At 37.3% G+C, this 139,479-nt stretch overlaps 1 protein-coding gene, 3 long non-coding RNA genes and 6 pseudogenes across 7 annotated transcripts, besides 1 other annotated feature; 6 read left to right on the top strand and 4 right to left on the bottom strand.

Annotated features, from left to right (window-relative positions):
- The first annotated feature begins 18,667 nt into the window (after nt 1-18,667).
- Nucleotides 18,668-69,039, top strand: LOC105375005 (uncharacterized). 3 transcript variants are annotated; one of them, XR_001744074.1, is made up of 4 exons: nt 18,668-18,810; nt 19,024-19,099; nt 21,650-21,785; nt 27,447-27,560. It is a non-coding gene; the product is annotated as an uncharacterized LOC105375005 (long non-coding RNA). The 3 variants fall into 3 exon arrangements; XR_926670.1 differs by lacking the exons at nt 21,650-21,785; nt 27,447-27,560 and adding an exon at nt 68,151-69,039; XR_001744075.1 differs by lacking the exon at nt 21,650-21,785.
- DDX6P1 (DEAD-box helicase 6 pseudogene 1) lies at nt 21,850-23,682 on the top strand (annotated as a pseudogene).
- On the bottom strand, nt 40,094-51,410 carry OR14J1 (olfactory receptor family 14 subfamily J member 1). Its single transcript, NM_030946.2, has 2 exons — nt 51,324-51,410; nt 40,094-46,449 (listed from the first exon to the last, which is right to left on the bottom strand). The coding sequence occupies exon 2, from the start codon at nt 46,419-46,421 to the stop codon at nt 45,456-45,458; it is 966 nt and encodes a 321-aa protein (NP_112208.1). The 5' UTR covers nt 46,422-46,449; nt 51,324-51,410; the 3' UTR covers nt 40,094-45,455.
- OR2B4P (olfactory receptor family 2 subfamily B member 4 pseudogene) lies at nt 61,361-62,515 on the bottom strand (annotated as a pseudogene).
- On the bottom strand, nt 62,671-129,138 carry LINC03003 (long intergenic non-protein coding RNA 3003). 2 transcript variants are annotated; one of them, NR_134629.1, is made up of 3 exons: nt 129,060-129,138; nt 89,050-89,279; nt 86,026-86,180 (listed from the first exon to the last, which is right to left on the bottom strand). It is a non-coding gene; the product is annotated as a long intergenic non-protein coding RNA 3003 (long non-coding RNA). The 2 variants fall into 2 exon arrangements; NR_134630.1 differs by lacking the exons at nt 86,026-86,180; nt 89,050-89,279 and adding an exon at nt 62,671-62,985.
- Nucleotides 83,690-84,646, top strand: OR2U2P (olfactory receptor family 2 subfamily U member 2 pseudogene; annotated as a pseudogene).
- OR2U1P (olfactory receptor family 2 subfamily U member 1 pseudogene) lies at nt 89,032-90,452 on the top strand (annotated as a pseudogene).
- Nucleotides 100,590-101,789: an enhancer, noted in NCBI's record as "CDK7 strongly-dependent group 2 enhancer chr6:29219099-29220298 (GRCh37/hg19 assembly coordinates)". NCBI's record gives its function as "activates an origin of replication core promoter dependent on BRD2, BRD4, P300/CBP, MED14 and CDK7 cofactors, with strong dependence on CDK7, by STARR-seq in HCT116 cells {active_cell/tissue: HCT116}" and the evidence as "EXISTENCE:reporter gene assay evidence [ECO:0000049][PMID:35650434]".
- On the top strand, nt 120,312-122,298 carry LOC105375006 (uncharacterized). Its single transcript, XR_001744077.2, has 3 exons — nt 120,312-120,388; nt 120,638-120,848; nt 122,077-122,298. It is a non-coding gene; the product is annotated as an uncharacterized LOC105375006 (long non-coding RNA).
- On the top strand, nt 122,891-123,881 carry OR2G1P (olfactory receptor family 2 subfamily G member 1 pseudogene; annotated as a pseudogene).
- OR2H4P (olfactory receptor family 2 subfamily H member 4 pseudogene) lies at nt 136,935-137,875 on the bottom strand (annotated as a pseudogene).

The raw sequence follows: 139,479 nt of genomic DNA, 5'->3' as shown, positions 1-139,479 counted from the left end.
TGTGCTGTATTCAGGAGATCCTTGACATGTGCCAGGACACACATAGGCTCAAAATAAAGGGATGGAAAAAATTTACCAAGCAAATGGAAAGTAGAGAAAAGCAAGGATTGTAATCCTAGTTTCTGATAAAACAGACTTTAAACCAAAAAAGATAAAAAACACAAAGGAGGGGATAACATAATGGTAAAGGGGTCACTTCAACAAGGAGAGCTAACTATCCTAAATGTATATGCACCCAATACAGGAGCACCCAGATTCATGAAGCAAGCTCTTAGAGAGCTACAAAGAGACGTAGACTTCCACACAATAATACTAAGAGACTTTAACACCCCATTCTCAACATTAGACAGATCATCAAGACAGAAAACTAACAAGGATATTCAGGACTTGAACTTGGCTCTGGATCAAGTGAACCTGATAGATATCTGCAAGCCCTTCCAGCCTGAAACAACAGAATATACATTCTTCTCAGTGCCACGTGGCATTTACTCTAAAATCGATCACATAATGGGAAGTGAAGCACTCCTCAACAAATGCAAAAGAACTGAAATCATAACAAACAGTCTCTCAGACCACAGTTCAATCAAATTAGAACTCAGGATTAAGAACCTCACTCAAAACCAACAATGACATGGAAATTGAACAACCTGCTCCTGACTGACTTCTAGGTAAATAATGAAATTAAGGCAGAAACTAAACCATTCTTGAAACCAATAAGAACAAAGAGACAACATACCAGAATCTCTGGGATGCAGCTAAAGCAATGTTTAGAGGGAAATTTGTAGCACTAGAAAGAACTCAAACTGACACCCTAACATCACAACAAAAGAACTAGAGGAGCAAGGGCAAATAAATCCAAAATTTAGCAGAAAACAAGAAATAACTAAGATCGGAGAAGAACTGAAGAAGAGACAGACACAAGAAAATGCTTCAGCAAATCAATAAATCCAGAAGTTGTTTCTTTTTTGAAGACATTAATAAAATAGACTGCTAGCTAGACTAATAAAGAAGAAAAAAGAGAAGAATCAAATAGACACAATATAAATGATAAAGGGCATATCACCACTGACCCCATAAAAATACAAACTACCATCAGAGAATACTATAAATATCTCATGCAAACAAACTAGAAAATCTAGAAGAAATGAATAAATTCCTGGATGCATACACCCTCCCAAGACTACACCAGGAAGAATTCAAATCCTTGAATAGACCAATAACAAATTCTGAAATTGAAGCAGTAATAAATAGCCTAACAACCAAAAAAAGCCCAGCACCAGATGGACTCACAGTCGAATTCCACCAGAGGTACAAAAAGGAGTTGGTACCACTCCTTCTGGAACTATTTCAAACAATTCAAAAGGAGGGACTTCTCCCTAACTAATTTTATAAGCCCAGCATCATCCTGATACTAAAACCTGGCAGAGACGGAACAAAATAAGAAAACTTCTGGCCAATATCTCTGATGAACATCAATGTGAAAATCCTCAATAAAATACTGGCAAATCAAATCCAGCAGCACATCAAAAAGCTTATCTGCCACAATCAAGTCGGCTTCATCCCTGGGATGAAGGCTGGTTCAACAGACACAAATCAATAAATGCAATTCATCACATAAACAGAACCAATGACAAAAACCACATGATTATCTAAATAGATGCAGAAAAGGCCTCCGATAAATTTCAACATCCCTTCATACTAAAAACTTTCAATAAACTAGGTATTGATGGAACATATCTCAAAATAATAAGAGCTATTTATGACAAACCCACAGCCAATATCATACTGAATAGGCAAAAGCTGGAAGCATTCCCTTTGAAAACTATCACAAGACAGGGAAATCCTCTTTCACCATTCCTATTCAACATAGTATTGGATGTTCTGGCCAGGGCAATCAGGCAAGAGAAAGAAATAAAGCGTATTTGAATAAAAAGACTGGAAATCAAATTGTCTCTGTTTGCAGATGACATTGTATATTTAGAAAACCCCATCGTCTCAGCCCAAAATCTCCTTAAGCTGATAAACAACTTCAGCAAAGTCTCAGGATACAAAATCAATGTGCAAAAATCACAAGCATTTCTATACACCAACAATAGACAAACAGAGAACCAAATCATGAATGAACCTTCATTCATAATTGCTACAAAGAGAATAAAATACCTAGGAATACAGCTAACAAGGGATGTGAAAGACTTCAAGGAGAACTACAAACCACTTCTCAAGGAATTAGGAGAGGACACAAACAAATGGAAAAACATTTCATCCTTGTGGATACGAGGAACCAATATTGTGAAAATAGCCATACTGTCCAAAGTAATTTATAGATTCAGTGCTATTCCCATCAAACTACCATTGACATTCTTCAGAGAATTAAAAAAAAAAGGCTACTTTAAAACTCATATGGAACCAAGAAGGAGCCTGTATAGCCAAGACAATCCTAAGCAAAAAGAACACAGCTGGAGGCATAATGCCACCTGACTTCAAACTATAATACAAGGCTACAGTAACCAAAACAGCATGGTACTGGTACCAAAGCAGACACATAGACCAACAGATCAGAAATAAGACGGCACATCTACAACCATCTGAATTGCAACAAACCTGACAAAAACAAGCAATGGGGAAATGATTCCCTATTTAATAAATGGTGCTGGGAAAATGGGCTAGCCATATGCAGCAAACTGAAACTAGACCCCTTCCTTACACCTTATACAAAAATTAGCTCAAGATGTATTAAAGACTTAAATGTAAAACCTAAAACGATAAAAATCCTAGAAGAAAATGTAGGTAATACCATTCAGAGAATAGGCATGGGCAAAAATTTTATGATGAAATTGTCAAAAGCAATTGCAACAAAAGCAAAAATTGACAAGCAGGATCTAATTAACTAAAGAGCTTCTGCACACCAAAAGAAACTACCATCAGAGTGAACAGGCAACCTGAAGAATGGGAAAAAAATTTTGCAATCTACCCATCTGATAAAGGTCTAATATCCAGAATTTACAAGGCACTTAAACAAATTTACAATAATAAAACAAATAACCCCATCAAAAAGTGGGCAAAGGATATGAACAGACACTTCTCAGAAGATACTTACACAGCCAACAAATTATGAAGAAAAGCTCAACATCACTGATTGTTAGAGAAATACAAATTAAAACCACAATGAGCTACCATCTTATGCCAGTCAGAAGAGCAATTATCAAAAAGTCAAGAAACAATAGATGCTGGCAAGGCTGTGGAGAAATAGGAACACTTTTACACTGTTGGAGGGAATGTAAATTAGTTCAACCATTGTGGAAGACAGTGTGGCAATTCCTCAAGGATCTAGAACCAGAAATACCATTTAGCCCAGCAATCCCATTACTGGGTATATAACCAAAGGAATATAAATCATTCTATTATAAAGATACACACACATATGTTTATTGCAGCACTATTCACAATAGCAAAGACTTGGAATCAATCCAAATGCCCATCAATGATAGAATACATAAAATGTAGTACATATATATCATGGAATACTATGCAGCCATAAAAAGGAATGGGATCATGTCCTTTGCAGGGACATAGATGAAGCTGGAAGCCATCATCCTCAACAAAGTAACTGAAACAGAAAACCAAACACCGCATGTTCTCACTAATAAGTGGGAGTAGAATAAAGAGAACACATGGACACAGGGAGGGAACAACACACACCAGGGCCTGTCGGCGGGTGGAGGGTGGGAGAGCATCAGGACAAATGGCTAATGCATGCAGGGCTTAATACCTAGGTGATGGGTGGTTAGGTGCAGCAAATCACCATGGCACACGTTTACCTATGTAACAAACCTGCACGTCTGCACATGTATCCTGGAACCTAAAATAAAATAAAATTTAAAATATATATAAACATACCATAAAACTACCATGACATTGAACATCCTAGAGGGTTTGTGCATGAAAGTTTTTGCTTTCTTACTACTTTTTATGCTCCCAGTTAACACACATCTTACAGGAAGTATACGTTTTAGTATTTCTCACATCCCATAGTTTATTTCATTCACCATAGAATATTATTCCAGAATATTATGTTCACAGAATAGATGAATAAGTAGAGATAATGAATGATATAATTTAGTTGGTTGCAAATATTATTTTAAGTCAAAATTTTCTGACACATTTGCTTATTAGATGATAAAAAATTTTTTTTGGTCAACACGTATTTCTCATCAAATATTTCCAAAGTGGGAAACATCCAAGCCTCATACTTTGACAACATGCTCTTCTGTCTCAATGTAGTCTACCTCTTTCACTTTTTTTTTGCTTTAAATATTAACCATGTACCACTGACTTTCACTTTATTTATCTGCAGCTTTTACTTCTATTCTAAATTCAACCAAATCTCACGCCATATTTTGTTTTAATTCAAACTCATAACCCTTTAATCAAAATCAGTTGCCATCTGTTTTATCAATGCCACTGCAATTCTCACATTCTGTTTATATCCCATTCGTTTTCTTTACTTTCTGATGCTCTTCCAATGATTAACTCACAGCTCTGAACAAATATAGCATTTTGTTACATCTAAGGCTGTTCAGTTTCAGTATACTAAAGAAAATAAGTAAAGAAACATTAAAAACAAAAAAAGTAAAATACACACAATAAAACCTAGAGAAGTGAATCCCAAAAGCAATATGCTAGCATACTGATAAGGGAGTGCTGGGAAGGGAAGAACGTGGTCCCTTTAAATGATACAAAAGGGGAGAAGAGAAGTGCTGGGTAGAGGAAGGTGTGTTCCCTGACTAGGGCTCCATCCCACGGACCTAGGTGAGGACAGGCACTCCTGCTTTTTCGCCCAAATGTTGCATTTCAAAAGTCCACCCTGACCCACCATGCCCCCATCCTTGGCCTATAAAAACCCGAGGCCCCAGCAGGCAGACACACAGGTGGCCAGATGTCCAGAGGAGTACATTGGCGAAAGAAGATGCAAGCGGCTGGTCCTCGAGAGGATGTCAAGAGGAGCACGCAGGCAGAAGAGCACACAGACAGGCACCAGCATACCAGCAGGCCATCAGCTGGTGGGAGGAGGTGGAGTTTGGCCGCGGCAGAGGAGAGCAAGGCCGAGTGGCCCAACTCCAGGGGAAGACCATTTCCCTTCTGGCTCCCCCATCAGTTGAGAGCTACTTCCACTCAATAAAGCTTTACACTAATTCTCCAAGCCCACGTGTGATCTAATTCTCCCGGTACACCAAGGCAAGAAACCCTGGGATACAGAAAGCCCTCTGTCCTCGGACAAGGTAGAAGGTCTAATTGGGCTAACACAAGCCACCTGTAGACAGCAAATTAAGAGCACCCTGTAACACACGCCCACTGGGGCTTCAGAAGCTGCAAACATTCACCCCTAAACACTGCCATGGGGTTGGAGCTCCACAGTCTGCCTGTCTGTAAGCTCCCCTAGTTGTTTGAGCAGTGGGGCCCTGAAAAAGTGAGCCACATCCCCATCGCATGCCCTGCGAGGGGGACAAGGGAACTTTTCCCATTTCAATACCACTAGAGAGGTTCACAGACAATTTGAGCCCTGTTTTCTCAAAACAGAAAAGGAAGGACAGTAAGAACTGTGCGAAGTGAGGATAAAGAAACAGAAAAGGGAGCCAATAGTCATTGGCATTATACACCTGAGAAAGCAGCAGCAGTTACCATACTGAGCATAGCCGGAGGAGTTCACCACAGTTAGAGAAATGAAGGCAGAAATGGTAGGTACACCTGTGGATTTGGAAGTTAAAAACTGATGAGGTTTTAAATCAAAGGAATCAAAGGTTTGTTTTTCTTTGTAATATAAGAAAATAATTTGCTTACAATCTTTTTTTACCTGTCATACACTATTATTCGTTTATTGTTATAGTTGGCAAATAAAAATTATATTTATCATGTACAACATGATGTCTTGAAATATGTATACCTTGTGAAATGGCTAATCAACGTATGCAATACCTCACATACTTTTTTGTGGTGAGAAAACTCATCTATTCTTTTGGCAATTTTCAAGAATACAAAACGTTATTAACTACAGTCACCATGTTGTACAATAGATCTCTTGAACTTATTTCTCCTATATAACTGAAATATTGTATCCATTTACCAACATCTCCCCACCACATCCCCTCCCAGCCCCTAGTAACCACAATTCTACTCTCTATTTCTATGATTTCAACTTTTAAAAATTCTGCATAATGTGAGATCATGTAGCATTTGTCTTTCTGTTCCTAGCTTACTTCACTTAAAATAACGTTCTCCAGGTTCATCCATGTTGTCACAAATGACAGAATTTGCTTCTTTTTTAAGACTGAATAGTATTCTATTGTGTACATATGCCATATTTTATTTATCCATTCATCCGCTGATGAACACTTAGGTTGATTCCATGTCTTGGCTATTATGAATGGTGCTGCAATAAACATTGGAGTGCACATATTTCTTTGATATGCTGATTTCATTTCCTTGGATATATACCAAGTAATGGGATTCCTTGATCATATGGTGGTTTTATTTTTAATTTTTTAAAGAACTTTCATACTATTTTCTATAATGGCTATACTTACTCACATTCGCATCAACAGTGCGGAAGAGTTCCTTTTTCTTGACATCCTTATCAGCATGTGTTACCTTTTGTCTTTTTAATATTAATTATTCTAACAGATATAAGGTTATATCTCATTGTGGTTTTCATTTGCCTTTCTCTGCTGACTATTAATTTAGTATTTTTTCATATACCTGTTGGCCATTTGCATGTCTTCTTCTGAGAAATGTCTCTTCAGGTCATTTGATCGTAACCAGGTTATTTGTTTTCTTTAATTGGGTTATTTGTAATATATATTTTGAATAGTAACCTCTTAACAGATGTGTGCTTGGCCGATTACAAAGGTTGTCTCTTCACTCAGTTGATTGTTCGCTTGGCTGTGCTGAAGCATTTTTGTTTGATGTAGTCAAAATTGTCTCTTTTTGGCTTTATTGCCAGTACTTTCAAGGTCATATCCAAAAAGTCTTTCCCAGATCAATGTCATGGAACTTTTTCCCCAATATTTTCTTCTAGTATTTTTACAATTTCAAATTACACATTTAATCCAAATGTCTTTAATCCATTTTCAGTTTTTTAAAAAAATATTGTGTGAGATTAGGGTCCAATTTCATTCTACTGGCATGCAAATATCCAATTGTTCCAACATTAGTTGTTGAAGGAACTGTCTTTTCTCCATTGTGTGCTATTGGCACTTTTGTCAAAAATCAATGGACTGTAAATGCATACATTTATTTCTGAGTTCTTTATTTTTTTCCATTGGTCTTTCTGTCTGTTTTTATGCCAGTACCATGCTGTCTTAATCGCTTTAGCTTTGGAGTGTATTTTCAAATCAGGTAGTATAATACCTGCAGCTTTGTTCATTTTTTGCAAGATTGCTTTGGCTACTTGGGTTATTTTTTTAGTTCCATAGAATTATAGGATTTTTTCCCATTTCTGTGAAACATGTCATCGATATTTTGATGAGATTATGCTGACTCTGTAGATTACTTTGAATAGCATGAACGTTTTAACAATATTATTTCTTCCAATTTGCAGGATATATCCATAGGATGTTTTTCCAATTATTTGTGTCTTTTTCAATTACTTTAATCAATGCTTTATAGTTTTTTTGTGTACAAATCTTTAACCTCCTTGGTTATGTTAATTCTTAAGTATGTTATTTTTCTTTTTTTTGTAGCTATTGTAAGTGGGGTTGTTTTCTTGATTTCTTTTTTAGATTGTTGTTAGTGTATGGAAATAATTTTTATATGTTGATTTGTATCCTGCAACCTTATTGAATTCATTTATTATTTCTAACAGTTTTTTGATAAATTCTTTATAGCTTTTATGTACAATAATATACCACATGCAATCAGGGACAATTTTAACTTTCTCAGGGGAAGAGACAGAATGAGTTACTTATACCACCGTAATGGGAAAAAGAATGTGCATTTTGAAATTTGATTAACCTTAAGTGAAACAAAATAGTCAGTGTTTATTTCTTCCAGTTACAGTTTTCCATCCCATTTTTAACACTTCCAGTATTGGAAGAGCTTGAATTGTAAATGGATGTGGAAATAGCTATAAGGTGATGGAAGAACCACCATTCTCATAATCAGAAGATGTGCATTTGAAGTTGAACACTACTGATAAATACCAGTGCAATCTTAGTCAAGATAGTTATGGTTTCTTTAATCTGAATTTTCTCTTCTATAAAATAAAAATAATTTTTAAAAACAAAAATACAAAAGTATTTTTTGAAATAACTATAGAAAATAATACATCGTTACTAGGGTGGCTGAATGATGAGCACTAACATCTCTTCCACGCTTATATGTGATGTTATTTAATGTAGTTAATATATATTAACCCATTTAACATGCCACATGTGAGAGATACTATTACCATCTTTTTTACAACTGAGCCACCAAATTAACTAGCTTTCTTTAAGTCACATACCTAACAATTGGTGGTTCATTGTTCAAACTCACACCATCTGATTCTAAAAGATGTATTGTTAACTGGTGTATATGCCATACTGAAAATTAGCTACAAGGTTTATTGCTTTCACAGAACATTTAAAAAGAATGCAGGATTGATTTGTTTATTGGGAGTATTTTATTAGATTATTCTAACCCACTTAGACATAAAACAAAGAAGAATTTGAAATTTTGGAGTTTGAATTCTGTCTCCCAATATAGAGAGTAGGTAACTAGAATAACTTTGGAGGCCTCTACAGTATTTATTTTCTTCTAAGACTACAGGTTATAGCAATTGCTAATTTCTATTAAAGATGTGTGTTCACTGAGGGCTGTACTGGCAAAGAGTCCACACAGTTTACACAGAGCTAACAGCAGCTTCTTAACACCATCATTTTTCAGTTTTCATACAATTAAAAATGGTCTCTTGGAAACTGGCTCTTATCAAGAAAGTTTTTGTTCCACTAGTAGGTCACTTGGGGGCTCATTAGAAAGCTTACAGATAATTGTATTGTTAAGATGTTATAAATGTTTTCGCAAAGTCAATAAGTACATAATTGCTTAGGTGCCTCAAAACTGTTTTCTTTGAAGAGTAAGATGCTCCATCAGGGCATATGTATTAAATACTTCCAAAGTGTCTCCAGAGGTGCCAGCTTTGTTAGGTAGTCCCTGGCGCCTTTCTCTCAGGTGTGCCTCATGGTTTTAACAATTACTTCTGCAAGAGGCCTCTTGGGGTAAGCCACTTAACAAACAGCACTGAGATAAACTTTCTTCAAAGTCTATCCTTCAAAGTTGGCCTCCTTAGGGAAAGAGATGGGTGACTTCATGCAAAGCACCACACTCAACTGTAAAGGAGAAAGGGTCATTACTATTAAAAAAAGAAGACATTTCAGAAAGCCTCAAGGGTGTTTACCTTTTCTCTGAAAGCCCCTTACCCCAGAATGAATGAGAACTGGGTTCTTGTTAATACAAATGTATATACATAGAGAGAGGGCAGAGAGAGAGGCAAGGGAGAGAGTTGGTATTAGCAAAGTTCCAGTTCTCATTCACCCTGGGGACTATGTATGTACAGTATATATTCACATAGCCACCCATTCACTTATTCTCTTGTTTTATTTAATTCACTATTCTGATATACTGGATCATCATTACAGTAGTCTACCATATTGAAAGTTCTATTTAAATTACAAATTAAAATACTAATCCAAGTAACATACAACTGTAAAGAATGTGCCTCATCTTGTAAAACGGAAGCTTTTTTCCACTTGATATTTATGTTGTAGCATTTAAAATTAATTTTGTTCAGTTTTATAATATGAGATCATGCTTTTCTACTATTTATTGCTATTTGTGAATTATAGTATAAATTTGTCATCTATGAATTCAATTTACTGTTGTATACATAGCCTTATGTTTGATTTTTGTTACTATATCTTTCATAGATTCTTTTCATGTAGTTTTGAAAAGCTAGATGCATATTATAAACTTATGTATACTTGTATATATACTTATAAAGCTATGTACAAATTAGTAACATATATATGTAATAAAATTGTGTATTGGAATATTTCATTAGGTTATTTCAGCCACAAAACATGTATCATCATGCTTAAGAACCTATAGGAAGTGAGATTCTGTGTTAGGGAAGAATTACTTTAGACAAGAACAGGACACTTATAATAGTTCTTTAAGAAATCATATTCTTCCTCTACAGCTGTCTTTCCATTCAAAACTTATATTTAAAATTTCCTGCTCTAGGAGTTCATCTAGGATTGCATTTGGTACTAATATTGTTAGGCTTTGTGTCCCCACTCAAATCCACATTGAATTGTAATCCCCAGGTGTTGTGGAAGAGACCTGGTGGGAAGTGATTGGATTATGGGGGTGGTTTCCCCATTCTGTTCTCATGACAGTGAGTGGATTCTCACAAGATCTGATGTTTTTATGACTGGTAGTTTTTTCTACACTTGCACAAGCTCTCTTGCCTGCCACCCTGTAAGACGTGTCTTTGCTTCTCCCTCACCTTCTGCCACGATTGTAAGTTTCCTGAGGCCTCTCCAGCAATGCAGAACCATGCGTTCATTAGACCTCTTTTCTTTATAAATTATCCAGCCTGGGGTATTTTTCTTCATAGCAGTGTGAGAATGGACTAATACAGGTACAGTCAAATTAGTGACTGTTATTCCCTCTATCCAAGTCCTCTGCTTTTTCTGTATCAAGAAACTAGTATCAGTTTTTATTTGGAGGAAATGAATTGATGTGGTAAATAAATGTTTGCCACATCAATATGAGAAAAATATTCCATCGTATAGCTTTCATATGTTTTATTTTCTAAAATGCATGAAAGTATCATCTGCTCAATGATACTAGACTGCATACATAACTAAGTAAAATATTATATGGGGCAGAGGTACATTATGCAAGGATATTCTCATGTTACTAGTTGGGCAGAGGATGTATACTTTTATCTTGTTGAAAATTGCAGATAATGTCATTTAATTCAAATGAAAATTATATGCTTTTTAAATTTTAATCTGGTTTGGTTTTGAAATGATATATCAAAATTTTAATATCTAATTTACCAGTTGTTTTCCATTACCAATCTCCTGGTGTGTACTTCATGACATAAACAAATATATTACTATTCTACAGCAAAAAAAAAAAAAAAAAAAAACTCCATGAAATAAGTCTCATTGATTTTTATTTATGTATTTGTGTTTTTATATACGTACACAAAAGTGATATGACCGAGAGTTAAGTCCTGCTTCAAGGTAATTGGAAACCTTGATAGCTACTCAGACTCACATGCTAGAACCATTCTCATGATCATCCTATTCAAGCCTCACTCAAATCTAACTGTTAATTGAAATCAAACGACAATAGATAGCTGGTAAAAAGGTGGGGTTATGAGTACAGTGAGCATGATTGTGGACCTATGTATCCTGCCTATTTTCAAACAAATAGAGTGAGAGGTATTCCAATTTTTTAGTTTGAAAATGCAAAATCATCCTTTAAAAATAAAAAGTTTATTCCATTTGCAACAACATGGATGAACCTGGAGAGCACTATGCTCAGTGAAATAAGCCTCTCAGAAAGACTAATACTCCATGAGTCCACTTATGTGAGGACCTGTAACATTTAGCCTCTAGAAGTAGAGAATGAAAGTTATTGCCAAGGGTAGGGGATGGGGGAAATGGAGATAGGGAAATTGTTTTCCAATGAGTATACAGTTTCAGTTATGCTAGATGAATAAGAGCTCTACTGTGCAACATAGTGGCTATAGGTATTGTGCACTTCAAAATTTGCTAAGAGGGTAAATCTCATGTTGTGTTCTTATAAAAAAAAAACAAAAAAAAAAAGCAAAGGGATGCAACGGAACTTTGGAAGGTGATAGATACGTCTATTACCTTGATTGTGGTAATGGTATCATGGATATTTGTATATGTCAAAGCTCATCAACTTGTACATATTAAGTATGTGCAATTCTTTGTATATTATACTCCCAATAAAGCTGTTTTTTTAAAAAAAGAAAAAATAATCAAACTTAATTTGGGGTAAGACATTTGTATTAGTCCGTTTTCACATTGCTATAAAGAATACTACCTGAGAGTGGGTAATTATAAAAGAAAGAGGCTTAATTGACTCACAGTTCTGCATGGCTGGGGATGCCTCAGGAAACTTACAATTATAGCAGAAAGTGAAGGGGAAACAAGAACCTTCTTCACATGGTGGCAGGAGAGAGAAGAGTGAAGGAGGAACTTCCAAACACTAATAAAGCCATCAGAGCTCTTGAGAACTCACTCACTATCATGAGAACAGCATGGGGGAAACCACCCCCATGATCCAATCACCTCCGTCCCTCGACACTTGGGGATTACAATTCGAGTTGTAAGATGTGGGTGGGGAAACAGAACCAAACCATATCAACATTCAAAATGCCAGTTCACGTAGCTGTAATATTTCTCTTTTGTCCTTTTCAAAGGTCATCTTTTTTAGGAAACTATAGATTAACTTTTATTTTGGAATAATTATATTAATATGGCAATACAAGTTCTAGTGACTTGTGTTTGATTTATTCTTATGATTTATATATTCTTTGTAAGCACTCTACAATATTTCTTATGTGAGAATTACCTTTATCACATGTCAAACACATCTGAGGGAAAAATAAATTCCATTTTGTTTTTATTATCTGCAGGAAGCACCTAATGCAAACATGTTCTTTTTTTTCCATTTTACAAAATGATTTACAAAAAAGTTGTTTTAAATAATGTTATTGTTGTGTGTGGCAACCGTGATTTGGAGTATAAGTAATTTATACACTGTTACCCAAAAGACTGTTTTGTAAAGCAAAGTGAAACTGTATGTTTCTCTTACTTACAAAAATAATTATGAAATTTTTTATGTCATGCAAGTCACTCTCTCTCATGAGTAAATAGTTGTTATTTAAATAACAATTAACCCACAAGGTTAGCACATCTTTGAAAATAAATTATTTCTTCTCTAGGACCAAAAGGTACATAAGTGCATGGTGAAGAAGTGTTTTCATTTGCAAAAGTTCTATCGCTAGAAAAATAAATTCAAGCAACATATTGTTAATTTCTTTTCTTTAACTTAGGTCATCCCACCTTTTCCTATCCCATGCTGTCATTCTTTTTTTTTTTTTTTTTGAGACGGAGTCTCGCTCTGTCGCCCAGGCTGGAGTGCAGTGGCACCATCTCGGCTCACTGCAAGCTCCGCCTCCCGGGTTCACACCATTCTCCTGCCTCAGCCTCCCAGGTAGCTGGGACTACAGGCGCCCGCCATTACGCCCGGCTAATTTTTTGTATTTTTAGTAGAGACGGGGTTTCACCGTTTTAGCCGGGATGGTCTCGATCTCCTGACCTCGTGATCCGCCCGCCTCGGCCTCCCAAAGTGCTGGGATTACAGGCGTGAGCCACTGCGCCCGGCCCATGCTGTCATTCTTACATTTTGGAATGTTTCTTTTTGAATTCTTTGCTCACTAATAAAATTCCTTAGAACCCTAGCACTACTATGAAAAAGCTCTCCAATACCACTACCTACTCCTGATATTTCTGTGTTGTCATTGACATTTGGTTCTTCTCCCAAAAGCTATTTCTCTTATTCTTCAATTCAAAGCTGCTCCTTCTCTCACAGTTTGAGGAGGTGGGTAGGATCAAGGTCTGTATTCTCTAAGTTTCTTATTTTTTTTCTGACTGTTACTTCTTCTCTTTCATATAAAATATCTTGCACTTTGAGGTCATTTTCTTACCACAAAAATTCTCTACATCTTCTTATTTTGCTCATATGCTTATTTTCCAGGCATGTTCCTAACTGCATATTGGGTGCCCATACCAGTTTCTTCTCTCCAGTATCAAATATGGCCATCACCCAGGCATCTATGTTGATGATGCAACCTTCCCACTGACCATCATGCTGCCACAATCAATATTAGGTAGATTATCTTGCCTCCCCACACTAACCTCAGACCTCCTTGACCTCCACTCCTTTTTTATTCTTTTTAAAATTATTGTTGATCATCAACCTAATACAAGACATTGTGGCATAATCCAGATATCAAAAATTCAATTGTGTATCAGGTCAAGTCTCAATTCCCCACCTTCAAATCATTCACCTTATAAAGAGAGAAACACATACACCAGATAATTAGAATACAATGTAGTAAGTGCAACAGTTAATATGAAAGTTACAAAGGTAGTGCAGATGTTATGATCACATCATGAAGATTACCTACATGTCTACTCTAAGACTATATCCCACCTTCATAGTCTTTTGTTTGGTATTGGAGTATGCTCTTTGCCATTCTCCCATTACTTCTCTCATTCCAATTTATTTTATAAATGTATAATTTATAGACAGTTAACACTCTCTTTTTTAGCATATAATTACTTGACTTTTTGCAAACACATATAATCATGCAACTATAGACACAGGCAAGATATAAAACAATTCTGTCACCTCCCAAATCCTCCCATTCCTTTTTATAAACAACACATCACGGACTCCAGCTTCTGGTAACCATAAATTTGTTTCCATCTTTATAGTTTTTTTCTTTTCCCTAATGTAATAATACAAGTAAAATCATATGATATGTGTCTTTTTTCTCTACATCTTTTTCATTTCTTTGGCTTCAAAGATACTTTCAGTTTCTTAACTGCCCACTTTCCGTAAGTCTTTCAGTTCCTTGTAACTGTACTTATGTCCCTATAGAGCCAGACCTCTATGTCTGTAAAGGGCTAGAACAGTAAGCCAGAGGAAAAAAATTTGCAATTTATTTCTGGGACTTCCAACTTCATAACACATTTATCCTCTAGCCACATCTCCAGGGAATACTCCAAAACAGCATCCAGTATTTTCTATACATACGGTTCAGAAAATCTGGAGAAAACTCCACACTCACACACTCTGATGTTGTTTAAAATTAATAGCAATCTTACTTTTCTCTTACTTTATTTGTTATGGTTACTGCCATCTCCTATTTCCTTCAGGAACTGTTTTAAACATTCATCTTTCCTTCATTAATTTACCCACACTCCCTTCATGCTTGGCAGACAGTCTCACCTTCTGTTCCACAGAAGAAACATAAAGCATTAGATAAGTTCATCTAATGCCATTCTCTGTATTTCCAACCACTCTTCTATCTTACTTCAGTCTATAATCAAGTTCAAATATTTAAAGTATTGTTAAAAATTAGGTCCACTCATGAAACTGTTGCTAAATGCAAGGAAGTTATTATTGCCCCTGACCAGAAAAGTTCTGGTACAGAGATACAGGTGGAAGCCTGATTTCAATAGGCAGAGTGAATGGGTAGCCTTTCCCACTCCTTATTTTTCATTTCTTTACATCTAATATAGAATGAATGATCAACAACTTCTCTTTAACCAACAACTTATCCTTACTTCCATGTTGGCTGTAATATCCCTAAACTTGGAAGTTAAAAATTATATGAACACATTTATCTGTCTTTGCGTTGGAGTAGTTTTCTTAAGTCACAGTGCACCTAGTTCAGGGTTTCTCAACAGAAGAACAATTGACATTTTGGGCTGCATAATTCTTCATGTGTGGGGCTTTTTAAATATGGTGAAACAAAGCCACAGAAAGGCTAAAGAACTTTCCCTAGCTTCTGGAAACCTTTAGTCACATTTAGTAAGAGGTGGCATGGTGATTTGAAGAGATGATTTTTATGTGTACAGTAAATTTATAAGCAGTTGGTTCCACTATTCCACCTGATTCTCCTATTTTACTGTAGTTTGAATACTTCCATTGAAAAATGTATTTTAAATGTCTGGCCAGAATGAGTCTCGGAGATGGCTCGTGATTGATAGGGCCATGACAGAGATTAGGATCAGAGTGCAGTCTGAGGTTGTATTCCATAGAAGCACAGTCTCTCCTCTCCACCAACCAACTTCACATGCCAGTTATGTAACTCATAACAGCTTAGTGACATGGTCCATACTCTTTTTCAAAATATAAGCAAATTAATATTAGTAAAGTAGTTGCTAAGAGACTCCCATTTGGCCTATGTGTCTGTTTTTGTACCACTATCATGTTGTTTTGGTTAATGTAGCCTTGTAATATAGTTTGAAGTTGGGTAGTATGATGCCTCCAGTATTTTTCTTTTTGCTTAGTATTGCTTTTGCTATTTGGGCTCTTTCTTGATTTCAAATGAAGTTTAGAATATTTTTTCTAATTCTGTGAAAAACAATATTGGTAGTTTGATAGGAATAGCATTGAACGTGTAGATTGCTTTGGAGAGTATGGTCATTTTAACAATATAAATTCTTCCAATCCATGAGCATGGGTTTTTTTCCCCATTTATTTGTATCCTCTATGATTTCTTTCTTCAGTATTTTGTAGTTTTCCTCAAAGAAATCATTCACTGCTTTGGTTACGTGGATTCCAACATACTTTATTCTTTTTGTGGCTATTGTGAATCGGATTGTATTATTGATTTGGCATTCAGCTTCAATGTTATTGGTATATAGAAATACTACTGATTTGTACATTGATTTTGTATCCTGAAACTTTACTGAAGTTTTTATCAGCTCTACAAGCCTTTTGGCAAAGTCATTAAGGTTTTCTAGGTATAGAATCGTATTGTCAGCAAGGAGATAATTTGACTTCCTCTTTTCCTATTTTGTTGCTTTTTATTTCTTTCTCTTGCCTGATTGTTCTGACTAGGATTTCCAGCACTATGTTGAATAGGAATGGTGAGAGTTGGCATCCTTGGCCTGTTCCAGTTCTTAAGTGTAACACTTCCAGCTTTTGCCAATTCAGTATAATGTTGGCTGTGGGTTTGTCATAGTGGGCTCTTATTATCTTGAGGTATGTTTCTTCCATGCCTAGTATGTTGAGGATTTTTTTCATGAAGGGATGTTGGATTTTATCAAAACATTTTTTCTGCATTCATTGAGATGATTAAATGGTTTTGTTTTTAATTGTTTATGCGGCAAGTCATGTTTATTGATTTGCATATGTTGAACCAACCTTGCGTACTGGTAGTGAAGCCTGCATGATAGTGGTGAATTAGCTTTTTGATGTGCTGCTGGATTCCATCTGCTAGTATTTTATTGAGAAATTTTGCATCTATGTTCATCAGGGATATTTGTCTGTAATTTTCTCTTTTGTTGTTGTGTCTTTACTAGATTTTGGTATCAGAGTGATGCTGGCTTCGTAGAATGAGTTAGGGAGGAGTCCTCTTCCCCATTTTTAAAAAATATTTCAGTAGGATTGGTACCAGCTTTTCTTTGTACATCTGGTAGAATTTGGCTATGAATCCACCTGTTTCAGGGCCCTTTTTATTTGGTAGGTTTGTTTTTCAATTTCAGAACTCTATATTGATCTCTCCAGGGTTTTGATTTCTTCCTGGCTCAATCTTGGGGTGTTGTGACCTTCCAGGAATTTATTCATTTCCTCTAGAGTTTCTAGTTTGTGTGCATAGTGGTGTTCATAATAGTCTCTGAGGATTTTTTATATATCCGTGGGATTGGTTGTTATTTCACTTTTGCCATTTCTGATTGCACTTATTTAGATCTTCTCTTTCTTTGTTGTTAATTTAGCTGGTGTCCTATTGATCTGGTTGACAAGAACCAGCTTTCGGTTATTACTTTGCATGTATTTTTGAGTCTCAATTTCATTCAGTTCTCTAATGAATTTTGGTTATTTATTGTCTTCTAGCTTTGGGACTAGTTCTTGTTTTTCTAGTTCTCTAGGTGTGATGTTAGATTGTTAATTTGAGATCTTTCTAATTTTTTGATGTAGGTATTTAGTGATGTAAGCTTTCCTAACACTGCTTTAGCTGTATTCCAGAGATTTTAAAATATTGTGTCTCCATGCACACGTATGTTTATAGCAGCACTACTCACAATAGCAAAGACTTGGAACCAACCCAAATGTCCATCAGTGATAGACTGGATTAAGAAAATGTGGCATTTATATACAAAGGAATACTATGCAGCCATAAAAAATGATGAGTTCATGTCCTTTGTAGGGACATGGATGAAGCTGGAAACCATCATTCTCAGCAAACTATTGCAAGGACAAAAAAACCAAACACCACATGTTCTCACTCATAGGTGGGAATTGAACAATGAGAACACTTGGACACAGCAAGGGGAACATCACACACCGGGGCCTGTCGTGGGGTGGGCGGAGGAGGCAGGGATAGCATTAGGAGATATACCTAATGTAAATGACGAGTTAATGGGTGCAGCACACCAACATGGCACATGTATACATATGTAGCAAACTTGCACGTTGTGCACATGTACCCTAGAACTTAAAGTATAATAAAATATGTATATAAAAAAGTAAAAATAAAAAATAAAATATTGTATCTCTGTTTTTATTTATTTTAAATAATTTTCTAAATTTTTGCCTTAATTTTATTGTTTACCCAAAAGTTACTCAGAATAAAGTTATTTAATTTCCATGTAATTTTGTGGTTTTGAGAGAACTTACCGGTATTGATTTGTATTTTTATTCCACCATGGCCCAAAGTATAGTTTGTATGATTTTGAATTTTTTAACTTTATTGAGACTTGCCTGATGTCCAAGCATGTGGTCAATCTTAGCATATGTTCCATATGCAAATGAGAAGAATGTATATCCTATGGTTGCTGGGTGGAGTGTTCTGTAGATGTCTATTATGTCCAATTGGTCAAATGTCGAATTTAACTCCAGGATTTCTTTGTTAGTTTTCTGCCTTGATGATCTAACTCTGTCAATGGGATGTTGAAGTCACCCACTCCCATGGTGTGGCTAAGTATTTTTGTAGGTCTAGCAGTACTTGTTTTATGAATCTAGGTGCTCCAATTTTATTTGCATATATATTCAGGATAGTTAAGCCATGTGGTTGGATCAAACCCTTTATCATTGCATAGAGCCCTTCTTTATCCTTTTTTGACTACTGTTGTTTTAAAGTCTATTTTATCTGAAATAATAATTGTAACCCCTGCTCTTTTTTGTCTTCTGTTTGGGTGATAGATCTTTCTCCTACCCTTTACCTTGAGTCTATCAGTGTCATCACGTGTAAGATGGGTCTCTTGAAGACAGCAGATGGGTGAGTCTTGTTTTTTATCCAACTTGCCACTCTGTGCCTTTGAAGTAGGGTGTTAAGACCATTCACATTCAAGGTTAATATTAATATGTGAGATTTTGATCATATCGTAAAGTTGTTAGCTGGTTGCTTTGTAGTTTCTATTGTGTGGTTGCCATATAGGGTCTGTGGACTATGTAGTTAAGTGTGTTTTTGTAGTAGCAGTTATTATTCTTTCCATGTTTAGAAATCCATTATGGATCTCTTGTAAGGCTGGTTTAGTGGTAATGACTTCCCTTAGCTATTGCTTATCTGAAAAATATTTTAGTTCTTGTTAACTTATGAAGCTTGGTTTGGTGTTGTATGAAATTCTTGGTTGGAGTCTCTTCCTTAAAAAATGCTGAATGTAAGTCCCCCATAAGATTTCTGCTGAGAAGGCCCCCAATAAGTTTATAATGTTTCCTCTGTTTGCTGTTAGCCTGATGGGATTCCCTTTGTATGGGATCTAACCTTTTTTTCTAGCTGCCTTTAAAGTTTTTTCTTTAGCATTGACCTTGGGCATTCTGGTCACTATATACCTTGGTGATGTTTATTTTATATAGGATCTGGCAGGTCTTCTCTGGATTTATTATATCTGTATGTCTACTTCCCTAGCAAGATAAAGGAAAATTTCTCAAATTATTCCCTCAAATATGTTTTCCATGTTTTTTACTTTTTCTTTTTCTCTCTCATTAATGCCAGTCATTCACAGGTTTTGCCATTTTACACAACCCATGTGTCTTGGAGACTTTGTGCCAAGAATTTTAAGAATTTTTAAATTTCTTTTTTCTTTGTTTTTGTCTGACTGGGTAAGTTTGAAAGACCAATCTTCAAACTCTGAAATTCTTTCTTCTGTTTGGTCTAGTCTATTGGGAAAGCATTCAATTGTATTTTGAAATTCCTTAAGTGAGTTTTATAGTTTTCATTGCTCTGAATGATTTCTTTTTAAGATGTTTGCATCTTCTTTTATTTCCTGGATTGCTTTACAGGTTTCTTTGTACTGATTTTTAACCTTATTTTGGATCTCATTGAGTTTCCCTGTAATCCATACTTTGAATTCCTCCTCTGTCATCCTCCTGCCTCCATTTTGGTTAAGAACCATTGCTGGAAACCTAGAGTCAGCCTTTGATGATGTCATTCCATTCAGATTTTTAATGGTGGCAGAATTCTTGTGCTGGTTCCTTCTCATCTGGAGAGTGTTGTACTAGGTAGGGTCTTTGGGGTTGTTTCTATAGTCCTATGCACTTCTGTCAGCAGGTTTTGTGTTGGGCTGTGTGGTTTGACCTATGACTCAGGATATGGCATTTGCAGGTAAGAGTCAGCTGCCACACAAGTAGGTGGGAGGGGAGCTGACCTTTATTTACTGTGAGGTGCTCTCTGTTGTTTCAGGTGAAGGACTGGACAGTGGGGTGGGTGTCCAGTGTTCTGAGCTTCCTAATTTGTGAGGGTGGTGGGATATACCTGGGCAGAGCTGGAAACGTGGCTTTCCCACGAATATCTCAATGACAGGTGCAGGCACCAGCCCTGATGGGTGTGGCTAGGAGAAGCTCCTGATAAAATGTGCTGAGGTCTTCGTGAGCCCCCTCACTTCCTTGGTGAATCTTGACATGCTCTCTTAGAGAATTCACCTGAAGAGCTACTATTTACTTGCCACTTTCTTTCCTCTCTTTGAGAGTAGCATACTCTAGCTGCTTCCAGTCAGCCATCTTGAACCTCCATAACCATTTTGAAGATGCAAATTGTGGTAGCAGCTGCAGTCAAGAGATATTAAAAATAAGTTATGGCCGGGTGCGGTGGCTCACGCCTGTAATCCCAGCATGTTGGGAGGCTGAGGCAGACAGATCACAAGGTCAGGAGATAGAGACCATCCTGGCCAACATGGTGAAACACATCTCTACTAAAAATTCAAAAATTAGCTGGGTGTGGTGGTGCGCGGTCCTGTAGTCCCAGCTACTCAGGAGGCTGAGGCAGGAGAATCACTTGAACCCGGGAGGCAGAGGCTGCAGTGAGCTGAGATTGCACCACTGCACTCTAGGCTGGTGACAGAGTGAGACTCCATCTCAACAAAAAAAAGGGATTCATTTATTCATTATCTTTTCTTTAGAATTAAGTTTAAGTTTTAAATACAGTATAAGAAATAGCTTTGGAAATAACTAAGGGTTCTACCCTAATTAAAATACATATAATTTAACTGGGTATGATGGCACATGCCAGCAGTCCTAGCTCCTCAGTATGCTGAGGTGGGAGGATGAGCCCAGGAGCCTGAGGCTATAGTGAACCATGATCACACCTGTGAATCACCACGGCACTCCAGCCTGGGCAACATAGCAAGACTGTCTTTAAACAAACAAAACAAAATACACATCAGTATATGAGTGTTGACGAGTCACTTGGTAATGAGTCTCATATTTCTGCATTTTTCTTTTTCATCTGTGAGTTCTAGAAAGAAGTAGGAAAAACCACTATATCAAACAGCCTCTTTGGACTTTATTCTAAACCACGTAAAATCTCACCAGATTTCTTTGTGTGTCTCAGTAATTGATCTTAGAAATTATATCTGGAGGTGCAGGTTGAGGTATCCAAAGAGGAAAGAGTGGCAATATTTTGGGAGTTTCCAGTCAACAATAAAGGACCAAGAGTGTCCAGCACAGGAGTGGCCTCAGTGATTGAAGTAAGTGAATTCAGCTATAATTGAAGCTGGTAAGAGGGCCTTTTAAAAATTAAAAGTTGATACAGTACAAGAAAGTAAGTTACTGCTGCTTACCATTCAGAGACTTACGGGTGCTTGCCTGCATTATAATAAAAGAACTTAATTATTGAGCAAGACCTATATTTATCTCTTCACTTTGGACAGCCTAATAAACTATTATTACAGTTTCTCTATTGACTTTCAAACGTTTTGAAGTTTGAAAGACACCTTTGCAATTAACACAGCATGAGCACAACCAGAACAGAGAACGCTGTTATAATGGGTCTGTCCAGTCAAAATGGTCAGCTGAGGGGTCCCCTGAAACCCAGTGGTGGCCCTAGAGGAGAGGCCACACAGACACAGCAACAGACGAACCAGCTGAAAAACACCAACACAATAATAGCACTCAACCACAAGCGCAGAGTATGACCACCACTATTAAGCCTGGTGATAATTGGAAGAAGACTTTAAAACTCCTTCCAAAGGATCTAAGAATCAAAATGTTGGATGTGACCTCTACAAGAGGATATTAATTTGAAGATTACTGTTTGAAACGGCAGTTACTGATGAGAATTTTTGAAATGGGATGGAAAAAGCCATCTCCTTTCCAAGAAGAGAGCATTCCCATTGCTTTATCTGGTAGGGATATCTTAGCTAGAGCAAAAAATGGAACAGGCAAGAGCAGTGCCCATGACATTCCCCTACTTAAAAGGCTAGACCTGAAGAAGGACACTATACAAACAATAGTGATTGTTCCCACAGGAGGACCTGCTCTACAGGTCAGTCAAATTTGCATCCAGGTCAGCAAACACATGGGAGGAGTCAAAGTGGTGATGACCACAGGAGGAACCAATTCAGGAGATGACGTACTGAGGCTGGATGATACAGTGCACATGGTGATTGCTGCCCCTGGGAGAATCCTGAATCTTATTAAGAAAGGAGTAGCAAAGGTCAGTCATGTCCAGGTGATAGTATTGGATGAGGCAGATAAGTTTCTGTCCCAGGATTTTGGGCAGTTAATGGAAGATATTATTCTCATGCTACCTGAAGACAGGCAGATTTTACTACATTCTGCTACTTTCCCTCTTAGTATACAGAAGTTCATGAATTCCCATTTGCAGAAACCCTGAGACTAACCTGATGGAAAAACTAACTCTGAAGGACATAACCCAGTACTACGCATATGTAACTGAGCACCAAAAAGTACACGGCCTCACCACACTTTTCTCCAGGCTTCAGCTAAACCAGATGATCATTTTCTTTAACTGCTCTCAGCGAGTTGAATGGCCAGCCAAAATTTCTCAACTGGGTTATTTTTGTTTCTACATTCATGCTAAAATGAGGCAGGAACATCAAAATTGTGTATTTTATTATTTCTGAAATGGCTTATTCTCATTTGCACTGATCTGTTTACTTGAGGTATTGATATACAAGCTGTGAATGTGGTAATAAACTTTGACTTTTCAAAGCTAGAAGAGACCTATCTCCGTCATATTGGAAGACCAGGTCACTTTGGCCATTTTGGCTTAGCCATCAACTTGATCACATATGGCGATCACTTCAACCTGAAAGGTATTGAGGAGCAGCTGGGAAAAGAAATAAAACCTATTCCAAGCAACATTGACAAGAGCCTGCATGTGGCAGAATTCCACAGCAAGGCTGTAGAAAATGAGAAGCCTTAATAAGCACTCTTTGACAAACTGTGGAAGCCTTGTTTGGATCTATGACATACCATTTTTTAGAGAGGAGTGCTCTTCTCTTTGTGAGTTTTTCATCTTTTATTTCAGAACTATGAAGACTTAAAAGAGTTCAGAATTTTTTTTTTCCTTTTTTAACTGGTGAAGAGAAAAAAGCTGAAAAGAAGGAATATTCCTTTTTTTTTGTTCCATCTGTTTGCACTGTATGCTAAGTGAACATTAGTTGCACTAACTGCTGGTTTTAAAAAAATGTTTTCTGGGGAAAGGGGACAGGAAAGGAAAAGAAAGAAGGGGAGAAACCCTAAAAAGAGAAGAATCTTAATGAACACAAAAGCTTGTCTATTATTTCAAAATTCTCCAACATCTGACTCTCGAGGACATTTCAACTTCTCCCTAGTCATCCATTTTTTTTTTAAGCCTGAGGAGCTTATTACTCATTTGTGTGAAGTGCTGTATGCTCTGAGTTATTCAGAATATCATCTTTTAGACACAGACCAAAGAATCAACAGTAGTACTCTTTCTTTCCTTTATTCTTTAAAAAATTTTTGTCTTTTAATTTTGGTTTTAGGGTGAAGTCTCTGTTTTCTTTCTACCCAATACTGAAGCCCAGAGCTGGTAGATGAAACTTATTAGTCAGTTAAATACCATTTTCTTTTTCTTTATATTGGAGGAGTTGATATGCAGCTGCAGTTCATCCACACTGTAAACACATGTATTAAAAAAATCCCAACAGGGCATGGTGGCTCACGCCTGTAATCCCAGCACTTTGGGAGGCCGAGGCAGATAGATTATCTGAGGTCAGGATCTTGAGACCAGCCTGACCAACACAGTGAAACCCTGTCTTTACTAAGAATACAAAAAAATTAGCCAGGCGTGGTGGCAGGTGCCTGTAATCCCAGCTACTTGGGAGGCTGGGGCAAGAGAATTGCTTGAACCTGGGAGGCGGAAATTGCGGTGAACTGAGATCGTGCCATTGCACTCCAGCCTGGGCAACAGAGCAAGACTCCGTCTCAAAATAATAATAATTCCAAGTAAAAATTTATTCTGGTCTGAGTAGATAAAACATCAATGCTCCCAAAGGAAAAGCAGTCTATCATTGGAGGAGCCTTATGACAAGCCTTTGTGCTCTATAGCAAACACTAAAGACTGGTTTACATACGTCTCCAGTAACAATATGGCACTTGACTTGTAGACATGTCAGAACCTTGACCCTATTTCTTTTGTGGCAGAGTGTGTTGCGTTGAAAATTGAGTGTGTATACTTTTATCAACCTTGTAAATAAGTGTATATGTATATATACATATATATGATAAAGGTTGATGGGATTAAGGGGATTAGAGTGATTATGGGAGCAGCTAAAGATGAAGGGGCTCAGTTTACTCAGCACTAAATTCTAGAAAGCACTTTGGCCTCTTGCTGTAGAGAGCAGGTTTCTATGGTACCCTTGGTTAGGAAAGGGACACAGAAATCTGGGATGTCCTGTTTGCTCCCACGCTGTCTCATCTAGTACCCCTGGAGGAGGCTTACCAGAGAGAGCAACGAAGCGTCAAAAATTGATAATTCAAGATTTTTTTTTTTTGAGAAGCTCTTTTATTTTGCTTCTTCACCCTTTCTAAAAGTTTAAGGAATTTTTCAAGCTCTCCAAAAGAGGGCAAAGATTAATCTACCATGCATCTACCTTGCAGTGTGGGGATTCTGTTGAGTGGTAGTATTGTTGAGCAGTACATGCATAAAGCACAGATTCGCATTTCATAGTATTAGCCAGTACCAGCTTTGGTGATGTTAGGAGTTCTGGAGCTTAATTTTCTATGGATCATCTGTAGTGTGTAAATGTATTGCCTTCTGCCCACCTTGATACATAAACTTTTGCAGGAATGGACAACCCCTGAGAACTGTTTAACTTTCATACCACACAAAGCTGCTTGCCATTCTCTTGTGTTATGACAATAATTGTTATCTGTCATTTTGTACTGTAAATTCCTGGCAAATGCTTTACAGTCAATAATGTTGCTTTAAATTGTTGCCCTCCCAACATGCTTGATGTTTGGCCTAATCTCCAGGCCAAAAGACTGAGATGAATCAAAACCAGTGAACTTTTTTTTAATGTTTTTGAATTCCCTTTTAACCCAGTGTACTAGGTCAATCAGAAGGCATCTGGGAGGAGAAAAAAAAGCAAAAAATAATTTTTAAAAAATTGATTCCCATATTGCATTGATTTTTAAAAACCTAAAATATACACGTTTGTATTTAACTCATATGGACAAAGGGATTAATTATTTGAAGTTGCTTTTTTGACTCTGCCCACTTCTATTTTTTTTCCCAAGACAGAGTCTCACTGTGTCACCCAGGCTGGAATGCAATGGCATGATCTTGGCTCAGTGCAACCTCCGCCTCCCGGGTTCAAGAGATTCTCCCTGTCTCAGTCTCCCAAGTAGCTGGGATTACAGGTGCCCACCTGTAATACACCAGGTGTATGTGACTCACCCACAATTCCTTGGAGATCAAAATCCTACAGATGCCTCCTGATCAGACACAGCCCTAACTCTTCAACAACTGTGGCAAGAGCTGCACAGTACAAACCCAAAAAAGAGCAATCTCATTTATTTGGAATCCAAGTCACGTATGTTCTGTCCAGTCAATGTTGGTTACTAAATACAAACCTTAATTCAGGAAGTAACCTTTTTTTTTTTTTGCATGAAGCGCTGGGAGAGGGAATTTAAACGGTATCAACTTTTGACCAAAAAGTCTTGTTCTTGTACTGACGCAGCATTCTTTCTCCTACACCTCCTGCAAGAGGGATCATTAATATAGAAGAAATGCAAGGAAAGAGTGTAAATGTAATTCTGTATCTCGCTAAAAAACATGTGAGTGACCAATCAAAAGTTCAGTCTTCTTTTCCAGTCTTACACTGCTCTGCCTGGTGCTGAGTTCCTGTGGGTCCCTCTTAAAGTACAGACTTAAAATTGGAAGTATTGCTGAAGTATAACATCTAATGACGAGTGGCACTTAAACTATCTGGGACACCACTATTGGACACAGTGTTACAGAGGCAGCTGTCCAGCTTGTTGCTTGGTTCTTGAATATAAATCATGAAATGGAAATATGCTCTAAGGACTTGGTCAAAGCCTGGTCTTTTTTTTTGTCCCTCATATTAAGGAGGATTGTTACTACTGGAAAGTGTTTTCAGATTATTTCCAATATTGGAATGTATTTTTTAAAGTAATGGTAATATTTTTTCCAGTGGTTCATTTGGATGATAACTAGTTCCTATTTTTAATATTAAAACTATATTCAACTCATGGTTTAGCCTTTGGTTGCATCGTTGTGTAATGGGTTATGGACTGTCACACACCTTCCCACCTCTGGGCCTGTGTGTTTTCTCTCCCCGTATGTTCTGACGGGATGGAAACTTTTTTGTCTTTCCCTTAGGAAAGGAATAAAGTTATTCTAAAATGATCTTTTACTGAAGTAAGGGAGAGGGAAACCTAAATATACCTCTAAATTATTTCAAGTTGGTCCCAGTATCATAAGATGGGTTGGCCTGAAATGGTAAGAGGGTGGGGTTGGTTATCAGTATTTGTTTTCAGAATGAGGCGGGAGTGTCTTTCGTTTGCCACGTGCTTTGTGCTTGACACCTTCATGCTTGATTAGAACAAGACAACTCAGCATAAAGCCTTGAGTGTAAATTGTTAAGAGTCAAAATATCTCATTCTGATAACTTAGTTTAACTGTTTTCTTTTTAATAGGGATGGGAGAAACCGTACTTTGCCCCCAAAGGGAGAGTGTCTGCACTAAAAATGTAGAAACTCTTTGGAAGCTCATAACCTTATCAGACACTGCCTTTACCACACTCCTGACCTTCTAGATTAGTAACAAAAGAGATGAAATAAGTTCTTGGGAATTAAGCTATATTATCTTAATTTGAGAATTTTTTTCAATGTTCTAGGTATCTTTAAATGTGTTATTGTGGAATTATTTTCTTGCCAAATACCTTCGTCAAGCAAAAATTACTGGTCTCATGAGAGCTGAAGTAACTCAGCTCTTTGGCGAACTTCAGTGGACTTTGGTGAGCTCATAGCTCTACTTTACGTCTTTAAAAACAGTTTTTTTTAAAACTCTCAAATCTACTCTCAGATACTTTTAAACATATTGTTTCCTTAGAAGATTCAGGACTTTTTTTATTTTACGTCTTTCATACTGGAAGTCTGGACTATATGATAAAAATATTTCAATTTCGTACTCTTCTAACACCTGGAATTTGGAGCCCTTAAAATTTTCATATAGAAGGGAAATAGTTTAGTAAGTTATGGGGTTTTGTCATCCTTAGCATTGGTTCTCAAATTTTAGCAGACATTTGAGTTGCCTGAAGATCTTGTTAAAACATAAGGACCTAAGTCTAAGCCTCAAACTCATGAATTCTGATTCAGTAGGTCTGGAATGGCACTCATGAATTTGAATGCCTAACAAGCACCCAGGTACTGCTGCTGCTAGTCCAAGAGCCAAACTTGGAGAATCAATGCACTCTAAATCACATATTTCCAAAAAAGAAACAGGAACATTTAACCCTTTAAAAATTAATGGATCTCTAATGCCAGACCTCCTGGAAAACTAGAAGTCAGTACTTAACATTTTTTTATGCTACAAATTTGAGCCTTTGTGTCAAAATTAGATTTAGAACAGCTATTTTGGTCATAAATTATGATCTCTAACAATCAGAAATATCTACTGAAATATTCAAAAACAAATCTAGCAACAATATCTGCAAATCTCATATGATAGCTAAATCCATTAATATGTATATTAAAATTTTTGCAACAACTTTGTAAGTACTTAGAAATAAAGGTAAGTCCATAATGTTGTTTTATATTTTGGAGTTGTCTCACCATCTTGTATACACATTTTAGTATTTTTAATAATAATATAATTGTTACAAAAATTCCTCTGAAGCTATGTGGATATACATTATTTTTTTAAAGGCTACATAGCATTCTGCTCAGATAACAATTCACAATTTGCAGAAAAATTTTCTTTATTTATTTAACAAATATTTATTGATTGCCTATTGTATACCAGTCACTTTTCCAGTTTTTCATTATTATAAGCAGCATTAGTCAATGTTTTCTGTAATCATTATCACATTCAACAAACCAGGTTAAATAGCTCTATTAATATTTTTTCTTAATTATGAATAACATAACAACTAAGTGATAGCATAAGCGTATTTATAAATATTGCATTTTCTGCAGTTGGTTTTTTCCTTAAAATTAAAGAATATAAGATTATTCAGTTTAAGTTTATTTCTAAAACTGTATGCATTTAAATATTGATAAATTCCTCTCTAAAATTATTGTAAAATATTATATTGCTTCCAGTATTGTTCTCCCTCAGTCTAGCCAACATGAGGAATTTATCATTTGTTATTTTTTATACTTAATAATAGAAGGCATACTGTATCATATATAAGTACATAACAACTACAGTCAGATTGCTTGGGTTTAATTCTAGTGCTACCATTTATCCTTTGTGAGGTGACTTTAGTCGCTTAATCTTTCTGCATCTGTAAAATGAGCATATTGAATAAATAATTCTGTAAAGTGCTTAGCAGAGTGACTCAAAAATGGACACTTAATGGTGCTACATATTATGTCCATTAATGTTTTGTTTAAAATTTTATTACAAAGAAATCATAGACAAGACAAACAAATGGGAACACATCCTATGCTCATGGATGGGTAGAATCAATATTTTGAAAATGACCATACTGCCAAAAGCAATCTACAGATTCAATGCAATTCCCATCAAAATACCCCCACCATTCTTCACAGAATTAGAAAAACAATTTTAAAATTGATATGGAACCTAAAAAGAGCCTGCATATTCAAAGCAAGACTCAGCAAACAGAACAAATCTGGAGGCATCACATTATCCAACTTCAAACTATACTGTAAGGCCATAGTCACCAAAACAGCACAGTACTGGTCTAAAAATAGGCACATAGACTAATGGAACAGAATAAATAACCCAAAAATAAAACCAAATACTTAACAGCCAACTGATCTTTGACAAAGCAAAGAAAAACAGGAAGTGGGGAAAGGACACCCTGTTCAACAAATGGTGCTGGGATAATTGGCAAGCCACATATAGGAGAATGAAACTGGATCATCATCTCTCACCTTATACAAAAATCAACTGAAAATGAGTCAAATACTTAAATCTAAGACCTGAAACCATAAAAACTCATGACATCAGAAAAACCCTTCTAGATATTGGCTTAGGCAACGATTTCATGACCAAGAACCCAAAAGCAAATGCAACAAAAACAAGGATAAATAGATAGGACTAAAAAGCTTCTGCACAGCAAATGAAATAATCAGCAGAGTTAACAGACAACTTACAGAGTGGGAGAAAATATTCACAATCTATACATCTGACAAAGGACTAATATCCAGAATCTACGAAGAACCCAAACAAATCAGCAAGAAGAAAACAAAGAATCCTATCAAAAATTGGGCTAAGGACAGGAATAGACAACTCTCAAAAGAAGATATACAAATGGCCGACAAGCATATGGAAAAATGCTCAACATCACTAATGATCAGGGAAATGTAAATCAAAACCACAGTGTGATACCACGTTACTCTTGCAAGAATGGCCATAATCAAAAATTCAAAAAATAATAGATGTTGGCGTGGATGTGGTGAAAAGGGAACACTTTTACACTGTTGGTGGGAATGTAAACTAGTATAACCATTATGGAAAACAATGTGGAGATTCCTTAAAGAACTAAAGGTAGAACTACCAGTTGATCCAGCAATCCCACTACTAGGTATCTATCCAGAGGAAAAGAAGTCATTATATGAAAAAGATTCCTTGCACACACATGTTTATAGCAGCACAATTTGCAACTGCAAAAATATGTAACCAGTCCAAATGCCCATCAATCAATGAGTGGATAAAGAACATATGGGAGATGTATACGTATACACCATGGAGTACTATTCAGCCATTAAAAGGAACAAAATAATGGCATTCACAGCAACTGAGATGGAATTGGAGACCATTATTCTAAGTGCAGTAACTCAGGAATGGAAAACCAAACATCACATGTTCTCATTCATAAGTGGGAGCTAAGCTATGAGGATGCAAAGGCCTAAGAATGACAGAATGGATTTTGAGGACTCAGGGGAAAGGGTGGGAGCAGGGTGAGGGATAAAAGACTACATATTGGGTACAGTGTACACTGCTTGGGTGATGAGTTTACCAAAATCTCAAAAATCACCACTAAAGACCTTATTCATGTAACCAAACACCATCTGTTCCCCAAAAACCTATTGAAATAAAAAATAAATTAAAAAAATTGTTTAATAGAAGGGGATTTAATATCTTTAAGTAGCACATCAACTAATAAATGTGAAAGAGATGGTAGACTTAGAAAATCACCATTTTGCTACAATTATAATAAAAATTATAAGCAAAAATTTAAGCAAAAATTATCAGTGAATACTTAAATGAGTAGGTCAAAGTTTGGGGAATAAAGAATATTTATGTATTGTCAAAGTACCTCTCCACAAATTACTTATAAATTACTAAGGGGAAAATAGTAAATTTATAATGGAGAAACCTGGCAGAACCATCTTAGCCAACTGATTATAGCTAATATCACCAGTAATGGGACAGATCAACATGTGCCTTCCGATGTAATGTGCTGAGAAGACAATCTCATGTCTATTTTCCTATATGACATTTATGACCTAGATCTAATCAGAGGAAATATCAGACAGACCCAAACTGAGTGACATTCTACAAAATAACAGGAACTCCAAGCTGCCAACGTTATAAGAGAAAAGACTGAGGAGCTAATCCAGATTAAAAGACCCTCAAAGGACATGACCACTAAGTGAAATTTTTATTCCTGAGTTGAATTTTAGACTAGGAAATAAAATCAATATAGGATATCATTTGGATAATGGATTAAATTTGAATATTGACTCTGGATGACATAATATTATTGTATGAATGGTATTTTTTTATTATTGGTCATTTTACTAGTTATGCAAGAGAATGTCTGTTCTTAGGAAATACACATTGTTCAAAAGGTTAAAAAAATGTTTATTAAAAGAGTAAATGATAAAGCAACTAGGGCAAAAATGTTAATAATTTGTGAATCTGGGTAAAGGATATATGAGTATTATTTGTTCTATTCTGATAATCTCTATGTAACCTTGAAATTATGTCAAAATAAAATGTTTAAAAATAAATAAATAAATAGATAGATAAAATTTTATTACACAAAATTGTCCAGGAAATAGGGAAGAAGAAACACTTCCAATTTGTCTTATGAGGCCAGTATCAACTTGATAACAAAATTAAACGAAGACATTATACACACACACACACAGACATACACACAGACGAAAAATAACTTTAACCATTCCAATAGATACAGCAAAACATTTGAAAAAATTTAACATTTACTAAAGATAAAATCGCTGAATTACTGAGCATACTCAGATGAAAAGGGAATGTTTGATCTGAAGAAAAGACTCTACATAAAAGCTACAGTATATATCATACTTGATGAAATACTTTAAATTTCCACTATAGGTTAAGAAATAAGATAAGAATGACTACTGTCAATATTTCTTCTCAGTAGCCCAATAGAGCCAGGAAAATGACAAAGAAGGTATAAAATTTGAAAATAGATGATGTGGTTGGGTACATAAAGATCTGGAAAGGAAATATACCTAAACTATTAGAATTAAATAGTAAACTAAATAAAATACAAAGGCCATAAAATTTTAGTAGCATCAAAAGCCTCCCAATATTTAGGAACAAATTTAATTAAATATTGGCAAAATCTCTACATTGAAAACTACAAACGATTACTAAAAAAATTTTAAATAGACAAATAAATCAAGGAATATTACATTTTTATAAAGTGGAAGTTTCAATATTGCTAAGAAGTCAATTCTTCCCAAATTTATGTTTAAATTCATTGTGATTCTCAGTAAAATGCAAGCAGGTTTTTGGCTTTATGGAAATTCACAAAATGATTCTATTAATATCTAAATGCATGCAACCAAAAGCCACAATGACATGAAGAAAAACCAAGTTGGAGAAGTCACACCACTGGATATCAAAACTTACAAAGCTATGATAACTAACTAGAACTATGGCATAGAATCAAGTATCAAGAATCACATCACATATAAACATCACCAAATTTATGACAAATATGCTAAACTGATTTTAATGATAATTTTAGCCATAAATACTTACATTAAAAAAGAAAAAAATAAATGTTAACTAGCTAAGTCTCTAATGTGAAAAATTACAAATACAAATGGAAAAATTTCAAAATAAGTGGAAGAAATGATACAGTGTTACGATAAGAGCAAGAGTTATTGAAATTAAGAACAATAGAGGGAAAGATATTAAATGTCAAATTTCTGGCAAAATCTTTTAAGAATAATAGCTGATAATGCACAAATTAATAATATTAGGGATTGAAAGGAAATGTAACTTCAGGTAACCACAAAAATAAGATAAGATAAAAGAATAAATTATGAAACGTTATGCCAATAGGTTTGAAAAAATAGTGAATATAATTTAGTAATGATGAAGAACAATTTAAAAAATATACTGGCTTCCTTGCTATTAATTATACATTCTAAGAATGCTCCTATCTCTGGACTTTGCATTGGTTTCTCTGCTTGGAATGTTTTTCCTCAGATACTCAATTAGCTAACTGTATTTAAGCTTTATTTTTACATGTGGTGCTATTAGTGAAAACTTTACAATATGAAATAGTTTGTTTCCTGCACTATGTCACTTGCCTTGCTTTCTTTAGCTCTGTAATGTGTGTTGCCATCTAACCCGGTTCATGCTTACATGTTTATTTGTTAGTGGTTTCTCTACCACTATAGATTGCACTTCATGAATATGAAAACTTTGTCTAATTCATCACTACTGGATTTTCAGTTGGAGTTCCAATAAATTCACATGAATAAATGATGAATAAAAGAATTAAAACTGTATGATGGTCTTAATAGACATAGGAAAAAGAAACATTGCATACAAGTCAGCATATATTTATGATGAAAAGTTTAGCAGACCTGAAATAAGAAGGGACTTTGTCAATTTAATAAAGGCTCCTGGGGTAGATCAGTACTTTAGTGGGCTCAAGGAACCATGCCCCCAGTACTCACGTTTGTTTCACAATGACTTACTCCACAGTTGGCCATGTGATAAGTTTGACCAATGTGACAGATCTAAGCAGAGGCTTGATAAATGGTTGTACCTGTGGCTTATATTCTTCAAACACCGGTTCTTCAGATTATCCTTGGAACCTAGCCATCATTTTGTGAGGAGCCCAACCTAGCCATGTAGAAAGGTCATATGGAGAACCATATGGAGGACCAGCCAACAGCTCTAGCTAGACTTCTAGGTAAAACCTAATACTAACTTTATTGGAACAGTGGCAAGCTGTCTTTACCAAGCTCTGCTAAAGTAAATAAGTTAAATAGTTATTGTTTGAAGTCACTGTTTTGGGATGTCTCCTTATACAAAAATAGATAAATGAAACAGTTGTCCATCTAAAACCTAGGTCAAAACATGTACTCAGTGAGAACAAGACATGACTGCCACTTGTTATCACTTTAATTCCACACTGTTTTGATTGTTTTAGCTGGTGCATTAAGATAAAGAAAATTCATAGGAACTAGAATGGAAGTTTAAAAACTTTCCTTAATTATAGGAGCTATATTTCCCTACTTAAAAAAATCCCTGGCCGGGCGCGGTGGCTCATGCCTGTAATCCCAGCACTTTGGGAGGCCGAGGCGGGTGGATTACGAGGTCAGGAGATCGAGACCATCCTGGCTAACACAGTGAAACCTCGTCTCTACTAAAAATACAAAAAAATTAGCCGGGCGTGGTGGCAGGCGCCTGTGGTCCCAGCTACTCCGGAGGCTGAGGCAGGAGAATGGCGTGAACCCGGGACGTGGAGCTTGCAGTGAGCTGAGATCGCGCCACTGCACTCCAGCCTGGGCCACAGAGCGAGACTCCGTCTCAAGAAAAAAAAAAAAATCCCTAAGAATCTGCAGATAAAACATTAGAAAAATGAGATAATTTAGCAAATCCCTTGGCCCAGGTATCAAATTGGTATATTTCTATATACCAGCAACAAAGAGTAAAATGTAGTTTGGAAAACATAATTTTGATAACTACCAAAGTAATAATGTCCAGATGTAAATCTAATAGAACATAGAAAAGCTTTACACAGAATATTATAAAACTTTACTGAAATACATTAGAGAAGATCTAAATAAACATGGATATTTACCTTGATAATGGTTGAGGAGTTATCTTTAGTAACTTTATTTTTTTGCTAACATATAGAGTCAATGAAATTTTAATTAAAAGATACTTTTAATTTATAAAAAAATTTATTGCACCAATTCTCACATTTATGCAAAGAGGGAAGAGTGCAAGATAACAAAAAAAAGTAAAAAAAACAGGAATAAAATTCAGAGATTTGTTCTAATAGCAAGATTTACAATGTATAGGAAATAAGACAGTACAGTGTTAGCACAGGAACAGACAGGTAGATGAGTGGACAAAAAGAGAGGACACCAAAGAGATCTGTGTGTGTATGTATATATATATATATACATACACACACACACACACATTGCAAGTCAGTAAATGGCACTGGGGCAATTGGTTTTCCACATTAAGAAAAGAAAGATAGATTGAAATATTTCTCACTATGAGTGTATCTAAAAATGAGTTTCAGGTGGATTAAAGATTGAAATATTAAAGTCAAAACTTTAAAACTTTTTAAAGTACCTATAAAGTGATTATCTTTATGTCCTTGGGAGTGGAAAACATTCCTTAACAAAAGAACTAAAAAAGACTTTAGCATAGAGAGAAAGACTTATTTTAATAATTCTGCAATCTAAAATTAGAGCATCTTCACATCAAAGGAAACCACAGAATGAATGAAAAATCAGGCTACAGAAGGGAAAGGGATATCTGCCACTTCTATTAAGTGGCACAGTTTAGTATTCTAAAGAGACACATAATTCCCTTAAAAATAAGAAAAAGAAAATGGCCAAAATGAAAATGAGCAAAAGTCTGCAAACAAATCCAAATGCCTAGTAAACACACAAACAAAAATGTCTAATAAGATAGAAAAAGCAAATTAAAAGTAGAGTGTGCTGTATCTGTCAGTATCCTTAGAGTAGTAACTCGTTGGATAAGTATGTAAAGCTCTGAGAGCTCATATACAAGGTTGGTAAGGGTGTAAATTGCTAAACCTACTTTGAAGAATGATTTCACATTATATCAGGAAGCTTTAGATGTCAAAGGCAAAAACATAATTTTTCAGAAATGTATAGTGGATACCTTTTAGAAACAGGGAAGTAGGAAAAGGAGCCTAGAGCTGCGCATAAAGGGAAATAAAATACGCTCATAAAGAATTATGCCTTTAAAAGTTATTGGACTCAAATCTTATGAACTATTAATGGTTATTGCTTTAACCATTATTATGAAGTATGAATTTCAGTTGCATTGTTTTTTGTAATCTTCCTTCTGAGGGTAAAAATCAAACAGAAAGAGTTATAAACGTAGGGATTCTGTTTATAATGCTATGACTTTTGGTCTCAAGTTGTGTCATGTGTCTTTAGGGAAAGGCTGGCATTCCTTCCCTTTCCTTTCTTATTCTTTCATTTTCTTTTCTTTCATTTATTTATTTCTTTCCTTTTCTTTCCATCCCATTCCTTTCCTTTTATTTTCCTATCTCTCTCTGTAAACATGTAAGAATGCATGCATATTCACTGCACTACTCTGGTAGTGTCTTACTGATATATTCCTGTCCATTTATAAATCAAAATAGAAAGCTGCTATAATTTAACAACATGGACAGCATTGAAAGGTATGGATAATAGGACAATTTTAACTCATGTGTTGATGTGATAATATATCTCATAGAACGTCAACTCAAGAAAGATATAAGACATGGCATAATGTGTTATGTGCATATTTGTGTCCCTGTTAGTATTGAAAAGTTATCATATTAAAAATGAACAAAGGGAAAAAGTGCATGAGGTGCCGGGAGTCTAGGAGAAACCAGGAATAAGCTTCCAGGTGTTTTCTTCCAGTGAGTTACATTGATGTGCTTAATTGTGCCATCAATGGTACGATAACACATGCAGAATAATGCCAACCAGGAAGTTCACTCAAGTTTGATGTAGAAGGTTTTTATGGGGGATCAGTCAGGTAGGCATACGGCACCTGTGTAACTGACCTCAGCTACTCAGACCCCAGCCCACCAGAGCAAAAATAGGCACCATAAATCACCTTGTTAGCATAATCTATCTGATCAAATTTATATTGTGACCCAATAAAACAAATTATTTTAAAAAAAACATTTTATTAGGCAGGATATTCAAAGAACTTAGAGCTCCTCTTCCAGGAGCCTGCCAAGGGCCAGTCCTGAATATAGGCCTTTCTTGGGAATATACAGGGTTCTGCAACACAGACATGAAAAGTTAACCCTTTTCTGCATAATGGTTGACTGATATATTTTGATATATCAGATGCGTTAGGTCTTTTGCAACTGAAAAAAAGAGAAGCAAAACTATATTCATAAAATAATATCGAATTTTTCCTTAAAATACCATAGTGGTAAAGAATGAAAACTTGGGGGCCAAACTGCCTTGAGTTTGAGTCCCAGGTTAGCTAGTAGTTTGCTAGTGACTGTAGATAAGTTGATTAGTGACCTGTGCCTTAATTTCCTTATCTTTAAAATAGGAATATCAATATTATTTGCCTCACAAGATTTATTGTAAATGTTGAACACAATAATACCTTTGAAGCCTAGAATAATCCTTGGCATAAGTAGTACTTATTACATGTCATTATTATTATTATAGTTTTATTATACGCTAGCACAGGCATAAGAAAGCAGATCGAGAGATATGAGCAAAAAGTGTTCCAAAAAGTTAAAAGCGAAAAAACAAAAATAAAAAAACACCTCAAGCTATTTAGGCTATTTTATAAAGAGAGAAGTGTTATGATTTTGTTAAGATAGTAACATTAGGGAAACAAGGTGAGGGATAAAAAGAGAAGCCTCTGTATTGTTTTTACAAATTTTTTACAGGTTTAAAATTTCTCCAAAGTTTAAAAGTGAGGTAACATTGTATTCTATTTGAGTAGTAAGTATTAGAAAGCAGGGTAGTGCCAAGAATTGGGACAGGTGAGGAAATGACAGGAACACGTCTGCCCCGCTGGTAGGAGTGTAGCCTCATGGAAGCATTCTGGAGCACATTCTGGGTATAAAAATTCAAATTAAGTCTCTCATATATTGGACCTGAGCAATTTTGCTTCCAGGTATATATCCTAAATAAATCCTTACACAGGTCCATAACAACAGTTGTTTGGCATAATTTATGGTAATGGGGAATTAGAAGCAACCCAGATGTCCATCAACGGGAGAGCAGATTTGCGAAGGTTGAGGATGTACAACATCAAAAAAATGCAGTTTTTAGAAAAAGTGGGCTAGATGTAGACATTGTAACGTGATAGCTCTTAAAAGTAGTGTGCTGAGTGAAAAAAAGTAAGAAACTGAATAAGATTATAATGTAATACTATTTTATAGAATAAAATATCCTAAAACAACAATACTAATAGAAATTAAGAGCCCATAAAATGTTACACATGAAACTTATAATAATTGTTTTCCTTAGGGGGAATGGTAGTAGAAACAGACAGGAAAGAAATGTTTTAAATAAAGTAAGATGAGAGAGATCGTGCACATATTAATGAGGACAGGGTGCCATGAACTGATAAATGTAATGAACTCAACCTTCTGCACTTGAGATCCAACCACATAATAAAAGGAAAAAAGAAATAATATATGCAATTTTGTCTATATATATATATCAAAATTAAAATAGTGATAACCTCTAGGAATCACTATTAAAGAGGAAATTCTTATTTTAATGTTATTTCTACAACATTTGAAACAATTTAAGGAGCATGAAGTGTAATTTTTGTATTCAAAACTTAAAATGTGAATAATTAGTAATAAATTTAATAAAGGAACAAGACTGCCTCACTGAAAGCCATGTAACGTTACTGAAAGAAATTAAAGACCTAAAAAATGGGAAGCTATGTTGTGTTTATGAATTAAATGACTCAATATTAAGACTTCTATTTTCTCAGAAATGATCTATAGATTTGATGCAATCCTAATAAAAATGCCAGCATGCTTCTTTTTAGTACGAATTAACAAGCTAATTCTAAAGTGTATATGGAAATGCAGAAGACTTGGAAAATCAAAGCCTAGAAAATCAAAAGATTAGAGGCATTAAACTACCTGACTTCAAGAATTGTTATAAAGGGCACGGCGTGGTGGCTCATGCCTGTAATCCCAGCACTTTGGGAGGCCGAGGTGGGCGGATCACGAGGTCAGGAGATCGAGACCATCCTGGCTACCACGGTGAAACCCCGTCTCTACTAAAAATACAAAAAAATTAGCCAGGCATGGTGGTGGGCGCCTATAGTCCCAGCTACTTAGGAGGCTGAGGCAGGAGAATGGCGTGAACCCAGGAGGCGGAGCTTGCAGTGAGCCGAGATGGTGCCACTGCACTCCAGCCTGGGCGACAGAGCAAGACTCCGTCTCAAAAAAAAATCGTTATAAAGTTGCTGAAATCAGTATGGTATGGTATTAGTTAAAAATAAACACATAGATCAATGAAAAAGAATAGTAAGCCCATATATTGACAAGGTGCTAAGGCAAATCAATGGGGGAAAATAATGTCTTTTCAATAAATCACACTAAAAACTATATATCTGTATAGAAAAAGAATGATCATTAACACTCACTTTATACTACACTCAAAAATTAACTCAATAAGGATCACAGACTTAATTAATATAGAAGCTAAAACTATTCATTTTCTAAATGGTCACATAGAAAAATACCTTTATAATTTTAGGCCGGGCGCGGTGGCTCATGCCTGTAATCCCAGCATATTAGGAGGCCAAGGCAGGTGGATCATTTGAGGTGAGGAGTTCAAAACCAGCCTGGCCAACATACTGAAATCCCATCTCTATTAAAAATACAAACAAACAAACAAAAAAGACAGACAGAAAGAAAATGAGCCAGCATAGCAGCACACACTTGTAATCTCAGCTACTTGAGAGTCTGAGGCACGAGAATTGCTTGAACCAGGAGGCGGAGGTTGCAGTGAGCCAAGATTGCACCACTGCACTCCAGCCTGGGTGACAGAGTGAGACCCTGTCTCAAAAGAAAAAAAACTTTGTAATTTTAAAGAAGGTATTTTTGGAAGATAGGACACCAAACATGAATTATAAAACACAAAGTTGATAGATTGAACTACATCAAAATTTTTAAAGTTTTACTCTCCAAAAGAACCTGATGGAAAAAAAAGACAATCACAGGAGATTAGAAAAAACATCTGTAATACGTGTATCTGACAAAAGATTTTTATCCAGTATATATACATATATACACACATATGTAAATGTCTTCATAATAGAAAGATTAACAACTTGTTTTAAAAATGGGCCAAGTGTCTGAGCAAAAACTTCACAAATGAAGACACACAAATAACTAATAAGTCCATGAAAAGATGTTCAACCTTGTTGAACAGGGCAATACAAAATAAACTCATCGATATATATCACCATGAATGTGTTTAAAAAGCTAAAAGTTTTTCAAAATACCTGACAAGGTAGCCAAGATGGTCTTGATCTCCTGACCTCGTCATCCGTCCACCTCGGCCTCCCAAAGTGCTGGGATTACAGGCGTGAGCTACCACGCCCAGCCCTTTATAACAATTCTTGATTATCTAGGGAATATAATATGGAACAACTACTTTAGAAATCAGTGTGGGTGGCTGGAAAGATGGTGGAATAGAAACAGCTTCGGTCTGCAGCTCCCACTGAGATCAATGCAGAAGCCAGATGATTTCTGCATTTCTAACTGAGATACCCGACTAATCTCACAGGGACTGGTTAGACAGTGGGTGCAGCCCAGGGAGGGCTAGCCGAAGCAGGGTGGGGCATCGCCTCACCCGGGAAGCGCAAGGGGTCAGACAACTCCCTCCCCTAGCCAAGGGAAGCCATGAGGGACTGAGCCATGAGGAACAGTGCACTCCAGCCCAGATACTACGCTTTTCCCATGGATTTCGCAAACCACAGAACAGTAGATTCCCTTGGGTGCCTACGCTACTGGGGTCCTGGGTTTCAAGCACAAAACTGGGCGGCTGTTTGCGCAGAGACTGAGCTAGCTGCAGGAGTACAGCTAAGGCAGTGTTTAAAGGGAAATTTATAGCACTAAATGCCCACAGGAGAAAGCAGGAAAGATCTAAAATCGACACTCTAATATCGCAATTAAAACAACTAGAGAAGCAAGAGAAAACAAATTCAAAAGCTAGCAGAAGACAAGAAATAACTAAGATCAGAGCAGAAATGAAGGAGATAGAGACACACACAAAAAAATTCAAAAAATCAATGAATCCAGGAGCTGGTTTTTTTGAAATAATTAACAAAGTAGACTGCTAGCCAGACTAATAAAGAAGACAAGAGAGAAAAATCAATAGACACTATAAAAATGATAAATGGCATATCACTGCTGATCCCACAGAAATAGAAACTACCATCAGGGAATACTATAAACATCTCTATGCAAATAAACTAGAAAATCTAGAAAAAATGGATAAATGCCTGGACACATAAACCCTTCCAAGACTAAACCAGGAAGAAGTCTAATGCCTGAATAGACCAATAACATGTTCTGAAATGGAGGTAGTAGTTAATAGCCTACCAACCAAGAAAAGCCCAGAACCAGACAGATTCACAGACGAATTCTACCGCAAGTACAAAAAGGAGCTGGTACCATTCCTTCTGAAAATATTCCAAACAATAGAAAAAGAGGGAATCCTCCATAACTCATTTTATGAGGCCAGCATCAACCTGATACCAAAACCTGGCAGAGACACAACAAAAAAAGAAAATTTCAGGCCAATATCCCTGATGAACATTGATGTGAAAATCCTCAATAAAATACTGGCAAACCGAATCCAGCAGCACATCAAAAAGCTCATCTACCATGATCAAGTCAGCTTCATTCCTGGGATGCAAAGCTGATTCAAATATGCAAATCAATAAATGGAATCTATCACATAAACAGAACCAATGACAAAAACCACATGATTATCTCAATAGATGCAGAAAAGGCCTTCGACAAAATTCAGCAGCCCTTCATGCTAAAAACTCTCAATAAACTAGATATTGATGGAATGTATCTCAAAATAATAAAAGCTATCTATGACAAACTCACAGCCAATATCATACTGAATGGGCAAAACCTGGAAGCATTCCCTGAGAAAACTGTCACAAGACAAGGATGCCCTCTCTCACCACTCTTATTCAACATAATGTTGGAAGTTCTGGCCAGGGCAATCAGGCAAGAGAAAAAAATAAAAGGTATTCAAATAGAAAGAGAGGAATTCAAATTGTCTCTGTTTGCAGATGACATGATTCTATACTTAGAAAACCCCATCGTCTCAGCCCAAAATCTCCTTAAGCTTATAAGCAATTTCAGCAAAGTCTCAGGATACAAAATCAATGTGCAAAAACCACAAGCATTCCTATACACCAATAATAAAAAAAACAGAGAGCCAAATCATGAGTGAACTCCCATTCATAACTGCTACAAAGAGAATAAAATACCCAGGAATACAACTTACAAGGCATGTGAAGGACCTCTTCAAGGAGAACTACAAACCACTGCTCAAGGAGAGAGGGCACAAACAAATGGAAAAACATTCCATCCTCATGGGTAGGAAGAATAAATATCATGAAAAATGGCCATACTGCCCAAAGTAATTTATAGATTCAATGCTATCCCCATCAAGTTACCATTGACTTTCTTCACAGAATAGGAAAAAACTACTTTAAATTTCATATGGAACCAAACAAGAGCCCACATAGCCAAGATAATCCTAAGCAAAAAGAACAAAGCTGGAAGCATCATGCTACCTGACTTCAAAGTATACTACAAAGCTACAGTAACCAAAACAGCATGTTACTGGTGCCAAAACAGATATATAGACCAACAGAACAGAACAGAGGCCTCAGAAATAATGCCACACATCTACAACCATCTGATCTTTGACAAACTTGACAAAAACAAGCAATGGGGAAAGAATCCCCTATTTAATAAATGCTGTTGAGAAAACTGGCTAGCCATATGCAGAAAACTGAAACTGGACTCCTTCCTTATACCTTATACAAAAATTAACTCAAGATGGATTAAAGACTTAAACGTAAGACCTAAAACCATAAAAACCCAAGAAGAAAACCTAGGCAATACCATTCAGGATTTAGGCATGGGCAGAGACTTCATGACTAAAACATCAAAAGCAATGACAACAAAAGCCAAAATTGACAAATGGGATCAAATTAAACTAAAGAGCTTCTGCACAGGAAAAGAAATCATCAGCAGAGTGAATAGGCAACCTACAGAATGGGAGAAAATTTTTGTAATCTATCCATCTGACAAAGGGCTAATATCCAGAATCTACAAAGAATTTAAACAAATTTACAAGAAAAAAACAAACAACCCCATCAAAATGTGGGCGAAGGATGTGAACAGACACTTTTGGGATTCTCCAGGTTCAAGCGATTCTCCTGCCTCAGCCTCCTGAGTAGCCGGGATTACAGGTTCATGGCACCATGCCCAGCTAAGTGTTTGTATTTTTAGTTGAGATGGAGTTTCACCATGTTAGCCAGGATGGTCTCAATCTCCTGACCTCGTGATCTGCCTGCTGCGGCCCCCTAAAATGCTGGGATTACAGGCATGAGCCAATGCCCCGGCCTGACAGACACTTTTTAAAATAAGACATTTATGTGGCCAACAAACATATGAAAAAAAGCTCATCATCACTGGTTATCAGAGAAATGTGAATCAAAACCATAATGAGATACCATCTCATGCCAGTTAGAATGGCTATCATTAAAAAGGCAGGAAACAACAGATGCTAGAGAGGACGTGGAGAAACAGGAACACTTTTACACTGTTGGTGGGACTGTAAACTAGTTCAACCATTGTGGAAACAGTGTGGCGATTCCTCAAGGATCTAGAACCAAAAATACCATTTGACCCAGGAATCCCTTTACAGGGTATATACCCAAAGGATTATAAATCATTCTACTATAAAGACACATGCACACGTATGTTTATTGTGGCACTGTTCACAATAGCAAAGACTTGAAACCAACCCAAATGCCCATCAATAATACACTGGATAAAGAAAAGGTGGCACATATACACCCATGGAATACTATGGAATACTATGCAGCCATAAAAAAGATGATTTCATGTCCTTTGCAGGGACATGGATGAAGCTGGAAACCATCATTCTCAGCAAACTAACACAAGAACATAAAACTAAACATTGCATGTTCTCACTCATAAGTAGGAGCTGAACAATGAGAACACATGGACACAGGTAGGGGAACATCACACACTGGGGCCTGTTTGGGGGTGAGGGGGTAAGGGAGGGATAGCATTAGGAGAAATACCTAACGTAGTTGACAGGTTGATGGGTGCAGCAAACCACCATGGCATGTATATACCTACGTAACAAACCTGCAAGTTCTGCACATGTACCCCAGAGCTTAAAGTATATAAAAAAAAGAAAAAATCTCATGTGGCAGATTAAAGAAAAAAAACTTACTAAGGTATATGCATATGTAGATATTATAACCATTAATTCAAAAAAGTCCTATAAAAACATTCCCCATTACTGAGCAATTGCTTATTCCCTTTGTCATTAAAACATGCACTTTGATTTACTTCAAAACTGAGGGGACTAGTCCAGTTTTGTACTCTTGTAAATTATGAGTCTTTCTTGAAGAAATCTGCAGCATTACACAAAATTGAATCAGATATTCAGATTCACAAGATTTGTGCCTCCTTATCTCACACATTCATAAGTTGGAACTCTTCATTTGCAGTTTATCTATATTCTGTTTCATGGAACTAGGGAGCATCCCCTGCCTAACTCTGTAAAACCAATTTGTCAAACTCTTGTACAGATCAGAAAAGTAAAGGAATTAATATAAATACCTCCAGTAATAGGGATGCACAAGGGTGATGACAATTTTATTAATAGATTATAGTAGTATATGCTTATATTTATAGATTATACACATCACACACACACATAAACATACACACTCACATTTGGGTAATAATGCATTTGCCATCAGTAAGGAACATAAATGACCTTATTGTTTGAGTCAGACAAATATTAATTTGAATCAGAGCTTAACTACCATTTATTTGAGAAATCTCAGGAAAATTAACTAATCCTTCCTAAATTTATTGTTCCTATTGGCAAAATGGGGACAATATGTTATAGCTAGAAGAGTTGTTTTCTTGAGTCAAAAAAATGTATATATATAAAGCACTTGATACTTACTAGGGGCTGAATAAATTGTTGAAATCACCACTGTAATAATAGTAAAAGAACTTAATATGAATACTTAATATGGATAGAAAACTAGGAGGCCCACTGGAAATACCATATATGCACCATAATATTAACCCAGTTAGCTTCATCTATCTCCAACCTTATTTGTTAATAACAAGTTTTAAATTATACAGGCCAGACTCCAAACTAATTGTCTTTCTCCTTCATTTCAGAAAAATTTTCCAAAGATGACTTAAAATAACACTTGAATTGGAGGGAGGAAGGAAAGCTAATATTATTAGAGCACAACATCTTAAATTTTAAAGAATTATATTTGAGAGGAATATATACAATAGACAGCTTGGAAGAGCATTCTGGGTAGAAATAAGATTCACCTCTCTTCCAATCTGAAACATAATAACAATGCCTTTCATTTGTATGGTTCTTCAGAGTTTAAACATGGCTTTTAAGCACATTTTTCTCTGAGGAAGCTCTTCCTTTGACAGCATCTTCCTCAGTGCTGCCTTCATGGAATCATTCCGTAAGCTATAAATGACTGGATTGAGTGTTGGAGGTATCACAGTATAGAATACGGAGAATACAAGGTCCACAGTCGATGAGGAATCAGAAGGCAGTCTGAGAAACTCAAAGCCTGCAGCTGAAAGAAAGAAGGTGGCTACAAATAGGTGTGGTAGGCAGGTGGAGAAGACCTTGGTCCGGCCCTCAGCTGATGGGATTCTCAGCACTGTAGAGAAGATGCGAATGTAGGAGAGCACAATGGAGATCAAACAGATAAATGCTGCAGACGTTGTGAATGCAGCCAGTGCAATCTCATTAATGAATTCATAAGAACAGGCTAGTTTCAGCATCTGAGGAACATCACAGAAGAATTGGTGAATGACTCTCTTCCCACAGAGAGGTATGGAGAAGTTAATGGCAGCATGCATGAGCCCAGAGAGGCCCCCAGCAATCCACACAGCTATCACTGCATGCCTACAGGCACGGGGATCCATAATAGTCTCATAATGAAGTGGTTGACAGATTGCTGCGTACCTGTCATAAGACATCACTGTGAGAATGGCCACTTCTGATGAGGCCAGAGCTATGAAGAAGAAAACCTGAAGAATGCACTGAACAAGAGAAATGTAACCGTTGCCCATAAGTGAATTTGCAATGGACTGGGGGACTGTGACAGAGATGAAGCAGAGGTCCAGAAGAGAGAGGTGCTTTAAAAAGTAATACATGGGGGAATGGAGACGACGGTCCACGGTAATGATGGTGATAATGAGGAGGTTGCCTGTCAAGGCCAGCAGGTATGTCACCAGAAATACCAATGCATGTAAAATCTGAAGCTTACGCTCATCAGAAAACCCCATAAGAAGGAATCCACTCATTGAAGTCAAATTGACCATAGTCTCTCTGAAGATACCAAGTGTGACTCTGTTTAGGAAGCCAAAGACAGTAGGAAGAAAATGCATGACATCTAATATATTTGTGTGTCAAGTAACTCAATTCCTCAGCAAGGAGGTACTGAAATGAGATGAATTTATTTTCATTGCGATTAGTTAATATTCAATTCAAAAACGTTTTAGCAATTATTCAGAAATAGAATCCCTGAATGTGATCAACAAGTCATAAACATTTTCTGGAGCAGAGTTTGCATTGTCAAAGAGGGAGAAATTGATGGAAATGATAAAGTCTTTACCTTCAATAAAGTCAATGAAAATGATTCTAGCATACCAATCTCATTACATCTTCTATATGATGCCTTAGTATTACAACGATGCACTATATAGCTTCTTTTGCTAACCAGCTAACATGAAGTTATTGATACCACCTTGCAAATGGATCTAGAAACAGCTCAGAGGCAGATCTAGAAACAGCTCAGAAGCTAATCTAGAAGAGAGGTTAGCTCAAAGAACAGTCATATTTTTTCCTTTGAAAAGCTCTTAACACTTTAAAAAGATTACATTTGATTGTAATAAACTTTTCATAGAAATTTTGAAAAATGAAATGTCTCAAAATTGTAAAATGCAGATGCCACTGATATCAGGCATTGAATCCTGAGCTTTGGAGATCTTGCAACTAAGTGACAAAGGTTCACCGTCAAAGAACGTTTAATTCTCAAAATTCTTATGACAACTTGGGGTTGGACATTTTCAATCAAATCCATTTGAAGAAATAAAGAGATTTTCTAAAATCTATGTGATAGGCAGAATGCTAGGTAGTAGAGTATATATCTTTCTAGTGCTGTGTCTCATTGTGAGTTCCTGAATGAAAAAATATATATATATATTTCTTTCTAGGACTTGAAATATATTAGATAGTGGGAGCCCATTTCTTAAAATAACCAACCAAACAAAAAAAAAATCTATACCAGATGTAACAATTGTTAGGAGGATTAAATGATGTAACTTTTCCTATTTCATTTTAAATGTGCTATTATTATAGAATCAACACCATCATAGAATTATTTTGTGTATCAGAATCACTCTGCTAACTAATTTTTGCCTCTTTTTTTTCTTTTTAAATCTGTGCATTTGTTGAAAGGTCAATCAGTATCATTTTCACTGAGTTTCTTCTGCACAAAGACTATTCCTTCATCATTTCTGTCCATTTCTTCACCCTTGACCAAAGGCATCTAACATATAGGTTCTAAGTAAATACTTATTTAACGGGATATCTACATAATTGATTTCAGTTCTATATAGACAAAAACTTAATGGCTAAGTTACATGAGTTAATGCATCTGATTTTGAAGTAACTGCATCTGATATTGTAGTTTGTTTCATTTATTAATCCCTAAGCTGTAGGAAAAGGTTAAAAATCACTTAAACCAAGATCTTTTTGATTTTGCTGTAATTTATTTTGAGAACTGACTGAAACTAATTTTTAGGAAATTTTTTTTTTCCACAAGGAACAGTCTCAGGGCTGGAAGGGCCCTTAATCCCTCACTGATGGTCACATCCCCTGCTTCATGGCAGTAGGAATCAGAGGAAAACAGGGGTTACTTTCTTCAAAGTTTCTCTAGCTTTCTTGCTCCTACAGTTTTCCTGGTCCTCCATAAGATATAGCTTAATCCCCAGTGCTGCCAATCTTAATGCCTGGCTTAACTTGCTCCAAATATTGGATGGTAGTTTTGGAATTTAAAATAAAATGTGAATAGATGAAAGCAATTCACTTATATTTTAAAACTTACTGTCTCTGGCTTGAAAATCAAAAGCATCGTGTTACTTACCACTTCTAATACACATTGTTAATGTAATCTAAGAAAAACCTCTATCATTTAGCCTCCCCATTAAGGTTTCTCCATAGAGGGAAGGAGGAGAAAAATCGTAAGAAAAAACTTGAATGCACACACCATATTCTCCTCTCAACAACTCCCACCAACCTATTTTCATTTTTATTTTCTTTGAAGACATAGATAATAATTTTTATATCTGATTAATAAATGGAAAATTTCATCATTTTAATTTCACTAGTTCCAAATTGTATTGATTAATTCATCACTTATCAAATAAGAAGGAAGGGAATCATATACGTGTGGAGATACTCTTAGGATTAAGGATGATACTGCGAGAACATATAAAACCTGTGTTCAATCCTTCCAAGTCATACCTGCATTAAATACTTTATTTATAATAAAACTAAACATTTTTTGGTGGAGAGTATAATGATTCTTTCAATGTCATTTGTTTCCCCCAAGCATTTTTTTCTGTCTTCACTAACCACTTGTATGCAAATTTTATCCTACAAAACATTTCTAAACTTTTCCGTTTTTTACCTCTCATATGTTGAAACCCTCAATTTTTTTGAAAGTAGTTCTCTTTTAGGTTCAGTGGTACATGTGCAAATATGTTATGTAGGTAAACTCTAATTCATTCCAGTAGCTGCTCTAAAGAGTTAGCATCCTGTGTCTCTTCTTCACTATTTTCCTCTATTTCCTGGGAGGTAGCATTGCCAATAACTTCAATGAGAAAACATAGGTAATTATATGTTAAGCCCCTCAGTTTCCTACCTGTATATAAACGAAATGATCTCTAACATGATTTAATTCCACCCACTCTAGGGTTTCAAAGGCAGAGAAAGAGCTCTTTTTTCCTTTCCAAGTCAGTGACCAACCCTATACTCAACCTTGCTCTATCGCAAAGGGCATCTTTGCCACAGTATGCACTTGCTCTCTCTCTCTCTTTCATAATAGTGCACATTTTATGTGTGTGTGTGTGTCTGTATATGTGTGTGTATAAAATCAACACAAACTCCATGTCTAAAAATTCTAATAATGTTGATTTACTGAGATTACTCTTAATGAACCAGATTGTTTCACTATGCTCTGTTGATAGATGATAGATTAGAGATAGATAGATGATAGATAGATAGATAGATAGATAGATAGATAGATAGATAGATAGAGATAATCTTAAGACTCATCCATTTTAAAGAAAAAGAAAAGTCTTCACTCCACACTTAGGACTTACTTATAATGTCCCTTCTCTTTACAGCCATGCTTTATGAGCAGAATAGGGTATCATTCTGTGCCCTGGCACATTTGGTTCAATTCTTGAACCATGTTAATCATTCTTGCTTCATGAGTCCTCACAAACAGCTCCAGCAAATCCACAAATAACTATCACAACGGTAAATTCAATGCACTCTTTCTATTTTGTTTTTATTTTAAATTTTGTTTCTCAAATATATGACACTATTATACAGTTCTTTCTTCTAAAACAGCTGACTTCCATTGGCTCTATGCCACTTAGTTCTGGTTTTCTATTTCCTCTCTGAATATTTTTTCTTAGTCTCGTTATCTGGGTCTTCTTTTAACATTTATTGAAATTTGATGGTTTCCAAAAATTTGTCCTGACACTTTCTTTCTGTACTTTTGTTTACTCAAAAATATTCCTGTGCCTTTTAAAGAAGACAGATTAACTATTTTCCTACACAATAGAAAATAATAGTCTGCTGTTTCGAGCACTACCATAGGTCTTCTGGGTTGCAGGTCCCCTGGGTTGCAGGTCCTCATATCCTGCTTCACGGTTGGCACATCACTGTCCCTGAATGGGTCTTTCCCATAAGGACTCATCTCTTCTCCCAGACATCTCCCTGTCACTGTGACCTATTTCAAAGAATGGCACAACTTTGCTTTAATCTGTATATCCAATCAAACACCAAAATTTTATTTGCTTACTATCTGTTGTAGTTATTACATCTTGCTGTCACACGTACAGATTAGTTCAAACCTTCATTATCTCTGGCAATATTTTATTCTTCAGTTTTATGTATTTCTAATCCAACTTCAATGCTGTTGCCAGGACAAATGGTGATGCAGATCACATCTTGTAACATTAATTTAGCTTTTAGCTCTTTATTGACTTGATTATGCAATGATGCCCAAAAAGCTTAGGATGGCAAACAATATCTTTACAATGCTTCCTGACTGCCATTCCAGTATTATCTATCATTGTGACTTCTCTAACCCCATGCCAATCTCCATGTCTAATAATGGCGACTGACTTAATTACTCTTAATAAATCAATCAGGTTGTATCACCATGCTGTGTTTCTTTTCTTAAATCACACTATCCCTCCTGTCTGGAAGTCCTCCCATTAGAATTGCCCCTCATGGCTGAGCACGGTTGCTCACACCTGTAATCCCAGCACTTTGGGAGGCTGAGGTGGGCAGATCACCTGAGGTCAGGAGTTCAAAACCAGCCTGGCCAAAATGGCGAAACCCCATCTCTACTAAAAATACAAAAATTAGCCGGGCACGGTGGTGGGCACCTGTAATCCCAGCTACTAGGGAGGCTGAGGCAGGAGAATTGTTTGAACCCAGGAGGCGGAGGTTACAGTGAGCCAAGGTCGCGCCACTGCACTCCAGCCTGGGTGACAGAGCGAGACTCGTCTCAAAAAAAAAAAAAAAAAAGAAAAAAAAAAGAAAAAAAATCTCCCCTCATTTGTTTGGCAAATACTTAACTATCTTTTAACACAGCTACATTGTCTCTTTCCATTTATAATTCACCTGAGTTTAACTGTCGACCCAAGAAGAATTGTCACTCTTTGGAGCCCAGATTGCATTCATTTAAGATTCCTTATAATTTATACTAACTTTTTTATGCTTTATATACTTTTTTATAATTTATACTACCTTATTTGCATAGATATCGCAGCTTATTTAAACTGTTCTTAGTTAAGGAGTGAGAAATTATGTATCTTATTTAGAGTTATAACTTTGAAGACTCGCATAGTCGCTGGCACTAAGCAGGTGCTACATAAATGTTGGATAAATTCCATAAAATTTGAAGAAGTTTTACTCACCAGAGTGGATCTCTCGGTAGAAACAAATCTCAATTGATCCTGAGACTGAGCATCTTTGTTCTAGAATCAAGCTGGTGTTTCAGTCAGTGAAATTTCCATGTAAGGAAAGGACTGAAACGCTTTTATATAGGACCAAACAGGATGTAACTGCCCAGGGACATTTAAATTTCCTATTAACTAAGGGGTATTTGAAATGAAGCCAGTGCTGTCCAGGCACTGGGGACAAAAATCCTGTGCAGGAAAGTTGGTGTTTCAGATAAAAACTATGAGTTCAAAGCAGGGGATTTCATGGACCTCTCCCTCAGGGAATTGCCTCAGTGGGAAGTAGTTAATTATTATCTTGGTTTAGCTAACTCTTGTAGTCGATGCATTTCAGGTTAAAAAAATGAATATTATACATAACTCGTTTTCTGTAACACAGGTTCACAGGTTTTTCTAGTAAAAAGGATTTTTTTCATTAATTAACAGTTTCATTTTAACTGGTCACCAATAAAATCATGCATGATTGCACTGGCCTTATGTAAAAAAAAAAAGGAATACTTAGTAATTATTTACATAAACCCATACATAATAGTAGAATCAAAGAATCTCAGAATAAAACCATGACTTAGAGAGCTAAACTTTCTTCAAACATGGTGTCTTTTCTAAAATTACTCTGAAACTGATAATCCAGCCCTCATTTTAACAATCCCCCAGATGAATAATTTTTACTCAAAAGTGAATGAATTCCATTCTTAAATATGTGTGATTATGGAAAAGGCATTTTTTTAAATTATACTTTAAATTTTAGGATACATGTGCACAACGTGCAGGTTTGTTACATATGTATACATGTGCCATGTTGGTGTGCTGCACCCATTAACTAGTCATTTAGCATTAGGTATATCTCCTAATGCTATCCCTCCCCACTCCCCCCACCCCACAACAGGCCCCAGAGTGTGATGTTCCCCTTCCTGTGTCCATGTGATCTCATTGTTCAATTCCCACCTATGAGTGAGAACATGCGATGTTTGGGTTTTTGTCCTTTGTGATAGTTTGCTGAGAATGATGGTTTCCAGCTTCATCCATGTCCCTACAAAGGACATGAACTCATCATTTTTTTATGGCTGCATAGTATTCCATGGTGTATATGTGCCACATTTTCTTAATCCAGTCTATCATTGTTGGACATTTGGGTTGGTTCCAACTCTTTGCTATTGTGAATAGCGCCACAATAAACATATGTGTGCATGTGTCTTTCTAGCAGCATGATTTATAATCCTTTGGGTATATACCCAGTAATGGGATGGCTGGGTCAAATGGTATTTCTAGTTCTAGATCCCTGAGGAGTTGCCACACTGACTTCCACAATGGTTGAACTAGTTTACAGTCCCACCAACAGTGTAAAAGTGTTCCTGTTTCTCCATATCCTCTCCAGCACCTGTTATTTCCTGACTTTTTAATGATTGCCATTCTAACTGGTGTGAGATGGTATCTCATTGTGGTTTTGATTTGCATTTCTCTGATGGCCAGTGATGATGAGCATTTTTTCATGTGTTTTTTGGCTCCATAAATGTCTTCTTTTGAGAAGTGTCTGTTCATATCCTTTGCCCACTTTTTGATGGGGTTGTTTTTTTCTTGTAAATTTGTTTGAGTTCATTGTAGATTCTGGATATTAGCCCTTTGTCAGATGAGTAGGTTGCAAAAATTTTCTCCCATTCTGTAGGTTGCCTGTTCACTCTGATGGTGGTTTCTTTTGCTGTGCAGAAGCTCTTTAGTTTAATTAGATTCCATTTATCAATTTTGGCTTTTGTTGCCATTGCTTTTGGTGTTTTAGACATGAAGTCCTTGCCCATGCCTATGTCCTGAATGGTATTGCCTAGGTTTTGTTCTAGGGTTTTTCTGGTTTTAGGTCTAACATTGAAGTCTTTAATCCATCTTGAATTAATTTTTGTATAAGGTGTAAGGAGGGGATCCAGTTTCAGCTTTCTACATATGGCTAGCCAGTTTTCCCAGCACCATTTATTAAATAGAGAATCCTTTCCCCATTGCTTGTTTTTGTCAGGTTTGTCAAAGATCAGATACTGGTAGATATGTGGCATTATTTCTGAGGCCTCTGTTCTGTTCCATTGGTCTATATCTGTTTTGGTACCAGTACCATGCTATTTTGGTTACTGTAGCCTTGTAGTATAGTTTGAAGTCAGGTAGTGTGATGCCTCCAGCTTTGTTCTTTTGGCTTAGGATTGACTTGGCAATGCAGGCTCTTTTTTGGTTCCATATGAACTTTAAAGTAGTTTTTTCCAACTCTGTGAAGAAAGTCATTGGTAGCTTGATGGGGATGGCATTGAATCTATAAATTACCTTGGGCAGTATGGCCATTTTCACGATATTGATTCTTCCTACCCATGAGTATGGAATGTTCTTCCATTTGTTTGTATCCTCTTTTATTTCATTGAGCAGTGGTTTGTAGTTCTCCTTGAAGAGGTCCTTCACATCCCTTGTAAGTTGGATTCCTAGGTTTTTATTCTCTTAGAAGCAATTGTGAATGGGAGTTCACTCATGATTTGGCTCTCTGTCTGTTATCGGTGTATAAGAATGCTTGTGATTTTTGCACATTGATTTTTTATCCTCAGACTTTGCTGAAGTTGCCTATCAGCTTAAGGAGATTTTGGGCTGAGACGATGGGGTTTTCTAGATATACAATCATATCATCTGCAAAGAGGGACAATTTGACTTCCTCTTTTCCTAATTGAATGCCTTGGAAAAGGCATTTTTGAAATCATGATAAGGACACTTAACATAAAATCTACCTTCTTAGCATTGAAAGAAAATTTTTTAAAACTTTTAATATCAAAAATTTAATATATTGTATATTCTACTTGGCAAATGTTTAAAAATAGCTCTAAGTTCCCATGTGTGTGTGTATATATATATATATAATGTATATGATTTATATTATGTGTATTATATATATGAATTATATATATAAATATAAGAAACTGAATTGTAAATGTTGCAGACCAATAAACTTTATTTTGATCTCCAGTGACAAATATAGTACCACATTAAGTACCACAATATGGTGTCTCAGTAAGGATCACACGTTTTCATAAGGCTGTTTATGAACAATAAGAGACAATTAATGAATGATTAAAAAATACTCAGGTTTTTTTCATTTTGAGGAAAGAATTTTCTATTTTAACATTGACTTTGATTGTGATCTGATCAATGTTTTTGTAAAAGCTTTGGATACAGATGGTAGGTGGATTCAATATTATACATGGTGGTTAGTAGACAAATAATCCAAAAATTTCAACATACAACAATAATGGATAATTTAGAGAAAACTGTGGGATAGTTCAAATAGGATAAACTTTAATAAAATACTTTCCAAGATAAAGGCACATTAAAATTTGAGAGATGTGTGTTTTTCTTTTTTTTAAGATTGATTAAATCTAATCAATACATGCTAAGAGCATCCAATGACAAAGAAATCAGTTACAAAAAGACCCTATAGTAATATTTCAATTGATGAGTAATATTTTCACTTTACTCTCTTCATCAGACCGAAACTGAATGAATCATTTCAGAATTAAATACATTAAGAAAATTGTAGACAAATGGATGTGTTAGCAAACAAAAGCAATTGTCATTCATTCCAATTACTAGAAAGCTCAGGGTGACCTATATTTTCAAATATTAAAAATGTTTGTCTTTTAAAAATAAATTTAAATTTATCTATGTTCCTAGAATCAATCTAGTAATAATGGTTATTAGTTATATTCAGATAGTTGTTTTCTCAGCATAAACAATAATTTTCAAAACCTGTTCCTGATGATACAGTAACTACAGACTGATATTAAGAAATATTTATTTATTTATTTTTTAAAGGAAGGGTTTGAATCCCTTACAAAAGTTTTGTGGAGACCTTTTTGAATTCAGTGAAAAAATCTAATTTTGATATTGTAAAATTCTTTTTCTTTTTTTTTCATCTACACTTTCAATTTCCAACTCCTGTGTCTATGCCTTTAATATTCTGACTCATAATTCATGCCATGAGGATGTTTTTCCACAACTCCTCTAGGATAAAAGAAAGCCTACATTAATTTATGTTAGTAATAATAACATTGGACAGTCTGAAACTGCTTGTGGCTTATATAAAAGGGGTTTTCCACTAGAAGTTTAACTCAGGCAGGGCGAGGTGGCTCATGCCTGCAATCCCAACACTTTGGGAGGCCAAGGCAGGCAGATCACTAGAGCACATGAGTTCAAGACCAGCCTGGGCAACATGGTGAGACCCTGTCTCTACAAAAAATACAAAAATTAATTTATCTATTATTTTCTATTTTATTACTTTCAATTATTAAATATTTTCTTTATTATTTTCTGGCTTCTACTGACATGGATTTATTTTTCTTTTTTTCCCTAGCTTTTTAAAATTTTCTATCCAGACCACAAAAAATTTTCTCCATATCAGCAATAAGACTGTTTTGCTATCTTATTTATGTGTTTACTGGAGTAGCGCATTTTAATTTTTTTCAATAACTTTTCTTTACATTCACAACTTGGCTAACTGGTGCAAAAGCCCTAGCTTCTGGCCTGTCTTGGCTTTTGATAGGCCTTCTTCACTAAGCTTAATCATTTCTAGCTTTTGATTTAAATAAGAGACATGTGACTCTTCCTTTCACTTGAATACTTAAAGGCCATTGTAGGATTATTAATTGGTCTCATTTCAATATTGTTGTGTCTTAGAAAATAGAGAGGCCTGAAGAGAGGGAGAGATGGTGGAACAGCCAGTGGGTGGAGCAATCAAAACATACATCATTTATCAATTAAGTTCACTGACTTACATGGGCAGTTTGTGGTTCCCTAAAACAATTACAATAGTAACATCAAAGATCACTGATCACACGTCACCATAACTTTCACCTGCGTCCGTGTGAAGAGATCACCAAACAGGCTTTGTGTGAGCAATAAAGCTTTTTAATCACCTGGGTGCAGGCGGGCTGAGTCCGAAAAGAGAGTCAGCTAAGGGAGATAGGGGTGGGGCCATATTATAAGATTTGGGTAGGTAAAGGAAAATTAGTCAAAGGGGGGTTGTTCTCTAGCGGGCAGGAGTGGGGGTCACAAGGTGCTCAGTGGGGGAGGTTTTTTGAGCCAGGATGAGCCAGGAAAAGGAATTTCACAAGGTAATGTCATCAGTTAAGGCAAGGACCGGCCATTTTCACTTCTTTTGTGGTGGAATGTCATCAGTTAAGGCAGGAACAGGCCATTTTCACTTATTTTGTGATTCTTCAGTTACTTCAGGCCATCTGGGCATATACATGCAGGTCACAGGGGATGCGATGGCTTAGCTTGGGCTCAGAGGCCTGACAATAACGATACAATAATAACGAAAAAGTCTGAAATATTGTGAGAATTACCAAAACGTCACATAGAGATATGAAGGGAGCACATGCCGTTGGAAAAATGATACTGATAGATTTGCTCTTGCAAGGTTGCCACAAACCTTCAGGTGCAATAAAGTGAAGCACAATAAAATGAGACAGGCCTATATTTGGTCGAACATCATTCTGGGTGTGTTTGGAGAGGTGGCTCCTCTCTGCAGGCAGGTCCCCATTGACTTCCCAGCTCTCAGCAGAGAGGATAGCTACTCTCTGCAGCTGGTCATCTCGTCATCTCTCAGTTGTCCTCTACCATGCTATTGCTGATCCTGGGGCTTTTATGGACCTCAGAGGGGAGGAAGTGCATATGGAGTGGTCCATCCGTGGCCATGGGTGGGCAGAAAAAGGCACCACAAGACCCCACTCCAGTCCACCGGTGTGGCAGCCTGACTCCCAGCCTTCAGGCTCTTCCTGGCCTGAGGATGGGGCCTTACAGGGACCCACTCCCTTCCACCTAGGAGCCCGTCTGCCTCCTGACGCCTTTCATGGTGCCAAGGGGCACCTGCAGGCCAACGCTTTGCCCGCATCCACTCTTGTCTGGCCCAACATCCAGAGGGGGCTGAGGTGGCAGGGCTCGATCATGCATATACCTGGCAGGGTTGTGACAGTGCCTGGGCTCAGCTCCACCTACTCCTAGATTGGATCAGTTGCAGAGAGTGGGAAGAGACCAGGCAGTAGGAGCAGGCACCTCTGAGCCTGCAATGGCAAAGGGGGCCTTCCCTGGCTCTCAAGAGCACACGGAGGCCCACATCTACTGTCTCCATTTGGACAGCTGCAGCTGTGCTTGGGGGTGTGGGGCTCCTGCCTGCTCCCAGCCCTCAAGAGCACATGGAGGCCCAAGTCTACAACCCTGACGTGGGTGGCTGCAGCCGCGCCCAGGGTGGGCAGAGCTCCTGCCTGCTCCCAGCACACAGGAGCCCCGGGTATACTGCACCGACTTTGGCGGCTGCAGCTGTGCCTAGTCGGGCAGGGGCTTTCAGGGAGGCCCTGGATAGAGCAGAACGCAGGCCCTGGGTCTGGCTGTCGGGAGTGGCAGGCTCCGAGGTCACCCTAACGCCTCGGGTGACCTGTATAGAGCAGACCCCAGGGGACTGGCCCTGGGAGGCCTGCACAGAGCCTCCTCCCAAGGCCCAGGAACTCCAGCATGCCAACTGCAGATCATGGGACTTCTCAATGTTTAGTGTACTATGAATTACATTCAGTGCTTTTAGGTATTATGTATATTTAAACGTTGTGGTTTTCATCTCTAGAAGTTTGATTTTTTAAAGTATCTTCCTCGTCTCTAAATTTTTGAACATATGGTAAACAGTATAATTGTTTTAATGCCATAACTTGAATCATTCTAACATATGTGTCAGTTCTGAGTCAGGTTTGATTTATTGATTTTTCTCCTTACATCATATTTTCCTGCTTTTTTTCATGCTTAGTAAATTTTCATTGGAAAATTTTCTTTTACTGGGTATATCTGTAATCCTATAAATACCCTTGAGTTTATTCTGGAGTGTTACTAAGTTACTTGGATACAGTTTGATACTTTAGTCACTTGTTTTGAAGATTTGTTAGGTAAAACCAGAACAGTGTTTAGTTTAGAGCTAATTATTGAAATTCTTGAAGCAAGACACTTTTGATTGCTAAACTCAATGCCTCAGGAATTCTTAGGTTTTCATTCTGGCACATAAATAGCTTGAGAACCCACAAAATTCCCAGCCTTTGCATAAGCATTGGGCACTATTTACCTTAATCCATTAAGTGGTTCTTTCCTCATTCTTGGATAGCTTCCTCACACACATGCAAATCAGCGCTCAGCTAAACTCAAGCAGGGCCCTCTCTCTGTGTATTAGTCCATTTTCATACTGCTATAAGGAAATACCCAAGACTGGGTAATTTGTAAAGAAAAGAGGTTTAATTGACTCACAGTTCCACATGGCTGGGGAGGCCTCAAGAAACTTACAATCATGGTGGAAGGTGAAGAGGAAGCACTGACCTTCTTCACATGGTGGCAGGAGAGAGAAGTGCAAGCAGGGGAAATGCCAGAGGCTTGTAAAACCATCAGATCTCATGAAAAGTAACTCACTGTCACGAGACCAGAATAGGAGAAACCACCCCCACGATCCAGTCACCTCCCTCCCTCAACATATGGGGATTACAATCGAGATGAGATTTGGATGGGGACACAGAGCCAAATCACATCATTCTGCAAGTCGTGAAAGATTTTTCTATGTTTAGCATTATCTTTTCTGACACTTTTTATGACAAATTCTGCCTTAGTCTGGATGCTCAGTTCTGCCTTTTTTATTTCTCAGTTTTTTTCAAAAGTTGTATTCCTTGATGTAAAGGTAAATGTCTAATTTTATTTCAGTGACTTGTACATAGTTGCCATCAATAAATATTTACCAAATAAAGGAATGCATTTTCATCATAAGATAAACCTCATCATAGCAACAGCTCATTTAAATGTTGCTGTTTATGTTGTTTTATAAGATATAACAAATAAATATTTTTATTTAATAATTTACTAATATTATTTTTAAATCATGTTGGGTAGTTAATCCAAACCAACAATATATAACTGTGATGAGAGTCAGAAAATTTCTATTATTTCTAAAAGTGTTGGGAATTATCCACTTCTCCTAGAATAAATATGATAGTAGACTTTGTTCTGATATAAATATTTTTACCTTATTGAATATGTTTTCCTACTGCTCCTATAGCACAGGGCCTATTTCTATTTAATGGCTTGCCAATTATTTGCATAATTGATGTAATATTTAGTAACTTTTAATATTTAATAACTTTACTAATGTTTTGGTAATACTTTCAGGAATACTTAAAATATTTCCTTATTAAACTTGTTCAACATTGCCTTATTTTGATTTGCTTGCTTGATAGTACAGGTACTATAATTTATTTAATGATATATTTAAATATATAGCCTTCCAAAATCTCAGGCAGCATACATGCAGAAATATTATACCTTTATAAAGTCAAAAATTTAAAACTGTTTAAAGATAAAATTTTTCTCTGGCATATCTGTAATAATGAAAGTGAATCAAAATATATTTCTAGGGCTTGGGGGACATATCTTGAGCAGCCACCCACATCAGCAAAACATTTCTCCAAGCACCCATATTTTAATTTAAAAATACATGTGATTTTCTCAACATAATATATCCATGTTTATTCCAATGCAACACAGTAGTTTCAATGTTCAATTATTTTGAGTTCTATTTATACTTCTAAGTTAAACAAACAAACTCAAGAATATGTTAACATTTTTATTAAATGACCACAAAAACCCCCAACATTCAACCTCTGAGAAATATACTGCTTTAATAGAATAAATAAATACAATAAGCGTTTTTTTCATAATACATATTAGGATGTATTTTATTTCATGCCAATAGCAGACTCCATGTATAAATGAACCATGGGTTGGGAAAAATACTGTGATCAAAAAAATGCATAATGTCTAGGATCCTTTTCCAGATTATACTAGAATTAAGGAAATGAACTCACTTTCTCTTATATAGCCACAGGCCTTCAAAAGTGTTCCCAAAAACCTTTTATCTGTGTTCCAGCTTCTCATCTGTCTCACCACCGGGAGCCACAGAAAGTGGACATGCTCACAGTACAGGAAATAGAGCTTTGCACTGTTCTTTTAATGATGTGGATTTTTTGGTGAACTCACTCTATTTTGTCTTGGTTTCTTCGGCTCATAGGTTTGTGAGGCAGTTTATAGCAAAAGGCTATAAAAGTCTTTTTTTTCTAAATAAAGATAATAGATCAACCAAAGTTTTGAATTCCACATGGTATTCTCAAACCCCCACACTGAAATAGGACTAAATTACCCAGTCAAGTGGTGAAGAAAGCTGCCTTGTCAAAACATGTAAATTCCCACTGAGTTTGTGTCCCTAAATTAGAATTTTTTCCACCTCAGGTTTTTCCCCTGCTGATCACTATCCAAAGCATCTCACTGTTCATCTTTCCCCCCAGAGTAAGTTCTATTTGCATTGACCTAGGCCTCATTGTTGTGTACCACAAGAGCATAAGATTGACTAAGGCAAAACATTTATGGCAAAAAAAATTTGTATTTAAAAGAATTCATGGCAAAAAAAATATATTTAAAATCATCACCTCTAAATTTGTTCATTAATTTCTCTTTCCATAATTCCATCTTAATGTTTTTGAACTAATTGTCTCTTGATTTTACTTGCCTGTGAGACCTTACAAAAGCATTTGAGGGTGATATAATTGGACATCGAATGTTAGAAGATGGCTAAATGGTGGCAATACATGTTGATCAAAATTACCTCACGATAGTACTGGCATGTTTTTCTAAGAGTTGGGATCATTTCTAATTTAATTGGGATTCATTTATAAACAATTTATGCTAAATATATTTCCTAAACTTTCTCAGTATCTTTTTCTCTAGCTATTATACCATTTTCCCTTACTTTAACTAGATTAGCTAGTCATTAGGAATAGGGAGAAAAAAGACTGACTTGATGGAATCCAATATTGTAAAGCAGATAGTCTCGTAAGTGAAAAAATGCTATGTAGATTTTACCAAGAGTTAATTGTTTTTTTCTTAGTCTTGTTCCACTTGTAAACTTTGTGTCACTTGATACTGTTCCCTCATCAATTCCATGTCCAACATCTTTTTGAAAGTCAAACACATCTATCCTCGCTTCTTAGGACTTCTTTTCAGATATCATCTTGTCTTAATCCAAAACTCTTTAGTCAGTGACCTTCTCAGGGCAGCTTTCACATCCTTGTTTCTCAATGTGTAGATGAATGGGTTGAGGGTGGGTGTGACAATGCCATAAAAGAGAGCCATGATCTTCCCCCGGTCATGAGAATAGCTAGAGGGAGGCTGGACATACATACTGATGGCTGTGAAGTAGAAGAGGGAGACCACCAGCAAATGTGAGGCACAGGTATTGAAAGCCTTCCAGCGACTTTCAGCAGAGCAGATTCTCATTACTGCCTGAGCAATGAACACATAAGTGCCCAGGATGAGGGTGAGTGGCATCAGGAGAAGCAAAGCGCCTAGTACATTGAGCTCCATTTCATTCACACGAATATCAATACAGGCTAGTTTCAAAAGGGCTGGAACTTCACAGAAGAAATGGTCCAACACCCTCTGTCCACATCTTGGGGCCACCACTGTGAGAGTGGACTGGACAAGGGAGTTAGCAAAGCCACTGATCCAAGTGCCAGCAGCCATGTGGATACAGCGTCTATGGTTCATGATGACTGGGTAGTGAAGGGGCTTGCAAATGGCAGCGTAACGGTCAAAGGCCATGATGGCTAGAAGTATGCATTCAGTAGAACCCAGGGCCAAAAATATATAGAGTTGGGCAACACAACCCCCATAGCTAATGGTCTTTTCTGGTCCCCGGAGGTTGACCAGCATCTGTGGGACAGTGCTGGTGGTATAGCAGAGGTCCAGAAAGGATAGATTAGAGACAAAAAAGTACATGGGACTGTCAAGCTGGGGATCCAGATGGGAAACTAGGATAATGGAGATATTTCCAAATAGGGAAAAGATGTAGGCCACCAGAAAGATTACAGAGGGGTGTCTCTAGCCAGGGACGGTCAGAAAATCCCAATAGGATAAAATCATCTAGCGAGCTTTGATTGTTGATCCACATGTTAGCACTGGGAGGTGAAATTCCAGCTGAGACCTCTAAATACCCACAGTTAGGGATAGACATCAACAGTAGGAGGAAGCCACTGAGAATTAGAGATCAGAGATGCCAAGATGAAATTTTCATTTTTGCTCTAATCGGCATCTGTATCTTCATTACAGTAAAATATCATTTGCATCTACATCCTGATTATGATGAAATGTGGAGACAACATCATCAATGTAATATTGAAAGATTACTGAGAACAGAATAAATACCACACCAGCAACATAGTTGGGAATTTTGCTTATTTAATATATGTCTTCTGGTTAGCTATTCACTCCATTTGGGTTTTCATATCTTCTCTTCTAAAAAGTTTTAGTATACTACCATCAACTCTACATGCATGGATATGTAATGGTGGCAACAGAGTGTAGATTAAAATAGAAGGAAAAGGCAGAACTTCCCAAAAACAGGTCAAACGAAGGCCGGCATGAAGACTACAGGAGGATGTGCAGCCAGGGAGAACGAAGACATCTTGGCACGTTCATCTGCTTGGTACAGATCCTGGTCAGAAAACACCATAAGAACTGGAGCACTTTATAAAGTCTGCATGATAAAAGGATGGAGTGCCATGACTCGTTTTACCCCTTCCAAGCTTTAATGCTAGTCCTACTCAGAACATTTAAAAATAGGGAGAAAAAAGCCAAAAAAACAAACAAAATTACACACACAAAAAGACAATCAGTCCTTAGAAATTTGTTTGCTGTGAAAATGCAACTTTAAAAATATCTGGATACATTTGATGAAATTTTAATCTCTGGAAGAAATCACCAGAAAGAGTTTTAAATATGTGAATCCTTGAAATTTGAGGATGTATATGAATTTGTAATCTCTCAGCATCATTCTCAGCACATATAAACTTAATCATTTTCCCTCTCTCTCCCTTCTTTATTCTCATATTTTCTAATTACTGATACTATTTTTTCCACCAAAATTGCCTCTATCCTGCTCTTTGCCCATCCAAATTACACAATTCCTTTATCATATAATTTCTAAAGAATAACTCCAATTGCAAATTTTTCCATTCCCTACAATCCCAAATTTCTTTTTTTGTTTGACTCTTATCTTTTAGTAAATTTGTCTTGTGTTTTTCTCTAGTTGTTTTATAAAAGACATTTATAAAAGACTGGGATTTCCTCCAAATCCCAGTCATTCCATTCATTAGCTGTGTGACTTTGGAGATGTCATTTAATCTTTGTGTGCTTCAATTTTCTCATCTTTCAAATAAGCATAATTATACCCATCTCATAGAACTAGTGTACAAATTAAGGAATAGAGTGTACATTGCAAACATAGCTCAGTTCTTGTCATATACTAATAATTCAATGACTATTAACAATTATTATATACTTACCTAATTATGAATCCCCAGATGTATTACAGTTGTTTTATTTTTATGCATTTATGCAGTTTATAATGATATTTGTAACAATAAACAAATATTTATTAGAGGATAGTAAACAAAATGTGACTGCTCTGAAATCAGCTCAGGATCCTCTATTTACTTTTCTGATCCTCTCAGTTGCCCTATGTCATATTCTTCTTGTGATCCTGACTTAGTAGGGTTCATGTACTTAGTTGGCCAGCTCTATATTTCAAATCGTGTCATCTGAGTTACGGTATCCGTGTGAATGAAATGAGTGACAGTGAGAAATGATAGGGATAAAAACTTGCTTCACAGCTAAACATAAGAATCACTAAATTCAAAACTGATTTTAGTATCCATCCATTAACACTTCTAATTTCTTCATTTGCTTATAGAATAACAATTCTTTTGGTATGCAGAGGTCATCATTCTCTTTGAATTATAATTGCATACATGTCACGTAAGATGTCAGCTGGAGTAATTTCTTCTTCACCATTGTCTCTCAAATCTATCTATTAAATCTGTATCTATCTAAAAACATTAAGGCAGACATACAGAAAATAGTTCAGTGTCCCATGATCTCTAGCTTTCAAACTGGTATTCTTACTTACAATTGTTCTCTCATCTTCAAAACAACCTAGCTGGTTTGGAGAACAGTCTTTTCATCGTTAAAATGTGGCCATGTACATTTCAATTCAAAATTATTCAGTGGCTCTCCATATTCTGACACATTATATTAAAATGCAACCTTGGACTCAGGCCTCATATAACAATCGCTTGAACCATGCAGACATATTCACTGATCCAACCAAACTTGTGACCTTCCCCCTTGACCCCTTGTATTTATGCTGATGTGAAATGCCATTGTTGTTATGTATCCTGTAAGGATCATCTCAAATATAAAAATGTCCTTAAGTATTTCCTGCTCTCCTTTCTTACTGGTCGTCCAGAGCATTTTATTTGTAATTTCTTGATGATATACTCATTTATAAATATGACATATATACATGATATATATATATCATGTATATATGATTTGATAATTTTTTCATGATATACATATATACTCATATATAGATATATATCTATATATGGGAGAGATAGAGATTTTTTTCTGTCTTTTTTGTACTCGATATGTTTTCCTGACTATATCGATTACATACTCTTTGAAAAGAGTCAGCACGTGACTTTTAGACATAAGAGTATATGTTAAATATAATAGATATTTACTACATGTTAATCAATTTGAATTTAGTTGAAACCAGCAATCATGAAGCTTTTTCCTTTGGTGCTCTGATATGTTATTCCTAGATTACATTAGCATTTTGATATCATTATTTTTCACCTATGACCTCAATCAGTTTCACTGATATTTCATCACAACCAAACCCATATACATCATTTACTAATTCAGAGCCCAAGAGGTCAAAGCAGAGTTAAAATATGCCCCATTGGCAGTTTTAGGGTTTTATTGCTAATTCTCAAATTGATGTAACTAATTAACCAATAAATACATTTATTTTACTTACTAAAAATGCATGGACTTTAAATATGTCACTTCATACCCTTGTGACCTGGTTTGTTCAACCAGATCAAGAGAATTAAAATACTTGCATATAAACTCCATAGTACTTTAATGACAATTAAATGTATATTTCCTTTGTAAATTAAAAAAAAACTTATAAAAGACCACATATAATACAAAAGCAGTAGCTGCAATATTAGTAGGACTACTCACATGGTAAAATTACATAGAAGTGATTCTAGAAACTTCTGGGACGTCTCCTTTTTTAAACCTTGTCATTTTGTATCTCTATAATGCCACTCTTCATTCAAACTGGTGCTATCCAATTCCTTTCTTCTCCCATTTCTCACCTGGGACAGTGAGTCTTTAGGAATAGAGCCTTAAAAATATGATTACGGCCGGGCGGGGTGGCTCACGCCTGCAATCCCAGCACTTTGGGAGGCCGAGGCGGGCGGATCATGAGGTCAGGAGATCGAGACCATCCTGGCGAACAAGGTGAAACCCCGTCTCTACTCAAAATAAAAAAAAAAATTAGCCGGGTGTGGTGGCAGCCACCTGTAGTCCCAGCTACTCGGGAGGCTGAGGCAGCAGAATGGCGTGAACCCGGAGGGGGCGGAGCTTGCCATGAGCCGAGATCGCACCACTGCACTCCAGCCTGGGAGACAGTGAGACTCCGTCTCAAAAAAAAAAAATAATATATATATATATATAATATATATATATATATATATATGATTACATTTTGTATTGTATCCCCAAAGAAATGGAACACATATCTCTGCCAGTTGATTAGAAGATTATTATATGAATATATTTTGATTCAATACTGAGAAACAATTTTATCTTTACATATATATTTCTGAATCAAATTTTGCCTTATCTATTATGGTCAAAGGAAGACTTCTTCTGTGTTGTAGGATTTCTTATAGAAGAATACTTCTTAATCAGTATTCAAGTAATTCCTTGTCCAATTAAAATCCTAAAAAGACAATTTTGGAATGCTACCTTCATTCTGTCTGGATTGTTTTCTTGCTAGAGTCTCTTTCAGAATCTCATTTAGTTAGAACTCAGATAATGTTCTAAATCTGAAGAAAGCTGTGTTTCTTTTCCTACATTTCAAAATTAGTAATAACATTTTCACAATCTTTATATTTTTCTACTGCTTCTCTTCCAGTAGGCACAGCTATTTGTTTCTATTAAGTTCTATTAAGTACTATTAAGTTTCTGGGGTAAGTTTGGAAAGTTATGAATAAAATTAATTATATACTTTACCCGAGGAAAACAGTAAAGTTATTAAAGAAGTATATGTAGCCTGTTCCCCTGGTTTTCCATATACTTCATTTGTGCTTAAATATTGAAAATTTATAGGAAATAGAGGTAAAATGAGTAACAAGGAAATAATAGCAGCAGATAAACTCAGAAAGTAAAGAGAGAAGAAAAATGGAAAGAAAAAAATAAGACAGAAAAAAGAAGTACATAAAGATGGTAAATTTTTGTCTGATACATAGTAATAGTCACATAAGTAGCTGTCAAATATATGAATATAAAAAGAAATGGAAGAAAAATAGAAAATAAAAATGAAAGATCTAAGACTAAATTCAGTAATTCAGTTTAAATGTCTAGAAAGGATGCAGGGAGTTCTTGCCTTTCTGACTGTATAAGAATAATACGGAATTCGCCTAAATCAAAAGTTAAAAACAGGCTGATAATCCCCTTGAGGGTGAAAAACTGGAGCTGGGAGACAGAAGAATCTATAGATCTCTGGCAAATGGAGTGCACAAAAAAACGAAGGGTGAGCAGAGTAGAAGTATCTGACCACATGGTTTAAGAACACATGAAGCCCATTATTTTAAACGTTTACATCCTAATACACTCTTCATTAACTTTCTAAGCATGGCTCTAATATAATATGTTAATAAACAAAACTGAAACAATATTTAGATTTTCATTCTACCTGACTTATTTTATATACTTCCTCTTCATGTTACTTTGTAAGAACTTTTGCTATAGTTTTAATTCCATGCTATCAGATTCCCTTGTTCTAAATTGTCATAGATTTAAACAACTTTTTGTTGTTGTTTGTTTTTGTTTTTGTTTCTGTTCTGCCACCCAGGCTGGAGTGCAGTGATGTGATCTCAGCTCACTGCAACCTCCGCTTCCCAGGTTCACACGATTCTCCTGTCTCAGCCTCCAGAGCAGCTGGAATTACAGGTGTGCACCACCACACCCAGCTAATGGATTTAAACAACCTTTGATTATCTGAGTGGTAGGCCTTTCAGAGCTAAATTTTCTCAAAAATCAACATCTTAATAGCTACAATCTTTGTAATGGAAATAGCAGTTTCAGTCTAGAAAAGTGGTTAAAAAAAGGTACACCTAAAAATACTTAAATGAAAATATAAAGTTTCAAAGGTAAATAACATGATTGGTAACACATATTTTTCCATCAGTCTCCTAATAATAGAATAGTGTTTAACAAAGATTGGCAAACACCAGATAGTTCATATCAAATTTTCTATCCATAAACTTAAATTTTAAGTATATAATTGCTTTCATACAAGTATGTTTGTTTTCTTCTTATAATATGCCTCTAAAGAACGATTTTTTTATATAACAGAAGAGAGGAAACGCAGGCACCAAGAGGTTGTAGGACTTGCTCAAGTTTATAGATCTAGTAAATTCAGAAGAAAAGATTTGAATAATACAATATTTTGAATCCTACATCAGTATACTTTTCATAAGCTTATTGTTCTCTCAAACAAAAATGTATGTGGCTTGTAGAATAAACCTTTTTACATTTTAAAAAATTTTTATTTTATAGTTCTACTCCTGAGTGCTCCCTTCAGCCTACTCCACGAAGTGATGACAACTTTAATTAATATTCCCTCTCCAAATCCCTTCAACATTTACCTGATGCTGGGTTGTAATCCATCAGTTTGTCTGGAATGTGACATGGAGATACGGAGTCCTGGAAGACTGACCTGGGGCCCAAACATGATCCTCAAACCAGTTTGTTGTTTGAATTTCTTCTCAGCCCTCTTTAACATCAACCCAGCTCTCTCTGACCTACTGAAGGGTCAACCTCAAGAAACCAACTCCAACTGATGGCCATCCATAGAATACATAGCTCTTCAGGGAGCTTTCATGCCATTACTGCCTCACTCTCATACTTCCGTTTAAGCCTCCGAGATTCAAAATAATTAGCCTCTACTGCTGCCAACATGTCCAGGGAAAAATAACCAGAGGGACTAGAAAATGAGTATGCCACAGAAGAAATCAAGAAAATGTTTCTAACAAAATACAAACTTTGGGCATGTAAGTTTGGAGAGTCATCTAAGAAGAAAGAAAATTAATTCAAGCAAGACTAAATCTCATGGTTGCCAAGATGATTTTTTTCATTATACTTTAAGTTCTGGGATACATGTGCAGAACATGCAGGTTTGTTACATAGGTACACACATGCCATGGTGGTTTGCTGCACCCATCAACCCGTCATCTACATTAGGTGTTTCTCCTAATGCACCCCACCCTCTAACAGGCCCCAATGTATGATGTTCCCCTCACTGTGTCCATGTGTTCTCATTGTTCAACTCCCATTTATGAGTGAGAATAAGGAGTGTTTGGTTTGCTGTTCCTGTGTTAGTTAATGAGACTCATGGCTTCCAGCATAATCCATGTCCCTGCAAAGAACATAAACTCATTCTTTTTTATGGCAGCATAGTATCCCATGGTGTATATGTGCCACATTTTCCTTATCCAGTCTATCACTGATGGGCATTTGGGTTCCAAGTCTTTGCTATTGTAAATAGTGCTGCAATAAACATATATGTGCGTGTGTCTTTATAGTGGAATGTTTTATAATCCTTTGGGTATATATCCAGTAATGGGATTTCTAGGTCAAATGGTATTTCTGGTTCTAGATCCTTCAGAAATCACCACACTGTCTTCCACAATGGTTGAACTAATTTACATACCCACCAACAGTGTAAAAGCATTCCTATTTCTCCACATCCTCTCCAGCCTCTCTTGTTTCCTGACTTTTTAATGATCACCATTCTAACTGGCATGAGATGGTATCTCATTGTAGTTTTGATTTGCATTTCTCTAATGACCAATGATGATGAGCTTCATTTCATATGTTTGTTGACCACATAAATGCCTTCATGCCTTCTTTTGAGAGGTGTCTGTTCATATTCTTCACCCACTTTTTGATGGGGTTGTTTTTTTTCTTGTAAATTTGTTTAAGTTATTTGTAGATTCTGGATATTAGTCCTTTGTCAGATGGATAGATTGCAAAAATTTTCTTCCATTCCGTAGGTTAACTGTTCACTCTGATGATAGTTTCTTTTGTTGTGCAGAAGCTCTTTAGTTTAATTAGATCCTATTTGTCTATTTTGGCTTTTGTTGCCATTGCTTTTGGTGTTTTAGTCATGATGTCTTTGACCATGCCTATGTCATGAATGGTATTGTCTATGTTATCTTCTAGAGTTTTTATGATATTGGGTCTTACATTTAAATCTTAATCCATCTTGAGTTAATTTTTTTATAAGGTGTAAGGAAGGGGTCCAGTTTCCGTTTTCTGCATATGGCTAGCCAGTTTTCCCAAAACCATTTATTAAATATGAAATCCCTTCCCCATTGCTTGTTTTTGTCAGGTTTGTCAAAGATCTGATGGTTGTAGATGTGTGGCATTATTTCTGAGGCCTCTGTTCTGTTCTATTGGTCTATATATCTGTTTTGGTATCAGTACCATGCTGTTTTGGTTACTGTATCCTTGTAGTATAGTTTGAAGTCAGGTAACATGATGCCTCCAGCTTTGTTATTTTTGCTTATGATTGTCTTGGCTATACGGGCTCTTTTTTGGTTTCATATGAAATTTAAAGTAGTTTTTTTCTAATTCTGTGAAGAAAGTCAATAGTAACTTGATGGGGATAGCATTGAATCTCTAAATTACTTCAGGCAGTATGTCCATTTTCACGATATTGATTATTCCCATCCATGAGCATGGAATGTTTTTTCATTTGTTTGTGTCCTCTCTTATTTCCTTGAGCCGTGGTTTGGAGTTCTCCTTGAAGAGGTCCTTCACATTCCTTGTAAGTTGTATTCCTAGGTATTTTATTCTCTTTGTAACAATTGTGAATGGGAGTTTACTCATGATTTGGCTGTTTGTCTATTATTGGTGTATAGGAATGCTTGTGATTTTTGCAAATTGATTTTGTATCCTAAGACTTTGCTGAAGTTGCTTTTCAGCTTAAGGAGATTTAGGTCTGAGACGATGGGGTTTTCTAAATATACAATCATGTCATCTGCAAACAGAGACAATTTGACTTCCTGCCTTCCTATTTGAATACACTTTATTTCTTTCTCTTGCCTGATTGCCCTGACCAGAACTTCCAATACTATGTTGAATAGGAGTGGTGAGAGAGGGCATTCTTGTCTTGTGCTGGTTTTCAAAGAGACTGCTTCCAGCTTTTGCCCATTCAGTATGATATTAGCTTTGGGTTTGTCATAAATAGCTCTTATTATTTTGAGACACGTTCCGTCAATACCTAGTTTATTGAGAGTTTTTAGCATGAAGAGGTGTTGAATTTTATTGAAGGCCTTTAAAATAAACAACCTGACATCACAATTAAAAGAACTAGAGAAGAAAGATCAAACAAATTCAAAAGCTAGCAGAAGACAAGAAATAACAGATCAGAGCAGAGATGAAGGAGATAGAGACACAAGAAACCGTTCAAAAAATCAATGAATCCAGGAGCTGGTTTTTTGAAAAGCTTAACAAAATAGACCACTAACTGGACTAATAAAGAAGAAAACAGAGAAGAATCAAATAGACACGACAAAAAATGATAAGGGGGATATCACCACTGATCTTACAGAAATACAAACTACCATCAGAGGATACTATAAATAACTCTATGCAAATAAACTAGAAAATTTAGAAGAAATGGATAAATTCCTGGACACATACATCCTCCCAAGACTAAACCAGGAAGAAATCTAATCCCTGAATAGACCAATAACAAGTTCTGAAATTCAGGCAGTAATTAATAGCCTACCAACCAAAAAAGAAGCCCAGGATCAGACAGATTCACAGCCGAATTCTACCAGAGGTACAAAGAGGAGCTGGTACTATTCCTTCTGAAACTATTCCAAACAATAGAAAAAGTCGGAATCTTCCCTAACTCATTTTGTGAGGCCAGCATCATCCTGATACCAAAACCTGGCAGAGACACAACAAAAAAAGAAAATTTCAGGCCAATATCCCTGATGACATCGATGTGAAAATCCTCAATAAAATACTGGCAAACCGAATCCAGCAGCACATCAAAAAGCTTATCCACCATAATCAAATCGACTTCATCCCTGGGATGAAAGGCTGGTTCAACATACACAAATCAATAAACGTAATCCGTCACTTAAACAGAGCCAATGTCAAGGTGATTTTTTAAATATGGATTATGAAATAGGTAAATTTTTCCTTCACATGTACTTATTATTCTGATAAAGATATGACAACTTCATGCACTCGTTAAAATAATGTAAGTTTAAAATATGATTTTTTTTTCCTATTTCTTCCTATAGTGTTTCCTCATTCTCACTTAATGTATTGTATAAGATACTTCACAAACATAAGACATATTGATTCATTGGATAACATTGTCACTATATAAATTAGGAAAATACATTTTCATTATTCATATTTAGCTGATGACAATTCCAAAACTGAGAAAATCAAAGTTTCTCAAGATTACAGACAGGTAGACTAGGAACACAAACCAATGCTTCCAAATTTGATCTAGTTTTTCCTCCTCCAAGTTATTGAGCATAACTAATCTAGGCCCCTCAGAGTGAAGGTTGAAATTGTAATTCAACATATATTCTGGCCCACTATCTCCATTATATTAGCCTTTTTTTTCTGTTACAATCTTTCTGGAATAGTAGGAAAAATAATAGACATGAAAATGCTAAGACTGTGTATAAATACTTAATCGTCTTCTTGGACAGATAAGCTTAAATACCAGACTTTGCATTTCTTTATTTTAAAAAGTATACTTATCAAAACCACTAAATTAACTTGCTCTCAAATAAATAATACGAAGCAAGGTTTTTGAAAGCATTTCATATCAGGCTTCAGAAATGAACCCAAATGTGTATGGAGATTTACTTTATCATGAAGGAGTAATTTCATATCATTACGTAAAGGCAGAACGTTTCAATGGAGTGTGTGTGTGCTAACTGATTTAAAATCAGGAAAAAAATAAATAAATTCCTATCTTTAATTTCAAAACAATAAAAATTTAAATGTAGAAATATTAGGCAAAAGACCTAAGATCACTTAAAGGCCTTAAATTATTGATGTATTTGATACATAAAAGTATTCACTTGACACAAATTTGCACATATTCATTCAGAAGTGGGTGTACAAAGACCTTTGTTGCAGTGTTGTTTGCATTAGCAAAAAGCTACACATCTCATAAATGACTACCAGTCCTGAAGTTGTTAAACACATCTTCATAATGTAATATTTTGCATTTATTAAAAATAGCGAGGCAAGTCTGTAGTTAGAGAATTGATATATTTAAGGAGAAAAAAGTTACAAGATGGTATTTATAAGATGACACAGGATGTTATCTCTCTACTAACCTATCAATATGCATATATAAATAAATGTATCTATTAAAACACATGAACACATACACAACTACCCCACATACACTAATATGTGTAAAGAATATCTTCAGAAAAGTGAAAAATGGCAAATAGTGAGATGGAGTAAGGAGTGGAAGAGGGATGTGTTTGCACCATAAATATCTTTATTGGGTATATTTCTTGTCATATTTTTTACATTTTTTGAATTTGTAACAATAATGAGCACAAAACAACAGCATTATGATGACCTTCCTGGGAAGTTTCCTGAGGAGGGCATGTAGAGCATAATTCCATTATGAAAAAAATGTGCTTAGAGTATGAAATGAAATAAACCAACATCTTACCTAATCAGATTATCTTCAATATTCATCTCTTTATTTTTAAAATTTTATGGTTTTATTTTTTTTATTGATATAAATGGTTTCTTTATTTGTAGAATTACACTTAAAATTATTTTGAAGCAGCATGAACTCTCTCTGGATGGTATTAGAATTTCATACCCAAATAAACTTGAACATTACTTTTTTAAAATTTTATTATTATTATACTTTAAGTTTTAGAGTACATGTGCACAACGTGCAGGTTTGTTACATATGTCTACATGTGCCATGTTGGTGTGCTGCACCCATTAACTAATCATTTAGCAATAGGTATATCTCCTAATGCTATCCCTGCCCCCTCACCACACCCCACAACAGTCCCCCGTGTGTGATGTTCCCCTTCCTGTCACCACGTGTTCTCATTGTTCAATTCCCACCTATGAGTGAGAACATGCGGTGTTTGGTTTTTTGTCCTTGTGATAGTTTGCTGAGAATGATGGTTTCCAGCTTCATCCATGACTCTACAAAGGACATGAACTCATCATTTTTTATGGCTGCATAGTATTCCATGGTGTATATGTGCCACATTTTCTTAATCCAGCCTATCATTGTTGGACATTTGGGTTGGTTCCAAGTCTTTGCTATTGTGAATAGTGCCGCAATAAACATATGTGTGTGTGTGTCTTTCTAGCAGCATGATTTATAATCCTTTGGGTATATACCCAGCAATGGGATGGCTGGGTCAAATGGTATTTCTAGTTCTAGATCCCTGAGGAATCGCCACACTGACTTCCACAATGGTTAAATTAGTTTACAGTCCCACCAACAGTGTAAAAGTGTTCCTATTTCTCCACATCCTGTCCAGCACCTGTTGTTTCCTGACTTTTTAATGATCACCATTCTAACTGGTGTGAGATGGTATCTCATTGTGGTTTTGATTTGCATTTCTCTGATGGCCAGTGATGATGAGCATTTTTTCATGTGTTTTTTGGCTGCATAAATGTCTTCTTTTGAAAAATGTCTGTTCATATCCTTCACCCACTTTTTGATGGGGTTGTTTGTTTTTTTCTTGTAAATTTGTTGGAGTTCACTGTAGATTCTGGATATTAGCCCTTTGTCAGATGGGTAGGTTGCAAAAATTTTCTCCCATTCTGTAGGTTGCCTATTCACTCTGATGGTAGTTTCTTTTGTTGTGCAGAAGTTCTTTAGTTTAATTAGATCCCATTTGTCAATTTTGGCTTTTGTTGCCATTGCTTTTGGTGTTTTAGACATGAAGTCCTTGCCCATGCCTATGTCCTGAATGGTATTGCCTAGGTTTTATTCTAGGGTTTTTCTGGTTTTAGGTCTAACATTGAAGTCTTTAATCCATCTTGAATTAATTTTTGTATAAGGTGTAAGGAGGGGATCCAGTTTCAGCTTTCTACATATGGCTAGCCAGTTTTCCCAGCACCATTTATTAAATAGAGAATCCTTTCCCCATTGCTTGTTTTTGTCAGGTTTTTCAAAGATCAGATACTGGTAGATATGTGGCATTATTTCTGAGGGCTCTGTTCTGTTCCACTGTTCTATATCTCTGTTTTGGTACCAGTACCATGCTGTTTTGGTTACTGTAGCCTTGTAGTATAGTTTGCAGTCAGGTAGCATGATGCCTCCAGCTTTGTTCATTTGGCTTAGGATTGACTTGGAAATGCAGGCTCTTTTTTGGTTCCATATGAACTTTAAAGTAGTTTTTTCCAACTCTGTGAAGAAAGTCATTGGTAGCTTGATGGGCAAGGCATTGAATCTATAAATTACCTTGGGCAGTATGGCCATTTTCACGATATTGATTCTTCCTACACATGAGCAGGTAATGTTCTTCCATTTGTTTGTATCCTCTATTATTTCATTGAGCAGTGGTTTGTAGTTCTCCTTGAAGAGGTCCTTCACATCCCTTGTAAGTTGGATTCCTAGGTATTTGATTCTCTTTGAAGCAATTGTGAATGGGAGTTCACTCATGATTTGGCTCTCTGTTTGTCTGTTATTGGTGTATAGGAATGCTTGTGATTTTTGCACACTGATTTTGTATCCTGAGACTTTGCTGAAGTTCCTTATCAGCTTAAGGAGATTTTGGGCTGAGACGATGGGGTTTTCTAGATATACAATCATGTCATCTGCAAACAGGGACAATTTGACTTCCTCTTTTCCTAATTGAATGCCCTTTATTTCCTTCTCCTGCCTGATTGCCCTGGCCAGAACTTCCAACTCTATGTTGAATAGGAATGGTGAGAGAGGGCATCCCTGTCTTTTGCCAGTTTTCAAAGGGAATGCTTCCAGTTTTGTCCATTCAGTATAATATTGGCTGTGGGTTTGTCATAGATAGCTCTTATTATTTTAAGATATGTCCCATCAATACCTAATTTATTGAGAGTTTTTAGCATGAAGTGTTGTTGAATTTTGTCAAAGGCCTTTTCTGCATCTATTGAGATAATCATGTGGTTTTTGTCTTTGGTTCTGTTTATATGCTGGATTACATTTATTGATTTTCATATGTTGAACCAGTCTTGCATCCCAGGGATGAAGGCCACTTGATCATGGTGGATAAGCTTTTTGATGTGCTGCTGGATTCAGTTTGCCAGTATTTTATTGAGGATTTTTGCATCAATGTTCATCAAGGATATTGGTCTAAAATTCTCTTTTTTGGTTGTGTCTCTGCCAGGCTTTGGTATCAGGATGATGCTGGCCTCATAAAATGAGTTAGGGAGGATTCCCTCTTTTTCTATTGATTGGAATAGTTTCAGAAGGAATGGTAGCAGCTCCTCTTTGTACTTCTGGTAGAATTCGGCTGTGAATCCATCTGGTCCTGGACTTTTTTTGGTTGGTAAGCTGCTAATTATTGCCTCAATTTCAGAGCCTGTTATTGGTCTATTCAGAGATTCAACTTCTTCCTGGTTTAGTCTTGGGAGGGTGTATGTGTCGAGGAATTTATCCATTTCTTCTAGATTTTCTAGTTTATTTGTGTAGAGGTGTTTATAGTATTCTCTGATGGTAGTTTGTATTTCTGTGGGATTGGTGGTGATATCCCCTTTATCATTTTTTATTGCGTCTATTTGATTCTTCTCTCTTTTCTTCTTTATTAGTCTTGCTAGTGGTCTATGAATTTTGTTGATCTTTTCAAAAAACCAGCTTCTGGATTCATTGATTTTTTGAAGGGTTTTTTGTGTCTCTATTTCCTTCAGTTCTGCTCTGATCTTAGTTATTTCTTACCTTCTGCTAGCTTTTGAATGTGTTTGCTCTTGATTCTCTAGATGTTTTAATTGTGATGTTCTGGTGTCAGTTTTAGATCTTTCCTGCTTTCTCTTGTGGGCATTTAGTGCTATAAATTTCCCTCTACACACTGCTTTAAATGTGTCCCAGAGATTCTGGTATGTTGTGTCTTTGTTCTTGTTGGTTTCAAAGAATATCTTTATTTCTGCCTTCGTTTCATTATGTACCCAGTAGTCATTCAGGAGCAGGTTGTTCAGTTTCCATGTAGTTGAGTGGTTTTGAGTGAGTTTCTTAATCCTGAGTTGTAGTTTGATGGCACTGTGGTCTGAGAGACAGTTTGTTATAATTTCTGTTCTTTCACATTTGCTGAGGAGAGCTTTATTTCCAGCTATGTGGTCAATTTTGGAATAGGTGTGGTGTGGTGCTAAAAAGAATGTATATTCTGTTGATTTGGGGTGGGGAGTTCTGTAGATGTCTATTAGGTCCGCTTGGTGCAGAGCTGAGTTCAATTCCCAGGTATCCTTGTTAACTTTCTGTCTCGTTGATCTGTCTAATGTTGACAGTGGGGTGTTAAAGTCTCCCATTATCATTGTGTGGGAGTCTAAGTCTCTTTGTAGGTCTCTAAGGACTTGCTTTATGAATCTGGGTGCTCCTGTATTGGGTGCATATATATTTAGGATAGTTAGCTCTTCTCGTTGAATTGATCCCTTTACCATTATGTAATGGCCTTCTTTGTCTCTTTTGATCTTTGTTGGTTTAAAGTCTGGTTTTTCAGAGACTAGGATTGCAACCCCTGCCTTTTTTTGTCTTTCATTTGCTTGGTAGATCTTCCTCCATCGCTTTATTTTGAGCCTATGTGTGTCTCTGCATGTGAGATGGGTTTCCTGAATACAGCATACTGACGGGTCTTGACTCTTTATCCAATTTGCCAGTCTGTGTCTTTTAATTGGCGCATTTAGCCCATTTACATTTAAGGTTAATATTGTTATGTGTGAATTTGATCCTGTCATTATGATGTTAGCTGGTTATTTTGCTTGTTAGTTGATGCAGTTTCTTCCTAGCCTTGAAGGTCTTTACAATTTGGCATGTTTTTTCAGTGGCTGGTACAGGTTGTTCCTTTCCATGTTTAGTGCTTCCTACAGGAGCTCTTTTAGGGCAGGCCTGGTGGTGACAAAATCTCTCAGCATTTGCTTGTCTGTAAAGGATTTTATTTCTCTTTCACTTATGAAGCTTAGCTTGGCTGGATATGAAATTCTGGGTTGAAAATTCTTTACTTTAAGAATGTTGAATATTGGCCCCCACTCTCTTCTGGCTTGTAGAGTTTCTGCCGAGAGATCCACTGTTAGTCTGATGGGCTTCCCTTTGTGGGTAACCTGACCTTTCTCTCTGGCTGCCCTTAACATTTTTTCCTTCATTTCAACTTTGGTGAATCTGACAATCATGTGTCTTGGAGTTGCTCTCCTCGAGGAGTATCTTTGTGGCATTCTCTGTATTTCCTGAATTTGAATGTTGGCCTGCCTTGCTAGATTGGGGAAGTTCTCCTGGATAATACCCTGCAGAGTGTTTTCCAACTTGGTTCCATTATCCCCGTCATTTTCAGGTGCACCAATCAGACATAGATTTGGTCTTTTCACATAGTCCCATATTTCTTGGATGCTTTGTTCGTTTCTTCTTATTCTTTTTTCTCTAAACTTCTCTTCTCGCTTCATTTCATTCATTTCGTCTTCCATAACTGATACCCTTTCTTCCAGTTGATTGCATCGGCTACTGAGGCTTGTGCATTCATCACGTAGTTCTCGTGCCATGGTTTTCAGCTCCATCAGGTCCTTTAAGGACTTCTCTGCATTGGTTATTCTGTTTATCCATTCATCTGATTTTTTTTTTCAAGGTTTTTAACTTCTTTGCCATTGGTTCAAACTTCCTCCTTTTGCTAGGAGTAGTTTGATCCTCTGAAGACTTCTTCTCTAAACTTGTCAAAGTCATTCTCCCTCCAGCTTTGTTCCGTTGCTGGTGAGGAGCCGCATTCCTTTGGAGGACGAGAGGCGCTCTGATTTTTAGAGTTTCCAATTTTTCTGCTCTGTTTTTTCCCCATCTTTGTGGTTTTATCTACCTTTGGTCTTTGATGATGGTGACGTACAGATGGGTTTTTGGTGTGGATGTCCTTGCTGTTTGTTAGTTTTCCTTCTAACAGTCAGGACCCTCAGCTGCAGGTCTGTTGGAGTTTGCTGGAGGTCCACTCCAGACCCTGTTTTCCTGGGTATCAGCAGCAGTGGTTGCAGAACAGCAGATATTGGTGAACCGCAAATGCTGCTGCCTGATTGTTCCTCTGGAAGTTTTGTCTCAGAGGAGTACCTGGCCGTGTGAGGTGTCAGTCCGCCCCTACTGGGGGATGCCTCCCAGTTAGGCTACTTGGGGGTCAGGGACCCACTTGAGGAGGCAGTCTGCCCGTTCTCAGTTCTCAAGCTGCGTGCTGGGAGAACCACTACTCTCTTCAAAGCTGTCAGACAGGGACATTTAAGTCTGCAGAGGTTACTGCTGCCTTTTGTTTGTCTGTGCCCTGCTCCCAGAGGTGGAGCCTACAGAGGCAGGCAGGCCTCCTTGAGCTGTGGTGGGCTCCACCCAGTTCGAGCTTCCTGGCCGCTTTGTTTACCTACTCAAGCCTTGGCAATGGTGGGTGCCCTCCCCCAGCCTTGTTGCTGCCTTGTAGTTTGATCTCAGACTGCTGTGCTAGCAATGAGCAAGGCTCCTTGGGCGTAGGACCCTCCGAGCCAGGTGCTGGATATAATCTCCTGATGTGCTGTTTGTTGAGCCCATTGGAAAAGCACAGTATTAGGTTGGGAGTGACCCAATTTTCCAGGTGCTGTCTGTCACCCCTTTCTTTGACTAGGAAAGGGAATTCCCTGACCCCTTGTGATTCCCAGGTGAGGCGATGCCTCGCCCTGCTTCGGCTCACACATGGTGCACTGCACCCACTGTCTTGCACCCACTATCCGGCACTCCCCAGTGAGATGAACCCAGTACCTCAGTTGGAAATGCAGAAATCACCTGTCTTCTGTGTTGCTCACGCTGGGAGCTGTAGACTGGAGCTGTTCCTATTCGGCCATTTTGGCTCCACCCTGGTTAGTTGAGTTTTTAAATCAACCCAATGAAGAAATGGTCTTAGCTTCTCCCAGCTGTTTGAGCCAGCACATAAAATTAGAATATCTTTTAAGGGCTCTCATGTTGATAAATTTGGCTTAATCCACATTTGGTTCAGTCAAATGTTTTCTCTCTTCATGACAATCCATTCCAATATAATCCCCAAGATTTTTGTAGCTTAAAATGGCAAATTTTATCATTATTTTCTGTCTCCTGACACACTGTTAGTGTTAGTCTGATGGGCACACAACAAGTGTCATCTCTCAGCATGCTCCAGGGAGACAGAAACATCCTACCTAGTTGTGTTGTGATTAATCATGATAACTGATACCCTCTTTAAAGGTATTGCCTCAGATATCATTTCAAAAACTTCAGCCAAATCATGGTCATTTCACCAAACAAAAGAAATAGGGTGACCTGACATGAAAACAAAGATTTTTTTTTTATTTTGGGATTGATAGCACTGTAATTTACTTGAAACTATCTAGATATTCTCAACACTACAGGAGCAAACTTGGATGGGTATTTTGCCACAAGTGCAGCAGAAAAGCTAAGATAATTCACTCCAATGCACTACAAGCTTTCATAATGTGTGCTGAAGTGTCCTTCCAAAGTTTGGGAGTGCCCTCAAAGGGCAGAAAGCTAGGGACAGGACTGGGAAGCAAATAGAAGTCCCCACTGACCCAAAAGGCTGGCAGCCAGACTATAAAGCAAAGAGAAATCTCCCGTAGTCCAAAAGGCTGGTAGCCTCACTATAAAACATCAAGACTTATCTGGACTCTCACCAGAATTCAGGCCCACCCTTCCTTCAAAATAGTTGAAGACAGTGGTTAACTGAATTTAACCAAGTTTACAACAGGTTTAAGCTTAGCTACACATCAGACAGTCTGAGTTCCCCATACTCATACCCTGATAAATAAGGAATATGTCCTATCCTGAGGATAAATACTACTTACTATTTATTTCTGTCCCTACAAGTATTTTTTACAAATTGTTATGGACTGTTTGTGTCACTCCAAATTTATATGTTGAAGCACTTACCACAATGTGATGATATTTGGAGGTAGAGTCTTTGGGAAGTTAAATTAGGTTTAGATGCAGTCATGAGAGTGGGGCCCCCATGTCAGGGTTAGTGTTTTTATAAGAAAAGGAAGAAAGATCAGAGTTTTATCTACACAATGTGAGAATACAGTGAAAGGTCTGTCAGCAAGAGAGACTTCACCAAAAACTAAATTTTCTGGCACCTTAAATTTGGACATTCCAGCTTCCAGAATTATGAGAAATAAATGTCTGTTGTTTAAGCCACCCAAGCTATGGTATTTTGTTATAACATCCTGAGCTAAGACATATTTTTGTACCAGGAGTGGGATGTAGCTGAAAATGTAGAAGTGGCTTTAAAACTGGAAAAGGGGTAGAAGTTAAGGAATTTGGGGATGCATGCTATAAATATGCACAATAATAGCTATTCTGTTTAGGGCTTATACAGAATATAAGACTGCTGGAGAAAAACTTCCATTTTCTTATAGAATACATAAATAATTATAAACAGAATGTTGGCAGAAATATGTATGGTAAAGGTCATTCTGGGGAAGGCTTAGACAGAAATGAAGAATAAGCTATTGGACAATTGAGAAAAAGTGATTCTTTTTATAAAGTGGTAAAGAACTTGGCTGAATTATGTTCATGTTTTATTGTTTTGTGGAATGTAAAACTAGTAAGTGATGAAATTAACAGTGAACATAGCTGACATTTCTAATCAAAGTGTTGAAGGAGTCACTTTGTTCATCCTGACTGCTTCTACTAAGATGCAAGAAAAAAAAAAGAGATAAATGAATCAAAAAAGGAATTGTTAAAAAAAAAAAAGGAGCTGGAACTTAAAAAATTGGAAAGTTCTCAGCCTATCCACACTGCAAAAGATGAGAAAGCATGCTGAGAAAAAAAAAAAACCACCAAAGGTGTGGCTGGACCCTCACTCGATAAAGAGATTACGGGATTATATAAGCAGAAACACTGTCAGTCTGAACTGAAGGAGATGGGAATGGGATAAAATGAAGGAAGTCTGTCAGACTTCTTAGATTCTTTGGGACTGGACCATAGAGCTATTCAGATGTGAATGTGTGATATTACTCTTCAAGACAAGGGAAGAAAGACCCTAAAGGTGTTTTAGAGATTATCTGGGCTGCCACCTCAGATTTAAAGGTTGGGGCTATCATCTCAGTTTCAATGGGCAGTTGGTGTCAGAGTGGCTGCCAGAGCCTTTTGGGTACAATGAAGAGTCATGAGGACATGACCCCTTCCCTGCAGAGCTACAGAGGTCCGACTATCTACTATCCCAGTTTGTCCAGAAAGTGGGACTGTCATCCCAGTAGACCCAGAAGGCAAATTATGAAACCAAAGATTATCCTTGAGCTTTAAGATCTAATGGTATTTGCATTACAAGATTTTAGATTTGCTTGGAACCTGCCACCCCTTTCTTTCTTCCAGGTGTTGGAATGAGAATGCCTATTCTATGTCTAATCTATCATTGTATTTTGGAAGTGTGTAATTTATCTGGTTTCACAGACTTATAACTGGGGATGAATTTTTCCTCAGGATTAATCGTATCTTGAGCCTCACCTATATCTGATTTAGATGATATTTAGATGAGACAGGACTTCCAATTTTAGAGTTGATCTTGGAATAAGTTAAGACTTTGGGGGCTACTGAAATAAGATCAATTTTTTTGTGTGTGTAAGAATAACATTAATTTGGGAGACAAAAGGCAGAATGCTATGGATTCAATGTCTGTGTACCCCCAAAATTCATATGTTGAAGCCCTAACCCTCCATGTGATGGTATTTGGAGATGGGGCCTTTGGAAAGTAATTAGGTTTAAATCAGGTCATGAGGGTGGGCCTCCATAAGGGGATTAGTGACCTCATAAAAGGAAGAGGGACCATAAAAGGAAGAGCACACTCTTTCCCTACCACTTGAGGGAACAGCAAGTGAAAAGGCAGCCGTCTGCAAGTCAAGAAGTAGGGCCTCATCAGGAACTGCACCTCCTACTCCTTTATCTTAAACCTCCCAGCCTCCAGAACTTTGAGAAATAAGTGTCTGTTGTTTATTCCACCCAGCCTGTGGTATTTTGTTAGAGCAGCCCAAGCTGACCAAGACACACAATGCCTGGCATAAAATAAAAATTAAACACTATGAGGCACACTAACAAGCAAGAAAAATAGAAACAGTGCACGCCTGTAATTCCAGCTACTAGCGAGGCTGGGGCAGGAGAATCACTTGAACCTGGGAGGCAGAGGTTGCAGTGAGCAGAGATCACCCAGGCACTCCAGCCTGGGTAACAGAGTAAGACTCCGTCTCAAAAAAAAAAAAAAAAAAAAAAAAGAAAGAAAAAGAAAAAAGAAAAAGAAAGAAACAGGAGTCATTTGAAGCTAAAAAGAGGAAATATTCAAGTGAAGTATATCCAGACATGGTTCAGACATTAGAATCATCAGATAAGAATTTTTTAAATATGTTTTAACATTTCGCTGGTAAAGGCAGACAAGATTTATGAACAAAGGGGAGATCTCAACAAAGAGATTAGCATTGTACAGAAGAACCAAATGGAAATGTTGGATATAAAAAAAAACATACCAGAAATAATATAAGAAATAAATAATTAATTTGGTGGGCTTAACAATAGGCTGGACTCAGTAGAGGAAAGAATTCATGAACTGAAATACAAGTCAATTGAAATTATCCAAACTTCAACCCAAAGAGAAAAAAGAAAAAGCATCCAAGTTATGTAGGATAATATTATCTCCTCTGACACATGAGTACTTGGAGCTCCAGAATATAAGAAAAAGAAATAAACAGAAAAAAATCTTAAGAGATAATGGTTGAGAATTTTCCAAAATTAATGACACCACCATAAATCCGAGAAGTTCACCAAACCCAATGCAAAATAAATAAGAAAATCACACCGTTGCCCTTTACCAAAATGATGACATGGATTTCCCTTAAGAAAAAACAGAATGATCAATGATAGCCACTTCAGTGGTTTTATACTCCTTGGATTCACAGGGCAGCCTCAGCTTCAGATGATGATCTCTGGGGTTGTCTTTTTCTTCTACACTATTGCCTTCATGGGAAATATGGCCATCATCCTATTGTCTTTCCTAGATGACCATCTCCAAGTCCCCATGTACTTCTTCCTTAGAAATTTGGCCATCTTGGATCTCTGTTATACCACAAATATAGTCCCACAAATGTTGGTCAGTATCTGGGGCAAAGACAAAAGAATTACCTTTGGTGGGTGTGCCTTTCAACTTTTCATTGATGTGGCACTGTACTCAGTTGAATGCATCCTTCTGTCCATGATGTCATATGATCGACTCAATGCTATCTGCAAGCCTCTGCATCATATGACCATAATGAACCTCCAACTCTGCCAGGGCCTTGTGGTCATCTCCTGGGTAGTTGGTGTGATTAATTGCATCATACCTTCCCCCTATGCCACGAGTCTTCCTCGATGTAGGAACCACCACCTAGACCACTTTTTTGTGTGTGTGAAATGTCTGCAATGATCAAGATTCAAGATTGCATGTGTGGACACCACAGCCATGGAGGTAACCACATTTGCCATGTGCCTGATTATAGTTCTTGTTCCTCTTCTTCTTATTCTTGTGTCATATGGTTTCATTGCTGTGGCTGTACTCAAGATCAAGTCTGCAGCAGGAAGACAAAAAGCATTTGGGACCTGTTCCTCCCATCTCGTTGTGGTATCCATCTTCTGTGGGACAGTTACATACATGTATATACAGCCAGGAAACAGTCCAAATCAGAATGAGGGCAAACTTCTCAGTATATTTTACTCCATTGTTACTCCCAGCTTGAACCCATTAATTTATACGGTAAGGAATAAGGAGTTCAAGGGGGCCATGAAGAGGCTAACTGGAAAAGAAAAAGATTGCATGGAAAAAAGAGGACATTGATTCTTCCTCCCAGCAATTTCTAATATGGCAATTGATCTTCCCAATCTAAAATGTAGACAATTTATTTTGTAAATAAATTGTCTACACCTGAGATAAAGATAATATCCATTAAAAATATAATAAAATTATAATAAAAATTATAATTAAGCCGAATGTATTTATTGAATACTTAATCCATGATGATTGGTATATGTACAAAACTCATATTTAAAATGAAATTATAAACTAAAGTGCCAACACTAAAAATAACATGCTATGCACTGATTTCTTTTGGATTATATATGTTACAATTATATTGATATTGACCAATTTAACTCTAATAGTCTCCTTTGATTATGCTAACTAAATATTGTCATTAATTTAAGGAGATTAAAAGCTGTTTTCATTGCCCTCTATTTTAAGGTACAACACTTTTGCTCCAACCAGTCCCAGGAATATTTTTACACAGGCAAATCTCCAGCCTGAAGATGACAGCAGCAAAGCTAGTCGTTAACCAAGAAGACCAAGAGTTCTAGTTATCAATCATCTTTGAAAAGATCTCATGTTAATTAACCACAGTAATTTCCCCCTATCTTTCTCTGCTTAGATAATTACTCAAGGAGCTCAATTTTTGTGATCACAAAAGAAAAATATTTTTATCAGTTCCAATAATCATCTTTAAGATAATGCTTTTTTCTTTCCCACTTGGCCTTCCAAGTTTTTACTACTTATTTTGGGGATGAGCATGGAGGTATTGCCATGTCACCTGGTTTTAGATGTTCTACATTTTTTCTCTGAGTGCTTCAAGAAAACTGACACATAGAAAGGTGATTTATTTGGCTATTGAAATGGTCTTTCTGTCTTTTTCTGAAGTGTGTTTTTAAATGCATTTCTTTCTCATTTTTGTTGAGTTATTATCCTTTCCATATTTTGACTGAAGATAAATTTGATTTTTGTCTTGAAGATAAATGTTGATTCATGGGATAGTTCAGAGCTATGTTACCAACTTGTAACTTGAAAAAGAATTTTTGAAAACTTCCTTTATGTTTCTGATCCAATATCCAATATCACTTTTTCTTGCTCCATCTCTTGCTCATGTCCTAGTTATTTATACAGTCACATAATTCCATTCATGCCAAAAAGACTTTTTATTAAAAAAGCTAGAGTGATTAATTTTATTCCTTATACCCTCTTTCTCCCTTGAGAAAGTAGAAAACTTAAATAAAATGAAAAATCTAGAATATTTGATTTTGATATTTTTGTAGTTCTTGAGGATGAAAAATGAACTTAATAGGATTTTGAAGTCTAAATACTCCATTAGATAAGTTAAAGTAAAATTGTTTCAATAGCTGTTTTGAAGCATCATAAATTGAGATACTTGTAGGAACTACTTAAGCTCTGGAGTGACTTTTCTTTTTATTCCAGCTTCTCCGTTAATGACAGTACTTTCAGAAGTTGTCCTAAATCTCAGAGACACACCTAGCATTTTGCAGTATATATTTAGTACTTTTATGACTATTAAGAACGCCACATTTTCCAGGAATTCCAACATCTTTCAAAAAATAGAAGAGAGAGAAAACAGAGAAAAGGAAGTTACCAAAAGCAGACAGGAGAAATTTTCAGATCAAAAGAACATAAATGTACACCTTAAAGAATTATTGTACAATACACTGTGATGGAACACCCAAAAGCCCACCCAAGTCAAGTTTTAGAAAAATGTACTCAGAGGTGGCCAAAGTGCCGCTTCATGGTTATAATCCCTATCCTTCTCTCTCAACATTAATTATTATTCTTACATATATAGATTTCACACTTTTCCTTTCCTTTACAGATGTCTTACCTAACTATGCATCTCCAAATAATATGGTTTAATTTTTTTAATTTTTATATACATGGATTCTGTTGTACTTGAATTCTTTCAAATAACATTATATTTTTAAGATTCATCTATGCATTAAGCATTTCTGTACTTCACTTATTTCCACAGCTGTAAATACTTCATAATATACATATACAACTTATTTATTTATTCTGTCTTCATAAAAATTATAGTTTTTCACGTTTTCAAACCTCAGAAACAATTCTGCTTAGAATATTTTATGCATGTATTTTGGCTCATCTTGCATATGTATATATATCCTCATTGTATATTTGTACTCAGGTTTTTTGAAACACTGCCAAAATTTTCCAGAGTGGTTGCACCATATTAAACACTTATCAGTGTATGTGTTTCCATTGCTCTACATCTTCATCAATATTTGGTTTTCTTAGGTTTCTTTTTAATTTTAGTCAATCTGATGTGAGTGCATGATGGGTATAATTTTTGCTTTTATGATTATTGAAGCAAACGAGCACCATCCATTTCACAAATGCATTGGCCACTTATGTTTACCCTTTGAGATTTATCTATTCAGGTTTTTGCAATTTTTTACTATTTTTCTTATTGATATGAAGTATTTATATGTTCTGGATATGCCTTTTAACAAGCACAAGCACTAAAAATATCTCTTCCTTTTCTGTGATTTGTCTTTTGACTCCTAATGGTGTCACCTGATGAACAGAATTTTGTAGTTTCAATGATTGAAGTGTATTCATCATTTTTTACCTGTCAGTGATTTTTAAGACCAGTTACAGAAATAATTCCTCTTCCTAATAATACCTAATAATACCATAAAGTTATTATTTCATATTGATTTCTAAAACAGGAGTTGGGAAACTGTAGCCAGTGGGCCACTTGTGTCTGTTTTATAAAGTTTTATAGGAACACAGCCACACCCAGTTACTTACTTTTGTCTATGGCTGCTTTAGCACTACAACTACAGAGTTGAGTAGTTGTGACCGAGACCTGATGACACACAATGCCTAAAATATTTACTATCTGGCCTTTCCAAAAAAGTTTCCGTACCCTATTCTAGAAGATACTTTTTCCCTTTCACATCTAAATCTACAATCTATCTGGAATAGATGTTTATACACAGTATAAGTTGGGACAAATTTATTTTTTTAATTAATATCCCATTGGTCCAGCACCATATATTGAAAATTATAATTTTTCTCTATTCTTCTGTAGTGTTGTCTTTGTCATAAATAAATTTCCACAGATCTGTGGGTTTGTTTCAAGTCTTTTTTTTTCTATTTCAGTGTTTGATGTGGTTTGGCTGTGTCCCCACCCAAATCTCATCTTCAGTTGTAGCTCCCATAATTCCTGCATGGGAGCATGGGAGGGACCCAGTGAGAGGTAACTGAATCATGGGAATGGGTCTTTCCCATGCTGTTGTCGTGATAGTAAATAAGTCTCACAAGATCTGATGGTTTTATAAAGGGAATTTTCCCTGCACACTCTTCTTGCCTGATGCCATGTAAGATGTGACTTTGCTCCTCCTTCACCTTCTGCCATGATTGTGAGGCCTCCCCAGCCATGTGGAACTGTGAGTTTGCACCTCACTCATTGCTTCTCAAACCCTCACATTGTGTGCCAAAAAATATTGCAGGACTTTTCCTTAGTTCAGCTAAAAAGGGGGTTCTTTGTCCCATGGCCATGAAAATTCAGACTCACAACTTAAATGGTGAGTAAGACAGGATTTTATTGGGTGTAAAGGGGGAAACACGGGCTCTTGGAAGGCCAGAGTCCCTGCTACAGTGCTTCCCGACCAGGTGTTTGAATCCCAGGTTCCACACAGGAAAAGGAGGAGCCAGGCTCCTTCCTGTGGCAAACATCATGAACTTCTGGAGGCTCCACCTCAGTGGGCAGGCTGGTTGGAGTTTCTCCAGGGAACACCTCCCACCTGGCTGTCTCAAGGGAGTTGGAAAGGAAAGGCAAATAATATTTGGAAATACAAGTTTTGAGATGAAAGAAAAAAGTTTGAATTTTAAAAATTTAAGGTCAGAAGATTTACATAGCAGAGTGAAGGTGGACAGCAGGATTAAAACTGTTCAGCTTAAATATTAGAAAAAAGGCATAAAAGGTATAAAACCTGCATTCTCTATGAACCCTTGGCTAAAGGAGGTGATAACTTGTAACAGATTTCTAACCCCTTCGTAATATCCTTTTTAATAAGGGGAGATCCATCCAGTTTTATTTAGCCATTTTGCTCATGATTCACCTTTGAGATTTTTGTAGATTTTTTTTTTTTTGCCTTGGTATAGAAATATACAATGTAATTGAGAATATAGACCTTGTAAGGCAAATTGCCCTGGGTATAAATTTTACACTTAGTTGGATAAACAGATAAAACATTAGAACAATGGTGAAATATAAAATACTTATATTTTCTTTCAATCCCATTATGTACTTTTCCTAGCTATATATACTGCTAATATTATATCTAAATATATTCATTATGGCTTCCAAAATGTTGACTATTTTTTAAATTTTCACAGCTGATATTCAGAAAATAGCAAAAATGATCAATGATAGTTACTTTGGTTGGCTTATGCTCCTTGGGTTCCCTGGGAAGCCTCAGCTGGAGATGATCATCTCTGGGGTTGTCTTTTTCTTCTATGCAATTTCTTTGATGGGAAATATGGTCCTTATCCTGCTGCCATTACTGGATAAACATCTCCAAACCCCCATATATTTCTTTCTTAGAAATCTGGCTATCTTGGATCTTTGTTACACCACAAATATAGTCCCACAGATGTTGGTCAATGCCTGGGGTAAAGACAAGAAAATCACTTTTGGTGGCTGTGCTTTTCAACTTTTCACTAATGTGACGCTATGCACGGTTGAATGTATGCTTCTGGCTGTGATGTCATATGACCCATTCAATGCTGTCTGCAAGCCTCTGGACTATATGACCATAATGAACCCCCAACTCTGTCAAGGCCTGGTGGCCATGACCTGGTTAATTGGTGTCACTAATTGCATGATACTTTCCCCCTGTCCTGTGAGTCTTCCTCGATGCGGAGACCACCACCTGGATCACTATTTTTGTGAAATATCTGCAATGGTCAAAATTGCATGTGGGGCTACCACAGTCATGGAGGAAACTGTAAGAGTTAAAGAAAGAAGAAAGAAACACGAAACGTGGCTGGCAGTTAAAGACAGGTTTTCCTTAATTAAAACCTGACAGCACTCCTGGCTGATTCCATATATTGGTTTTAGGGTGAGGGGGCTAAGAACATATATTGGTTTTAGGGTGAGGGGGCTTATTACAAGCTTGGAATGTTTATGTGTGTGGAGAAGTTTATGGCGGGGTTGGAATCTCTCTGGGAAGAGGGGAGGTTATCTTGGGGCAGACATCTTTCTGGCCTGGAGGGGGGTTATCTCTGGGCTAGCATCTTCCCAGCTTGAGAGGGCTTATCTAGAGGCTAGCATGACTCTGGTCGGGGAGGAGTTTGGAAGGTTTCTGGTTGGGATGTTATTTGTGGTTTATGGTCGTGCTGACCTTAGCCATTAGGCTGAGGCCCTTTGGATTAGGTGGTTTTTTATTAAAATGAACTATAGAATAAGGGGCTTGTCCAAGATGGTGATGCTCCTGCTCTGTCAGAAACCTTATTTGCATTGTGTTGTTGTTGTTGTTTTCATTTTCCTTGCATCACTTCTTCTCATTCTTGTGTCATATGGCTTCATTGCTATGGCTGTACTCAAGATCAAGTCTGCAGCAGGAAGACAAAAAGCATTTGGGACCTGTTTCTCCCATCTCATTGTGGTATCCATCTTCTATGGGACTGTTAGATATAGGTATATAGAGCCAGGAAACAGTCCATCTCAGGATGAGGGCAAACTTCTCCATATATTTTACTCCATTGTTACTCCCACCTTGAACCCATCCCACTAAGGAATAAGGAGTTCAAGTGGGCCATGAAAAGGCTTATTGGAAAAGAAAAAGGTTCTGGAGACACAATAGGTCACTAACATCTTTTTACAAGAAATTCCTGGCCGGGCACGGTGGCTAACGCCTGTAATCCCAGCACTGTGGGAGGCCGAGGCAGGGGGATCACAAGGTCAGGAGATCGAGACCCTCCTGGCTAACATGGTGAAACCCCATCTCTACTAAAAATACAAAAAATTCGCACCTGAAGTCCCAGCTACTCTGGAGGCTGAGGCAGGAGAATGGCGTGAACCCGGGAGGCGGAGCTTGCAGTGAGCCGCGATCGCTACACTGCACTCCAGCCTAGGCGACAGAGCGAGACTCCGAATCAAAAACAAACAAAAAAAAAAATAAAAAAAGAAATTCCCAATAAAGAAATTATCTTTGTCTAACCTTTAAATTATAGTCAACTTATTTTAGTAGTAGTCATCATCTGAAAAAGAAAATACCTAAAAATTTTGCTTGTATTTTAGTATCAATGTCCCTCATTGTCAAGGGTTCATTCTTTAAAAAATTAAAAATGTCTTTCAAAAACACTACTTATTATCTTGGATGATTCATCTACAGTTGTGGCAACAAAACAGGTTCCGTAAAGTCTAAGGGTTATGTCAACTGGGGTACGGGGGAGCATTTTATAAAGATTAAATTCAGATTATAATTTATATTATTTAATAATTTTAAATATAATTAAACTATTATACTATAACAAAAATTCATTAATTCATGTGTTAACTATGAGTTTTGGCTATAATTCACCATTCATCTGTTCCTATTAAGATTAAAACATTTTTGTTTAGATTCCAAATACTCCTGCCATCTCTACCTATTTTAAGACATATTAGGTTACTGGTCTAAAATATACTTCTATTTGTAGCTATTTGCTGCAGGAATCTGGACTTTCTCAAAATTTTGCTACTAAAATAAAATGTAGGACTAGATTGGATATGGATGTTGATATGGTTACAATGTTAATAAATCATTCTTAGTTTTAAATTTTTGTGTTCATTCAACAACTTCACTAATCTTTTTTATATAAGTTGGTAGTAAGTAAACATTTTGTATTCATTAATTCTTTTTATAAGGCCAGCATAAGCTAGACTTAAAAACATTACAAGGATTTACAAAAAAATAAAAAATGTTTATCAGTATCTTTCATAAACACAGTTGCAAACATCCCTAAATATTAACAAATCAAATATATAAAGGAGGTCCATTAAGAGAGGCAATGTGTGTGTGTGTGTAAGAACTATTCAGAATATAAAAAGAATTTCTACAAATCAGTAAGAAAAAACACAAACAATGTGATAGAACAATCACTTCACAAAAGAGGATAGCCATATGGCCAACACATGAAAATGTGCCCAACTTCACCAATCATCAGGGAAAATTATAACAACAAAGAGATACGGTTAAACACAAATACTGCTCCATAATAACATGGTCTATTAACAAAAAAAGATATGCAGTTTCTTACGATATAGATGAGAACTTTAAGAGTATGTTTGGGGGTGGATGTCAAGGAATATGAAATACAGAGCTTGAATGAACTGAATTTAATGACATGAGTGCTATCACCCAGAGCACAGGATACAAGCATTGGCTCAAACTCCTGAAAGTGTTATTGATCTTCTTTCACATTAGCTCACTGAAGCTTGAACTCAGAGATAGCCTATAGCTAATGAGGTTGAAAAGCTAGAATTTCCACAGTACCTTGTAAAATAAGGAATCAGTAGTCAATAGAGATTTTGTAATCTAATACAGTATGGCCATCTGCCCTCTGTACATAAGACCCTGTGCTATAAGATTGGAAGACATTTTCTTCCCTATAGCATTAAGAAATGGATCAGTGAGGAGGGCATCAGTGGTCTTAAAATGCTCTGTGGCATCTGAATTCTTTGGTGCAGAGCTGATGGTGGGGAATGAAACTGAAATTGGATTATATGGTCTTGAGAAAAATGATAATTCTGGAAAATTAAATGCCAGGAAGTGACACCATCATAGACAAAGTGGAAGTAGTTACTACAAGTAAGTCACATTGACTAGGGTATTGTGACCTACAGGGACCTGTAGTGATACACAGTTTATCAAACGGTACTTAAAAACACAATATTTGGGTAACCTACCACTGTATTGTGAATGTCTGTGTCCCCCAAAACATGTTAAAACCTAATCACCAGTGTGATGGTGTTAGCAGGTAGGCCCTTGGGAGGTGATTAAATCATGAGGGCACAGCCTTCTTGAATGGAATTCATGCCTTTATAGAAGAGGCCTCAGAGAGCTGCTTTGTCTCTTCCACCATGTGAAGACACAGTGAGAAGACACCATCTGTGAACCATAAAGGGGCCTTCACCAGACACCAATCTGCCAGAACCTTAATGTCAGACTTCCTAACTTCTAGAACTATGATAAGTAAATTTTTTTTGTTTATTAGCTACCCAGTTTATGGTATTTTGTTATAGCAACCCAAATGGACTAAGATACCTACTAAGATGTTAGCTGGAGTATATTAGCAGAAAAAATTCTAGGTGTGGAGACAGAAACATAACTTGAAACAATATAATAGGGATTCATGGCTTTTTACCCAGTTTCCATATTAAGCCAGTTTGCAGATTCAGATTTTCTCATCTGAGAGGTAGAATAATCCCTTTATGAATAGATCTGGCAATGAAGCAACATAATATTAAAGCTTTTTCCCTCAAGTCTTGTCTACAGAGACATTCCAGGCACTTAACTAGCTAATCATCCCTGAAGAAGGGGGTTATTAGATATTGTTGCTAGTCCCTGGTGATCTGGTTGCTTTGACGAATTCCTAGTGTCTGAAAATGAAAGACATTGGGTTGAGTTTTAGCTAGTTCACTTTCATTCTGAACAGTTAATTATTTTATTGTGTATTTCCTTGAAGAGAAAAAACTCTAAAAGTAATTTTGCTGTACGAACTACTATGAAATTTATCTGAAACGTTTTAATTGCTTCACATAGCATTGGGAGAAGTTAAAATCTAAAGTAACAGAATCTTTTGGGATAGGAACAAAGTGAGATCATCAATGCCAGTAATTCCATTCACTTCATAATGAGATCCCTTGGGCCCTGCCCTTCCCTCTGGTAAATAACTGCTTATGTGAAAATCTCCCTTGCTCCTCCTTTGACTTTAAACATCAAATATGAGTCTCTTATTCAGAATCCTTGAGAATTTTCCCATTATCCAGAAAGACAGATAGCAAGGACAAACACAACAACTCATCAATTTCTCAGAAAGTAGGAATGAACTGCCTGAAACATGAATAACTACAGATAAAAGCACAATCCAGCGTCAACATTCCCAATGTGTGCTCCATTTTTCCTTTCTCACACCTTTAGAATATAAAAGCCGTAATGCACATGATGCTTCAGAAAAATAAATGTCAAGTTGTATCTTAGTTTTAACTTGGAAGTTGAGGAGAAATGCAGTAAAAATATAGGAAACCAAAGCCCTTGAAAGTAATTTATAGTGAATTGTCTGCTTTCAAGAAGAATAACCAAACATCTGAGAAAAGAAAACTTCTCATCTTTTTATTTGAACTGATACGTTTTTTGTTAGAAGAAAAAATTTATGAGCAAACCATTAGTGAGAAAGTGAGTTTAGCAGTAAATAGCTAGTAGTAGAACTTACACAAACAAATTTAAGCCACAAAGAGTGCATTGATCTAGTAGACTCTAATAGGTTTTGTTTTCTTTTTTAATTTGACTAAGACAAGGATCTAAACCAAAATGCATATTTTTCAAGAATCTTTTTTTATTTTACTTTTTTAAATCACATCTATTTTTAACTCACTAAATTGTTTGACATATTGTAAGAAAATCATTTGGTAATGATTTTAATTTTGTGAGTATAATATTGTGCAGTCAGAAACTGCAGCAGCTGGAAAGTTTTAAGTTGTAGAATCAAAGCACCTCAGACAATGGTAGACACTGTATATGATAAAACACACATCCTTTAATCACATTAATGCTTTGGGAATTATATAAAAAGATATGTCCTTTACTATGTTGTTTGTCAAACCTAAGTAACAGAATCAAAATAAATTGCTTAATTATTTTCAAATTTTAAGTTATTTTGAATAATTCAAATTTTGTTACATATATAAAGAATATATTTATTAGAGTATAAAGTGAAAATTAAATATGTAACTCTTCTAACATGAGGCACATCACCCTCCAAAAACCAATAATGTCGCAGTAAGACAAATTATGCTGCATTATATCATTCAAATGAAATACGATATATTCAATGCTCTACCACTTTTAATTACGAATATAATTTGACCCTGTTTCTATATGAGTATATGCAAACTTGTGTAATTATGTTAAATGTATATAATATTCAGTTAACTAGCTCGTTCTTGATGATCATGTGTGCTGTTTCCAATTTTTTACATGAAAGTAATGTTTCACAAATATTTTAGGATGCATGCAGAATAAACTCCTAGAAATGAAATTAATCAAAGTTAGTTCAAAATATTTTTATGTACATTTTTATTGTGAAAGATAACAGCAAATTGTCTTACAAAAAGAATTTATCCTTCTCCACATAGATTATGAAACTGATCATTTTCTAAACATTTGCAACATGGTTGGTTCCTAACAGTCACTTAAATATAAGCCATTTCAGGACAAAAAAATGCCTCAACTTTTCAATTTCAACTTACTAATTAGAATAGGATTGAAATTATTTTCATATGTGTTTATTTCTTTTTTTCCAAAATGTCTTTTAGGATATTTGCCCATTTTTTGTAGAAACATTTTTAATTTTGGGGAAATAAAAAGTCAAAAGCTATTTTTATTAAGAAAAGCAGTATTTTTCTGCTATGTATATTAATGGTTTCGTTTGGGTCCTATCGAACCACGTGGTTTATCCATCATTGAATTTTCTATTAAAATTTATGATATATCCTTTTTCTCAAATTTTGTTTTGATAATATCTGAAAAATAATAACATGTTCATATTTTGATTTATAAATACTTTTAATCAGTTATGATTTTTAAAGAAATGTTCATAAATTATAATGGCACTTCCATAATGGTGGTGTGGCTCATTGCCCTGTAAAACAACCATGACTGATACAATTTTTTTAATTCCAAGTCTCTGAAAATTGTCTTAAGAGAAAACAACAAATGAAGTAATACTTATTCAAGATACTCTACTAAATCTCACTAAGAAGAGCAAGAGTCTATGGCACTTGAGCCACAGCCTGCTTTCCTACCCAGCTCAGTGTGATGGAAGCTCCACTCTGGACAGGTGTGGCCAAGAAGAAAAGGATTCCTTTCCCCTCAGCTCCCAGTCAAGGAATATAGTATCTCACTGAGAGGGGCAGAATGCCAGCATTTCTTATCACTTTCACTTCTGAGTTGTCAAGGCTACATTCCCAGAGATCTAAACAAAAGACTGGGGCTACCTTCCTGCACTCCATACATAAGGTGGATACCCTATGCCAAGCATGTTGAGCCAAGAATACTGGAACTCTTATCACCTTTGCCCTAGCTCACTCATAAACAGAGGTCCAACACTGGGAGAGGCAAGCAAAGAAAAGTAAAAGCTACCACTCTTCAGTGCACTGCCCTTGGAACAGTGGCATAGAAGGTTTTGTCTAGGGACAGGGGAAGAACAGAACATTCAAAAGCTCTGTCCAAAGAAACTGACTGTATTTGAAGCAGAGTGTTGAAAGTTCAAGCCTAAGGGTACATTAAAAAACAATGAATATTTGGTGCTAAGGAGTTAAGACAAGGCTGAGACTCTATGAGACAACAAGCTAGGCCATAAAACAGTGAGTTTACCAGTGACAACCAGGGAAAGAGCTTTTCTGGGGTCAGAACAAATCTCAAAAAGTGACCTCAAGAACTACCCCTGCAAAATTAGATCACACTGTGGAGCAATTTATGTCCCCAGGGCATTATCAAAACCAATAGAGCACCCAGCCAGCAATTAATGGATCCTCCCAGCTGAGTATAATACCAAATGACGAAGACTGGTTAACAAAAATCAGCAAATGACATTGCAAAGACAAGACATCCAAAGCCCTGCTCAAACTATTCTCATCCCAGGTTGTTTATGTCCATGCCCAAGGCTGTGCTCTCTGAAGGGTAACACCAGAGGCTTCACACTGTGGAGGAAATTTACTAAAATAGCCTGGCCAAGTCACTAACAAACAAAAAATAAAACAAGACCCAGGACGGGGAGTCAGTATACAAAGTTACTACAATGTCTAGTTTTAATTTAGTAACATTATATTACTCAAATGTCTAGTTTTCAACAAAAAAACTATGAGACTTGTAAAAAAATAGGAAAGCATGACTGATACACAAGTAAACGAGCAGACAATAGAAACTGCCAGTGAGAGGCCCCAAATGTCAGATTTATCATAGATCAAAACAACCAATATAAATATGTTCAAGGAAATAAAATCATGCTTAAAGAAGTAAAAGAAGGTATGATAAGAGTGTCTCATCAAATAGAGACTACTAAAAAGGGAGATAAAGTATTTTAAAAATGAAACAAATGGAAACTTTAGAGTTGAAAAGCACAGTGAAAACTTCACTAGAGGAGCTCAACAGTAGATTTGAACTGATGGAAGAAAGAATCAGTGAACTTGAAGATAGGCTGATAGAGATTATGCAATCTGAGCAACAAGAAAAAAATAAAATGAACAGATCCTCAGACAAGTATGGAATACCACTGATGACACCAAAGTACACATAATGGAAGTATCAAAGGAGCAGAGAGAAGCAAGTTAAAAAAATATTCAAAGAATTAATTGCTGAAACATTAAAGTTGATGAAAAAAATTATATATCTAAAAAGCTCCTTTCTCTAAATAGGATTAATGTAAAAATATTCACATTCAGTTGCATCATAATAGGAACACTAAAAGCTAGAGTCAAAGAGACAGTTTTGAAAGCAGCAAGAGGAAAATGACTCATCATGTACAAGAGAACCTCAGTAAGATTATCATCTGACTTCTCATCAGAAATACTGGAGACTAGAAGGCAGTGGGGATGACAGCCAAAGTTCTAAAAGAACGTTGAACCAAGAGTCTTATATCCAGGAAAACTATCCCTCAAAAATGAACCACATTTATTTTTTTTTCTGAGACGAAGTCTCACTCTGTCACCAGGCTGGAGTGCAGTGGCGCAATCTTGGCTCACTGCAACCTCTGCCTCCCAGGTTCAAGTGATTCTCCTGCCTCCGCCTCCAAAGTAGCTGGGACTACAGGTGCGCACCACCACTCCCAGCTAATTTTTTAATTTTTAGTAGTTGGGTTTCATTATGTTGCCCAGGATGGTCTCGATCTCTTGACCTCCTGATCTGCCCGCCTCGGCCTCCCAAAGTGCTGGGATTACAGGCGTGAGCCACCACACCCAGCCAACCACATTTTTTAAATCCAGTCCACCATTGATGGCAATCTAAGTTGATTCCATGTCTTTGCTATTGTGAATAGTGCTACAGTTAACATATACATGCATATGTCTTTATGGCTAAATGATTTATATTCCTTTGGATATATAAGTAATGGGATTGCTGAGTCAAATAGTAGTTATGTTTTAAGTTTTTTGAGAAATCTCCGACTGCTTTTCACAGTGGCTGAACTAATTTACATTCCCACCAGTAGTGTATAAGCATTCCCTTTTCTTTGCTTGTTGATTTAAGTTCTTTATAGATTCTGGATATTAGACTTTTGTCAGATATACTTTGCAAATATTTTCTCCCATCCTATAGGTTGTCTGCATATCCTGTTGATAGTTTCTTTTGCTGTGCAGAAGCTCTTTAGTTTAATTAGGTCATACTTGTGAATTTTTGTTTTGTTGCAATTGCTTTTGGAGTCTTCATTATAAAGTATTTGTCAGGGCCGATGTACAGAATGGCATTTCCTAGGTTTTCTTCTAGGATTTTTACACTTTTAGGTTCTACAGTTTAGTCTTTAACCCATCTTGAGTTGATTTTTGTATATAGTGAAAAGTAGTTGTCCAGCTTCGATATTCTGATTATGGCCGTCCAGTTTTTTCAGCGCCATTTACTGAATACAGAGTCATTCCCCATTGCTTATTATTGTTGGCTTTGTCAAAGATCAGATTACTGTAAGTGTGAGGCTTTATTCCTGGGTTCTCTAACTGATTCCATTGATCTATGAGTCTGTTTTTGTACCAGTACCATGTTGTTTTAATTATGGTAGCCTTGCAGTATAGCTTGAAGTCAGGTAATGTGATGCCTCCAGCTTTGTTTTGTGTGTGTGTGTGTGTGTGTGTGTGTTTGGTTTTGTGTTTTTTGTTTGTTTGTTTTTGCTTAGGGTTGCTTTGACTATTCAGGCTTTTTTGTTGTTGCTGTTTGATATAAATTTTAGAATCATTTTTTTTCTAATTCTGTGAAAAATGTTATTGGTAGATTGCTAGTGTGAACCCAGAAAGTCTGAGACAGGTCTCCATTAATTTAGAAAGTTTATTTTGCCAAGGTTGAGGAAGCACTTGTGACAGCCTCAGGAAGTCCTGATGACATGTGCCCAAGGTGGTCAGGGCACAGCTTGGTTTTACACATTTTAGGGAGACATGAGACATCAATCTATATATGTAAGAAGTACAGTGGTTTGGTCTGGAAAGGTGGGACAACTTGAAGCAAAGGAAAGAAGACTCAAAGCAGAGAGGGAGCTCCCAGGTTACACTAGGTGATACACAAACGATTACATTCTTTTGAGTTTCTGATTAGCCTTTCCAAAGGAGGTAATTAGATATGATTCTCTCTCACTGAGCAGAGGGTTGACTTTGAATAGAATGGGAGGCAGGTTTGCCCTAAGCGGTTTCCAGCTTGAGTTTTCCTTAGTGATTTGGGGGGCTCAAGACATTTTCCTTTCACACTAGTAGTACCATTGAATCTGTAAATTGCTTTGGGCAGTATGCCCATTTAACAATACTGATTCTTCCTATCCATGAGCATGAAAAGCTGTTCCATATGTTTATGTTATCTCTGGTTTTCAGCAGTGTTTTTTAATTCTCATTGCAGAGATCTTTCACTTCCCTGGTTAGCTGTATTCCTAGGTATTTCATTCTTTCTGTGGCTATGGTAAATGGATTGCATTTTTATTTGGCTTTCAGCTTGGATGTTATTGGTGTATATAAATGCTACTAATAGTTGCACATTCATTGTGTATTCTGAAACTTTTCTGAAATCGTTTATCAGATCTAGGAGCCTTTTGGCAGAGAGTGGAGTTTTCTAGGTATATAATCATATCATCTCTGAAGAGAGATCGTTTGACTTTCCCTCTTCCTATTTGGATGACTTTTATTTCTTTCTCTTGCCTGATTTATTTCTCTTGCCTGATTGCTCTGGCTAGGACTTCCAGTACTATTTGGAATAGGAGTAATGAGAGGGGACATCCTTGTCTTGTTCTGGTTCTCAAGGGGAATAATTCCAGCTCTTGCCCATGTAGTATGATGTTGGCTGCAGGTTTGTCATACATAGCTCTCAATATTTTGAGGAATGTTTCTTCAATGTCTGGTGTGTTGAGGGTTTTTAACATGAAGGGATGTTGAATTTCATCAAAAGCCATTTCTGTCTGTTGAGATTATCACATGGTTTTTGCTTTTAGTTCTGTTTATGTAGTGAATCACATTTATTGATGTGTGGGTGATGAACCAACCTCGCATCCCAGAAATAAAGCCTACTTGATTGTGGTGGATTAAGTTTTTGATATGCTGCTGGATCCAGTTTGCTAGCATTTTGCTGAGGATTTTTGCACCCATGTTCATCAAGCATATTGGCCTAAAATTTTTTTTTTGTTGTGCCTCTGCTAGGCTTTGGTATCAGAGTGATGCTGGCCTCATAAGATGAGTTAGGGAGTGTAAGGCCTCTGAGACCAAGCTAAGCCATCATATCCCCTGTGACCTGCACATATACATCCAGATGGCCTGAAGCAACTGAAGAACTACAAAAGAAGTGAAAATAGCCAGTTGCTGCCTTAACTTATGACATTCCACCATTGTGATTTGTTCCTGCCCCACCCTAACTGATCAATTGACCCTGTGACATTCCTTTTCCCGGACAATGAATCTCAGGAGCTCCCCATTGAGCACCTTGCGACTGCTGCACCTGCATGCAAGAGAACAACCCCCTTTAACTATAATTTTCCACTACCTACCCAAATCCTATAAAACTGCCCCACCCCTATCTCCCTTTGCTGACTTCTGTTTTGGACTCATTCTGCCTATGCCCAGGTGATTAAGAAGCTTTATTGCTCACACAAAGCCTGTCTGGTGGTCTCTTCACGTGGACACACATAACATTTGGTGCCGAAGACCTGGGACAGGGGGACTGCTCCAGGAGACTAGCCCCCTGTCCTCACCCTCACTCCGTGAGGAAATCCACCTACAACCTCAGGTCCTCAGACCAGCCCAAGGAACATCTCACCAATTTCAAATCAGGTAAGCAGTCTCTTCACTCTTCTCCAGCTTCTCTCGCTACCCTTCAATCTCCCTGTTCTTCCAATTCCAGTTCTTTTTCCTCTCTAGTGGAAACAAAGGAGACACATTTTATCCGTGAACTCAAAAACTCCGACGTCGGTCACGGATATGGGAAGATGGTCTTCCCTCGGTGTCTGATCATAGCGGGGATGCCTGCCTTGATCATTCATCTACATTCCATTGGTGTCTGATCACCACAGGGATGCCTGCCTTGATCATTCACCCACATTCCATTGGTGTCTGATCACTGCTGGGACGCCAGCCTTGATCATTCAATCATTCACCCACATTCCACTGGTGTCTGATCACCATGAGGATGCCTGCCTTGGTCATTCACCCACATTCCCTTGGTGACAAGTCAGTTGTGGGGACACCTGCTTTGGCTGCTCACCCACATTACAGCCCACGGCTACTCACCCCCACCTTCTCTGTGTCTCTACTTTTCTCTTTAAACTTACCTCCTTCACTATGGGCAACCTTCTGCCCTCCATTCCCCTTTCTTCTCCCTTAGCCTGTGTTCTTAAAAACCTAAAACCCCTTCGACTAACACCTGACCTAAAACCTAAACATCTTATTTTCTTCTGTAATACCACTTGGCCCCAATACACACTCAACAATAGTTTCAAGTGGCCAGAGAATGGCACTTTTGATTTGTCTATCCTACAAGATCTAGATAATTTTTGTTGTAAAATGGGCAAATGGTCTGAGGTGCCTGATGTCCAGGCATTCTTTACACATCGGTCCCTCCCTAGTCTCTGCTCCCATTGCAACTCGTGCCAAATATTTCTTCTTTCTCTCCTATGTGTTCCTTCAGTCTCCACCCCAAGCTCTGAGTCCTTTGAATCCTCTTTTTCTACAGATCCATCTGACCTTGCCCCTCCTCCCCAGGCTGCTCCTCACCAGGCCGAGCCAGGTCCCAATTCTTCCTCAACCTCCACTCTCCCACCCTATAATGCTTCTATCACCTCACCTCTTCACACCCAGTCTGGCTTACAGTTTCTTTCTGTAAGTAGCTCTCCCCGACCTGCCCAACAATTTCATTTTAGAGAGGTGGCCGGAGCTGAAGGCATAGTCAAGATTAATGCTCCTTTTTTCTTTATCTGACCTCTCCCAAATTGGTTAGCGTTTAGGCTCTTTTTCATCAAATATAAAAACCCAGCCCAGTCCGTGGCTGGTTTGGCAACAACCCTTAGATGCTTTACCGCCCTAGACCCAGAGGGACCAGAAGGCCATCTTATTCTCAATATGTATTTTATTACCCAATCCACTCCCAACATTAGAAAAAGCTCCAAAAATTAGATTCCGCCCTCAAACCCCACAACAGGACTTAATTAACCTTGCCTTCAAGGTGTACAATAATAGAGAAGAGGCAGCCAAGCGGCAATGTATTTCTGGATTGCAATTACTTGCCTCCGCTCTGAGAGAAACCCCAGCCACATCTCCAGCACACAAGAACTTCAAAACGCCTAAACCACAGTGGCCAGGCATTCCTCCAGGACCTCCTCCCCCAGGATCTTGCTTCAAGTGCCGGAAATCTGGCCACTGGGCCAAGGAATGCCCGCAGCCCAGGATTCCTCCTAAGCCGTGTCCTATCTGTGCAGGTCCCCACTCGAAATCGGACTGTCCAGCTTGCCCAAAAGCCACTCCCAGAGCCCCTGGAACTCTGCCCCAAGGCTCTCTGACTGACTCCTTCCCAGATCTTCTTGGCTTAGTGGCTGAAGACTGATGCTGCCTGATTGCCTCAGAAGCCTCCTGGACCATCACAGACACTTCAGGTAACTTACAGTGGAGGTAAGTCCCTTCTTAATTGATACGGAGGCTACCCACTCCACATTACCTTCTTTACAAAGGCCTGTTTCCCTTGCCTCCATAACTGTTGTGGGTATTGATGGTCAGGCTTCTAAACCTCTTAAAACTCCCCCACTCTGGTGCCAACTTGGACAACATTCTTTTATACACTCCTTTTTAGTTATCCCCACCTGCCCAGCTCCCTTATTAGGTCAAGACATTTTAACTAAACTATCTGCTTCTCTGACTATTCCTGGGCTACAGCCACACCTCATTGCCACCCTTTTCCCCAGTTCAAAGTCTCCTTCACATCCTCCCCTTATGTCTCCCTACCTTAATCCACACGTATGGGATACCTCTACTCCTACTTTGGCAACCGATCATGCACCCCTTATCATCCCATTAAAACCTAATCACCCTTACCCTGCTCAACGCCAATATCCCATCCCACAGCAGGCTTTAAAAGGGTTAAAGCCTGTTATAACTCACCTGTTACAACATGGCCTCTTAAAGCCTACAAATTCTCCTTACAACTCCCCTATCCTACCCCTCCAGAAACTGGACAAGTCTTACAGGTTGGTTCAGGATCTTCACCTTGTTAATCAAATTGTCCTTCCCATCCATCCTATAGTGCCAAACCTGTACACCCTCCTATCTTCAATACCCCTTTCCACAACTCACTATTCTGTTATCGACCTCAAAGATGCTTTCTTTACTATCCCCTTGCATCCCTCCTCCCAGCCTCTTTTTGCCTTTACTTGGACTGACCCTGACACCCACTAATCCCAACAACTCACCTGGACTGTTCTGCCCCAAGGCTTCAGGGACAGCCCACACTACTTTGGCCAGGCCCCTTCTCATGATCTGCTTTCTTCTTCCCCATCTGCCTCTCACCTTATTCAATATTTTGATGATCTCCTTTGCAGCCCCTCTTACTAATCTTCCCAGCAGGACACTATCCTGCTTCTTCAACATCTCTACTGAAAGGGGTACCAAGTATCCCCCTCCAAGGCACAAATTTCTTCTCCTAGTGTTACCTATCTCAGTATAATCCTCCATCAACATACATGTGCCCTTCCTGCAGACCGTATTCAGTTAATCTCCCAGACCCCAATCCCCACCACCAAACAACTCCTTTCCTTCTTAGGCATTGTTGGATATTTCCAACTCTGGATACCAGGCTTTGCTATTCTAACCAAAACCACTTTACAAGCTCACAAAGGATAACTTAACTAATCCCATAGATCCTAAGTCTTTTCCCCATTCTTCCTTTCACTTTCTCAAAAAGGTCCTGGAGACAGCTCCTACACTTGCACTCCCCAACTCGTCCCATCCCTTTTCCTTACACACAGCGGAAATACAAGTCTGTGCTGCCGGAGTCCTCACACAGGAGCCAGGCTCACAACCTGTTGCCTTTCTATCAAAGAAACTTGACCTCACAGTTCTGGGCTGGCTCTGCATGGGGCGGCAGGCACTGCTTTAATACTTCTAGAGGCCTTCAAAATCACAGGCTATGCTCCACTTACCCTTTACAGTTCTCACAACCTTCAAGCATTAATATCCTCCCCATACCTTTCACATTTATTGTCTGCCCCTCAACTCCTCCAGCTCTATTCACTCTTTGTTAAAACTCCAACAGTAACTATTATCCATAGGCCTGATTTCAACCCACTTTCTCACTTAGCACCCAGCACAAGTCCTGAACCACCTGACTGTATTTCCCTAATAAACATAGCATCCTCCCCCGTCCTCATATTCCTATTCTGCCAATTCCAAACACAGACCACACTTGGTTTATTGATGGCAGTTCTTCTAAACCCAATCAATTTTCACCAGCTAAAGCTAGATATGTTGTCGTGTCCCACACCGCTACTATTGAAGCTGCTGCACTTCCCTCCACCACTTCCGAATAAGCTGAACTGATTGCTTTAACTACCGCATTCTCTCACTAAAGGAATGCACATTGACATTTATACTGACTCCAGATATGCTTTCTATATCCTCCATAACCATGCTGCCTTCTGGGCTGAAAGAGGCTTCCTTACCACACAAGGCTCTTCCATTATCAATGCCTCCCTAACAAAGGCCCTCCTTAAGGTTGCTTTCCTGCCAGCCAAGGCTGGAGTCATTCATTATAAAGGGCACCAGAAACCTACTGATCTTATTGCAAAAGGAAATGCCTATGCCAACAGGACGGCAAAAGAAATAGCTGATGCCTCCACATCCACTAATATTCCAGCCCTCACTCCAGAGGTCCAGTATTTCTCCTTCTCCTCCAACACTCCCACCTACTTTTCTGAAAACCTGCTCTACCAGTCTTTTCCAACTCAAGGCAAGTGGTTCTTATAAATCATGGAAAATTCATTCTTCCTGCCTCACAAGCTCAGTCCATTCTTTCTTCCCTTCATGACCACTTCCATGTGGGATACAAGCCTGTGGCTTGATTCCTGCAGCTCCTCATCTCCTTCTCTTCATGGAAGTCCATCCTTAAGACCATAACCTCTCAATCCTCTGTCTGCCATGCCACCAGCCCCCAAGGCTTTCTCAGGCCTCCTCCTTTTCCTGAGCATCAGGCTTGTGGATTTACTTCAACTCATGATTGGCAGTTAGACTTTACTCATATGCCCCATGTCCGTAAATTTAAGTATCTCCTGGTTTGGATCGACACCTTCACCGGATGGCTCGAGGACTTTCCCACTAGTTCCAAAAAGCCTATTGCAGTCATTTCTTCCCTTCTAACAGATATAATTCCCTGATTTGGCCTCCCTACTTCTATTCAATCTGACAATGGTCCAGCTTTTATTAGTCAAATCACCCAAGCTGTCTCTCAGGTTCTTGGTATTCAGTGGAAACTTCATACCCCTTACTGTCCTCAATCTTCAGGAAAGGTAAAATGGACTAATGCTCTTTAAAAAACACACCTCACCAAGCTCAGCCTCTAACTTAAAAAGGACTGGACAGTACTTCTACCACTTGCCTTTCTCAGAATTAGAGCCTGCCCTCGAGATGCTACAGGGTACAGTCCATTTGAACTTTTATATAGACACACTTTCTTGCTCAGCCCCAATCTTATTCCAGACACCAGCCCTCTGGGCAACTATCTTCCAGTCCTCCAGCAGGCTAGACAGGAAATTCGCCAGGCTGCTAATCTTCTCTTGCCTACTCCAGATTCCCAGCCATATGAAGACACCCTAGCTGGATGATCGGTTCTTGTTAAGAGTCTGACCCCTCAAACTCTACAGCCTCGATGGAACGGACCCTACCTAGTCATCTATAGCACCCCAACTTCCGTCCATCTACAGGAATCTCCCCATTGAGTTCACCATTACAGAATAAAGCTGTGTCCATTGGACAGCCAGCCAGATCTCTCCTCTTCCTCCTGGAAGTTGCGAGTACTCTCCCCTACTTCCCTTAAAACTCATTCGCATTTCTAAAGAACAGTAATAACCCTTATAAGCCTAACACATCCTTTCATTTTTATTAGGTCTGTTCTTCCTTGCCTTACTCTCTACAACAGGGTTTTATGCAGTCACACCCGCCCCCACTTCTTGGACTGCAACTCACAAGCTTTTTCATCCCTGCTATTTTCCAATTCACCATTCTCACCTACTCATAAATGCCCTGCTCTTGTTTACACTGCCAGTTTCCACTTTTCCTCCAAACCATCACAGCTGATATCTCATGGTGCTATCCCCAAACTGCCACTCTCGACTCCCTCTTGGAGTGGATAGATGATCTTTGCTGGCAGGGCACACTCCAATATTTTCTGCCTCCACTATTGCTCTTGGAACTGGAATAGCAGGCAATTCAACCTCTGCCACAACCTTCTGTAGCCTCTCTAATGACTTCTCTGCTAGCATTGCAGACATATCACAATCTTTATCAGTCCTTCAGGCGCAGGTTGACTCTTCAGTTGCGGTTGTCCTCCAAAACCATGAGGCCTTGACTTACTCACTGCTGAAAAAGGGAGACTCTATATTTTTAAATGAAGAGTATTGTTTTTACCTAAATCAATCTGGCCTGGTATACGACAACCTAAAAAAACTCACGGATAGAGCCCAAAAACTCACCAACCAAGCAAATAATTACACTGAACCCCCTTGGGCACTCACTCTCTAATTGGATGTCCTGGGTCCTCCAAATTCTTAGCCCTTTAATACCTGTTTTTCTCCTTCTCTTATTCAGACCTAGTGTCTTCCATTTAGTTTCTCAGTTCATACAAAACTGCATCCAGGCCATCACCAATCATTCTATACAACAAATGCTCCTTCCAACAACCCCACGATATCACCCCTTACCACAAAATGTTTCTTCAATTTAATCTCTCCCACTCTAGGTTCCCATGCCACCCCTAATCCTGCCTGAAGCAGCCCTGAGAAACATTGCCCATTATCTCTCCATACCACCCCCCCCAAAATTTTTGCTGCCCCCAACACATCACCACTATTTTGTTTTGTTTTTCTTATTAATATAAGAAGACAGTAATGTCAGGCCTCTGAGCCCAAGCTAAGCCATCATATCCCCTGTGACCTGCACATATACATCCAGATGGCCTGAAGCAACTGAAGAACCATAAAAGAAGTGAAAATAGCCAGTTCCTGCCTTAATTGATGACATTCCACCACTGTGATTTGTTCCAGTCCCACCCTAACTGAGCATTGACCTTGTGACACTCCTTCTCCTGGACAGTGAATCTCAGGAGCTCCCCACTGAGCACCTTGTGACCCCTGCCCCTGCCTGCAAGAGAACAACCCCCTTTAACAGTAATTTTCCACTACCTACACAAATCCTAGAAAACTGCCCCACCCCATCTCCCTTTGCTGACTCCTTTTTCGGATTCAGTCTGCCTGCACCCAGGTGATTAAAAGCTTTATTGCTCACACAAAGCCTGTTTGGTGGTCTCTTCACATGGACATGTATAACATGGAGGAGTAACTTCTCCTCTATTTTTTGGAATAGTTTCAGTAGAATTGGTACCAGCACTTCTTTATATGTCTAGTGGAATTCAGCTGTGAATTTGCCTGGTACAGGGCTTTTTCTGATTTGTAAGTTTTTAAATTACTGATTCAATTTCAGAACTCATTATTGGTCTGTTCAGGGTTTTACTTTCTTCTTGGTTGAATCTTGAAAGGTAGTGTGTTTCTAGGAATTCAGCCATTTCTTTTAGGTTTTCTAGTTTTTGTGCATAGAGGTGCTCGAAATAGTCTCTGATGGATTTTTGGGGTCAGTGATATTTCTTTAAAATGTACTGCTACCATTGATTGTCATAACCAGTTTGTAGGATTCATGTTTTCCATTTATTCTTATCTCAAAAGTAGGGTAAACTGATCTCTGAATACACAGATGATAAAAGAGTAATCATAAAACTAAACTATTAATGTGTCCAATAATAATTATGGTAACAGAGATAACGTAACTTTGAAAGCAACTCATGTTCAAGTCAGAAGTGAAAATAAATACATTTTTACATGAACCAGTAAAACATTAAACATAATATTTAGTGGGGGAAAAAAGAAATATAGCATTTATTTGTGTCGGGAACATGCTAAGTCTTTCTTCTAGCTATTTTGAAATAAACAATAAATTATTGTTATCATAGAGATTTATCAAAATATCACAAGCACCTCAGAAACATGTACAATAGTTGTGTATCAATTTCTTAATTAACAATAAAAACTGAAAAATATTTAATTGACAAAGAAATTACTAAAAAGCATTATTCACATCATAATCACTTTTTCAATTAACTATTTTCTCATTCAGCTACATATTATATTAACAGTACAGCTGTGATCATGTGAGCACATGAGAAATGTGTATCATTTTTATTAAGAATTAACAAATTCGAGACTTAAACATTCGTGACTGCCAGCTCTGAGGAGAGCAGTGGATCACCCAGCACAGTGCCCGAGCTCTGCTAAGGAACAGACTGCCTCCTCAAGTGGGTCGCTGACCCCCATGCCTCCTGACTGAAAAACACCTCCCAGCAGGGATCGACAGACACCTCATACAGGAGAGCTCCAGCTGGCATCCAGCAGGTGCCCCTCCTAAACAAAGCTTCCAGAGGAAGGAACAGGCAGCAATCTGTGCTGTCCGGCAACCTCTGCTGGTGATACCCAGGTGAACAGGGTCTGGAGTGGACCTCCAGCAAACTCCAGGAGACCTGCAGCAGAGAGGCCTGATGGTTAGAAGAAATACTAACAAACAGAAAGGAATAGTATCAACATCAAGAGAAAAATGTCTACTCAGGATCCCATCTGAAGGTCACCAACATCAAAAGCCAAAGGTATATAAATCCATGAAGATGAGAAAAAAAAAACAGCACAAAAAGGCTGAAAATACCAAAAATCAGAGCACCTCTTCTACTCCAAAGATCACAAATCCTCACCAGCAAGGGAACAAAACTGGATCGAGAATGAATTTGACAAATTGACAGAAGTAGGCTTCAGAAGGTGGGTAATAACAAACTCCTCTGAGCTAAAAGAGCATGTTCTAACCCAATGCAAGGAAGCTAAAAACCTTGAAAAATGTTTAGAGGAATTGCTAACTAGAATACCAATTTAGAGAAGAATATAAATAACCTGATGGAGCTGAAAAACACACCACGAGAACTTCGTAAAGAATACACAAGTATCAATAGCTGAATCAATCAAGTGGAAGAAAGTATACAAGAGATGGAAGATCAAATTAATGAAATAAAGCATGAAGCCAAGATTAGAGAAAAGAGAATGAAAAGGAATGAACAAAGCATCCAAGAAATATGGGACTATGTGAAAAGACCAAACCTACATTTGATTGGTATACCTGAAAGTGACTAGAAGAATGGAACCAAGTTGGAAAACACTCTTCAGGATATTATCCAGGAGACCTTCCCCAGCCTAGCAAGACAGGCCAACATTCAAATTCAGGAGATAGAGAGAACACCACAAAGATACTCCTCAAGAAGAGCAACCCAAAAACATGTAATTGTCAGATTCACCAAGGTTGAAATGAAGGAAAAAATATTAAGGGCAGCCAGAGAGAAAGGTCAGAATACCAACAAAAAGAAGCCTCTCAGACTAACAGCAGATCTCTCTGCAGAAACCCTACAAGCCAGAAGAAAGTGGGGGCCAATATTCAACATTCTAAAAGAAAAGAATTCTCAACCCAGAATTCTATACCCAGCCAAACTAAGCTTCATAAGCAAAGGAGAAATAAAACTCTTTACAGACAGCAAATAATGAGAGATTTTGTCACCCCCAGGCCTACCTTACAAGAGCTTCTAAAGGAAGCAATAAGTGGGGAAAGGAAAAGCCGGTACCAGCCACTGCAAAAACATACCATATTGTAAAGATGATCGACATTATGAAAAAAGTGCATTAACTAATGGGCAAAATAACCAGTTAGCATCATAATGACAGGATAAAATTCACACATAACAATACTAACCTTAAATGTAAATGAGCTAAATGCCCCAATTAAGAGACACAGACTGGCCAACTGGAAAAAGAGTCAAGACCCATCAGTGTGCTGTATTCAGGAGACCCATCTCATGTGCAAAGACACACATAGGCTCAAAGTAAAGGAATGGAGGAACATCTAACAAGCAAATGCAAAGCAAAAGACTTCAAGGGTTGCAATCCCAGTCTCTGATAAAACAGACTTTAAACCAACAAAGATCAAAGAAGACAAAGAAGGGCAATACATAATGGTAAAGGGATCAATGCAACTATCCTAAATATATATGCACCCAATACAAGAATACCCAAATTCATAAAGCAAGTTCTTAGAGACCTACAAAGAGACTTAGACTCCCATACAATAATAGTGGGAGACTTTAACACCCCACTGTTAATATTAGACAGATCAATTAGACAGAAGATTAACAAGAATATTAAGGACTTGAACTCAGCTCTGGACCAAGTGGACCTAATAGACATCTATAGAACTCTCCACCCCAAATCAACAGAACATACATTATTCTCAGCACCACATAGCACTTATTCTAAAATTGACCACATAATTGGAAGTAAAACTCTCCTCAGAAAATGCAAAAGAATGGGAATCATAACAAACAGTCTCTCAGACCACAGTTTAATCAAATTCGAACTCAGGATTAAGAAACTCACTCAAAACTGTAAAACTATATGGAAACTGAACAATGTGCTCCTGAATGACTACTGGGTAAATAACAAAATTATGGCAGAAATAAATAGATTCTTTGAAACCAATGAGAACAAAGACACAACATACCAGAATCTCTGGGACACAGCTAAAGCAGTGTTTACAGGGAAATTTATAGCACTACATGCCCACAGGAGGAAGGGGGAGAGATCTAAAATCAACGCCCTACCATCACAATTAAAAGAACCAGAGAAGCAAGAGTAAACAAAGTCAAAAGCTAGCAGAAGATAAGAAATAACTAAGAACAGAGCAGAACTGAAGGAGATAGAGACATGAAAAATCCTTCAAAAATCAATGAATCCAGGAGTCGGTTTCTTGAAAAGATTAACAAAATAGATAAACTACTAGCCAGACTAATAAAGAAGAAAAGAGAGAAGAATCAAATAGACAGAATAAAAAATGATAAAGGAGATATTACCACTGATCCCACAGAAATACAAATTACCACCAGAGAATACTGTAAACACCTCTATGCAAATAAATTAGAAAATCTAGAAGAAAGGGATAAATTCCTGGACACATACATCCTCCCAAGACTAAACTAAGAAGAAATCCAGTTCCTGAATAGACCAATAACAAGTTCTGAAATTGAGGCAGTAATTAATAGCCTACCAACAAAAAAAGCCTAGGACCAGATGGATAAACAGCCGAATTGTACCAGAGGCACAAAGAAGAGCTGCTATCATTCCTTCTGAAACTATTCTAAACAATAGAAAAAGAGGGACTCTTCCCTAACTCATTTTATGAGGCCAGCATCATTCTGATACCAAAGCCTGGCAGAGACACAATGAAAAAAGAAAATTTCAGGCCAATATCCATTATGAACATTGATGCAAAAATCCTCAATAAAATACTGGCAAACCAAATCAAGCAGTACATCAAAAAGCTTATTCACCATGATCAAGTCAGCTTCATCCCTGAGATGCAAGGGTGGTTCAACATACACAAATCAATAAACATAATCCATCACATAAACAGAACCAATGATAAAAACCCCATGATTATTTCAATAGCTGCAGAAAAGGCTTTTGATAAAATTCAACAACCCTTGATTCTAAAAACACTCAATAAACTAGGTATTGATGGAACATATCTAAAAATAGTAAGAGGTATTTATGACAAACCCACAGCTAATATCATACCGAATGGGCAAAAGCTGGAAGCATTCCCTTTGAAAACCAGCACGAGACAAGGATGCCCTCTCTCACAACTCCTATTCAACACAGTATTGGAAGTTCTGGCCAGGGCAATCAGGCAAGAGAAAGAAATAAAGCATATTCAATTAGGAGGAGAGGAAGTCAAATTGTATCTGTTTGCAGATAACATGATTGTATATTTAGGAAACCCCATCACCTCAGCCCAAAATCTCCTTAAGCTGATAAGCAACTTCAGCAAAGTCTTAGGATACATAATCAATGTGCAAAAATCACAGGCATTTCTATACACCAATAATAGACAAACAGAAAGCCAAATCATGAATGAGCTCCCATTCACAATTGCTACAAAGAGAATAAAATACCTAGGAATACAACTTACAAGGGATGTGAAGGACCTCTTCAAGGACAACTACAAACCACTTCTCAAGGAAATAACAGAGGACATAAACAAATGGAAAATCATTCCATGATCATGGATAGAAAGAATCAATATAGTGAAAAAGGCCATACTGCCCAAAGTAATTTATAGATTCAATGCTATCCCCATCAAGCTACCACTGACTTTCTTCACAGAATTAGAAAAAACTACTTTAAATTTCATATGGAACCAAAAAAGAGCCCATCCCGTATTGCCAAGACAATCCTAAGCAAAAAGAACAAAGCTAGAGGCATCACACTACCTGACTTCAAACTATACTAAAAGGGTACAGTAACCAAAACAGCATGGTACTGGTACCAAAACAGATATATAGACCAATGGAACAAAATAGAGGCCTCAGAAATAATGCCACATGTCTACTACCATCTGATCTTTGACAAACCTGACAAAAAACAAGCAATGGGGAAAGGATTCCCTATTTAATAAATGGTATTGAAAAAACTGGCTGGCCATATGCAAAAAGCTGAAACTGGACCCCTTCTTTACACCTTATACAAAAACTAACTCAAGATGAATTAAAGACTTAAATGTAAGACCTAAAAACATAAAAACCCTAGAAGAAAACCTAGGCAATACCATTCAGGATGGGCAAAGACTTCATGACTAAAACACCAAAGCAATGGCAACAAAAGCCAAAATAGACAAATCAGATCTAATTAAAGTAAAGAACTTCTGCACAGCAAAAGAAACTAACAACAGAGTGAAAAGGTAACCTACAGAATGGGAGACAATTTTTGCAATCTATCCATCTGACAAAGGGCCAATATCCAGAATCTACAAGGAACTTAAACAAATTTACAAGAAGAAAACAAACAACCCCATCAAAAAGTGGGTGAAGCAAATGAATCGACACTTCTCCAAAGAAGACATATATGTGGCCAACAAACATGAAAAAAAGCTCATCATCACTGGTCATTAGAGAAATGCAAATCAAAACCACAGTGAGGTACCACCTCATGCCAGTTAGAATGGCGATCATTAAAAAGTTAGGAAACTACAGATACTGGAGAGGATATGGAGAAATAGGAATGCTTTTATACTGTTCTTGGGAGTGAAAATTAGTTCAACCATTGTAGAAGACAGTGCAGCAATTCCTCAAGGATCTAGAACCAGCAATACCATTTGACCCAGCATTCCCATTACTGGGTATATACCCAAAGGATTATAAATCATTCTAATATAAAGACACAAGCACACGTATGTTTATTGCAGCACTGTTTACAATAGCAAAGACTTGGAACCAACCCAAATGCCCATCAATGATAGTCTGGATAAAGAAAATGTGGCACATATAACCCATGGAATATTATGCAGCCATAAAAAAAAGGATGAGTTCATGTCCTTTGCAGGGACATGGATGAAGCTGGAAATCATCGTTCACAGCAAACTAACACAGGAACAGAAAACCAAACACTGCATGTCCTCACTCATAACTGGGAGTTGAAAAATAAAAACATATGGACACAGGGAGGGGAGCATCACACACTGTGGTCTTTTAGGGGGTGGGGGGCCAGGGGAGGGATAGCATTAGGAGAAATACCTAATGTAGATGACAGGTTGATGGGTGCATCAATCACCATGGCACGTGTATACCTATGTAACAAACCTCCACGTCTACACATGTATCTCAGAACTTAAAATATATAATATATAATATATATGTATAAAGTATATATATAAAGTATATATATATAAAGTATATATAAAGTATATATACATATATAAAGTATATATAAAGTATATACATATATAAAGTATATACATATATAAAGTATATATATATAAAGTGTGTATATACACACACACACACATATATATAGGAATTGCTCCTAACCAGAGTAATCAGGCAAGAGAAAGAAAAAAATGGCATGTAAATAGGAAGAAAGAAAGGCAAACTATCTGTTTGCAGACCACATGATACTATATCTAGAAAACCCCATTGCCTCAGCATAAAAGCTCCTTCAGCTGATACACAACTTCAGCAAAGTTTCAGAATACAAATCCATATACAAAAATCACTAGCATTACTATACACCAACAGCCAAGCCAAGAGCCAAATTAGAAAGGCAATCCTTTTCTAATTTGGGAATTACAATTGCCACAGAAAGGATAGAATACTTAGGGGTACAGCTAACCAGGTAGGTGAAAGATCTCTACAATGAGAATTACAAAGAAATCAGATCCGTGCTTAAAGAAATCAGAGAAGACACAAACAAATGGAATAACATCCCATGCTCGTGGATAGGAAGAATCAATATTATTAAAATGGCCATACTGCCCAAAGCAATTTACATATTCAATGATATTCCTATCAAAATACCAACAACATTCTTTGCAGAACTAGGAAAATCTATTTTAAATTTCATATGGAACCAAAACAAAGCCCGAATAGCAAAGGCAATCCAAAGCAAAAAGAACAAAGCTAGAGGCATCACCCAACTTTAAACTACACTACAGAACTATGGTAACCAAACAGCATTGTACTGGTACAAAAACAGGTACATAGACCAATGGAACAGAATAGAGAGCCCAGAAATAAGAATGCACACCTATGACCAGTTGATCTTCAACAAAACTGACAAAAACAAAGGGGAAAAGACTCCCTATTCCATCAAACATGCTGGGATAACTAGCTAATATCCAGCTTCTATGAGGAACTTAAACAAATTTATGAGAGAAAAACAAACAACCCCATTAAAAAGTGGGCAAAGGACATGAACAGACACTTTTCCAAAGAACACATACATGTGGCCAGTAAGCATATGAAAAAAAAAAAAGCTCAATATCACTGGTCATCAGAGAAATGCAAATCAAATCCAGAATGAGATACCATCTCACACCAGTCAGAATGGCTATTATTAAAACGTAAAAAAATAACAGATGCTGGCAAGGTTGCAGAGAAAAGGGAACACTTATACGCTGTTGATGGGAGTATAAATTGGTTAAGCCAATGTGGAAACAGTATGGCTATTCCTCAAAGAGCTAAAAGCAAAACTACCATTCAACCCAGCAATCCCATTACTGGGTATACACCCAGAAGAATAGAAATCATTTTACTGTAAAGACACATGTGGCCAGGTGCAGCGGCTCTCAGCTATAATCCAAGCACTTTGAGACCAGCGTGGGCAACATGGCCAAACCGCATTTCTACCAAAAATACAAAAATTAGCCGGGTGTGGTGGTGCATGCCTGTGGTCCCAGCTACCAGGGAAGCTGAGATGGGAGGATCACCCGAGACTGGGGAGGTCAAGACTGCAGTGAGCCATGATTGTGCCACTGCGCCGCAGCCTGGGCGAGAGAGTGACATCCTGTCTCAAAAAAAAAAAAAAAAGGATACAGCACATGTGCAGGTAAATGTTCATCACAGCACTATCCAGAAAAGCAAGACATGGAATCAACCTAAATGCCTACCAATGACAAATTAGATTTTAAAAATGTGGTATATACAGCTATAAAAAAAAGATCATGTATTTTGTGGGAGCATGGATGGAGCTAGAGGCCATTATCCTTAGCTAACTAATGCAGGAACAAATAAATAAATACCACATGTTCTCACTTATAAGTGGGAGCTAAATTATGAGAACTCATAAACACAAAGAAGGAAAAAACAGAAACAGATTTTCTTGAGGGTGGAAGGTGGGAGAAGGGGTAGGAGGGGAAAAAGATAACTATTGGATACTGAGCATAATACATGGGTGATGAAATAATCTGTACAACAAACCCCTGTGACACAGTTTCCCTTCTGTAACAAACCTTCACACGTACCCCTGAACCTAAAATAAAGTTTTTATTAGAAAAAAAAAAGTCGAAGTCAGCAGAAATGCTTGGGTTTAAGATAGGGGGAGTTGTGGAAGCCAAGGTTCTTGTTATGTAAATAAAGTCTTCAGGTGGCAGGCTTCAGAAAAAATTAAGTAGTAAATGTCTCTTATGAGATCTTAAAAAGTGTCAGACTATTAGTTAAATCTCTCCTGGATCTGGAAAAGACCTGGAAAGGGTAGCGAATTCTATACAGAATGTAGATTTTCCCCACAAGAAACAATAATATAGGTGTTATAAACAAATTATTTAGGCAGATAGTGAGGGTAAGGAAATCCTTCCTGGGTAAGGTTTTCCTTTTAATAAAAAGCAGCCCCCAAATCATTTTTTCTAACAAAGAGCAGCCTGTATAGAATCTAGCTGCAGACATAGACAAGCAAACAGGAAGTTTGCATTGATCAATGCTGGCAGTTGTGCTAATAGAAAAAGGCTACCTGGGATTAAGCATGATCAAAATGGTGGCTCCATCTTCCCTTCTCTTTGTCAGCCACGTGTAGAATAAGGAGCAGACAAGATGGTGCTGGCCATAAGATTAAGGTGGGTCAACCAGACTTCCCTGCGGGCTATGTAAATGTCACACCTGGTAGAACCAATCTGTGACCCTGTGTAAATCAGACACCGGCTCCTCCTCAAGCTTGCCTATAAAATCTGCTGTGGTCTGCCGCAAGCCAGTTGTTTCCCTTTCAAAAACCTCTTTCTCACGAGGGAGAGAGAGAGAGAGAGCTGCTTGCCTCTCTCCTTTCTTCTGCCTGTTAAACTCTCTGCTCCTTAACACACCCACATGTGTCCGTGTCCTTAATCTTCTTAGTGCAAGACGATGAACCCTGGGTATTTACCCCAGACAACGATGCCACTTCAACAGCTTTTCAAAGGCATTCCAAAAGGTGTCAAAGAAATCTATTTTGGGGTAAAATACTTTGATTTCTTTCAGGACTGGCTATCTATCATGTGATGCTATACTAGAGTCAGGTTGCAATTTGGTATGTTATTGCTATAAGGAATCTGTTTTGTCAGTCTTAATTAAGATCTCTGTTTTAAAGTTAATAATGCTGGTAAGTTATGCCTGAATTCCAAAGGGAGGAGAGTATGTCCCTGCAAAGCTGCTTCTGGTGGGGGAAATTTACATTCTGTAGCGAATCGCCTTTGCTTTCCAGGTCTTTTTCTGATCCTGAAGAGTTTAGTTGAGAGTCCAGTATCTTTTAAAGGTCTGAATACAAAATATTTCCCATCTATTGCTTGTAAGGGTGACCACTTATGAGACTTCATCTACATAATAAGAACCTTGTTCTCTACAATCCCTTATTTTAATCCAGACACTCCTTTCTATTGATTCTAGGCATTTAAATAGTAACAAGTTTTTCAACCAATTGCCAATAAGAAAATCTTTGAATTTACCTTTGATGTGGAAGGCCCCACTTTGAGTTGTTCCACCTTTCATGACTGAACCAACACAGACCCCACATGTATTGACTGATTTTTTACATGCTCCTAAAATGTAAATCAAGTTGTAATTCAATCACCTTGGGCACTTGTTCTCAGGATGTCTTGAGACTGCGCCTCAGGCCGTCAATTACTCACATTTGGCTCAGAATAAAACTCTTTAAATATTTCATGGAGTTTGACTCTTTTTTGTTGACAATTTTTTCTTCAAGAGTGTCTCAGAATTAATGATACTTGATATTCTATATACAACTTGGTATTCTATATACATTTTAGAATAATCTTAGAAAATTTTACAAATAGTCTGAATTTTGATTGAGTTAGCACTGAATATAGAGATCAAAGATATAATTAATATCTATACAATTTTGAATCATCTATGAATAGTTGTAATCACTTTGAATTTTCTACATACATAATCATATATATAATAATGAAATTTTATTTCTTCTACTGCAATCTTGCTTGTTCCTTGTCTTATCCTATTATACTGGCTAAAGTCTCTACAACAAAGTAGTTTGAATGGAAATGGAAATAGAAGGTGTCCTTGTCTTTTCCTCAATTTCAAAGAGAAAATTTTCAACATATTCATAATGCTTGCTGAAAGGGTTTTCGGATCCTGTTTAACAGATTAGGATCTATCATTCTTTTCATAGCTTACTAAGTCATTTTTATTATTTTTATATATTTTGAGACTTATCAAATACTTGATTTTTTATCTGATGATATGATTATAAAATGTTGTTTCTTTATTGTGTTATTTTGCTAACACAATGAAAAAATGAATTTCATTTTTTTCTGGAATAAATTTACTTTCAGCAGTGTGTAGAATATTTTAAATAATTGAATTAATTGGTAATATTTTCAAATCTATGTTAATTCATGGGACTATCATGCAATTTTAAAATTTTGTTTTGTTGCCAAAGTTATACTTGACTAAAATAGTATTTGAAACTTGCCTTCTATTTTTTAAACCTCTGGCATATATAAAAATTTCCTACAAATGAATTTGGAAAAAGTCAAGGACTTGAATGGATACTACACAAAAGATTTCTCAATGACTATAAATATAAGAGAAACTGGTCAACTTCATTAGTTAGTAGGTGAGTACAAATTAAAATCATAATGATATATTCATGATATATCACCAGAATGGCTAAAATTAAGAGGACAGAAAACACTGTTAGTATAGATTTGGAGCAACTGTAATTCTCACCATACTGTGGAGTTTAAGTTTGTGCAACCAACTTCCAGAATTGGTGGTATCTACCAAAGCTGAATATATGCATACCTCAAACCTAAGCAATTTCTCCACAGTATCGTCCCTGCCAAAATGCTTACATTTCTTACCAAACACATATACTAAAGTGACTGCAGCAGCAATATTCACAAAAGACAAAAATCATAAGCACCCAAATGTCTAGCCTATCAGTACTACAAAGGATAAAATAGTTGTGGCATATTTATACAATGAAATACAATGCAGTAAAAATATAGTGCTGTATTGGTATACGCAACCACATAAATGAATCTCCCAAAGATAACATTGAATAAATATAAGCAGAAACAAAAGAAATAATGCTGTATGATTTTGTTTATATATAGTTCAAAAAAATCATAATAATGGTTACAAGGGGCAGGTATAAGTAGCATAAGGAAATGAAATTGAGAGTCATTCTAGAATGTTTCTTACATTGTTTTCTTGATCAAAATTTGTTCACTTTGTAATAATTAAGTTGCACCTTCATGAACTATTTTATATAAACTTTTTTTTTTTTGCCTTCAGCAAACATTTTTTTTTCTTTTTTTCTTTTTTTTATTATACTTTAAGTTCTAGGGTGCATGTGCACATTGTGCAGGTTAGTTACATATGTATACATGTGCCATGCTGGTGCGCTGCACCCACTAACTAAACTATTTTTTTAAATGAAAGCTTTCATAAAAATCTAGATTCCATTGAGAATTCAGAATATTTTGCAATCCTGGGGCTCAATGCATAGAAAATTGGTCAACTAGCGCTCAGCAGTTGTTGTTTTCTTCAGATGTGGCATGTGCAGCAAAATGTTCACCACTCTTTTATTACTGCATATAGACCTCAGCTAAATGTTTGTTGACACTTATCATTGCATTTCTACAATTGTTTTTCTTATACCTTATCCACTCAGTCATTCATATCACCTGCTTGTACTTGAATATGCATTAGATTTTTCTTGGACCCTAAAATATTTATAGAATTTGCCTTAAACAAATAGAGGTTCACTTCCTCTATTGAGACCTGAAAAAAAATCATAAAGGAAGAGTATGAATGTATATACATTTATAGGTGACAGACAGGAAGTTAATGGAATTTCCCCCTGGGCCCTCTGTTTTGTCTTGGAAGTCAGGGCAAGATAACCTGCTTGGAGAGCTGTGGGACACTGGATTGGAGGATTTAAGAATTTGTTGAACATTTGCTATGGTGATGCAAGAGACAAACAGGATACACACAGAATGACCTCTGGACAGAAGAGAGCCCATTGGAAGTTGAGAAAGACCAGGGGTGTTTAAGGGCGCCGTTCAAAACATTTATATATTTATCTCCAGCAACAGTCAAGTGCCTATTAGATATGAGGGAAAAGGCCCTGTTGGAAGGCTGCAGGCCTGCCGTTTTTGTCTCAGTAGAGGTGAGGTAAAGGCAAGGTGCCCCAAAATTTAAAGTTATTAAGAAGAGAATTTAAAGTTATGAGTCAACAGGATAAATTAATTATATGTACTTGCATATATAAAATACTAGATTTTTGATAGAAACTTAACAGCAGAAATGAGAAAATTGAACGTTGGGAGGCTATGAGGGCAGAAGTTAAATATCTTTGTGGTTTTGCCTAGATTTACACAATATTGAAAGATCAGAGAGTCAAAATTATTTCTTTCAGAATAAACTCCTGGGACATTTCATCTTTGGATACTACAGAGCCTGATATTAATTGCATGTTGGGAGAACTGTGTCCCTGGGATCTTTTTGGATTCAGTGTCCTGCGTCCTTGCCAGTGTCTCCTGATTTGCTGATCTTCAGTGATCTCCAATCTCAAATAACAGCCCCGACAACCAATACATGAGCCTTAGACACTGAGTTGTCACTTGAAGGTAATAATGGTTTGAACTCTATGGCTTAAGCTTCCTTTCTGTATTAAAATATGATTATTAGTGTGAAAAAAATGTGGAAAACTTTTTTTCTTGTAACATATTTATTTCTTTTTATGCTTTGATTTTATTTCTATACCATGCCCATGATTCTTAACTTTTAATGGCGAACTGGTTTAAAGTGATGTTCATCTGGGTGAGGGGAGATTATATAGTGCCCATGTTAAATTTTGCATCATGGTAAAATAAAATTCTTCTACAAGCCTAAAACAAACATATTCCTACAAATAAGGAGCTGGTTCATGACTGTGAATTGATCTCTCATCGCGTTTCTTTGGAGGTATTGTGTGTGAGTGTGTGTTAAAAATACAGGAGAAGTCTCCTTTGATTGGGATGGGTAAATTGACAATGAGCAGGCTGCATTAAACAGATTAGAACAAGAGTGATGTGTGTCTGGCTTTATTTTATTCCTTTGATACAAGTAAAACGAGTACAATTTAGTGTAGCTAAATGGGTGGGAATTAACATAAATGAGAGAATCGGAAGACTTACGCATGTATGTATGTTTTTATGGGTATGTATGTGTATAACTGTGAGTGAAATTATTAGAACTATATATATTTAGTATACGTTATATTGAATATATTACATGTAGCATATTTATAAACTGGTTTATTCCTTAAGGGTCCTTTCATGTTCTCTTTTTACTATTGTGCTCTCCTCCCCCTATTTTGAGGGATCACTCAGTGTCTTCATCCTTTTATGGGGTACCCATGCCTCCTCTGACTTTTCCTGTGACTTCTTTTCATTTCCATTGAGTACTGCTAAGTACAATTTTTAGATGATAAGTGAAATAAATATTAAAAAAGCAGTGAAAATTACCTTATATATTTTACTTTAATGACTAATTTTCAGAACAAATATTAATGCAATTTCAGGATATACAGTTATTGTAGGGGAAGAATTTTAGGCTGGAGTAATTTTTCCTGATGCCACGTGGAAAGTGCCTATTTGTCCTATATATGAGGTAAAGTCGTGAAATTTGGGTATATACTTTGTATCTGTGAATATATTTTAAACTTCTGCATTTATAAGTGTTTGGACTTTTAAAAAGCTGATTAAAAATTTTGATCTTTTCATCTTCTAGAAGATAAACATTCTATGTTGGTTTGATGCCTCTTAGTCTCACTAAAGAGCCCTTCTTACCCTGATCACCACTCTTTCCATTCAGATTCAACTACCTCTTCATTCAACACACAAGACCAGAGAGCTAACTCCCTTCCCTAACACCACACACCAAAGAAGAGAAGGAGAACTTTGCAAATCAGGACTATCATAGATGAATCCAGCTTATAGGCCAGAAGGTAAACTAGATGACTAAACATGAGGTGTGCTGCATAATGCTTGCATAAGAATATCTTTGCTGAATAAACTGCATGAGTTTACGTCATCAGTATGCTGGTGGACTAAATGAGTTAACGAATCCCTAAAGAAAATAAGTCATTGAAAGTATGTGTCCATATAATTAAACATTAAGTTATAAATGTTAATATTATTACTTTCAATAGCCAAATGTTTGCCATTTTATAGGAAAAATAACCTCTATAATCTCCAGAAGCGAGCTACCATTCATATAAAGAAAAACCTTAAAAAATGCCCAACTCAGAATTTACAATTGAAGAATGGAAATGCTATTTATATTAATTATTTGCATATATTAACCATTACTGAGTTTTTTCACTGAATTTGAACAATTTGTCCTGAGTTATAAATTAATTGAATGTACTTTATTCCTTTGACATTTTCTTTCTTTCTGCCTTTATTTTTTCTGTGATACACTTTATCTCAGCTTCTAATAGTTATCAGTCAGGAAAATACTGCTTCCACAATAGCCTTCATGTATCTCTCTGTATTATGTATTTTCTTTAAGGTCTTCTTTTGTGATTTCTATATCAAAATTTATTCCATGGGTCACTGTAACATCTCTGAGTCAGTGTTTTGATTAGAGATTAATCAAAACTTTTTAAAGATTGATATTTTGCCCAATGGCCAACACATTATCCTCCCTGAATTCTTGTAATGTGTTTCTCCTAGTTCTGAACAGGGTGATGGGCATGACCAACAGCAGTGTCAAGGGAGACTTCATCCTGGTGGGTTTCTCTCATCAGCCCCACCTGGAAAAGATCCTCTTTGTGGCTGTTTTGATATCCTATCTCCTTACCCTTGTGGGAAATACAGTAATTATTCTGATCTGCTCTGTAGACCCTAAACTCAAGACACCCATGTATTTTTTCTTACTCACCTCTCCTTAGTTGATATCTGTTTTACCACCAGTATTGTCCCCCAGCTGCTGTGGAACCTAAAAGGACCTGACAAAACAATCACATTCCTGGGTTGTGTCATCCAGCTCTACATCTCCCTGGCATTGGGCTCCACTGAGTGTGTCCTCCTGGCTGTAATGGCTTTTGATCGCTATGCTGCAGTTTGCAAACCTCTCCACTATACCGCCGTAATGAACCCTCAGCTGTGCCAGGCTCTGGCAGGGGTTGCGTGGCTGAGTGGAGTGGGAAACACTCTTATCCAGGGCACTGTCACCCTCTGGCTTCCTCGCTGTGGACACCGATTGCTCCAACATTTCTTCGTGAGGTACCCTCCATGATTAAGCTTGCATGTGTGGACATCCATGATAATGAGGTTCAGCTCTTTGTTGCTTCACTGGTCTTGCTCCTCTTGCCCTTAGTGCTAATACTGCTGTCCTATGGACATATAGCCAAGGTGGTCATAAGGATCAAGTCAGTCCAGGCCTGGTGCAAAGGCCTGGGGACATGTGGATCCCATTTGATAGTAGTGTCCCTCTTCTGTGGGACCATCACAGCTGTCTACATCCAGTCCAACAGTTCTTATGCCCATGCTCATGGGAAGTTCATCTCCCTCTTCTATACAGTTGTGACCCCGACCCTCAATCCTCTCATCTACACACTGAGGAATAATGACGTGAAAGGAGCACTGCGATTATTTAACAGAGACTTAGGCACATAAAAAATGAAGCAGAGTACACAGCGCTCAACTTTTTTCACAAAGCAACTTTAAAGGTCATCTTGTATAATTTTTCACTCAAGAACTTTGCCAGTCTGTAAAGGAAGAGATGTAATCTTCTCCATCTGCATTACTGTATTTCACTTGGCCTCAGAGCTTTCTATCCTCTCCAATCTCTTTCCAGACTTCTTTTGAGCCCATGTAAGGCAATATTCCCCCATGCCTTTTAGATCTCCATGAGTCACATCATTTCTGTTTCTCGCTCTCCCCGGCTTCCTGTGCTTTTCTTTAGCCTTCCTTCCTTTCTTGCTTTTTTCCTTCCCTTCCTTCCGTTTCCACCTTTTATTTATTCATTAAAAAAAGACATATAAGCCCTCAAACACAATTTTGGTATACAAGGTCTTGTTTATTATATAATAGTCATTGTTTTGGATCAACTCAGAGAAAAGTATAGAGCCCTTCTTGAATTACTTAAAACTTAACTATAAATTAGGGCATGCTTTATTTAAATATACTCAAGCACTGAAAAGGAATAGGTATCTGTGTTCTAGAGCAGGCTGTGGCAAACTGGGGGAACAGGCCAAATCACTCATTCTAACACTTGATAACATGATTTTTTATTTCAGTTATTCACAAGAAGGGACATTCACCAGCAGTTAGTAATTAATGATATCTTTTCCATCTTCAATTAAACAGAGAGTTCACAGAATTCCATCTGGGGCCTGCTTTGAAACTATGCACACTTGGCAAAAGGAAAAGAGCTCAGATCCAAACAGGACATGGGTACCAGTGTTTTATAAATCAAAATTTCTCACCCTTAGCCCTCTGGACATTTTGGAACAGATAATTTTCTGTTGTCAGGGTCTCTCTTCTGCATTTTAGGATGCTCAGCAGTATCTTTGGCCTCTGTGCACTAGATGCTAGTAGCATCTCCTTTCCCCCCAAGTTGTGACAAGCAAAAATACCTCCAGACATTGTCAAATATGCCCTAGGAAGCAAAAATGCTCCTGGCATAGAAGCACTGCCATAAATCAGGGCATATTGCTATATCAAGAGGCATGTTTTATTACATGGGAGTAAGCCTACAGGGTCAGAGTGAGACTAGCAGCAGTCATTCTAGTGCACAAAGCATAGGTGTGCACATAGAAACACAAAAGCACAGGAACATATACAAACATATTTGATAAAATGTTTTTAGTGTCCTTTTGTTTCATTATGTATGGTTTTAAATTTTCATTTTTATAATAAGAGAAAAGGCCATTTTGACATATGTTGAACTATCTTTTTCAGAGCAATGTTATTTCATTAAAAATTTTTTTGAAGGGAAGATTTTACTTTAATTTTATATTATTAAATAGTGAGGCATGAGGTAAAATCGGTGGAAATGAGAACGTGAAGTAAATGCTCAGTGATTCCAATTGCATTCACCTCTCCAACATGGCATCTGCTGTTTAGGGAGGCGGGGTTATCCAGCTTCTGGATCTGGGTGTGGGCATGGGATAGTCAGATGGGAATGGCACCAGTTGGAGGAACATGGGTAAGAGAGGGTGAAAGGTAAAGTGCTATCTCTGAGGTAGGTTAGGGTCTGACATCTGGAAAGTTGGGGAAGGAAGGAGCCCTAAGGAGATATAGCCTAGGGCTTTTCCAGCTACTTTGACAGCCATTTGTTCTGTTACGAGATCCCGATGTCACTTGAACAAGACCCTCAGTGGGCCTCATCTTGGCTCCATTACTTTCTGAAAGCTTTTTCTTCATCTTCCGTTTTTTCTTGGGTTCAACACCAGATGGTGCCAGCAGACCATAATGTATCCAGCAAATTCTTCCTGTCATATCCAGCCTCGTCTGCCTTACCCAAAGCTTCATGGGCTTTTTCGGTGAAATTTCTCCTAATTCCCTTCCTCTGCCTAATCCTCCTATTTCTCTGTTGAAAACAATAGCAATGTCTTCCCTACCATAAAAATCCTTGTGTGCCTTTATAATCCAAACACACTAGATGACTGTACAATGACAATACTTGTCATTTGTCCTGTGACTATGCCTTAATATGTTAAAATTTATTTCTTTATACATAAAAATGTATTTCAAGTATAAATAACTGGTTCTGAGTTTGCCATTTTATATAATTTGGAGAGTTCCTGAAGTCAAGAATTTAGAACCATGGAACTCTACACTGAAAAGCCACCAGCCAGGGCCAGCACATACCCAGAAGTTATTGTTTTGGGAATGGTCTGTCAATTTGGGGTCCGGGGTTTAGTGGATGTGCATGTGGAAGAAGGAGAAAGAGAAAACAGTTTTTGAATAGCTAGAGCGTTCTGTGATTGAGCAAAATAACAGTGTGTTTGCTGGGCCTTTTACCTTAAGACCTTAGTGAGTTTCTTAGCCTAGATTCTCTAAAAATCAGAGCTTGAGGCAAAAAAGGAAATATTAATGTTTTATTTGGGAATGCAAATAGAGGGCAGCAAAGGTGAGAAAAAAAGGGAACTGAGAGAAGGGAAATATGAAGCAAGGTGAGGTGATACATTTTCACACTGGCTACCACTTCCTGAGAAATTTTAGAAGGCTGCCTCACGGATGCTTTAATCTGCTCTCGCCACTCTCCTTCAGACAAGATAGGAGGAGGAATCTTGCTTTGGGTGAAAGAAAAAAAAAAGAAAGTATTAAAGTATATCAAAGAAGAAGGAGCTGTGTCAAAGGCTGTTAGTATAGTAGGTCAAGTGAGATGAAGATTAAGAACTGACCATTGGATTTAGCAATAAGGAAGTCATCTGTGACACTAAGGGAGGAGTTTTGCTAGAGAAAAAGAAGGCAACAGCCACACTGGAATGGAAGCAAGAGAGAACAGTGGGAGACAACTTAGAGACAGAAAGCATAGAAAACTCATGAATAGTGCTTTGCTGAAGGCAGGAAGAAATGATTCAATAGCTGTAGGGAAAGGGAGGTCAAGAGAAGGCAGAAAGAGTTTTTTTCTGTAAGATGGATGTAATGGCAGCATGCTTGTATTCTATGGTAATGACCTATAGAGTATGCAAAATTACACAGCAGGAGAGTGAGGGTGAACTCAGAAACAAAGTCTTTAGGTCGGTGAGGGGATGGATCCAGGGCAGCAGAGGATTGATCAGCCTTTGCTAGAGCACAAACAGTTCATCAATAGGAACCAGACAGAAAGTAGAATACATGGATATAGAAGCAGGTGGGTGTGTTGAGGTAGTATTGAAATCTGATAGAAATTCCTTTCTGATTTCTCCAATTTTCTCTGAAGTTTTGAAAAGCAGAGGCATCAGTTGGGAGTGAAGAAAAGGAAAGGATGTGCGCTTGGATAGAGCAGAGAAGGTGTGAACAGACACCTGGGAAGAGGGAAAGTACAGAAATTATGAAATATAGAAAACTAACGATTTTCTTTTCTGGATTTTCTTTTTGTTTTGTTGCATTTCGTTTTTTTTCAAAGGTTTATCTGGTGATATGTTATGATCCTGGGGGAGGAAGAGCTGAGCTCTACATTTGGCTCAGTCTATCATGGTGTTTCCCCGTGGGTCTCTTTTTTTCCCACTATATCTCTAACTATTTTATCATTTTCATCAAATGACTTCTTAAATCAATTGAAATAGTCATTTATAAAAGTCATTTGTATATAAACATTCCATTGTTTTCATACTTGTGTTTTAACTATAGTAAATACAGCACTTGATATACAGAAATTTAGTTCCAAATGTCTTTGATTGTTCAACTGCCTTTATAAATCTCCCACTATAACTTATTTAAAAAACAGAATATTGTACATGTACTATCTAGAAATTAAAATTATTTCTCTTCCCCAACATTTAAGTAATATATATTTAGAAAACACCATCCTAAGAGTTTTAATTCTATTAAGCTTCAATTTGAACTCCTGTATAACAATTTAACAGCAACGAAACTAGAATAGAGAGAATTTTTAATTACTTTAGGACAACAATGATATGGCTATTTTTCCTGGATGTTAAAAGTAGGTTCAGGGCCAGTTGCGGTGGCTCATATCTGTAATCCCAGCACTTGGGAGGCAGAGGCAGGAAGATCGCTTGAGCCCAGGAGTTCAAGACTAGCCTGGGCAAAATAGCAAGACTCCATCTCTACAAAAACATTAAAAAATAATAATAATAAGCAGGTCTATTTGAAGGTAGAATCAATGAGGAAGGTTATCTTCTTCTACTTTAAGATGTATAAATATGTAAATGATCTGAAGTTTTATTTCATTTTCTTGATATATATCAGTAATTACTTAATCTCTGTCCTGGAGATTTTGAAGCTAATTTTCATACTGTGCATTTTCTGGTCCAAAGATTCTTGATTTATTTTATATGCTTAATATGATTTTAAGTGTTCCTTTTATTCTTTTCAGATAATTCAGACTATATTTTGTTTGTGTCCTCTCCAAAGGTTTTACAAAAGCATAAATCAGATTATTGAGAGCTATCTAAGTAATATACATGTTCTGATTTGTTTATTACATCCACTCTAACATACCTGCATCTGTTTTATCTTCTCCAAGTGTCAGAGATTTGCTCTGACTTTTCTTGTTCTTTGGAACTTGTTCTAGGTGTTCTCAGTTCTGACTCACTCTAAGTTATTTCTGTTTATTGAGATATTTTCAATATGTTTATTTCTGTTGGCTTAATCTTTTATTTCATCCTTCAGTTTTTTGTAAAAGCTATTTTGGGTTTTCCCGAAGATGGACGTCTTCATCCAAACTCTACTTTATTGCTATGGCAAGTCTTCATTCATGTGATATAGTTTTAAAGTTATTTTGGCTTTATCCATTTGGTACTGATGGACTTTGACATATCTTCTAGTGACTGAATCCTTGTTTTAATGTCAGACACAAGTCATTATGAACATTTAGATACCTTTTTCTTCCATTTGTTTTCTAATGAGTCCAGTTTAAACTCAAAGAGTTAGATCTTTCAAGTTTTTAATTAACTAATTGCCTTTAAATTTGGAGTTCTTGATAAATTGTTCTCAAGACTAGACTCAATAAGAAAAAAATCTGTAACTCTTCCTATACTTTAAAAATCAGTTTAACCTAACCAAAATCTTCACTTTTTTTCTACCTAGAACAGAACTTCTTATGGAAAATACATTAATCCCTATTTGGATAAAGTCAGCTTTTAACTATTAAAAAAATTCAGATATAGCTGCACTTACCGCCATCTCCCATGTTAAGCCAGAGAGATCTGCTGTGAGTCTCATGTCTCCTGGTAACAGACATGGCCTCACTCAGCTTCTCCAGAATTCGTATAAAGTAAAACTTTATAGCAGTAGGCAGGTACTCTGTAACACCAGCTCTGCCTCAGGTTGCCAGGACCCTCCTATTCTACAACACACTGTAGAGAACACTGTGGAGTATTCTGCTCAGAACCTAAACCAGTGCCTGGCAACCAAGAGAGACCAGCAGTGTGCGTGGCGATAGGGGAGAACAGGCAGTGCTTCCAAAACATTTTCATTTCATAGCACACTTTAAGTTAGATGTACAAGGCTGACTTTCACCAGGGAAGATTGGCCACTGGGACTTTGTTCATCCAAGGCCACATCCATCAATCCCAAAATCTGGGAGGATAGATGGATTTTTACACATGTGCTATTCGGGAATCACTGACAAAGACTGTCAAATGAAAATGATGTGACTCAAAGGCTAAAGACTTTATTCAGGTGATGAGCATTGAGATCTCCTTACTGAAGTCAGATCAGAGTTTTTACAGGATAGAGGAAGTGGAGTACACATCCTCGTTACCTTGTTTTGGCTAAGGCAACAGCTTTCTATTTTAAAATCTCAGTTGGGGGCTTATACCTGCTTTCATGCCCCTTTCATGTCAATAATCATCAGAAAAGTATTTTTTGAGAATGATTTTTGCAAGCCTTGAGGTTTGTTAGTTAGTCAAGGTTCATGGGGTGGGGAGAGAGAGAGGAAGAAAGAAAGGAAAAGAGAGAGGAAGGGAGGAAAGAAAGAAAGAAAGAAGGAAAAAAGAATAAAAGAATAGGAAAGAATAAGAAAAGAGGACAAAGGTAGAAAGCAATGGGGAAACTGGAAACTTCTGTCTTGTTTGTTTTCATTGTTTTACAGAGTTTACATGCTCTCCTTCATGGTCAATATTTTCTTAATGTAAATATTTTTTTAGACCCATAAGGTTCTAATACTCCAAAAAAGTTAAACAAAGCCCTCCTTTTGGCAACCTATCCCTTTTTGTGTTTGGTCAGATCTCAAGTGTAGAAGAAGGAGAATGAAGGGTCTCATAATCAACTTACCACCTTGAATTTCAAATGTAACAACTCAAGGAATCAAAGGGGAACTTGAAAATCCTTCAAATATAAAAGATTTATAATCATGCTATAAATAACACCCAGCCCCTTACTCAGTCACTGTTCTTCATGTTTCCCAATTCTCAAGCAAAACGCAAAAACTTTCTATTCCCTGGCAGAGAGAGGAATAGAATACCATAATCAAACAGGCAGTTAATAATGAGTTGCTATAACAGAAGTTGCCATCCCTTGTTCTTCTCTATTTGTGAACATTCATGAGAACGGCTATTCCTATTCCATACAGTTCCAGTGAGTTCTTGACCATGAAACTGATCACAAGGGTGAACAAGTGATCCAATTTCAACAAGTCAGTTTTTCTTAGTGCTTTGAATCTTCAACAGATGGTATTGTCCAAATGGGGTTACCTGTTACTTCCAATCTGAATTCCCCAGGCCTACCCTGATTCATTTTACTCCAGTAACCTGATGGTCCTACTGGTTCTTTCATTTGGTGGGGTACTCACTGTATCTTTCCAAAATTTATTTTTCTTTTTTTTATTATAAAATTTTATCTTCTCCAATTGATTTTTCTTTTTTTTAAATTATTATTATACTTTTAGTTTTAGGGTACATGTGCACAATGTGCAGGTTTGTTACATATGTATACATGTGCCATGTTGGTGTGCTGCACCCATTAACTGTCATTTAGCATTAGGTATATCTACTAATGCTATCCCTCCCTTCTCCCCCCACCTCACAACAGTCCCCGGTGTGTGATCTTCCCCTTCCTGTGTCCATGTATTCTCATTGTTCAATTCTCACCTATGAGTGAGAACATGCAGTGTTTGGTTTTTTGTCCTTGCGATAGTTTGCTGAGAATGATGGTTTCCAGTTTCATCCATGTCCCTACAAAGGACATGAACTCATCATTTTTTATGGCTGCATAGTATCCCATGGTGTATATGTGCCACATTTTCTTAATCCAGTCTATCATTGTTGGACATTTGGGTTGGTTCCAAGTCTTTGCTATTGTTAATAGTGCCACAATAAACATACGTGTGCATGTGTCTTTATAGCAGCATGTTTTGTAATCCTTTGGGTATATACCCAGTAATGGGATGGCTGGGTCAAATGGTATTTCTAGTTCTAGATCCCTGAGGAATCGCCACACTGACTTCCACAATGGTTGAACCAAAATTTATTTTTTTTAAGATGGCCAGAGGTATTTTCTGTTTTTTACAACCAAAGGACCCTGATACATCTACCACATGTACACGATCATTTTTGAAGTATCAAAAACCAATACATTGAACCCTCTTAAAAACAGTAAAATATTTATGAATGCAGAAAACCTTCTGAGATTCTGATGTTCAGAATTATGAACCTAGTATTGGATGCTAAATAGAACTGTTTTAATAGTGGTAAGAATTGGAATATTATGGATTATCTGAGCTCCTCCTTGTCATAGAGGTGGATCCTGAGTTTTTGGGGACACAGAACTTGTTCACTTTGGTTAGATATCACATAAATTCTAAAGCTCAATCTTTTTGGAAAAATCTGGACACATTTGAGAAAAAGAATATGTCAAGGCATTTTCAGTTCTATACACTTCATTCTCTTACTTTCTTTGTTGAGTCAGGAGAGGACGCTCACTAATACGCAGAGACAAGGGCAGACAGCAAGATCTAGTAGAGGGTAAGAAACAAAAGATACTGCTTCAGGTCCAATGCCCTATGCTCCTTTATTTCCTTAAAGGCACAGGGAGGTCTAGTGCTGGAAAGAGACCCAGAGAGATATATAGATACTGCTACAATAACAGTAATGGAGAGAAACAAAGCAGTAGAGAGACAAAAAGAGACAGAGAAGCAGAGAAACAAAGAGAAACAGATGAAGAGCTTATAGATAAAGGCTGTATGGATAAAGAGCATATGGATAAAATCTGTTTCTCTGCAGAGAAACAGATTTAGAGACATAGGGAGAGAATCTCAGAGAAAGACAAGAGAGTCTCTCCTGCTTAAATAGCTGCAGTGCTCCTCTGTTACTGTTAAAGTCCAAATACAACCCACAAGACCACACCAACCTCTCTAGGCTGTTAATAATACTGTTCCCCCGATTGCCACCCTATAGTCAAACCAGTTTCTTAGAGTCTCTAAGTCACCACTGCCTTCCACATATTTTCTTGCATACACTAAGAGATCAATAAAAATATTTTGAATGAATGGCATATTATCTTGAAGCTGATGAGAAGGCATTGAAGGATGACTACTTTCTTCTCTCTGCCACAGGCTACAATCTACATGGAATATGCATACTCTGACAGTACAAGCATAGAATCAAAACCCAGGTCTCTGATCCACAGAAAGTTCACTGCTCTGTCTACCCCTAAGTAGAATCCTGCTATCCTTACCCACATCTTCCTCAAAGAGGCCACCCTTCTGCTGCCCACCACCTCTCCCCTCTCTTACCCAATGCAGTCACATCCATGTTCATACAGAAGTTAAGGTGTGTATGTAAGGGGTAAAGGTCAGTAGCCTGGCTGAGAAGCCAGTATGTATCTGCTAAGAAATTAGAAATTAGTTTCCTGTCTATTAATAAATTAGTATCTAAGTTAATTAAGAAATCAGATCTCACCAAGAGTGTAAAAGCTGTTTCCTATTTCTCCAAAGCCTTGCTAGCATCTATTATTTCTTGACTTTTTAATAATGGCCATTCTGACTGGTGTGAGATGTTATCTCATTCTGGTTTTGATTTGCATTTCTCTAATAATCAGTGATGCTCCTTATAGATTCTGGATATTAGACCTTTGTCAGATGGATAGATTGCAAAAATTTTCTCCCATTTTATAGGATGCCTGAGTTCAACCATTGTGAAAGACAGTGTGGCAATTCCTCAAAGACCTAGAACCAGAAATACCATTTGACCCAGCAATCCCATTACTGGGTTTATACCCAAAGGAATATAAATCATTTTATTATAAAGATACATGCACACATATGTACTTTGCAGCACTATTCACAATAGCAAAGGCATGGAATCAACCCCAATGCCTATCAATGATAGACTGGATAAAGAAAATGTGGTACATATACACCACTGAATACTACACAGCCATGAAAAGGAACAAGATCACATCCTTTGCAGAGACATGGATGGAGCTGGAAGCCATCATTCTCAGCAAACTAACACACGAACAGAAGACCAAACACTGCATGTTCTCACTTATAAGTGGGAGCTGAACAATGAAAACACATGGACACAGGGAGGGGAACCACACACACTGGGACCTGTCGGGGATAGGTGGGAAGAGCATCAGGATAAATAGCTAATGCATGTGGGGCTTAATACCTACGTGGTGGGTTAATAGGTGCAGCAAACCACCATGACATACATTTACCTATGTAACAAACCTGCACGTCCTGCAAATGCATCCCGGAACTTAATATTAAATTAAATTTTAAAAAAAGAAATTAGAGGCTGGGCGTGGTGGCTCATGCCTGTAATCCCAGCACTTTGGGAGGCTGAGGAGGGTAGATCATGAGGTCAGGAGTTCAAGACCAGCCTGGCCAAGATGGTGAAATCCCGTCTCTACTAAAACTACAAAAATTAGCCAGGTGCAGTGGCAGGCACCTCTAATCCCAGCTACTCAGGAGGCTGAGGCAGGAGAATTGCTTGAACCCAGGCAGCAGAGGTTACAGTGAGCTGAGATGGCACCACTGCACTCCAGCCTGACCGACAGAGTGAGATTCCATCTAAAAAAAAAAAAATTAGATCTCCAGAAACAACTCAGTTAGGTCACCTTAGGTGGCTCATGATCTCTTGTGCTGCTACCAATTCTGTCAACTGCTCTTGATCTTAACTACAGACCCAACTCTGCAAATTGCTGGAGAGAAAAGCCTCCTGTCTTCCCAGGATCATTCAAATTTTCTATAATTTAGATACAAATCCAACCCCCAGAGAGCTGGTTCACAAGATCCATAAAGAAATGCAAACTAATTTTTAAAAGAAAAATATATAATCCATTGCTTATTGTAATCTGTAATAGCTAAAATGAAATTAAAAGAGAATGCCAAAGCAGACCTTAATGCTAGAATAAGCTCAGATTTTGATGAGTGTGAACTCAGACCACTAACCTCAAAACCACCCCTCAAGAGAAAAATTATGTTGGGAACAAGATAAATTATCTCTACAACGTCTGATCCAAGAGGGCAGTTAACATGAGAGAAGGTATATTAGTCCATTCTCATGCTGCTAATAAAGACGTACCTGAGACTGGGTAATTTATAAAGGAAAGAAGTTTAATTGACTCACAGTTCCGCAAGGCTGGGGAGGCTTCAGGAAACTTACAATTATGGCAGAAAGGGAAGCAAACATATCCTTCTTCAGATGGCAGCAGAAGAGAGAAAAAGGGCAAAAGGGGAAAAACTCTTTATAAAATCATCAGATCTTGTGAGAACTCACTCACTATCATGAGAACAGCAGCATGGGGAGTAACCACTCCTATGATTCAACCTCTCACTAGGTCCCTACCAAGACACATGGGGATTATGGGAACTACAATTCAAGATTAGATTTAGGTGGAGACAAGGCCAAACCCTATCATTCTGTGCCTGGCCCCTCCCAAGTCTCATGTCCTCACATTTCAAAACACAATTATGCCCTTCCAACAAGTCCCTCAAAGCCTTAACTAATTCCAGCATTAACTCAAAGTCCAAGTCCAAAGTCTCATCTGAGACAAGGCAAGTCCCTTCTGGTTATAAGCCTGTAAAATCAAAAGCAAGTTAGTTACTTCCTAGATACAATGGGAGTACAGCATTGGGTAAATACACCCATTCCAGATGGGAGAAATTGGCCAAAACAAAGGTGTTGCAGGACCCATGCATGTCCGAAATCCAGCAGGGCAGTCAATTCTTAAAGCTCATAAATGATCTCTTTTGACTCCATGTCTCAAATCTAGGTCAAGCTGATGCAAGAGGTGGGCTCCCATGGCCTTGGGCAACTCCATCCTTGTGGCTTTGCTCCCCTCCTGGCTGCTTTCACAGGCTGGCATTGAGTGTCTCCAGCTTTTCCAGGCACACAGTGCAAGCTGTCAGTGGGTCTATCATTCTGGAGTCTGGAGGATGGTGACCCTCTTCTCACAGCTCCACCAGGCAGTGCCCCAGTGGGTACTCTGTGTAAGGGCTCCAACACCACATTTTTCTTCTGCACTGCCCTAGCAGAGATTCTCCATGAGGGCTCTTGCCAACCCAGCAAACTTCTTCCTGGACATCCAGGCACATCAATACATCCTCTGAAATCTAGGCGGAGGTTCTCAAAGCTCAGTTCTTGTCTTCTGCACACCCACAGGACCAACACCATGTGGAAGCTGCCAATGCTTGGGGCTTGCACTCTCTGAAGCGGTCTGTACCTTGGCCTCTTTTAGCCAAGGATGGAGCTGAAGCAGATAAGACACCGGGCACCATGTCCCAAGGCTGCATAGAGCAGGGGGGCTCTGGGCTTGGCCCAGGAAACTGTTTCTCCCTCCTAGGCCTCTGGGCCTGTGATGGGAGGGGCTGCTGTGAAGACCTCTGACATGCCCTGGAGACATTTTCCCCATTGTCTTGGTGATTAACATTTGGCTCCTTCTTACTTATGCAAATTTCTGCAGCCTGCTTGAATTTCTCCTCAGAAAATGGGTTTTTATTTTCTATCACATTGTCACTGTCTCTGAACAGGAGTGAACTGAGGGGGAAGCACTTGCTAGACCAGTGTTGTTAGCTGCAATCTGAAGCAACACAGTGGCTGAACCTAATATTCCTTCCAAAATTGAAAAAGTTTGGTTGTAAATGGAGAAGACAAATAATAGCTAAGAGTAAAGCAATAAACAAATGGGTTTTGTAATGAGGCAAATCTAATATTATATCAATACTGTGAAAGAGTCTAAGAGCAAGAGATGATATTGTTATAAGTTCCACGATGTTGATTATTTTATATGTTTTATCTACTATTACATAACTACCATCTGAAACATAATAGGTATATAATAGGAAAGCCATAAATATCTATAAAGTGAAAGAATAATTGGGTCTGATAAAAAGATAACCATTTTGTTACAATAAGGCCTCAGAATGAAGAAAAACACAGAAGTCTATTCCTATAACTGGGGGCCCAGAATATCAAGGCTCAAACTGAGAAACTTGCACACACACTCATCATAGTATCAGCACCAGAGAGCAGTAAATGTGGACTTTGGCATGGCAAACACTTTGCATTGGATAGTGAAAGTCACATTACAGGTCAACAGTGGTCATGCTGAGACAGAGAGACAGAAGCAATTAAAACCAAGACCTGCCATATTACAGTATAGGGGTACATATAAGTTGATCAAGAAGTTTCTGTCTCAAAACTTTAGAAATCTTGTTGGGACTGAAAGCACTGGTGGAGCTTGTAGGAAAATAGAACAAAAAAAGAACGAAATAGAAAGGCATGAAACGTACTACTTAGTATTTTATTTTGCAAGTAATGTGTTTCTTGTGTCTTCTCCTCCTCCCCCATTCAATTGCATTGTGTCCTTTTCAAGACAATAGCTATTAAATATATTAATTTTTATACCATACTGTGTCTAAATCCACAATATGAAGAATTTAAGGGCCCAATTGATTGATGAAGGAAACTGAAATCTCAACCTGAACAGAATGCAGCTCTTTCTCTCCTACTTTTGGCTTAGGAGGTGTATCTCCAGCTTTTTGTGATGAGGTTGTTCTCTATTCTTAGGTTAAGCAAAGGTAAACATATGTTAACCTTGTTAGTTATTCTGGGAATCCCAGGTCCTCCTCCCCAATCTTATTAGTGCTCCCTTTACCTCCTTGTTCCTTAGAGTGTAGATGAGGGGATTAAGAGTTGGGGTTACTACAGTGTAGAAAAGAGTGAGAAATTTGCCCCATTCATGAGGATAGTGATTTTTTGGTTGAAGGTAGACACCTGTGACAGTGCCATAAAAGAGAGAAACCACAAGAAGGTGAGAGATGCAGGTGCCAAATGCTTTCTTCTGTCCTGCAGTTGACTTAATTCTCAGCACAGCCTTAGCAATAGCACCAGAAGAGGAAAGGATAATGATCAAGGGCATCACCAGGAGGACAACACTGGCGATAGACATCTGAATTTCACTGTAGGTAGTATCAGTACTGGAGAGCTGAATCAGAGCTGGGACTTCACAAACAACATCATCCACCATCCGCTGGGAGCAGAAGGGTAACCGGAGGGTGGCAGGGGACTGGATCAGAGACTGGGCCAAGCCAGTCCCCCATGCCAAGATAGCCAGCTGCAGACAAAGTTTTGGGTGCATGATCATGGTATTTTGCAGTGGATGACACACTGCTACATAACAATCCACAGCCATGACAACAAGAAGGACACATTCCGTGGCCCCAAGCCACAAAAAAACATAGAGTTGAATGGCACAGCCAATGTAGCTGATGGTCTTTTCTGGGCCCCAGAAGTTAATCAACATCTGTGGAACACAGCTGCTGGTCAAACAGAGGTCTACCAAGGAAAGGTTGGAAAGAAAGAAATACATAGGGATGTGGAGTTTTGGATCCTTCAAGGACACAAGAACTATGACCATATTTCCTGCAAGAGTCAAAAAATAAAAAATAAAAATGATCCAAAAAGTATCTTCTCCAAATGTGGCTTGTTAGAGAAGCCCAGAAGGATGAAATCACTGTGGCTGTCATTGCAAATTATAATCATAGCTACTGGGGCAAATGCCTCTCTGGGGAACGGTTCAAAAGTAGTTCCTCAAAAGCCTGTGATGGTTCCAGTACAGACAGGAAGACGGGTGGTATATGACTTGTTTGATTCCTTTCTACTCAAGGATAAGATTTTCACCAGCTGTATTTTGGGAAAAAATACAAGATTTAGTGAAGTGCTTTAATCTTTGATATTCATCATTCACTCTCTCTCTTCCTCTTTTACATCTTCCTCATATTTTGTCTCTGATTAAAATTGTTCATTATAAATATTATATAAAATACATGTAAGCACCTGCTAGTGAAAATCACTTTGCTAAATATTAGATGTGTTTCATCTGTGCTCTCAAAGAGTATACATTTACCACATTTATTACATAGTTCTAATCACTGCCTATTAGCTTTATAACTTTCTCTATTTCTTTTGTTCTCTTATTTCTCTGTGACCTTGTATCTTGATTTATTTCACTCTCTGTCTCCCATGTTTCTCTCTTTTCCTTCCCCTCTTCTCTCCCTGGATCTTCTCCCTTTATCTTCTCTTTTTTCTCTCTCATTCTCCTCTTCTCCATTCCTCCTTTTCACTCTGTCTGTTATTGATGAGCTTGAATTCTCCCTCAGCCACCTTCATGCTGTGTGATGTTAGGAAAAGTAGGTAACATTTTTGTTCTTACTTTAGTTCTTTCCTTAGATTTTGTATTTGGAAAACGAGCAAAATTAAAAACCTACATATGCTTGTTGGAGAGATTAAATGTGCAAATGTGGGAAATACTAAAAAGTGTTCTTGGCACAAAGTAACTGTTCAATGTAAGTTAGCAATAATTATCATGATGATGAAACTGTTCAATGGATTGTTCCAGAAACCAAAATTTATTACCAAAGTTTTGCAGAGCATGAGTAAAAATAACATCTAGAAAAAAGAAACATTATATTTCTACATGACCTTCTTTGATGAAGAATGATAAAGTACATTAAAGAAAACCAAAAGCTTGAAATTAGATGAAAATATTTAAAATCATTAACAATAATAACTGTGTCAAATAGATCACTCAAGCCATAATTCTAAGAAAAATTATGACATAATCTGATATTTACTATTACATCAACATACATTGTGGTGAATTCTCAATCACACTTTAATGCAGTTTGAGCAACATGATGGTATATCATGCAATTACATATGTAAAGTTTTTACATCAATATATGCTTTTGCTTTTACAAAGCTTGCTGGAGGTTATTTTCTGAATATCCTAGCCCTGTTGTCTCCTATCTACCAACCATATTCTTACCCACCTATGATAAATCACATTTAACTTTATCAACACACTAGAAGCAAATTCATTTGAAGTTCTCTCAATCAGTAATTCTCATGCTTAAAGGGTATTAATCTACTGGTAAACCCTCAAGTACAATGTCACAGGGCATTAAGATGCACTGACCCTCATGGCTTAAATTTCACCATAATTTTACTCATGTTTGTCTTTACTATGCTGTGCATTCTAGAAAATCTATATATTCTCTGTTTTGTGTGTGTGTTATTTTTCCTTTATTTTATTTAGAATTTTTCAAATTAGTGATGAAATGTTACCACTTTGGTTGTGAATTTGA

Source organism: Homo sapiens, chromosome 6 (assembly GCF_000001405.40).
Source record: "Homo sapiens chromosome 6, GRCh38.p14 Primary Assembly".
NCBI classification, from domain to species: Eukaryota; Metazoa; Chordata; class Mammalia; order Primates; family Hominidae; genus Homo; species Homo sapiens.
The sequence above is the reverse complement of the archived record's forward strand: the minus strand, read 5'-3'. Positions and strand labels throughout refer to the sequence as shown.

Excerpts from the sequence above, each read along its gene's own strand:
- OR14J1 (NM_030946.2), bottom strand. The coding sequence starts at position 46,421 with ATGGTCAATTTGACTTCAATGAGTGGATTCCTTCTTATGGGGTTTTCT.